Source organism: Carcharodon carcharias, chromosome 16 (genome assembly GCF_017639515.1).
Source record: "Carcharodon carcharias isolate sCarCar2 chromosome 16, sCarCar2.pri, whole genome shotgun sequence".
Classification (NCBI taxonomy): Eukaryota; Metazoa; Chordata; class Chondrichthyes; order Lamniformes; family Lamnidae; genus Carcharodon; species Carcharodon carcharias.
This window is the reverse complement of record NC_054482.1, coordinates 114179879-114314084: the sequence shown is the minus strand read 5'-3', so window position 1 is coordinate 114314084 and position 134206 is coordinate 114179879. Positions and strand designations below refer to the sequence as shown.

The 134206-nt window shown below is 44.4% G+C and overlaps 1 protein-coding gene across 1 annotated transcript; it reads left to right on the top strand.

Moving 5' to 3' along the window:
• The first annotated feature begins 22908 nt into the window (after nt 1-22908).
• Nucleotides 22909-133313, top strand: LOC121288988 (atrial natriuretic peptide receptor 2-like). The gene is made up of 24 exons (XM_041207849.1): nt 22909-22950; nt 23132-23222; nt 28299-28431; nt 37648-37656; nt 39708-39831; nt 42196-42300; nt 43679-43781; nt 45601-45746; nt 49152-49236; nt 49324-49450; nt 55988-56074; nt 63589-63732; nt 64778-64899; nt 64994-65135; nt 66329-66377; nt 66478-66585; nt 67064-67183; nt 69037-69130; nt 69240-69327; nt 74797-74936; nt 99603-99755; nt 102201-102299; nt 124610-124701; nt 133254-133313. Exons 1-24 carry the CDS (start codon nt 22909-22911, stop codon nt 133311-133313), a joined length of 2463 nt encoding a protein of 820 aa, XP_041063783.1.
• Nucleotides 133314-134206: the final 893 nt, after the last annotated feature.

The window sequence follows — 134206 nt, the reverse complement described above, 5'->3', positions numbered from 1 at the left end:
AAGACAGGAAATTACAGGCTGATTAGTCTGACCTCGGTCGTTGGTAAGATTTTAGAGTCCATTATTAAGGATGAGATTTCAGAATACTTGGAAGTGCATGGTAAAATAGAGCAAAGTCAGCATGGTTTCATCAAGGGGAGGTCATGCCTGACAAATCTGTTAGAATTCTTTGAGGAGGTAACGAGTAGGTTAGACAAAGGAGAGCCAATGGATGTTACCTACTTGGACTTCCAGAAGGCCTTTGACAAGGTGCCGCACAGGAGGCTGCTCAGTAAGATAAGAGCCCATGGTGTTAGAGGCAAGGTACTAGCATGGATAGAAGATTGGCTGTCTGGCAGGAGGCAGAGAGTGGGGATAAGGGGGTCCTTCTCAGGATGGCGGCCGGTGATTAGTGGAGTTCCACAGGGGTCGGTATTGGGACCACAACTTTTCACTTTATACATTAATGATCTAGTTGAAGGAACTAAGGGCATCCTGGCTAAGTTTGCAGATGATACAAAGATAGGTGGAGGGACAGGTAGTATTGAGGAGGCAGGGAGGCTGCAGAAGGATTTGGACAGGTTAGGAGAATGGGCAAAGAAGTGGCAGATGGAATACAACGTGGGGAAGTGTGAGGTCATGCACTTTGGTAGGAAGAATAGAGACAAAGACTATTTTCTAAATGGGGAGAGAATTCAGAAATCTGGAGTGCAAAAGGACTTGGGAGTCCTAGTCCAGGATTCTCTTAAAGTTAACTTGCAGGTTGAGTCGGTAGTTAGGAAGGCAAATGCAATGTTGGCATTTAGTTTGAGAGGACAAGAATATAAAAGCAGGGATGTGCTGCTGAGGCTTTATAAGGCTCTGGTCAGACCACATTTAGAATATTGTGAGCAATTTTGGGCCCCGTATCTCAGGAAGGATTTTCTGGCTCTGGAGAGGGTCCAGAGGAGGTTCACGAGAACGATCCCAGGAATGAAAGGCTTAACATATGAGGAACGTTTGAGGACTCTGGGTCTATACTCGATGGAGTTTAGAAGGATGAGGGGGGATCTGATTGAAACTTACAGAATACTGAAAGGCCTGGATAGAGTGGACGTGGAGAAGATGTTTCCATTAGTAGGAGAGACTAGGACCCAAGGGCACAGCCTCAGAGTAAAGGGAAGACCTTTTAGAACAGAGATGAGGAGAAACTTCTTTAGCCAGAGAGTGGTGAATCTATGGAATTCATTGCCTCAGAAGGCTGTGGAGGCCAGGTCATTGAGTGTATTTAAAACTGAGATAGATAGATTCTTGATTGGTAAGGGGATCAAAGGTTACGGGGAGAAGGTGGGAGAATGGGGTTGAGAAACTTATCAGCCATGATTGAATGGTGGAGCAGACTCGATGGGCCGAATGGCCTAATTTCTGCTCCTATGTCTTATGGTCTTATGGTCTTAACATAGTGGTAAGTGTTACTGGATTAATAACCTGTACACTGAGGCATGAAAATTTAATTCAGTAAATCTGGAATGAAAAGCTAGTTTCAGTAATGGTGACCATGAAACTACTGGAGCATCACAAAAACCCATCTGGTTCATTGATGTCCTTCAGGGAAGGAAACCTGCTGTCCTTACTTGGCCTGGCCGAGTCAGTAACTCCAGACTCACAACAATGTAGTTGACTCTTAACTGCCCCCTGCAATTGTCTAAGAAGCCACTCAGTTCCATTCACCATCGCCTTCTCAAGGGCAAATAAGGAGGGGCAGTAAATACTGGCTTTGCTGCTGATGTCCACCACCTATAAATGAATTTAAAAAAGAGGATAATCTAAGTTGCCCCTGATAGCCTCGGGGATCTCCCCAGTGGAACGTGAAGTGTTATGGTTCCAGTTGACGTTAATACTGAACAAGTCAGATCCAGAGTGAAACCTGTCTTGATAGAGACTAACTGTTTTTAAACTGTGGAAGAAAGTTACTGAACAAATTCGCAGGAAATTCTGCTGATGAACTTTGAACACAAAGAATAAAATATTTAGTAAAACAAGAAAAATGAACTATATTACACCAGACAAAAAGGTTGGAAAGATCACAATATGAACACAAAAAAATGGTTCAAATATTCACGATTCCTTCACCCCGGTATATCTTTACAGATGCATACAAATTAGGAAATATAAAATAATTTACCATATCTGTCTTGCACTCTAATATTCAGGATAAATATACAGTAAATGTGAATTAACAGGCGAACTGTGAGCAGACACGCCACACTCCAAAGTAAGTGACAGTTGCGACCACAGCAGATTCCATGGATTTTTCAACAACCCATCCAGACGCTTGTCACACCATGCGCCAACCAGGCTCACTGAAATTATGTCTTTCTCATGAGGGTTTCCAATCTCCACATTTGAAGCGCTCACCTTGGAATTCTCTCCAAATGTCGCTCCCACTCAAACGGCTTCAACAAGGATCTACCTCCAGGGTTTCACTCTCGCCTTCTTTGTTAATTCATTCATCCATGGGATGTGGGTGTCACTAACTGGGCCAGCATTTATTGCCCATCCCTAAATGCCCTTGAGAAGGTGGTGGTGAGCTGACTTCCTGAACCGCTGCAGTCCACGTAGTGTAGGTACACCCACAGTGCTGTTAGGGAGGGAGTTCCAGTAATTTGACCCAGTGACAGTAAAGGAACGGCGGTATATTTCCAAATCAGGATGATGAGCGGCTTCAAAGGGAACTTTCAGGCGGTGGTGTTCCCATGTGAGCTTCTGCAGTGCATCTTGTAGGTGGTACACACTGCTGCCATAAGACCAAAAGACTGTAAGATTTAGTAGCAGAAGCAGACCATTTGGCCCATTGACTCTTCTCCGACATTCAATGAAATCATGGCTATCTGATAATTCTCAACTCCACTTTCCTGCATTTTCCCCATTATCCCTGATTCTCTTACTGATTAAAAATCTGTCCATCTCAGCCTTGAATATACTTAATGACCCAGCCTCTATAGACCTCTGCAGTAAAGAATTCCACAGATACATTACCCTCTGAGAGAAGAAATTCCTCTTCATCTCTGTTTTAAATGGGTGCCCCCTTACTCTGAGATTATGCCCTCTGGTCCTAGACTCTCCCACAAGGGGAAGACACCTCTCAGCATCTACCCTGTCAATCCCCCTAAGAATCTTATTTGTTTCAATATGGTCACCTCTCATCCTTCTAAATGCCACTATGTGTCGGTGGTAGAGGGAGTGAATGTTTGTGGATGTGGTGCCAATCAAGTGGGCTGCTTTGTCCTGGATGGTGTCAAGCTTCTTGAGTGTTGTGGGAGCTTCACTCATCCGAGCAACAGGAGAGTATTCCATCACACTACTGGCTTGTGCCTTGTGGATGGTGGACAGGCTTTGGGGAGTCGGGAGGTGAGTTACTCACTGCAGGATTCCTAGCCTCTGACCTGCTCCTGTAGCCTCAGTGTTTATATGGCTAGTCCAGTTCAGTTTCTGGTCAATGGTAACCCCCGAGCTATTGATTAAGATTCTGATATTCCTTTCCCGCGAGTTTCTGAGTACACTCAAGCTTCACATTCCAAGTACACTTTCAGGTATTCAGCCATGCCAAGTGAACACTACTTTGCTCCACAAGGGTACCTTGGCACTTACAGCCCACAGCATGGATTCACCAGCCTTTGGCTGCCCTCTTGGGTCTTCTGGGCTTCTCTCAAGCCCATTTTGCTTCAACTCCACATTGGTCCCAATGACTTACGTAGGAAGGGGATGTGGTCCTGCAATCAGAATTTAGGGAGCTAGGTAGAAAATTAGCAAGCAGGACCTCCAATGTAATAATCTCTGGATTACTCCCAGTGCTACGTGCCAGTGAGTACAGAAATAGGAGGATAAGGCAGATGAATGCGTGGCTGGACAGATGGTGCAGGAGGGAGGGCTTTAGACTCCTGGGACATTGGAACTGGCTCTGGGGGAGAAGGCACCTGTACAAACCAGATGGGTTGCACCTGAACAGAGCTGGGGCTGAGTTCCTTGCGGGGTGTTTTGCTAGTGCTGTTGAGAGGGCTTTAAACTAAATCGGCAGAGTGTGGGAACCAAGAGAAAATATTAGAGAGGAATACCAGAGTGCACAAAGTACTGGGAGGGACAGATAGCACCAGTATAGGGAAGAGTAAGTTAATAGGTGAAGTGGGGGTGAGGGGGAAAGTAACAAAATCTAAATCAGGGTTACTATGTATGTATGTGAATGCATGGTGTATAGTAAGTAAGATTGGGGAGTTACAGTTGCAGATTGCCATGTGGAAATATGATGTTGTGGCGATAACAGAGACCTGACTCAAGGAAGTGCAAAACTGGGTGTTAACTATTCCTGGGTACAAGGTGTTCAGAAAAAATAGGAAAGGAAGGAAAGGAGGAGGGGTGGTGGTATTGGTTAAGGAGGGCATTGCAGTGCTGGAGAAAGAGGATGTCTCAGAGGGTTCAAGGATAGAATCAATTCGGCTAGAGCTAAGGAACAAAAAGGGTGTAATTACATTGCTCGGTGTAGTCTATAGACAGCTAACTAGTGAGAAAGACATGGAAGAACAAATTTGCAGGGAAGTTTTAGAGAGATGCAAGCATTATTGAGTAGTTATAGTGGGGGACTTTAATTACCTGAATGTAGGCTGGAACAGTGGTGGTGCAAAGGGCAGAGAGGGGCAGAAGTTCCTAGATTGTGTTCAGGAAAGGTTTCTACAGCAGTATGGATCCAATCCAACAAGAAAAGTTGCACTATTGGACCTGGTTCTTGGAAATGAAGTGGGCCAAGTAGATCAAGTGTCAGTGGGGGAACGTTTAGGGGACAGTGATCATTGTATTGTACATTTTAGGATGATGATAGAAAAGGACAATAGGCAATCCAGAGTGAGAATAATTAACTGGACGAGAGATGACTTCAATGGGGCAAGAACGGAGCTGGACCAGATAGACTGGAATGAAAGACTGGCGGGTAAAACTGTAGCTGAACAATGGGATACCTTCAAAAATGAATTGGTTTGGGCACAGTCAAGGTATATTCCATCAAAAAAGGAAGGTAGGACAAACAAATCCAGAGTTCCTTGGATGAGAAAGGAGATAGAAATTAAGATAAAGAAGAAAATGTGCACTTGTGACAGGTGTCAGGTAGAAAATATGATTGAGAACCAAGAGGAATACAGAAGGGTCAGAGGGGAGGTGAAAAATCATACTGCTAATTTCTAATTCTAGAACCAAAACTCTACCCCTTCTTAAATCCCTACACACACACATACAAGACACATAAAACATACAAAAACATGAATTTTAAGGGTGTTCCATAGCACTAATTCCAGAGTACAGGATTTGATGGGTTGATTTTGATTGATGTCTTCCAAATTCCTTTCAGTTCTTGTTGATGACATGAGGTGGTCTTCCAGCCCTTTCAGTCTTTAGTTCACTGGTTGAGCCCTTGCCTTTCAATGCCTCTTGACAGGGATTTTCAGAGAGAGAGCAGGTTATAGGGATATGAGGAGAAAAAGGCAGCTAACTATTATTATAGAATTAATGGAATCTTACACACAAAGGAGAGAAAGGTTTCAGTTCTTTTTCCTTTCAGGCTACAAGCTACTCTGCTACACTGCTCTCACACAAACCCTGGTCACCTGGTCAGAAGCTGATTAAAACATTGTTGCCAGGCAGTTCCCCATTAGACTGGACTCCTCTATGGCACCACCCTGTCTTTCATGGCACACTCTGTTCCAGGACAGCAACGTTGTATATAACCCTCACTCTGTTCCAGTAGACCTGTCTCTCAAACTGCAACCATTGTCATTTTAGTCCACAGTCCAACAGAAATAAAAAGGTATTTTCTTTACACTGAGCTTTATTAATAGGGGCATAGAGTACAAGAGCAAGGAGGTTATGCTGAACTTATATAAGACACTGGTTAGACCTCAGCTGGAGTATTGTGTACAGTTCTGGGCACCACATTATAGGAAAGATGTAAACACATTGAAGAGAGTGCAGAAAATGTTTGTAAGAATGGTTCCAGAGTTGAGAAACTTCAGTCACAAAGATAGATTGGAGAAGTTGAGATTGTTCTCCTTGGGGAGAAGAAGGCTAAGAGGAGACTTGAGAGAGATGTTTAAAATCATTAACGGGCTGGACAGAGTAGATAGGGAGAAGATATTCCCACTTGTAAAAAAGTTTAAGAATGAGAGGACACAGATTTAAAGCGATTTGCAAAAGAAGCAAACATGACGTGAGAAAAAAACTTTTTCACAAAACGAATGGTTCGGGTCTGGAATGCACTGTCTGGAAGTATGGTGGAGGCAGGTTCAATCGAGGCATTCAAGAGGGCATTTGGTAATTATTTGAATAGAAACAATGTGCAGGGGTACAGCGAAAAGGCAGGAGAATGGCACTAGGTCATAATGCTCATTTGGAGGGCTAGAACAGACACAATGGACTGAATGGCCAATTAAAATTCTGTGGTTCTACGTGATTCTGTGAAGTCTGCTCCCTGCAGCTTTCTCTTTAACTTGGAGCCAATTTCTCTGCTCCTTTCTCTCAACTTTATATAACAGGATCTGTTTTTGATTTCTGTCCTTGCCCTTTACCTGGAACTGTCTTCTGGGACCTGTTTCTAATCCTTGGCTTTGTCCCTGCCTAGGACTTTCTTCTGGGATCTCTTTCTCTCTCACTCCCTGGTTTGGGACCTTCTCTCTATCCCTCTCTCTGTGTCCTACTCCCTGGGACACATTCTCTCGAATGGTGCCCCAGTTCAGGTCACCTGACCTCCGGTTTTGCGCCATTTCACTTCTCTGCTTCCTTTTCTTCAGTTCCTAGCTGAAAGACACAAATATGGACAAACTGTCCATGAGTGGCTCTTTTGAAGCCGATGCATGTGCTGGAGGCCTGAAGCCTGCTTGGAACCGTAGTTCCCAAACTGCGACTTTGGCGTACCGTAGATGTCAGTGCATAAGTCAATCTCTGAAGCCTGAAAAATCCCCCTAATGATGGGGTCAATTTATACACTGAGTATAAAAGTGAGCTGCCAGCGTGGGTGACGGTGGCTGCCATTTTGAATTGTGAAAAGAAGCCATAAAACCAGTAAATTAATGTGACGCAGTTTGATGAATAAATTAACTGTACAAAGACCCTTTTAACCACAATTAAAGCATTGAAAACCCGTCAAATTCAAAACTCCTCGGCATCTAACACAAAGAGTGGGCGTGTCTTACACTCCTGGGCATCTTTGCAACATAACCCTTATTGCCTGCTCAATCCATTGCATCCAGTTGCAAGTAAAACATCCATTTGCGGGGTGAAAAATTGGGGCTGACAACCAGTGCAAGTATAGCATATTGTGGCTGAAAGCAGAGATTGATTTATACACCAAATTGACTTATAAACCATTATCTACAGTATAAAGCTGCTTCTGCAAATATTGTGTTACTTGTTCTTGATTGCATTTTCAATGCTGTGTAAACTGGGTTAAAACAGACCTGATGCAAGTATAGTTTTTGAATATAGTGCTCTAATTCCATTATAAAATCATAAAATGATACAGCACAGAAGGCCATTTGGCCCATTATTATGCCAGCCCCCTCTCTTTAAAGGAGCTATCCAATGAGTCCCACTCCCTTGTTCTCTTCTCAAAGCTCTGCAAATTTTTCCCCCATCAGGTACTTATACAGTTCATTCTTGAAATGTCCTCTTGAATCTTCCACCATCCTTTCAGGCAATGTGTTTGCTGCCCTTGTCTGTCCAGATGATAGTGATTGTGGGTTTGGAAGGTGTTGTCGAAGGATCCTTGGTGAAAAATACTGCAGATGTCGGAAGACTGAAATAAAAACAGAAAATACTGCAGTTACTCAGCAGGTCTAGCAGCAGCTGTGGAGGAACGTAGGAGCAAGAGTAGGTCGTTCAGCCCATTGAGCCTGTTTCACTTTCCAAACAGATCAAGACTGACCATCTACCTCTACACCATTTGTCCCACTATCCCCATACCCCTTGATGTCATTGGTCTCCAGGAATCTATCAATTTCTGTCTTGAACATGCTCAATGGTTAAACTTCCACAGCCCTCTGGGGTAGAGAATTCCAAAGATTCATCACCATCTGAGTGAAGAAATTCCTCTGCCTCTCAGTCTCAAATGGCCTGCCCCTGAGACTGTGTCCCCTGGTTCCAGACTCACCAGCCAGGGGAAATATCTTATCAGCATCGACCCTGTCACGCTCTGTGTTAATTTTGTAAGTTTCAATGAGATCACCTCTCATTCTTCAAAACTTTAGAGAATACAGGCCAAGTCTCCTCAGTGCCTTCTCACAAGACAATCCTGCCACTCCAGGGATTAGTTTGGTGAACCTTTGTTGCACTCCCTCTTTGACAAGTCTACCCTTTCTTAGATAAGGAGACGAAAACTGTACACAACGCTCCAGGTGTGGTCTCACCAAGGCTCTATATAATTGCAGCAAGGCAGCTTTACTCCTGCACTCAAGAGGGAGAAAAACTGAGCAGGTACTGGGCAGAACCATCTGCCCTTTGAAAAATTTCAGGCATTGGGACCATTTCTGGGTGCCGACCCCACTTAGATCAGAGGTCAACGACAGTTGGGGAGCTACCTAATTAAGGATGGCAAGGTGTCTCCAAGGTGGGAGGCCCAATTAGACAGCCTGCAGAACTGGATGACTGGAACCTGGCTGGGAGGGGTTGGTGCTGCTGAGGCAAGTAATAAAGCAGGAGGGCACTTCAAAATGAGGTGCAATAACAATTTAAAAATAAAGAATGCAACAACTATCAGGTTCAGGTAGCTGCTGGTTTCCTGCCTCAACAGCGGGGGCCAGTCCAATGCCAGTAAGATGCCGGCTGGTTCTGGAACTGGCACCTAAGCAGGACCTTATTTGCCCAGTGGGGAAGGGATTGCTGGTTCCCATTGCAGCCAACCTCCAGTAAGAACACTTCAATTCAAGGAGTCCACCTGACCATGACTTTTGAACTTTTCTTCCAGTTCTGCCCCCAACTCCACCCCGACAGGGCTGATAAGATTCTGGACAACATTTGAAGTCTGTGATCTTGCATCAGAACAGTCCTGATGAAGGTTAATGGACCTGAAATGTTGACTCTGTTTCACACTTTTAATTGTTCACTTTATCCTCAAGAGATGTTGATTGGCAACCATTCATGAATTACCATGTCATTAAAAAGGGCATTTGCATTATTGATTAGTTGACTTTCAGGAGTGGATTTAATGATTCATTATTGCACAAATGCAAAAAATCCATGAAACTCGCGGCGAGGGTTAAGGACAAGACCCTGTTTCCCTGAAGCTGATTATGGGGCACTGCAGGCAGCCCACCAACTTGTGACAATTCACAGAGGACACCTCCCTCACCGCAACTCGCACATTAATAACAATGAGCATTGTCCAGTTGTTGATATTTTTTCAGAAAAGCCTGGGCAGTTGTTTATGAAACTTTAAGCTTTCTGTCCTTTGATCTGTCTCAAAGTGGATTTTCACTTACAGAGCTTTCAGTTCTAATTCTTGGCTTTGTTTTATTTTTAACCGAGCCAAGTTTATGCAATTTGAATGTTTTGTCTGAAAGCTGTCTTTTTAATAAAGACCGTCTCTGTTCATTTTGTGTCTTTTTGTGGTCATGTCAATTGTATACAACATGCGTGTTAACTAGGGTCTGTTTTTTTGCAGTGTGACAGCAGCCTTGAATTAAGACTGGGTGACATGCTGAGTTTGAAGGTCATCATCGATTTGTGAGCCAAGGGAAACATTAGAGATATTTGACGAGAGGGCATTTCAGCCCCTTAAGTACCAGATGGAAGAGTTATGAGAAGTTACTTAATGGGCTCAGGCTCTTCAACATCATAGAGACAAATCAGAGGGGACTTTATAAAAGATGGATGGGCTGCTAAATGGGAGATAGTAATTAGGTAGAACACAATATTTTGAGATAAGCCATAGATGCAGGACATGAGAATACCATTCAGTGCTGTAAAGCTCAAATTTAGGACAGACCACACACATAAAGAATGTTAATTCAAGCAAAGGGTATCCACCCTGGAATAACTTTCCTGGAAGAGTGAATTTGGCTGGAACATGGGATTGATTTAAGGCATCTTATAATCCAGCCCATTGAGTTTGTGCCAGCTCTTTGAAGAACCTGTCATTTTATTCCCACAGCCCAGCATTCTCCCCCATAACCTGACAAATGAGTCCTCCTCAAGAACATGTCCAACTGTCTTTTGAAAGCTCCTATTGAATCTGATTCCACTCCCCTTACAACATTCTAGATCATTGATGCATTAAAACATTCACCTCGTTTCTTGTCTAGCACTTTTCAAATTATTTTAAACCATGACCTCTGGCCAATGACCTATTGCCAGAGGAAACTGTGTCTGTCTACTTGCTCTCAAGTCGAAATGGGATGACATTAAGATAAGGATGAGTTTAAATAGGTTGAAGAAACGTTATTATCTGAGTGAAAGTGCCAGTTTGGCTCAGTTGAGTGCGTGTTTTCACCTCTGAGTTGTGGTGACGTGTTTTATGCTCTCCCTCTTGGCGAGTTTAGAAATGGAGGAGGGGGGGGTATTTAATCAGGCGGGGACGTTGGTGGGTGGGGATCCCAACACCTTCCCACCTCCACCCCGATAAAGTTCATGGTGGGAAGGCCCATGGATGGTCTTCGTGCCCTGATGTCAAATGAAGCCCATAAGTGTTTAATTAATGCCCTATTAAGGGCCACATCTTGTTGCTGCTGGTATTAAACCAGGTGTAGTGGCATGGTCAGGGGTGGGGGGCTTGCCTCCTCACGGACAAGCAAACTTGTGCAGGTTGTGGTGTCCCAGGATGGGGGTTGGTGGGGGGCATCCTTGTTCAAAGGCACTCAGTCCCTGATTGAGGGACCCAGCTTTGGGAAAGGGATGTCCCATTGAGAGCCATACAGGTAACCACCACCGAACCTCCCCCCCCATCAACAACCCATGACCCCACCCCACGAAACTCCCTCCACCATCAGTCACCTGAGTCCAGGGATCCAATGAAGACCCAGGCCTCGGTGGGTGTGTCTTTCCTGCAGCAGCTTCGCTGTTGGCGCTGCTGCACAAAAGAGCTGCTGGCCAATCAGAGGTGACAGTGCCTCCATTTCACTGCCACCACCCCCCCTACCCCCCTAACGCCCCCCCCACCCCTGACCATGCACCTATTCCCGTAACACCTCCCACCCATGACCATGCCCCTATCCCCCTAACGCCCCCCACCCCTGACCATGCCCCTACCTCCCCTAACGCCCCCCACCCCTGATCATGCCCCACCCCCTAATGCCCCCTACCCCCTAACGCCCCCCACACCTGACCATGCCCCTACCCTCCTAACGCCCCCCCCACCTCTGACCATGCCCCTACCCCTCTAACGCCCCCCCACCCCTGACCATGCCCCTATCCCCCTAACACCCCCCACCCCTGGCCATGCCCCTACCCCACTAATGCCCCCCACCCCTGATCATGCCCCTACCCCCCAACATCCCCCACCCCTGACCATGCCCCCTGTTAGGAAAGGAGTTCCAGGATTTTGACCGAGCGACAGTGAAGGAACGAGGATATATTTCCAAGTCAGGATGGTGAGTGACTTGAAGGGGAACTTCCAGGTGGTGATGTTCCCATTTATCTGCTGCCTTCATCCTTCTAGATGGTAGCGGTCATGGGTTTGGAAGGTGCTGTCGAAGGAGCAGTGTATCTTGTAGATGGCATACACTGCTGTTACTGTATGAGCGAGCGAATGTTTGTGGATGTGGTGCCAATCAAGTGGCTGCTTTGTCCTGGACAGTGTCAAGCTTCTTGAGTGTTGTGGGAGCTGCACTCATCCAGGCAAGTGGAGAATGTTCCATCGCACGCCTGAATTGTGGCTTGTAGATGGTGGACAGGCTTTGAGGAGTCAGGAGGTGAGAGTTACTCACCGCAGGATTCCCAGACTCTGACCTGCTCTTGTAGCCACAGTATTTATACTGCTAGTCTATTCAGTTTCTGGTCACTGATAACCCACAGGATGTTTATGTATATATCTGTTCGTATATATAAGTGAGGCAAAGTAAATAAGGGCAAATTGCCCATTCATGCTCCAAGTGACAGGTCACAACAGAGTGGGACATATAGTTGGAGAATCGCTGCTGGAGGGCTGTAAGCCCATCTTCATATCTGTGCTCCCTAAGTGACGGACCTGAGAATCAGCAGAAGTGTCCTTTAAAATTCAACCACATGTCTGCCTGGCTTCTGTTAGACTGTGTCTCGGCAGACTGAAGTTGAAAGCGGGGTGGATTTCTGTACTCCAGCATTTGCCTCCTCTCTCTGCCGAGCACAAGCTCATTTTCCCAACTCCTTTGTTACCCTCCCCTTCTCTCCCCAACCTCCAAAGGAAACAAGCAGGAGGAGTCTGCTGTTGGCTTATCTACTCTCTAACAACAAACTGACTAATGAAGGTGCACAATTATTATCTAGCAGAGAGCAGCAATTATATGTTCTGTAATTATGGTGCTGCTGGTAGGTCACGGCAGAAGAAGTACATCATCAACTATTAGTTAAGAGGCCTAAAGGACACAAAGGACATTATTACTGCTTTATTAGAGTTAGAAATCTAGAGGGAGCAAAATAAGCTGATCCCAAAGATGGTAACTCTGGAGAAAATAATGTTATTGTGTTGGCCCACAGCTTCGAAAGAAAAGTGATTTAACAAAAATGCTATGCTGGTTGTTGTAACGTACCTGAAGGAAACAGGGAAGGATTTGGATTTCTATATTGTCTTTCATGACCTTGGGATGTCCCAAAGTGCATTCCAGCCAATGAAGTGCTTGTGCAATTGAATCGCTGCTGTAAACCTGAGAGTCAGTTTGCGCACAGCAAGCTCCTGCAAACAGCAATGTGCTAATGACCAGATCATGTTTTTTGTGAAGCAACGTTGGCTGAGAGATATATATTGAGAGAATTCCCCTCTTCAAGTAGTGCTGTGGGATCTTTCATATTCGCCTGAAAGGACAGCCAGGACCTCCTTTTTATGTCTCATCTGAAGGGCAGTGCAGCACCCCCTCGGCGCTGCAGTGGAGCATCAGCTCAGGTCTCCAGACTCACAGCTGTCTGACTCAGAGTTGAGAGAGTGCTGCCCACTAAATCACATCAAGGTGGGGCTATTTGAAACAAAAACAAAGTGGTAGTTATTTTCTTCTTTTGAAGCCAAGTTATCACAATCAAAATACTGTAAAGTAATTAAATGCTAAACGTGAACATCTGAATGTTTGAACACTTGGCCTTCCCTAGCCATTGACTGTTGACAAATGTTTGTGAGGGGGCCTTGCTAAAGCCTTATTCTGCCCAATAGGAACTGCCGATTTGAATCTAAAAAGCTTTTTTTTTCCCCACGAGTGTTCACCCCTCTGTTTTTACTGGTATCTGACTGTAAAGCAGCTGTGCCGCTTAAGGGTCTAAGTTGTTAGTTCAACAGCAGCTTGAATTTCTACAGCTTCATTAACATAGCGGACCATCCGAAGGCACATCACAGGAGTGATTATCAAATAAAATTTGATACCGGACACCACATCAGGAGATATTTGGTTAAACAGGTAGGCCTGAATGTTCTGGCCCTGTTGGCGTTATGGCATTATGGGAGGCTGAGGGGGTGTTGGGGGTGGGGGGGCGGGTGGTGAGGGACAATATGGTGAGAAGGCCAATAATCAGTTTCATGCCAGTGTGAAAGCACAACAGGATCCTCCGATGGTGTCTGCCATGGCAGAATGCCAATCCCGCTGGAGGCCGGTGTGAACCCCATTTGCATCCTGATAATGGGAGGCAAAGTAAGGCCCGGCGGGAATCGTCTCCCCTCCACGCCCGATTTTCTGTTGCACCAGCAGGAAAACACGCCGGCCCAGAACACATCTGGGCGAGTGTGACGTGCAGGAGTCGGGTTTTACTGCTAGGGCCTTGCTCAGATCGCGGACATCCGAGGAGAAGAAGATGCTGGAGCCCAACAGTTACCGGACCCTGAGGAACATGTGCATCGCCTGCTGTGTGGACCCTCATGGACACGGCTCCACCACGAAGCAGCTCTCGGGAGGTGGGAGGTCTCCACTGATACTTCAGGTCTGCTTCAGAACATCACTGTCCTGGCCGTGGGCTGCTATGGATGATCAGCGAGGGTGGGGAGAGGAAGATCCAGCTCTGAGTGGGAGAGGAAAGTGTACCAGGGTGGTGGGGGGTGTGGGGGTGCGAGAGACGTTGGGAGAGGAAGGTGTGCCAGAGGGGTGGTGAGGTTGGGATGGGGGCAATGAAGGTGTCGGGGTGGGGATGGGTTGAGGTTGCGGGGTGGGCGGCGGTAAGGAAGGAGTATGGTGGGGAGAAGGGTGTAACAGAGAAGAATGCAGCAAGTGGGGAGGTAGGTGTAAGGAATGGAGTTTGGAGGGGGGAAGGAGATCAGAAGGGGGAAGGAGTTTGGAGGGGGGAAGGAGTCCAGGGGGAGGAAGGTATCCGAGGGGAGGATGGTAAGAAGGTGGAGGGAGTAAGTGGGTGGGGATGTCCAGGTGAACATGCAAGGGAGGGGCCTGTAGATTCAATGACTACCTCCTGAGGAGTGAGCTGAGGGTGGGTGTGGTCAGAGGGAATGGTGAGTATGAGAAGGGGCAGAGAGAGCCGGAAGGGTGGCAGGGTGAGGGTGCGATGGTAGCAGTGGAAGGCATGGTGAAGTTTGTTGGTAGGGACTTGTAGGCAGACACGGGCCCTGGAGGTGGGAAGGAGAACATCACAGAGGTCAATGTGAATGGGGTTGGGACTCTCAAGAAGGTAGGGAATGTTCTCCTGGACATCCTGGAAAGAAAAGGGCTGGGGTTGGTAGGTGACAGTGGGAAAGCGGAAGATGATGTCAGGGGATCAACTGTGAAGGGGGAAAGGACATGGCTGACTGAGGGAGAGGAACGGACAGGGGAGTTGAGTGAAAATCTGACTACAACCAACGCTTTCAAAATCAAAAGTGAGCGGAGCCTTGTGTTGAACGGACACGGGTGCTGCACGGGAATGCGATCAGCGGGTGGGCAGAGACGCAGGTCAGCTTATTTATGCATCAGAAAATCATGGGCGGTTCCATCTGCAGATTTTTGACACATGCCAGCTGTTCACCATGGTATGGCATCCCAGTGTGTAACTTTTAGCCCTCTAGCTCTGTGCAACTCTTTCTGGATCCTCACTCCTTTTCCTCTCTTCAGTGGACAGGCCAAGGTTTAGGATACTAGAGATGTGATCTCAGCTGCATCTCCATAGTTAATTGTATCCTTTGGGATGTGGGATCACTGCAATTAGCGAGCTAGGAAAGTATGTTCCTACATGCAGTTGGACATAAACCATCAACCTCCCCCATTGCCTGAAGTAGCAAATAGGAAGAACACTTCAGTTATAGAAAGCACCCTGTGTCCTTTGCCTCTCTGTAAAAATGGTCTTGTTTATAAGAGCTATGTTAGCTAAAATTTTGCCAGCATTTATTGCCCAATCCTAGTTGCCCTTGAGAAGGTGGTGGTGAGCTGTCGTCTTGAGCCGCTGCAGCCCATGTGGTGTAGGTACTCCCACAGTGCTGTTAGGGAGGGCGAGTTCCAGAATTTTGACCCAGCAACAGAATGACGATATCCAACAACACTGAAAAAGCTGGACACCGTCAGGATAAAGTAGCCGCTTGATTGGCACCACATCCACAAACATTCACTCCCTCCACCACCGACGCACAGTAGCAGCAGCGCGTACCATCTACAAGATGCACTGCAGGAATTCACCAAAACTCCTTAGACAGCACCTTCCAAGCCCACGACCTCTACCACCCAGACGGACAAGGGCAGCAGATAGACGGGGACACCGTCACCTGCAAGTTTCCCTCCAAGCCACTCACCATCCTGACTTGGAAATATATCGCTGTTCCTTCACTGTCGCTGGGTCAAAATCCTGGAACTCTCTTCCTAACAGTGCTGTGGGTGTACCTACACCACATGGACTGCAGCAGTTCAAGAAGGCAGCTCAACACCACCTTCTCAATGTCAGTTAGGGATGGGCAATAAATGCTGGCCTAGCCAGCGATGCCCACACCCCATGAATGAATGATAAAAAATTAATTGCACATTTCAGCTGGTGAGCTATCAATAGAGGTGCCACTCATAGAAACAGGAGGAGGCCATTCAGCCCTTTGAGCCTGTCCTGTCATTCAGTGAGATTATGATTGATGTGTCCTAATACCATATACCACCTCACCACACACACACCCTCCCTTTGTCCCATATCCATTAATACCTCTGACTTGCAAAAATCTATTAATCTCAGATTTAAAATGATTGAACTAGCATTTTCTTCTCTTTGTGGGAACAGTATTCATCATTCCTATCATCTTATGTGTGAAGAAGTGTTTCTTAGCTTCTCTTGTGAATGGCCAGGCTCCAATTTTAAGGTTAGGTCCCCTTATCATAGACTCCCTCATGAGCAGAAAAAGGCTCCCTTTATTTATCCTATCTATCCTATTAATCCACAAAAAGCAGGACAAACCCAATCCAGCCAATTACCACCCCATCAGTCTACTGTCAATCATCAGTGAAGTGATGGAAGGCATCATCGACAGTGCTATCAAGTGGCACTTGCTCAGCAATCACCTGCTCACTGACACTCAGTTAGGGTTCTGCCAGGGCCTCATGGTTTCTGGCCGTATTATAGCCTTGGTTCAAACAAGGACAAAAGAGCTGAACTCAAGAGGGGAGGAGGGAGAATGACTGCCCTCGTCATGAAGGCAGCATTTGATCAGGTCTGGCATCAAGAAGCCCTGGAAAAATTGAAGGCAGTCAATGGGAATTGGGGGAAAATTCTTTACTGGTTGGAGTCATACCTAGCACAAAGGAAGATGATTATAGTTGTTTGAGGTCAATCATCTCAGTCCCAGGACATCACTGCAGGAGTTCCTCAGGGTAGTGTCCTCGGCCCAACCATCTTCAGCTGCTTCCATCAATGACCTTCCTTCCATCATAAGGTCAGAAATGTGAATGTTTGCTGATGATTGCACAATGTTCAACACCATTAATAACTACTTAGGTACTGAAGCAGTCCATGCCCAAATGCAGCAAGACCTGGACAATATCCAGACTTGGGCTGATATGTGGCAAGTAATATTCGCACCACACAAGTGCCCATCTTCAACAGAAGTGAATCTAACCATGTCCCCTTGACATTCAATGGCATTACCATTGCTGAATCCCCCATTATCAACATCCTGGGGGTTACCATTGACCAGAAGCAGAAATGGAAAAGCTATATAAAGACTGTGGCTACAAGAGCAGATTAAAAGCTGGGAAGTCTGTGGTGAGTTACTCAACTGACTCCTCAAAGCCTGCCCACCATCTGCAAGGCACAAGACAGGAGTGTGATGGAATACTCTCCACTTGTCTGGATGAGTGCAGCTCCCACAACACACAAGATGCTTGACACCGTCCAGGACAAAGTAACCTACTTGATTGGCACTCCATCCACAAACATTCACTCCCTCCACCACCGACGCACAGTAACAGCAGTGTGTGTACCATCTATAAGATGCATTGCAGGAATTCACCAAGGCTGCTTCAACAGCACCTTCCAAACATCTGACTTCTGCCACCCTAGAAGGACAAGGGCAGCAAATAGATGGGAACACCACCACCTGCAAGTTCCCCTCGAAGCCACTCATCATCCTGACCTGGAGCTATAATAACCATTCCTTTACTATCATTGGGTCAAAATCCTGGAACTCCCTTCCTAGCAGCACCTACACCACATGGACTGCAGCGGTTTAAGAAGTCAGCTCACCACCACTTCTCAAGGGCAATTAGGGGTTAGCAATAAATGCTGGGCTAGCCAGCGACACCAGCATCTGGTCAGCTTCCCTTCCTTGTACTTCTCAATCCTGTCAGAAACAGGTGGTGATTGGGGCTATATGGTGGTGTAGCGGTAATGTCATTGGATGAGTAATCCATAGGCCCAGGCTACTACCCTACAGTCATGGGTTCAAATCACACATGGCAGCTGGTAGAATTTAAAATCAATTAATAAACAAACAAAATCTGGAATTAAAAGCTAGTCTCAGTAATGTGATCTGTTCTATTGTTGCTATCTGTGATGTGTACAGCTTGGACACCATGAAGTAGTCTGGTTGAACATATAAACAAGTCTTTATTAACATTACTGAACTATGTACATATTTACAGTAAAGGGTCAAGGTATGGAGAGGACCCCAAATTAGGTCCTTACATGTTGCTACCTCTCTCTTGACTGCCCTTAGATCTAGATTAGCTGCCTTCTTCCATCACCATGTGGGTGATACTGTACTCTGTCCCATGTTAACCTTTTAGGGACCAGATCCTTCCACTACACCTCCCTCCAAGTCTTTATCCCCTGAATATAGACTGACATTAGTACTTACAGTTTGCTTCAAGTCTTACACCATTATAGGTCTTGTGTACTTAACTTCAGTGTTACAACTGTGAACTATTCTAAGCTACTTCATGATTAACAGTACAACATTAACAACACACTTTAACAATGTTTTTACTACCCATCTCCCTCTTCAAGTCTTTGAAATTGGAGATTTGGGCAATCTGGAGGCCTTGTACCCCGGCCACATCTCGTTTGCCTTCTGGCCAAGAGAGTGTTAGAGGTTCCAGGCTTCTTAATCCTGACGGTGGTTGTGTCTGGATGTAGGGAAGGCTTCATGCACTTCTTCCATTGATGGATGCTGCCCCACGCTTGCTTGGTCTGGCTGATGTGGCGGTGATTTGTTGTGGGTGAGCGGTGATCGCTTCTTTCTGGGTGGACGAAAGCGATGTTTGTCAGGTTGTTAGTGGTGTTTCTTCTTCTTCTCCTTCTGCCTTTTCTGGCATCTGGAAGCTCTCCGCGGTTGAGGGAGAGCAGTCCTGTGGATGGAGGAAGAGTTGGGAGGTAGCTCGTCTTAGTGTAGTTGTGGTTGTGTGAGGCTGCTACCTGGTTCCAGCTGTTGCTGTGATTTTGGCACATTGGTTGGTAGTTGTTGGGCTGTGCGTTGGTTGGTATCTCTACCATCTGCATTGTGGTCACTACTGGAAGCAAAGGCTTCTCTGGAGGTCATTCTAGCTCTGGCGTCACCTCCACTGGGGGCACTGTGGTAACCCCCTGTGCAGCGGGTTGCTCAGGTTCGGGGATCAGAAATGAAGAACAGACCTGCTCCGTGAACAAGAGGAGAGAGATTACAAATTAAGTCAACATTTGAATGGTGTGTTGTGGTTGGGCCTATGGGAGGATGCCTTTCAGGCTGGGTGGGGTCAATGGTCACCTTCACATCTACAGCCAGTTGAAGGAGATCGAGAGCAATGCAGGCTCTGCTGAGGGGTGAAAAGGGCAAATTCCACATGACGTACATTAGCTCCATAATCTGTTTGTTGGTGTAATCCAATGGCTCCTGAATCATAACAATAGCTGGGAGTTGGACTCCCTCTGCACTGTAAAGGGGGGCGTCCATTGTTCGGACCCAGCAGCCTTTAAACCATGGTTCCTCGATCAATAGGACTGTCACTCTGGCTCCAGAATCTAATTTGCAGTAGGTTAGATGGACATTCGCTGAGATGTCTACACTCCAGAAGGAAGAGCCGCAGCATCTGATGCTGCCCAAAGTAAGGCTGGGTGGGTTGGTGCCCCCTCTTTGTCGATGGCTTTCATGACTGTCACAGCATACTGAAGTGTCCCTGTCTGTGACAGAGGAAGCATTTGGCAGCACTCGCAGGACATTGGTCCTTCCTGTGAATGCGTTTTCACACAACGGCGCTGGGACGGTTGTTCGGCCGGGTGGTTGGGGGATGTCTTGCCCTAGCTCGGATGCTCCCTGTGCTTGTGTGGCTTGATGTGGCGAACTGAGGTGTGCCTTCTGCCTCATGAAGCACCTTCCTCTCTGAGAACGGTCCTATGTTGGTCTCGCAGCTTGGACAGCCTGACTAATTGGGCATCCTTGTCGGGATTAAGATTACCTTTGGCTCGGAGAAGACTGGAGAGCAAATTGTCCATGGCACCCACCACAATTCTGTCTCGGATGAGTTCTGATTTCAGATCTTCATATTCACATCCTTCTGCCATGTGGCAAACATCATTGATAAAGGAATTGACAGGCTCCCCAGACTGTAGGACTCTCCTGTTAAATTTGGCACTTTCCAAGATCTTGCTGGATCTTAGGTTGAAGAAAAGATCAAAAGGTTTTAAAACATCTTCTAATTTAGCAGATAATTAATCCGTGGCTTGCCTGGTGATGTTATTGTCTGCAATGGGCCCAATGGAATAAAGTAGTGTGCTAACTTGTTCTGCCTCTGACTTTTTATCTGATCCTGCAGCAGTGCTATATGTCAGCAACCTTTTCCTCCAATAACTTCAATTGTGAGATTGGTCAAGGCCATAGATGGGGCCATTGGTGGTGGTAATGGAGAATTGAATTCCATCTTTAAAGTATTTTAATATGTGGGTGTCCCTTTAAGAGTGAAGAGGATTGTAAGGTGAAGTTGCCAGTATGGATGAAGACAGGATTTTTGCTCACTTCACAGTTTCGGCGTGAAATACAAAATTGTGGCAGCGGTCCATTGGGGAAGAAGAAACCTGAAAATGGCTGCAGGTCGGGTTGCTGCTGCTGCTCATTTTAGTTATGATGACGTGCTGCAGGTCACAGATGGGTTGAGAGGGCAGAATTCTCACTGGCCGGGAGGCTAATGAATCGCAAGTGTCCCAACTTGTTTTTAAAGAAATATTCAGTCTCTTTTTATGTTTTTTTCATGACGTTCTGGACTTGGGGCGCCACGTGGAGACAGCGCAAAGACAGAGTTTGGGCTAGCGATGAAATGCACAAAAGAGTTTCTGCCTGATTTTAAAGAAAATGGTTCATAAGACTGGCTTGCCTAGAAATTTGAAAGGTTTTTATCTCACCCTGTAGGTTTCTGGCAGGTGGCTCTGCTTCGTTGAAGCTCATCTTTTGCAGAAATTCAGTGGAGACTATGCTTAAGCTTAACTTTTATCTGCTGCCAGGCTTTTGAGTCTCTGGAGCTTCTCAGGTGAGTTTTCTGAGTGTCTTGCTTCTTGAGTGAGGTTGTTTCAGGGCAGAATCATTGCTCGCATCCTTTTCTTGAAAGTTCTTCAGTATTTTAGAGAGGATGTGGGTTTTTATCCCCTGCTACCACCATGATTTGTTCTGTTGTTGCTACCCATCATGTGTACTGCTTGGATGCCATGAAGCAGTCTTGTTGAAGTTACAAAGAAGTTTTTTATTAACAATACCGAACTATGTACAAGTTTACAGTAGAAGATAAAAATATGGAGACGACCCCATACTAGGTCCTTATGTGTTGCTACCTATCTTCTGACTGCCCTTAGATCTGGGTCATGTCCCTTCTCACATCGCCGTGTGGGTGATACTGTACTCAGTCCCATGTTAATTCTTTACCTATTGGATCCTTCTATTATAATGCAGGCCATGAAACTGTGACTGATTGTCATAAAAACCCATCTGGTTTACTAATGTCCTTTAGTGAAGGAGACCTGGTCTGGCCTACCCACAGCAATGTGGTTATTCCTTAACTGCCCTCAAAGGGCAATTAGGGATTGGCAACAAATGCTCGCCTTGCCAGTGATGCCCACATCCCATGAGAGAATAAATAAAAAAGATTGGAAGCTGAGAATACACATCAGGTCTGTTGGCATCTGAGAGGAGGATAAAACAAGTTGTTTCACTGATTATGATGACAGAGCCATCTGTTACAGATTGTTTTTTTTTTGTCTCTATTTGACAGCAGGGAGCTATAATCATGGCCACTAGAGATAGTGATTAATCAACCCCGACTGTACCTGTCAGTGATTGAAAAACAACATAATCAAGTGCTTGTGGCAGACCTGGACACAGAGCAGCAGGAACATCTACTGAAGGAGCACTGAGAAGTCACCAACAATGAGACATAAGAAATACAGGGCTGCTTATCAAATCTTCCCCCTTTTCTTCATGGTAAGTAACCTGCTTGGTTTGTTTGTGACTTTTATTACCAGAGTATAACCCATTTTTACTGAACTGAAATGAGTGCATTCAAGTCAAACAGGCACTTTAATTTAAGCTGGCAAACCACAAACAGAGGGAAAATGTATATTTGAAATAATTATATTAATGGGTATCAAATGTATAGAATATGAGCACAACTTTTATACTCCTTGTCTTGCCCAGTTTCTCAAATGCTGACTCACTGAGTCTGGAATTCATTTGATTCAATGTTGTTTTGCTATAGTACGTTTAGGTGAAAATAATAATTTGAGTTCTCTAAATTAGGAGAGCCAGTCAGCAAGTGGCCGGTGACTTTCCTTTCTTACTGTAAAGAGGTGCATGCTTCTAATATCATGAATGTGGGAGGTAGACGTGAGATTGATCCTGAATATGGGACATTTAATAAGGGAGGTGAAAGGATCTGTATGTTGCACCTGAGGAATGAGTTCTCTGGTTTTGAAGCCCAGTTCTAGGGTTTATTGGACATTAAGACTATTTAAATCCCCATGGAGGTAAGTTGGATATAAGAAAATTTCTCATTCCTGACTGACCCTGGCTGACTCAACTAAATGGACTTCCTTCCTGATGCTTGTTCGAAAATGAAAAATTATACCTCTAAAATTATAGATTACGCCATGATCTAACTGAGGTATTTAAGATGATAAAAAGAATTGGTAGAGTAGATAGTGAGAAACTGTTTCCTCTGTTGGAGGGGTGGGAGTCCAGAACAATGAGACATAAGCTTAATATTAGAGCTATGAGTTCAGGCGTGATGCCAGGAAGCACTTTTTATACACAGGGGAGTGAAAATCCTCCAAAATTCTGTTGAGGCTGAAGTTCAAGTGAAATTTTCAAAACTGAGATTGTTAGATTTTTGTTAGGAAATGGTTATGGAATCAAAGCTGAAAGCTGGAGTTAAGATACAGGTCAGTCATGATCTAACTGAATGGTGGAACAGGTTTGAGGAGCTGAATGGCCTCCTCCTGTTCCTACATTCCTATATTTCCTATGTTATAGGCAAGGCTGGTTCTAACTAACAACTTGACTCTTGCCCTATTATTTGGGTCCCCTTGATGTGACTGTTCTGACACTGATCCTCTTTTCAAGGTTGCACAATGTTGGCATGACTTAGACAACACGGAGTATGACTGCTGGCCCATGGAGCATCCGAATGAGTACAACATGATCGACTGTGCTGGTAAGGACCCTTAAAATTTCATGTGGAAATCCATCACCTTGAATGCACCACATATATATGGCAATGCTGGCTGGGAAATGTTTTGGATACTGATTATCATGGTCAGTTGTAAAAATAAAAGTTGTTGGAAAGGGAAAAAGAAGGCCTGGAGATTTGTAATATTTTTTTGCTCAGTTTTCCCAGCTACGGACTATTTTGTTTCATTCTTTCTTGGGAGATGGGAATCACTGACATGGCCAATATTATCCATCTCTAATTTTCCATCTTCTTGAATACAACCCATGTGATGATTCCTGTTATCCTCTATAGCTGGTTTGATACAATCAAATATTTAGCACCATTTCCAATTCCTCAAAATATTTGGGAAATGTCTACGAGATGGCTTTTTGGAGCAGCTTGTGGTGGAGCCCGCTAGGGAACAGGCAATTCTAGATTTAGTGATGTGTAATGAGGCAGATTTGATAAGGGAGCTTAAGGTGAAGGAACCCTTAGGAGGAAGTGACCATAATATGATAGAATTTACCCTGCAATTTGAGAGGAAAAAGCTGGAATCAGATGTAATGGTATTACAGTTGAATAAAGGCAACTATAGAGGCATGAGGGAAGAGCTGGCCAGAATTGACTGGAAGATGAGCTTAGCAGGAAAGACGGTGGAACAGCAATAGCAGGAGTTTCTGGGAGTAATTTGGGAGACAAGCAAAAATTCATCCCTAGGAAGAAGAAGCATACTAAAGGGAGGACGAGGCAACCATGGCTGACAAGGGAAGTCAAGGACAACATAAAAGCTGAAGAGAAAGCATACAATGTGGCGAAGAGCAGTGGGAAACCAGAGGATTGGGAAGCGTACAAAGACCAACAGAGGACAACTAAAACAGAAATTAGGAGGGAGAAGATTAATTATGAGGGTAAACTAGCCAGTAATATAAAAGAAGATTGCAAGAGTTTTTTTTAGATATATAAATGGTAAGGGAGAGGAAAAAGTGGACATTGGGCAGCTGGAAAATGACACTGGAGACGTAGTAGTGGGGAACAAAGAAATGGCGGAGGAACTGAATAGGTACTTTGCGTCAGTCTTCACGTTGGAAGACACGAGTAACATCCCCAAAGTTCAAGAGAGTCGGGGGGGCAGAGGTGAGTATGGTGGCCATTACGAAGGAGAAGGTGCTAGGAAAACTGAAAGGTCTGAAGGTGGATAAATCCCCTGGACCAGATGCATTACACCCCAGAGTTCTGAAGGAAATAGCTGAAGAGATAGTGGAGGCGTTAGTGGTGATCTTTCAGGAATCACTGGAGTCAGGGAGGGTCCCAGAGGATTGGAAAATCACTAATGTAACCCCCCGTTTAAGAAAGAAGTGAGGCAAAAGACAGGAAATTACAGTCCGATTAGCCTGACCTCGGTCGTTGATAAGATTTTAGAGTCCATTATTAAGGATGAGATTTCAGAATACCTGGAAGTGCATGGTAAAATAGGGCAAAGTCAGCATGGTTTCATCAAGGGGAGGTCATGCCTGACAAATCTGTTAGAATTCTTTGAGGAGGTAACGAGTAGGTTAGGCAAAGGAAAGCCAATGGATGTTATCTACTTGGATTTCCAGAAGGCTTTTGACAAGGTGCCGCACAGGAGGCTGCTCAGTAAGATAAGAGCCCATGGTTTTAGAGGCAAGGTGCTAGCACGGATAGAGGATTGGCTGTCTGGCAGGAGGCAGAGAGTGCGGATAAGGGGGTCCGTCTCAGGATGGCGGCCGGTGACTAGTGGAGTTGCACAGGGGTCAGTGTTGGGACCGCAACTTTTCACTTTATACATTAATGATCTAGTTGAAGGAACTGAAGGCATTCTGGCTAAGTTTGCAGATGATACAAGGATAGGTGGAGGGACAGGTAGTATTGAGGAGGCGGGGAGGCTGCAGAAGGATTTGGACAGGTTAGGAGAATGGGCAAAGAAGTGGCAGATGGAATACAACGTGGGGAAGTGTGAGGTCATGCACTTTGGTAGGAAGAATAGAGCATGGACTATTTTCTAAATGGGGAGAGAATTCAGAAATCTGGAGTGCAAAAGGACTTGGGAGTCCTAGTCCAGGATTCTCTTAAGGTTAACTTGCAGGTTGAGTCGGTAGTTAGGAAGGCAAATGCAATGTTGGCATTTATTTCGAGAGGACTAGAATATAAAGGCAAGTTTGTGCTGCTGAGGCTTTGTAAGGCTCTGGCCAGACCACATTTAGAATATTGTGAGCAATGTTGGGCCCCGTATCTCAGGAAGGATGTGCTGGCCCTGGAGAGGATCCAGAGGAGATTCACAAGAATGATCCCAGGAATGAAAGGCTTAACATATGAGGAATGTTTGAGGACTCTGGGTCCATACTCGATGGAGTTTAGAAGGATGAGGGGGGGATCTGATTGAAACTTACAGAATACTGAAAGGCCTGGATAGAGTGGACGTGGAGAAGATGTTTCCATTAGTAGGAGAGACTAGGACCCGAGGGCACAGCCTCAGAGTAAAGGGAAGACCTTTTAGAACAGAGATGAGGAGAAACCTCTTTAGCCAGAGAGTGGTGAATCTATGGAATTCATTGCCACAGAAGGCTGTGGAGGCCAGGTCATTGAGTGTATTTAAGACTGAGATAGATAGGTTCGTGATTGGTTAGGGGATCAAAGGTTACGGGGAGAAGGCGGGAGAATGGGGTTGAGAAACTTATCAGCCATGATTGAATGGTGGAGCAGACTTGATGGGCTGAATGGCCTAATTTCTGCTCCTATGTCTTATGGTCCTTTGGTCTATGGTGTCAGATATTGAAGCAGTCCATGTCCAATTTCAGCAAGACCTGGACAATACCCAGACCTGGGCTGACAAGTGGCAAGTAACATTGGCACCACGCAAGTGCCAGGCAATGACTATCTCCAACAAGGGAGAATCTAACCATCGCCCCTTGACATTCAATGGCATTACCATCACTCAATCCCCCACTATCAACATCCTGGGGGTTACCATTGACCAGCAACTGAAATGGACTAGCCATAAAAATATTTTGGCAACAAGAACATATCAGAGGCTAGGAATCCTGCAATGAGTAACTCACCTCCTGACTCCCCAAAGCCTGTCCAGAATCTACAAGGCACAAGTCAGGAGTGTGATGGAATACTCCCCACTTGCCTGGATGAGTGCAGCTCCAACAAAACTCAAGAAGCTTGACACCATCCAGGACAAAGCGTCCCCCTTGATTGGCACCACATCCACAAACATTCAATCCCTCCACCACTGATGCATAGTAGCAACAGTATGTACCATCTACAAGATGCACTGCTGGAATTCACCAAGGCTCCTTAGACAGTAACTTTCAAACCAATGACCACTGCCACCTAGAAGGACAAAGGCAACAGACACATGGGAACACCACCACCTGAACATTCCCCTACAAGCCACTCACCATCCTGACTTGGAAATATATCTACACCACATGGACTGCAGCAGTTCAAGAAGGCAGCTCACCACCACCTTCTCAAGGGCAATTAGGGATGGGCAGTAAATGCTGGCCCAGCCAGCGAAGCCCACATCTCATGAATGAATTAGAAAGAAATCAAATGCCTTAAAGGGCACACTTGAGTGTAGTTAAGTGTGGGACTGAAGTTACATATAGACCAGACATATCGAGCATGTTTCATTCCCCTCAGCGGTAAAGTACTTGTGTTTTTAATGATGATCCGACAGCTCACAGTCACTTTTTACTGATACTTGACCCTAATCCTAACTGTCAAGGTCGGATTTGCATTCACGTTCTCTGAATTCAGTTCAGGGCCCTGAATTGTGAATCCAGTATCATATCCAGTTAACTATTGTTCTTTGAGAGTGGACTGGTCAACCTTTTTGCTTTGACCCGCTGAGCTCTGGTCCCCACTTTCTTTATTTAATTCTATAGAGTTTATTTACTTCTTGGTTTTCGCTTCCAATGGTGAATCCTGACCCCATCATCCCCGCCCCCAAGAAACAAAACCACCTTTGAACTCTACTGATGCTGATGGTGTCAATGCATAATTACTGTTTTCTGTTTTCAGTTCATATTTTCAACATGTCCCTTGTAGTTTCCATGTTACTACATAGTTTTGTCTCGACCAGCACAAGTAAAATGAAGTGATAGCATTAGTACTATGCTCAACTATATAATGATCGGTTGTCACTAGGCCTAATTAACATATTGACATCAGTACATTGTAAAAGATCAATTATAAGCCAACATGAACTAATATCATCCCAATACTCTTTGCTCAAATATTAAGTTCAAATTACTTGCACCAGTTTCGGGATCACCAATATTTTAACTCAGTGTTAAACAGCTTCAAAAGGCTTCTCTTCCAATAAAAGTCACAAATCTGGAAGGACAATATGTCTTCTGCATTTCAAGTGGGCAGCTTGAATATTCCACATATTCCCCCTTCAAACTTTACTAAAATGCTAGTGATGAAGCAAGCATGTACTGATTACAATTAAAATGACAAAATGAAATTACTGGGAGTATAAGAATCCAGGCTGAACGATCCCTGCCGCTCCCAGCTTCAGAGATAAGACAGGAACAGTGTTCCCAAAGGGCGTGATTTCTATCCAAAGTCCTGTCCTGGGCCATTGAAGCTCAGCATTGATGAAATCTGACATAGCTGCAGGCTTGACATGCCTCTAGGATTGGAACCCTCTCGCAGCAGGAGGGGAGTTGTTTAAACTTTGCTCCCTGTCTGCCCTGGGGTCTCTTGCCAGCCTATCAATCTGGGTCTGGGGACAGGCCATTGCATCATGTTCCCCTAGGCACCAATACTGGGTCACTTACCCAGTGATCCAGCTGTACATCAGATATGTAAAAGGGAGCGAGAGACAGTGAAATCATTCCTGCATCTTTTGCATGAACTTTGCACCCAGTAAATGCATGTTCTCTGAGGGAGAAAGGGCAAAAAGTCTGTTTGGTCTACAACATAATTACTATAGAGAATAATGAACAGGATTTATTTGGTTTTCAACTCTGCCATCTATTTACTTTTCCCACAGGAGGCCTGTTTATCTCTACATTGTGATTGTTTTTTCCTGTATATTTTAAGGGCTGGAGATGAGTTGGGTGGACAGACCCCCTGAGAAGGTGCGGAGTGGGGAGGAATTTAATGTCACCTATGCAGTCACTGCTTCCTATGATTTCTATAAGATGGCTGTCACACGTGGAATTCTGAAATACAGGTGGGAATTAAAAAGAAGTAACAACATTTTACCCTTCCTTCTAAACCACCACTGAGGGACTGAGAGTTTCTAATGGGGTAATGATTGAGCATAAATCCATTGTTATAATTTGGACTCTTTCCCAAACCTTTGTTTTGTGCTCACAGCAAAGTGCAGTTTCCATGAGCAGACTTGACTTCCATGATCTGAAATTATCCTCTTATGTGTGCCAGGAATGAATATAACATGCCACAGGATTGGTAATATCTCATTTGACAAGATATTTGTTATCCATCACCAAGAACCTGATGCCATGGCCTGTCCCCAAGATACTGGAGATTACATGGCTTGACAGCCACTGGGAGTCAGGCCATGCTTCAATCATTCAGGCTAAAGCTTACAGTTGAATTTATTTACAAAGTCTATAGTTATAGGGAAAGGGCGAGAAAAAGCAACAAGTTAGCAATGGAATTAAATACTATTTTAAAATGTAGTTCAATCCTTCCAATCATTTTGGACTTTGAAGATGCTATTGTGAGGATTGTGTTGAATGATGTTCCTGCATGCCATTGTAATGTAAAGGTGCTCACTAGAGCAAGGGTTAATGTGGTACTCGAGAATAGCACCACCCATGGTATGATGTAGAGAGTCACATGGTAATAGACTGAGAGAACAGCCTAAAGAGAACAGTCTGCAGCCAGCCTGCATGGAGACAACAACTCCATGCATGACCATACCTTGGATCTGTAAATAGTTAAAGGTTAACAATAAAGGGTTCATGTTTAAATATACATATCTAAAGATCTCATCATTGAGATATCTAAAGAACCCATATTACAACGTAAATAAAAACAGCAAACACTGGAAAAAGTCAGGTCTGGCAGCATCCATGGAGAGAGAAATAGAGTTAACATTTCGAGCCTATATGACTTCTCCGCGGATGCTGTCAGACCTGCTGAGTGTTTCTAGCATTTGCTGTTTTTATTTCAGATTCCTCGCATCTGCAGTATTTTGCTTTTACCATATTACAACATGGTTGGTAGTGGTAGGAGCTCTGAAAAGATGAATGGCAGCAACATTTTAAAGGATGAACCCAGAACAGTATCCTAAGGTATGAAACAATAAAAGTAGCTGAAGCCAAACTAGAGACACATGCACCTAAGAAGAAAAATTGAAGAAACAGTTGAAGAAGCTTTGCTACAGACTTAGAAGTTTAGGAATCTACCAGAGTGAGTGGAAGTTTATTGCAAGACCCCTGAATGACACAGAGTGAAAAGGAAAAACAAAAACCTGGTCATATCACAGAGACAGGTGAGCAAAAATACAAAAATTACAAGATCCTGAGTGACACTGAGTTAAGACACTGGCTGGGATTTTCTGTGCCCGTTGGCATCAAGCATTTTCGGTGACATGGAAAATGAGAGCCCACTCACCATCAAAACAGTGTATTTCCTGGGAATGCCTAACTAATGTGGCGGGTTTGGGACGATACAGCGTGAGAACCTGACATTGTGGCCGGTGGGTAAAACATCATTTTTACCTGCCTGCTACTACACTTAGTGCAAATCTGGGACGATTCTGCCCACGTAGGTCACAAGACAGTGCACAAACCTACAAAAATTGCAAGACCCCATGTGGCGCAGTGTGAAAAATACTGGACAGTGCATGAGACAGTGAGCAAAAATGATAAAAATGAAGCTGTATAGAAGAGATGGCAGCCTCATGACTCAGCATATCCAAAGAAAAACTGAAAGGCAGCTGCAGTTAATAAAAGTTACATAAAAGTCGGCTGTCAGAGTAAAAAGTTTAAGAAAAACTGCAGAGTAAAGAAGAAGCTGATAAAAATTGAAAGTTACCTGAAAGAAAAAACAAAAGGCAGGCAGTGCAGAAGAGAAAAGTGCTGACATTAAAGTTTAAAAAAAGGCCCCAATCAGACCACAAGCCCGCCAAAACTGCAAAACCTGCAGAAAAAAGGAAAGAACCACAGAGATAAGTAATACTCCTTCCTTGAAAGCTCAGAAGTTCAAAATCAAAACCAGCCATCATTGCCAGAGAACCCGCCAAAACCCAGAAAAGTGTGGGAAACTCAAAGCTCAGACAGCCGACAGTTACATGCAGTCCAAGTGATTAAAAAAGGTTACTGTACTCACAGTCTTAAAGAGGCAACGCAATAGAAAACAATTATGGACAGAAAATTGGTAGAGACCACAGAGAGGGGGCAACTCTGCCAAGGGCACCAAAAGACCCCAGAGAAAGGGAGAATCTACCGAAGGCAACAAGAGACCCCAGAGAAAGGACAAATCCCAATAAAGTGCCAAGGGCAACAAAAGACCCCAGAGCGAGGGCAAGCAGAGACTCCAGAGGGAGGGCACCAAATAATCCCAGAGAGAGGACAAGAAAAAACCCCAGAGGGAGGGCATCAGAAGACACCAAACTGTGAGGCAACTCATAAGAAGCAAAATGTGTAAAAAGTAAATGAAACTTTTCTGCAGGAAAATGTTCATATCAGAGTTGAACTGGAAGATTTAAAGCACAAGATTCAAGCTGAGTATATACCTTTGATACATATACCATGATAAACTGAAGTCTTCAATGATCCAAGCTGTTCGAGATCTGAACAAGCAAGTTTCAAAGATGACACACAAGTATCAGGAGGAAATAATGACCCTCAATTCCACAGTTGACAAATCAAAGCAGGAGTTGGGAAAACTCCGCCAGATGTACAGCCAGGCAGAAAGACATACAAAGAAGTTGTAACACTGAAAGTCTCCTTGAACAATCAATATGTAGCCATGGGAAGATATGAAGAGCTACAGAGGATGTTGTCTATTACTTCAGAAGAAGCAGCGTTAGAATTATCAGTAGCAAAAAAACAATGCACTGAAGCCCAGAGTGAGCTGGCAAGAGATCACAAGAAAATTAACAGTTGGAAGAACATTTGATCTTTCTTCAAGATCAAATGCAAAAGGAATGAGTAACCATTCAGCAACATGAAGAAATGAACACTGTCTTAAACTGCAGAATGGAAGCACAGCATAAGAAACTTGAGGAGACTATACTGAATTACAGGTAAACTCAAAGTGAAGCAAGTAAGCTTCACCAAGAAAAGGAAAACCTGTTGAAGAACATTCACACGCAACAAGAATCCCTCAGGACAAAATGTATTCCTCTCGAACATTCCAAAGAGAATCAAGATGAGTTTAATGTCACTCTGAACAAACTGAAGAACTAGTTGGCAGAGAAGACTCAGCAATGTTCAATATTCCAGGAGGAAGCCAAAAGCTACAAGAAACAGACTAAAGAGCTGAAGAAGCAGATGAATGAAAAAGAGGAGGCATCAAAGGGAAAAGCCGTAGAACGTTCCAAACTGTAAGCAGATAATGAAGCCATGAGTAGCACAATTACAGTGCTGAAACAAGTTAAGACTTCATCGGAAACAGACCCGGCCAACAGTGAAACCAAAATGAAGGGCAAGGACAATGTTTTGTTGCAGACAGAGAAAGAAAAGATAGAAATAAGATGGGAAAATGTAAATCCGACACTGAAGTGCAAGGAAGTAAAAGGAAACACACCAGGTGCCTCAGACATACTGAGAGCCATTGAGCTGAATGAAAAGATTCATAATGAATGCAAAATGATTTGAAAATAAAACAGCCAACAAATGTTTAAGTGAAATGGTGAAACAAGTGGTTCCATTTGTAAAATGTTGAAGTCCAGCAAGAACATGATGGACACCACGGATAAAGAAAATTCGAGTCCACTCTAGGAATGAATGGAGTGCGCATTCCCCGTGGAAGGGATGGGAAAAACCCACAGTGTCCGGAAAAAGCAGACGGGCTGTTAATAAAGAGAAATGCATCTCAATGGAGGTCCACATTTAAATATACAAGTCTTAAGATCTCATTATTGAGACATCTAAAAAACCCATATCACAACATGGGTGGCAGCTGTGAGATATCAATGCTATCAGCATATTACAAGAGATTGCTTCCTCCTAGCAAGTTCAACCTCATCACCTTGATTGGAAAATAAACGGTTGAGGTGAGACAACTAGAAGGTGATCCGATCCTCTCGTGTCTCTGGGATAAGCAACAACACAGCACAACAGGGATTCTTTCCCCACTAATCAAGCCTTCCGCATTGAACAGAGTGGACAGGAAGATTTCTGGTTGTTACAATTACTTTTGACACCTGCTTTGCGAAACTGCCCATGAATTGAACACTTCAAAGGCTGCAGAGTGTTACTGACGTAGCTGGTGTGTAATGGCTTCCCTCCATGAGCCTAGGCTGGCCAAATATTCTTCAATGAAAGCAACTCATGCAGTTCTGTTTCAAACTGATGACATATTTATGATCTATGATAAGTGGTGCGCCTGATTGTCCCATTCCTCCAATAATGAGAATGGACTAGAATTCACACAACTCTAACAATTTATAGTGAGAGTTGATAGAAGAGCTCAAAATTTTTCATAGTTTCAAAACTGTTTCTGTGGCAGTAGAGTCAGCAATCAGCAGACACTGACTTAAGGCAATTGGTAAAAGATTCAGAGGTGGTATGAGGGAAAAAAGCATCTTACACAACAAATTGGTGTATTCTAGAATGTGTTGCTTGAAAGGGCAATAGAATTAGATTTAACAGTAAATTGCAAAAGGGAATTGGATAAATTCTTGAAGAGGAAAAGTTTGCTAGGCTATGGAGAAAGAGCTGGGGTGTGGGAGTAATTGGATAACACTTTCAAAGAGTCAGCACTGGCATGATGGGCTGAATGGACTCCTTTTGTACTGCATCATGCTATGATACAATGAATTTAGATGCACCTTCTAAACAATTGCTACTCTGCTATACCCAAAGGTGAAAAATGACCTCCTCTGTAGATATGTTGCTGCAAACAAGCTCAAGGGACTGATTAACTATCTCAAGACCTATGTTCCATTGTGAAGGTTGACAGGGGGGGGGGGGGTGGGGGGCAGATGTTACTTACAGATTGAGTTGCTGCTATAATTTTTTTTTATTCATTTATTCATGGGATGTGGGCTTTGCTGGCTGGACCAGCATATATTGACCATCCCTAGTTGCCTTTGAGGAGGTGGTGGTGAGCTGCCGTCTTGAACCACTGGAGTCCATAAGGTGTGGGTGCACCCACAGTACTGTTAGGGAGGGAGTTCCAGGATTTTGACCCAGCAACATTGAAGGAACGGCGATATATTTCCAGGTCAGGATGATGAGTGACTTGGAGGGGAACTTCCAGGTGGTGGTGTTCCCATCTATCTGCTGCCCTTGTCCTTCTAGATGGCAGTGGTCATGGATTTGGAAGGTGCTCTCTACGGTGTCTTGGTGAATTCCTGCAGTGCATATTGTAGATGGTACACACTGCTGCTGCTGCGACGGTGGAGGGAGTGAATGTTTGTGGATGTGGTGCCAATCAAGTGGCTGCTTTGTCCTGGATGGTGTCAAGCTTCTTGAGTGTGTGGGAGCTGCACTCATCCAGGCAAGTGGGGAGTATCCCATCACACTCCTGACTTGTGCCTTGTAGATGGTGGACCGGCTTTGGGGAGTCAGGAGATGGGTTACTCGTCGCACGATTCCCAGCCTCTGACCTGGTCTTGTAGCCACAGTATTTATATGGCTAGTCCAGTTCAGTTCCTGGTCAATGGTAACCCCCAGGATGTTGATGGTGGGGGATTCAGTGATGGTAATGCTATTGAACATCAAGGGGAGATAATTAGATTCTCTTTTGTTGGAGATGGTGTGGCGCGAATGTTACTTGCCACTTGTCAGCCCAATCCTGGATATTGTCCGGGCCTTGCTGTTTTTGGACATGGACTGCTTCAGTATCTGAGGAGTCACAAATGGCGCTGAAAATTGTGCAATCATGAGCGAACATCCCCACTTCTGGCCTTATGATGGAAGGAAGATCATTGACAAAGCAGCTGAAGATGGTTGGGCCTCAGACACTATCCTGAGGAACTCCTGCAGTGATGTCCTGGAGCTGAAATGACTGTCCTCCAACAACCACAACTATCTTCTTTTCTGCTAGGTATGACTCCAACCAGTGGACAGTTCTCTCCCTGGTTCCCATTGATTCCAGTTTTGCTAGGGCTCCTTGATGCCACACTCAGTCAAATGCGGCCTTGATGTCAAGGGCAGTCACTCTCACCTCACCTCGGGAGTTCAGCTCTTTTGTCCATGTTTGAACCAAGGCTGTCATGAGGTCAGAAGCTGAGTGGCCCTGGCAGAACCCAAACTGAGCGTCAGTGAGCAGGTTATTGCTAAACAAGTGCCGCTTGATAGCACTGTTGATGATCACTTCCATTACTTTACTGATGATCGAGAGTAGACTGATGGAGTGGTAATTGGCCGAGTTGGATTTGTCCTGCTTTTTGTGTGCAGGACAATTTTGGGCAATTTTCCACATAGCCGAGTAGATGCCAGTGTTGTAGCTGTACTGGAACAGCTTAGTTTGGGGCGCAGCTAGCCCTGAAGCACAAGTCTTCAGTATTATTGCCAGAATATTGTCAGGCCCCATAGCCTTTGCACTATCCAGTTCCTTTAGCCATTTCTTGATATCACGAGGAGTGAATCGAATTGGCTGAAGACTGGCGTCTGTGATGCTGGGGACCTCCGGAGGAGGCCGAGATGGACCATCCACTTGGCACTTCTGGCTGAAGATTGTTGCAAATACTTCAGCCTTATCTTTTGCACTGATGTGCTGGGCTCCTCCATCATTGAGGATGGGGATATGTGTGGAGCCTCCTCCTCCAGTGAGTTGTTTAATTGTCCACCACCATTCACGACTGTTGGTTGTGGGACCGCTTTGCCCTGTCTATCAGTTGTTGGGCGGGCACACGATGCTCTCCGCTGCGTGCCCACCATTAATTAACGGGCCACTTCAGGCTTTTGACTCACCAATCGACGCTGATCTTTCTGTGCCCGTGCAATCTTCAGGTTGCTGCACGGGCACAACAGGCAGGCGGGTAGGACACATTTGTATAAACCTCATCCACAGACGAGATAAGAGGGCTCAAAGGGGGCATGAGTGTGCTCTCTCAAGTATTGATGTTTCGAAGTTATTGAAACTTAGCTGTGAGATCTGCAATATTTCAAAACTCATCCCTGCTGCTTGGTCTGGACTCTTAATCTTCAGGTCAGCTCTCTGCAGCGAGGAATCTTTTTTGGGCCTGCAGGTTTCAGGAAGCCTTCCCATAGCCTGGGAATGGGAGGTAATCTCTCCACTGGAGGCACCTCCTCTGAGGTGGAAGGGAGGGCTGGAAGGGGGAGGACTGCACATTCAGCCTCCAGGGGAGCCACCTTTGGGAGGACAGGCGCAGACACAAGGGGCGCAGGGCCAAGAGGTAGACCAAGGTGGAAGGGGCCGCAGAAGATGCCACTCTCCTGCTGCCAGGGTATACAGGTGGGGAAGAAACTACCTCAATATGTCTGAGGTGCAGTGCCGAAGGAGGCTTCGTCTCTCAGGGGAGACAGTCTGCTATATCTATCAGATAATTGGGCTTGAGATGTCCGCTAACTGTGTGGGTGGACACCCCATGCCAGTGGCTCGAAAGGTCACAGCTGCCCTCAACTTCTATGCCTCTGGCTCCTTAAAGGGGTCAGTGGGTGATCAGTGTGGTGTCTCCCAATCAGCTGTCCATACTTTTTCAAGCAGGTCACAGATGCCCTGTTTAGACGGGCATTGACCTTCATCCACTTCCGCTGGGATGAGGCCAGTCAGACACAGCGAGCCAGAGGCTTCGCAGCCATTGCTGAGTTACCCCGTGTCCAGGGTGCTATAGACTGTACACATGTGGCCATCAAGGCACCAGCAGGTGAGCCCGGTGCCTTCATCAACAGGAAGGGATTCCACTCCATGAACATGCGGATAGTGTGTGACCACCGGATGCAGATTCTACAAGTATGTGTGAGGTACCCAGGCAGCTCCCACGACGCCTACACCCTCAGACACTCCCAAGTGCCGGGGCTCTTCAGTGCTCCAGCCCGGCTGGATGGATGGCTGCTGGGTGACAAGAGCTAACCCCTCAGAAGGTGGCTCATGACGCCTCTCCACCATCCAAGAACAGAAGCTGAGCAGCGTTACAATAGGAGCCACGGCACCACAAGGGCTGTGGTGGAGAGAACCATCGGTCTTCTCAAGGTGCGCTTCCGATGCCTGGACCACTCAGAGACCGCAGTCCAATACCCCCCAGATCGTGCCACGGTGATAGTGGTTGCATGCTGCGCTCTCCACAATCTTGATCTGGAAAGGCGGGGACATTGTGGATGATGTAGACATCGACGCAATGGCTGCGGCTGCACACGATGAGTCCAGCAGTGAGTCCGAGGATGAACATGCACAGGGAAAGGCTGAGGGGGTAGACGCTGACCCGGGCGTAGTGCAGGGACACAGGGACACCCAGGAGGCTTTAATCCAACAAACCTTCAGCTAGTACACCACAGATGGACCTCCAGGACAAGCCTGGGCTGTAGGTTCCATACTCGATTCATAAGTGCCAAATCTTCCAGGTTAGGAACAGTAACTCAGGGCCTTGTTAATAAAACTGAATGTCCCACAAAGCACCCCTAACGTTTTTGGAAACCATACACATGCAGAAGAAAAGAGGCACCCTCAGCCATGGTCACGTCTGAATTTAATATCACAGGCAAAGAAACTTAATGAAACAAAATGACAAGGGTGTTCCAATTCAAAGCAACTCATAAAAACCTTATCTTGGGCCAACTCAAAAACACCAGTGATAAACCCGTGGTGTGTCTAAGGTGCCTTATGTTTATGTCTCCGGGTGCTGCTGATGACATAACTAAATGGGAATGTGAGTTGTGAGGAGGTTGCAAAGAGACTTCAAGGGGATTAAGGCAAACTAAATGAGTGGGCAAGAACATGGTAGATGGAATATAATGTGGGAAAATGTGAAGTTATCCACTTTGTTAGGAAAAACAGAAATGCAGAATATTTCTTCAATGGTGAGAGTGTTAATGTCCAAAGGGTCCTGGGTGTCCTTGTTCATAATCTCCCTGAAAGCTAGCATGTAGGTACAGCAAGCAATTAGGAAGGCAAATGGTATGTTGGCCTTTGCAAGAGGATTTGAGTACAGGAATAAAGATCTCTTGCTGCAATTATATAGAGCCTTGGTAAGGCCACGCCTCGGGCAAAGTTTTACGCCTTGCGGGCGGACGCGCAACTGACCCGAACAGATATGAAATGACATGAGCTGATGTCGAGCAAGCACCTTGACGTCATCCCTAACACGACCAACCTTCAGGTCGGCGGGCACATGCGGTGTCGGAGCCAAGCCCGCCAATAATTAAAAGGCCACTTAAGGCCATTAAAAAGGCAATTGTTTGCAATTTTACATTGCCCTTGCGATTTTGCCCTCGTCGCACAGGCATAATGGCCAGGCCGGCAGCCCACTTTTAGCGAAACCTCATCTAAAGGAGGGATTAAAAGGGTCAGCAGCATTGCCAGTGTGAGTAGTGAGGGGTTTGGGAGAGAGTTTGCTGCTGGCTGCTTATTTGAACTTGACAGCTTCATCTCTGTTCTGAGCTTCAGTCTTAGCATTACTAGGCCCCATTCCATGGCTCATTGGTGTCCCCAAGGCCCCCGGTGGATTTTGCCCATGTGGGCCCTTTCAGATATCAGGCAGCCTTCTGTTACCCTGGTAATGGGGATTGTGCTCTCCGCTGGTGGCACTTCCTCTGAGGAGGAAGAGAGGGGCAGACTTGGAAATATTACATTTAGTAACCCTAACCCTAACCCATATCCAAATCAGCAGAGACAGAGGTAAGGGTAAGTTTTGCAAAGCTCTAGTTGTTTGCAGTGCGTGCTTGATTAAAATGCAATGAGGTGGAAATCTGCTCAGCTTAGTGTCAGGTAACTGACCCCTGTGCCCAGTTCTACAATTAGGACAGCCAATGAGTGAGCCTCTGTGCTGGGAGGAAAGTTTCACCAAACTCACCCTGTGGAATCAAGTTCCCCTTGTCGTGCCTCACTGACGTTCATCAAACTCAACTTCTACAACCTCCCATCATCACATCTCGTCCTCTATGAGTGAGACTGGCAACATAAGGCCTGGTTCTCCATTCACTAGAGATTATCTGACATTGTACAATAGTGTAAAATGAACAATATAGGATCACACCCCTGTTATCATCCCTTCCAATCTTAATTTCTGTTGACTTTATTGGAAATGAAAATTGGAAGAGATATACGGTGGGCAGTTGAGGTTTTAAATATCCCACCGCCTCCAAGCAAGACTAAATACTCAACCTCCCCCTGTTGTTCTTTTTACCTCAATCGTTGGATGCCAGAGGTTAAACTACATACTGTTGAGTTATTCTCCTTATGACAGGGAAAGTTAAGAAGAGATTTGATGGAAGTGTTCAAAAGCATGAAGGGTTTTGCTAGAGCAAAGAAGGAGAAACTGTTTTTAGAGGCAGAATTGTGTGTGTACCATCTACAAGATGCAACTCACCAAGGCTCCTTCGATAGCACCTTCCAAACACATGACCTCTACCACCTACCACAAGGGCAGCTGATACATGTTGACATCACCACCTGGAAGTTCCCCTCTAAGTCACTCACCAGCCCGACTTGGAAATATATCGCCGTTCCTTCACTGTCGCTGGGTCAGAATCCTGGAATTCCTTCCCTAACAGCACTGTGGGTGTACCTACACCATGTGGACTGCAGCGGTTCAAGAAGGCAGCTCACCACCACCTTCTCAAGGGCAATTAGGGATGGGCAATAAATGCTGGCCTAGCCAGCGATGCCCACATGCTATGAAAGAATGAAAAAAAGGAGGGTCAGTGATCAGACAGACACAGATTGCAGGGAAAGAGCAAAAGAACCAGGGGCGACATGAGGGAACAAAATTGTTAATGACTTGTTATGACCCAGAATGCACTACCTGAGGGGGGTAGTTGGTTCAGTGATAATGTTCAGAAGGATATTGAATAAATACTGATAGGGGAAAAGTTTGCAGGGTTATGGTGAGTGGGATGAATTGGATAGCTCTTTCAAAGAACTAGCATAGCCATAATGGGCTGAATGGCTGCCTCTGAGCTGTATGATTTTATGATTCTATCAGAGAACATCCATTGTGAACATTAATGAATTTATACTGCTTTGATTACGCAAGTACCACATTGGATGTTGTGAAGTGTACCCTATCAATACTAATCACCTGTTAAATGAATGGCTTCAACAAGAACTAAGTGCACTTTATTTTAATTTGCTAATTCAATGATGTTCTGTTTAACACACTTTTGATTTCTTGTTAATACATAGCAATGCAAGTGAAGCAAAACGATTCTGTGAAGAAGAGGAATGTCCAGTGAACTGGAAAGATGCAACTGAGGGCAACTGCTGTGTTTATCACGCAAACATCCATTCCTGTCCTTTGGGGTTCATGGTGTGTGCTTGTTTCATTTCATGGTCATCCACTAAACGGCCAGTTTCCAAATCCCTGCACGGCTTCACCCTCCTCTATCTCTGTAACCTCCTCCAGTCCCTCTGAAATCCCTGACCTCTCCAATTCTAGCCTCTTTGCTCATCCCCAATTTTTATCACTTCCAGTACTGGCAGCCATGCTTTCAGCTACCACAGACTGAATTCCCTCCCTAAGCCTCCCTGTTTCTCCATTTCCTTTCAAACACACCTTAAAACCTACCTTTTGACTAAACTTTACTTTGCCTACAGGTAGTGTCTCAAATCCAGGTGACCGTAAACCGGAGGCGTCTGAAAACCGAACATTTTTAGAATGTTCCATGCAGCAATTTTAATTGAGTAAAATTCGGTTAGGCACTGCCTTGGTGCCGCGTGGTGACAGACTAGTTATCCGCTTGGCTGCGCAGTTTATTCCGCACTCTAGGCAACCCTTGACCCCCCCTCCCCCCACAACTGCCCCTGGCCCAAACCGCCCAATTCAAAATTCGTCAAGATCCGAAATTCGGCACGGCCTCAATCCCAAGGTGCCGGTTTTGAGACACCAGCACCTGGATCACTTTATGTGGCTCAGTGACAAATTTTGTTTAATAATGGGTCCTGTGAAGCCCCTTGTGATGTTTTACTACGTTAACGGTGTTATTAGTCAATCAGAACTTGAGGGGAATTATATCTCTTTGCTGTTGCTGGTAACACTGACGGTAGAATTCCAGCAGTTGCTATGGAGGGGGACATCAAGTCAGTCCATGCAGGTTTCCTGTGGCCCACTTACCCTGATGAAACTGTAAACAGTTTTCTTTTCTTTTTTGCAAAATCTTTGGGATTTTTGTCAGAGAGCCAGAGATGAGGTGAGTAAAATGATACTTACACAACGAAATGTGATCTGGAACACGCTGCCTGAAAGGGCGGTGGAAGCAGATTCAATCATATCTTTCAAAAGGGAATTGGATAAATATTTGAAGGGGAAAGTTTGCAGAGCTATGGAGCAAGAGTTAGCGAGTGGGATAATTAGATAGCTCTAGGAGCCAGCACAGACTCAATGCAGGCTCAGATAGTCTCCTCTGCGCTGTAACATTCAGTGACCAGCTACAATTACAATGAATATATGTTTACTCTGTGCTTACACATAACAAACAGGGCTGTTTTTTTAAAAAATGAATTATTTGCCATGTGCAAGGCTGGCAGTTATAACCCTGAATAGACCTTCTTCATACAACTGAGTGGCTTGCTAGGCTATTTCACAGTCAGCCACGTTGGTGCTGGTCTTGGAATCACGTGCAGGCCAGACCGAGTGGGGGGCAGCAAACGTCCTTCTGGCTTAAGGTCACAAGTGAACCAGGTGCGCTTTTACAACCTGACAGCTTCCTGGTTACTTCTCCCGAAACCATTTTGTTTGATCTCCAGGAATCTTAAACTGAATTCAAATGCTCATAGTGGGATTTGAACTCACTGGGCGGAATTTTCCATTGCGGAGACTAAGTGCAGTGGCGGGCGGGATTACGGGTGAGTTCCCAGCTGATTAGTGGGTCGGAGTCTCACACCCGATCTTCCACTTGAAACCTCATTAATTACGCATTGGCGAGCTGCTCATTGAATCACGTGGAGGGGCGATGACTGATACTCAGAGGTGAACGTTGTCAATATTAGCAGCTTAACAAGTTGGAATGAAATTTCTTTCTCTGCTGTTTTCATGGGCAATGGAGGATGGGTAATAAATACTGGCTTAGCCAGTGATACCCACATCCCATAAATGAATAAAAAAAAGTCTCTTTGGATCAATTGGCAGTACATTCCTAGCCTGCATTTACTCAACACTGGGTATATGAACCAAACCAATTAGTTCTGGCCAAGACACTCAGTGATTGTCAGTGAATGTAGTCAGAAAAGTTGTGACTGTTTCCCTTGGAGGAAAGAAAGATGAGAGGAGATTTGATAGAGGTGTTCAAAATCACGAGAAGCCTGGACAGAGCAGGTAGGGAGGGACTGTGCATATTGGGTGATGGTTGACTACAAGAGGATGCGGATTTAAAATAAATGGCAAAAAAAGGCACTGGCAACATGAAGGGAAGCTTCTTTACCCAACAAGTGGTTCAGGTCTGGAATGCCTTGCCTGAGAGTGTGGTGGAGGCAGGTTCAACTGAGACCTTCAATAGGAAATTGGGCAAGTAGCTGAAGAGATTTGCAAGGCTTCGGGGAAAGGGCAGGTGAGTGGGACCAGCTAAGCGACTCTCGCGGACATGGACCCGATAGGTCAAATTGTATCCTTCTGTCCTGTAACCATTCTCTGGCTGATGGATCTCACAGTTGGAATTTCGAATATTGCTTATTTCAGAAAGAAGGTGGCATCTGTGGCCCCTGGATTCCAGACGATGGGAAAATAGTTACTCACACCATTTCGCAAGCAGGAAAGATGTCCCAACAGAACTGGACAAGTAAGGTACAGGTTTACGAGCAGTTGGGCCATTCATGTTTAAATGCAACACTTACATCCCGGTCAATTATTGTACCTCAAGTGAATAAAGAAATAAAGGAAAAGTGACAATTCTATCACGACACAGACTCCTTATAACTTTATGGTTGTACAACGCAAGGATTTTTTTGTTTGATGTAAAGGGTGCCAGGCATCTCTTCTCCTTAGGCAGTCCCTTGGGATCGAGGATGACTTGCTTCCACTCCAGTTCGATGGGTTCTGAGATGGTCCATAAGTCCTATGCGGGATTTGCAGACTCCGCCACATGCGGGACATTTGAAGGGTTGGGTGGATGGGTTGTTTGGAGGTTTGTGAGCTCCTCCCAATGCCTCAACTTCACCACTGCACAATCCCGAGGAAGTCTCTCGATGAGCTTGGTGCTTTCCCAAATAAACCTTTTCGATTTTGGTTGGTTGCAACTCAGGGATTCCCATGAGGTGGTGGAGATGTTTAACCTCTTCAAGGATGCTTTCAGGATATCCTGAAGCATTTCCGCTGTCCTCCTGGGAGTGTCCTTCCACAACTGAGTTCCGAGTAGAGCAGTTGCTTCAGGAGTCTGGTGTCAGGCATATGAATGACATGTCCCACTCAGCAGAACTGTTTTTGAGTGATTAGCGCCTTGATACTGGGCAAGTTGGCATGGGAGAGGATGGTGCTGTTGGACAGCCTTTCTTGCCACCAGATTCGGACGACCTTGTAAAGGCACCGCTGGTGGTACATAGTTAAAAACTAAGAGGCTTTTTTGCCTTATGTTCTAAATGCTTAAGAATATAAGAAATAGGAGTAGACCATATGGACTGTCGAGCCTGCCCCATCATTCAATATGATCATGGCTGATCATCGGCCTCAACTCCATAGTCCAGCCCACTCCCCGTAACCCTGGATTCCCTGAGAGGCCCGACATCTGTCTATCCTGACCTTAAAGATATTCCAAGATGGAGCGTCCACAATCCTTACAGAATTCCAAAGATTTACAACTCATGGAGTGAAGAAACTTCTCTTCACCTCAATCCTAAAGGATCAGTCCCTTATTCTGAGACTGTGCCACTGTGTTTTAGATTCCCCAGCCAGATGAAACAATCCCTCAGTGTCAAATCACCTCTACATCCACCCTGACAAACCCCTTAAGAATTTCTTAAGTTTCAATTAGATCACCTGTCATTCTTCTAAACACCAGGAAATATAGGCTTCATCTACTCAATCTCTTCTCATAGAACAAATCCCAGAAACCGGTCTACTGAACATTTGTTGTACTCCTATAAGGCAAAGATGTCCACTCAGTCCTATTGATCCAAGTATTAACAACTGCTTCTTATCTGCACACTGATCTGTGCTCTGTTCTTAGGTTGTCTTAGTCCATGTTGGAGTGACTTCACTAATTGCTCATGTTAAAGTGGGCCGTATGCATGCTGCCTTAGAAGCAAAGACAAGAGTGCTAAGTGCACAAGGTACTGCTTTATTTGGTTCTATGCGTCAGGTAAACTATTTTCTCACGTTGATAAGAGATAATGATCGTTTAGATCCTTCTTCCCATTGGTATGTAATGCTCAACACCTGAGAAATGAGAAGCACCAGCTCAGGATTGTTCCTATTTATTCAAGTTTATTGTGACCCTGAATCCCGATATAAACAAAGACAGCCTCTAATCGTGGAATGTGACTTGATCACAGAGGGTGATTGGTCCTTGTAGTGCAAGGAGAAAATTTCTTCACCAATATTCCCTGCCTTCCCCACTTGGCATCTCATCTTTGGGATTCCTGATCTTGGGTTACATCCCTACTCCAGTCAGCACTCAATCTTACCGCCCCGCCCCCGCTCTTCTTATCACAAATCTTTAGCTTTGGTCATATCACTAACTTCCACCTCTTTCTAGGCAATTGCTTTCTTCACTCTGCCCCCATCAAGCCTCCTGCAGATATTTGTCATATTGCAGCTTTGAAACTGTCTGATTTAATATGTGGAGTTTGCTGCTGTGTCCAGATAATGCATTTTTTAAGGTTATTATGTTTGTTTTGTTTTTGTCATCTCAGCAAGGTCTTCTATGACTACCTAAGAGAGGTCAGCAGGACTTAATAACCTTTCTGAACAAGCATTCATATGAATGATGAACAAACCCTTCATCATTCCTCTGCTGACTTAGGTTTTAATTCCTGATTCCTCATGTACTAACAAGGTTTTTTATGTCATCAGTCTGAATACCTAGAAATTGTTCATCCACAAGATAAAATTATATCGAATATACAGCATAGAGACAGATTAATCAACTCAGCTGGTCCTTGCTGGTGTTTCTGCTCCACCGAAGCCTCCTCCCACCCCCACTTCATCTCACCCCATCGCCATATCCTTCTATTCTTTTCTCCTTCATGGGTAGAATTTTCCACCCATCGGGGGGGTTGTATGGGGGTGGGCACGGGCGGGCGTGGACCCTATTGGCGCCCCGATTGGGTCCGTGCCGCCATTTTGCGTGGGTGGGCCAATTAAGGCCCGCCCAGTGTGACGTGCGCCTGGAAGTGCTGTGCGCTCCCTGTGCAGGTGGTGGGGGAGGGTTCCCTGAGTTGGGAGTGCGTTCTTTCATGCATGCACGCAAAAGAGTGCAGAAATCTCCCTGAGGCACAGAGGTGAAACTGCCACATGAGCTGGAACATGTGCATTAATTTTAATAAAAGTTTGTGTTGGCTGCACAGTCGCTGAACTGAAAACCAAAGATTTGGTTCGCCGAGCCAAAGATTCAGGCCCATGTGTTTATCCAGCTTGAATGCTTCTCTGTCATTCACGTCAACCATGCCTTGTAGTAGCAAGTTCCACATTCTCACCACCCTCTGGGTAAATAAGGTTCTCCTCAATTCTTCCCCACAGTTTTTATGTCCCTTAATTTGTCTCAGCTGACAAGTGGAAACATCTTCCCTTGATCAGAAACCATTTGTTGCAATGAATGCCACACCTCCACCTCAAGCCCAGAAAACAACACAGATCAGAATTATATCTATAAAATGCTGGACATCTTACTTGCAGCATTCACCTCCTGTTAGCATCATAATTCCTTCTTGCATGTGTAGACAGATTCTTTGACTTATCATGAAAAATGTCATAGGGGATCGGTTAATATTTTAATATTAATGTTAAACGTATATTTTGAATAAATATTTTACATGAACTCCTTCTCTAAGTGGCACCTTCACATTGTTACATTATTGTTATCTACTAACAACATTAAGTGAAACCTGAATTCTTCCAAATAGTGTTTTCTTTAAACTTGTGTTGCATTAGTTTGTGATGATGGTGTCTGTGATGGGGACGAGCGATGTGACACCTGTCCTGCTGACTGTGGAGCCTGCCCCATGTCTATTGGGATCAAAGTTTCGATTGGACTTCCGATTACCCTATTCTGTAGTGGGTTTATACTCACTCTGGTGGTATGTAGTGATAATCCTGATCCACTTCAGTTTATCTGTTTAATCGAGTAGATCCGCGTGACGAGGATTAAATCTTCAGTGTTTAAATGTAAACTGTGCGAGCTTATGATGGGATGATGTGTATTACAGGTCAGTTTACCAGGGTGAAATTCTGGAGGGGAGTGACATCACCTAGGGGTAAATTTGGTGTCACAATTTTTCAATGATTACTATATTATATATTGGTTAAATTACCCTATTGTGTCATCAAATCATTTTAGTGAAATTGTTTTAATTGTTTTCAGATGAGATGTCAAAAAATAAGTCATTTTACTATTCTCAGTGAATTCATTATAATAGTGTTTTGATTAAAGTCACACATCCTTACTTGATATTAACCTTATACAACATGGGTCATATTATATCAGTTCAATTTCATCACGTAAAAATAGTTATATTCATTATCAGGATGTGGGCAGTACTGACTAGGACAGAATTTATTACTCATCTTCTTCAGCTGCCCTGCATAATACAATTGAGTGGATATTTCAGATGGTAGTTAAAGGTCAACAACTTTCTTGCTGTGCAGCAAATTCCTTACCCAGAGGACAAAGGTGAACCAGATAGGTTTTTTACTGATTCCAGATTTTGTTGAACTGATTTCAAATTCACAAACTGGCATAGTGCGATTCCCGTAACCTGGATTAATATCCCAGTAACAGAACCACTGCAGCACCACACTTGCTATTGATCAGAGTTGATATTTAATGTCTAGGTAATCTTTCTACTGTTTCATAGAACTAACCTAAGCTGAAAAGAGCTTAGCTTTGAACCTAGTTTGCCTTCCTTTATAATTGTTCTATTGTGTGTGGCTGGTCCTATGTAAGACAGTGAAGTAAATTTAGCAGGACTGAACCCTGTGGCTCCATTCAGCAGATGAACCAGCATTAACTCGGTGAGTGTACATGCTGAGGCTCTTCTAGAAAAGGCGAGACCTAATGTAGGCTTTAAAATTAGGGAGAAATTCAATAGGATAAATGTAGAGGCGAACTTTCCATTTCTCAGGAAGTCAAAACTAGTGGATCATAGTCCCTAATAAATTGAAGTAGGAATTCATGGGACACTTTTCTATCCAGACAGTGGAGATTTGATGAAACGCCACCACTGGTTGAGGTGAACATCATGGATACATTTAAGGAGAAGCTAGATAAATACACAGAGGAGAGTAAAGAAATGTGTTGATAGTGAGATGAAGAGGGGCAGGAGGAGGCTTGAATGGGGTCCAAACACTGAGGTGGACCCATTGGGCTGAGTGACCTGGGTAATTCTATGTACATGTGAGAGCTGATTTAGGCTGGACGGAGGGAGGGTCAACCAAGTAAAAGGAAGAAAGAACAGGGGAAACAACTTGGAGAAAAGCAATAACAAACCAACACATTGGCATCCAGGCTTGCCACAGCTTGGATTGCGTGACACAAAGTTGAGCTCCTGGTAAGTGTTTTATCCCTCACTCAGTGAAGAAGGGCAAGTCAAACATAAGACACTTCGAGAAACCTAGAAGGAGAGCAGAAGGAAGGATAAAAGCAAAATACCACGCATGCTGGAAATCTGAAATAAAAACAGAAAATGCTGGAAAAACTCAGCAGGTCTGGCAGCATCTGTGGAGAGAGAAACAGAGTTAACATTTCAAGTCCATTTTCGCTCTGAAGAAGAGTCATATGGACGCAAAACAGTAACCCTGTTTTCTCTCCACAGATGCTGCCAGACCTGCTGAGCAGAGGGAATGGATTGATGTCATCTGCTTATTACCTCAGGGCTATAAAATCAATGAGGAAAAAAATAAGTAAAGACAAAAAATAAATAATTGTTGCTTATTGATTAGGAGGAGATGGTGGCGTGCTGGTAGTGTCGCAGGACTAATAACCCGGATTCTCAGGCTAATGACCTGATGACATGGAATTTAAATTCAATTAATTAATGAAAATCTGGAATGTAAAGCTTGCCCCAGTAATGGTAACCATGGCAGCTATTAATGATTATTGTAAAAACCCACCTGGTTCACCAATGCCCTTTAGAGAAGGAAATCCATCATCTTTACCTGGTCTGGCCTACATGTGACTCCAGACCCACAGCAATGTGGTTGATTCTTAACTGTCCTCTGAAATGGCCCAGCAAGCCACTCAGTTCAAGGGCAATTAGGGATGGGCAACAGATGCTGGGCTTGCCAGTGATACCCACATCCCATGAAAGAGTAAAAAAAAACTGTGATTGTGATGGTTGACAACTATGATCACTACACCAACAACTAACATCACTACACCAACAACTAACATCACTACGCCAACAACTAACATCACTACACCAACATCTAACATCACTACGCCAACAACTAACATCACTACGCCAACAACTAACATCACTACGCCAACAACTAACATCACTACACCAACAAATAACATCACTACGCCAACAACTAACATCACAATACCAATAACTAATATCACTACACCAACAAATAACATCACTACGCCAACAACTAACATCACAATACCAATAACTAATATCACTACACCAACAACTAACATCATTACACCAGTAACTAACATCAGTACACCAACAACTAACATCACTATACCTACAACTAACATCACTACACCAATAACTAATATCACTACACCAATGACTAACATCACTACATCAACAACTATGATCACTACACCGACAACTAACATCACTACACTGACAACTAACATCACTACACCAACAACTAACATCACTACACCGACAACTATGATCACTACACCAACAACTAACATCACTACACCAACAAATAACATCACTACGCCAACAACCATGATCACTACACCAATAACTAACATCACTACACCAACAACTAACATCACTACACCAACAACCATGATCACTACACCAATAACTAATATCACTACACCAACGACTAACATCACTACACCAACAACTAACATCACTACACTAACAATTAACATCACTACACCAGCTTCTCACAGGACAAAGATTCAGAGTATTTACAAAAAAGTATTCACAAAGGAGGAGAGCAAGAAGAAAAGGTAAAAGCTCAAAAAGCAGGGTTTTAAGGAGGAATTTGAAAGCAGTGAGGGCGATGATTAGCTAGACGTCCAGCAGACAGGGTCACAGTGGACAGACAACTGGAAACCAGGAGAGTAACCTGGAATAGAGGCTGCATGTGGGGATCTGTAACAGAGATTGTACAGATAGGGAGAGGGGAGGACATAGAGGAATTCAGATATAAAAAAAGGTTGAGATTCAAATGAAGGACCAAACATATCAACAAAGCCTACCTGCTACTTTATTAGATCACAGCTATTAATAATGTCTCCATTCAAATCAGTTTTAATTCTAAAAGAACTTTTATGTGCTTCTTTTTAGTGGTTGCAATACCAAAAGCAAAAGATGCTTTGGGACGAGAGCTGGATCATCAATCTGAAGGAAATTGAGATAGGTACTCTAACATGTTCTCAGTGTTTGCAGAAATATTCTGTGGAGTCTCTTCATTTCTCATTTCCGGTTTGTGTTTTAGGGAAAGGATTCACTCCAGGAGCTGGCAGCATCATAACTGTCCAACAAAACAGTGGAAATTCAATCCCAAGTCTTATGACAGACATTACTTCAAATACATACACTACAAGCCCATCACATAGACAGGGCTTTATACAGACTGGAATTTAGTAAGTCTACATCCTAGTTATGTATTTATGTCATCTTCAGTAATTAAGGGACATGGAATAATGCAGCAAGGTGGTGTTGAAGAGAAAGATCCACCATGATCTTATTGAATATTGGAGCAGGTCGAAGGATTGAATGAGCTACTCCTGCATTTGTTTCTTATGTTATTAATTGGTTTTCTTTCATATTTACTTAAAACCAGGCCCTAACCATTATTAATTGCACTGAATCAAGGGCAAATTTGACATGCAATCCCAACCGGAATATCACATAGTAATTGTCAAACATTTGTAGCTCTGCTATTCTGCTTTTATCTATGGTCAATATACAAACCATTGGTTATGCCACTCTATTCCCAAGGATAATGTGATGCCAGGTTTCTTTCTGCTTTACGTCACCTCAAAGCTACTGGGGACTTGGCCCAAACAGGACAGAGTGGCTTCATCTATAACAGGAGCTTGCAAAGAGAGCTAAAGCTGTGAGAGGGACATTCCCATCTTCCTGCTCCACTATCCAAGTGATCGCACTATTCCTGATCAGAATAGAGATGATTGCATCATTCCAATCATGTCTGCGGTCGGTGATGGAGAATGAAGTTACGCCGATAACTTACAAGTAACTATCCTCCACTCACGGCATTTTTCTGCAAAAAAATCACTTTCTTCGACCAGGACCTGTAGCTGTAGTTTTGGTAACCGGTTCTGTTTTCTGCAGGTTACAGGGACACTTTTCAAATCGCTTCTGTCAACTGGATTGAATAAATCGGCTGCTTGCTGTGAGCCTGGCATAATGCCCGCCCCCAACTCCATGCCATTGGCTGATGTAATGTTATTTTCATTTGTTCATTCAGGGGATTAGGGCATCTCTGCTGAGGCCAGCATCTTCATTGCTCATCCCTAATTTCCCTTGAGAAGGTGGTGGTGCTGCAGTCCATGTGGTGTAAGTTACACCCACAGACCCCCGGAGGAGGTCAAGACGAACCATCCACTCGGCTCTTCAGGCTGAAGATTGTTGTAGATGCGTCAGCGCCGTCTTTTGCACTGATGTGCTGGGCTCCCCCACCTTTGAGGATGGGGATATTTGTGGAGCCTCCTCCTCCAGTGAGTTGTTTAATTGTCTAGCACCATTCACGACTGGATGTGGCAGGACTGCAGAGCTTAGATCTGATTTTTTTTTAATTTATTCATTGGATGTGGGAATCACTGGCTAGGCCAGCATTTGTTGCCCATCCCTAACTGCCCTTATTCAGAGGGCATTTTAAGAGTTAACCACATTACTGTGGGTCTGGACTCACATGTAGGCCAGACCAGGTAAGGACAGCAGATTTCCTCTCCTAAAGGACATTAGTGAACCAGATGGGTTTTCCCAACAATCGATAATGGTTTCATGGTTATCATTAGACTTTTAATTCCAGATTTTTATTGTATTCAAATCCCACCATCTGTCATGATGGGACTTGAATCTGGACCCTCAGAGCATTACCCTGTCTAAAGGTATTACCTTGGGGCTCCGGATTACTAGTCCAGTGACAATACCACTATGATATCGCCTCCCTCACTGGTGTGGAATCGCTTAGCTCTGTTGCTGCTGTTGTAGCTTCACAATGTTGACACCTCATTTTTAGGTATGCCTGGTGCTGCTCCTGGCATGCCCTCCTGCACTTTTCATTGAACCAGGGTTGATGCCCTGGCTTGATGGTAATGTTAGAGTGGGGGATATGCCAGGCCATGACGTTACAGATTGTGTTTGAGTCCAATTCTGCTGCTGCTGATGACCCACAGCATCTCATGGATGCCCAGTCTTGAGTTGCTAGATCTGTTCGACATCCATCCCATTTAGCACAGTGATTGTGCCACACAACACGATGGAGGGTATCCTCAATGTGAAGGCAGAGCTTTGTCTCCACAAGGACTGTGCGGTGGTCACTGCTACCGATACATTTTAAAAATTCATTCATGGGATGTGGGTGTCGCTGGCTGGGCCAGCATTTATTGCCCATCCCTAGTTGCCCCTGAGAAGGTGGTGGTGAGCTGCCTTCTTGAACCGCTGTAGTCCATGTGGTGTAGGTACACCCACAGCGCTATTAGGGAGGGAGTTCCAGGATTTTGACCCAGTGACAGTGAAGGAACAGTGATATATTTCCAAGTCAGCATGGTGAGTGACTTGGAGGGGAACTTCCAGGTGGTAGTATTTCCATCTATTCGTTGCCCTTGTCAGATGGTGAACAGGCGTTGGGAGTCAGGAGGTGAGTTTCTCACTGCAGGATTCCTAGCCTCTGACCTGCACTTGTAGCCATGGTGTTTTTATGGCTGATCCAGTTCAGTTTCTGGTCAATGGTAACCCCCAGGTTGTTGATAGTGGGGATTTAGCGATGTTAATGCTATTGAATATCAAGGGGCAATGGTTAAATTCTCTCTTATTGGAGCTGGCCATTGCCTGGCGCATATGTGGTGTGAATGTTACTTGCCACTTGTCAGCCCAAGGCTCGATATTGCCCAGGTCTTGCTGCATTTGGACATGGACTGCTTCAGTATCTGAGGAGTAGCAAAAGGTGCTGAACATTGTGTAATCATCAGTGAACATCCACACTTCTGACCTAATGATGGAAGGAAGGTCATTGATGAAGCAGCTGAAGATGGTTGGGTCAAGGATACTACCTGAGGAACTCCTGCAGTGATGTCCTGGAGCTGAGATGACTGACATCCAACAACCACAACCATCTTCCTTTGTGCTAGGGATGACTCCAAGCAGTGGAGATTTTCCCCCTGTTTCCCAATGACTCCAGTTTTGCTAGGGCTCCTTAATGCCACACTCAGTCAAATGTGGCCTTGGTGTCAAGAGCAGTCATTCTCACCTCACCTTGAGAGTTCAGCTCTTTTGTCCATGTTTGAACCAAGGCTGTAATAAGGTCAGGAGCTGTGTGGCTCTAGCGGGACCCAAACTGGGCATCATGGAGCAGGTTATTGCTAAGCAAGTGCCACTTGATAGCATTGTTGATGAACCCTTCCATTACTTTCCTGATGATGGAGAGTAGACTGATGGGGTGGTAATTGGCTGGGTTGGATTTGTCCTGCTTTCTGTGTACAGGACATACCGGGGCAATTTTCCACATAGCCGGGTAGATGCCAGTACTGGAACAGCTTAGCTAGTGGTTCGGCAATTTCTGGAGCACAAGTACTATTGCCAGAATATTGTCAGGGCCCATAGCCTTTGCACTATCCAGTGCCTTCAGCCATTTCTTGATATCACATGGAGTGAATTGAATTGGCTGAAGACTTGCATCTGTGATGCTAAGCATCTGGAGGAGGCAGAGATGGATCATCCACTTGGCACTTCTGGCTGAAGGCTGTTGCAAGTGCTTCAGCCTTATCTTTTGCACTGGTGTGCTGGGCTCCCCCATCATTGAGGATGGGGATATTTGTGGAGTCTCCTCCTCCAGTGAGTTGTTTAATTGTCCACCACTATTCACGACTGGATTTGGCAGGACTGCAGAGCTTAGATCTGATCCGTTGGTTGTGGGATTGCTTAGCTCTGTCTATGACTTGCCACTTATGCTGTTTGTCAGGCAAATATTCCTGTGTTATAGCTTCACCGGGTTGATAGCTCATTTTTAGGTATGTCAGGTGCTGCTCCTGACATGCCCTCCTGCACTCTTCATTGAACCAGGGTTGATCCCCTGGCTTGATGGTATTGGTAGAGTGGGGGATATGCTGGGCCATGAGGTTACAGTTTGTGTTTGAGTACAATTCTGCTGCTGCTGATGGCCCACAGCGCCTCATGGATGCCCAGTCTTGAGTTGCTAGATCTGTTCGAAATCTATCCCATTTAGCACGGTGGTAGTGCCACACAACACGATGGAGAATGTGAATGCGGGACTTCGTCTCCACAACGACTGCATGGTAGTCACTCCTACTGATACTGTCATGGACAGATGCATCTGCGACAGGCAGGTTGGTGAGGATGAGGTCAAGTATGTTTTTCCCTCTTGTTGGTTCCCTCGCCACCTGCTGCAGACCCAGCATCTATGTCCTTTAGGCCTTGGCCAGCTGTGTCAGTACTAGTGCTACCGAGCCACTCTTGGTAATGGACATTGAAGTCCCACACCCAGAGTACATCCTGTGCCTTTGCCACCCTCAGTGCCTCTTCCAACATGGAGGAGCACTAAATTATCAACTCAGAGAGGGTGGTATGTGGTGATCAGCAGGAGGTTTCCTTGCCCATGTTTGACCTGATGCCATGAGACTTCATGGGCTCCAGAGTCGATGTTGAGCACTCCCAGGGCAACTCCCTCCCAACTGTATACCACTGTGCCACCACCTCTGCTGGGTATCTCATACTGGTGGGACAGGACATACCCAGGTGTCATGATAGTGGTGTCTGGGACATTGTCTGTAAGGTATGATTCCATGAGTATGTTTATGTCAGGCTAGTCTGTGAGACAGCTCTCCCAATTTTGGCACATCCAAGGAACTTGGGTTCTGTCAGGGCCACTCAGCTCCTGACCTCATTACAGCTTTTGTCCAAACATAGATAAAAGAGCTGAACTCAAGAGGTGAGTTTGTGACTGCCCTTGATATCAAGGCAGCATTTAACCGAGTGTGGCAGCAAGATTGGATAGGCTAGTGTTCTCCTCCTTAGATCAGAGGAGGCTAAAGGGGGATTTGATTGAGATGTGCAACATTGTGAGGGACCTGGGTAGAATGGGTGGGAAGGACCCATTTACTTTAGAAGATAGGTCAGTGTCCAGGGGTCAGAGGCTTAAAGTGATTGGTAGAAACATTAGAAGGGAGATGAGGAAAACATTTTTCAGGCAGAGGGTGGTGGGGGTCTGGAACTCACTGCCTGATAGGGCAGTAGAGGCAGACACTCTCAACGCTTTTAAGAAGGTGTCTGGATATGCACCTCACGTACTGTAACCTGCAGAGCTACAGACCAAATGCTGGAAAGTGGGGCTAGGTTGCGTGGTTCATTTTTGGCCAGCGCAGACCCGATGGGCCAAGTGGCCTCTTTCTGAGCCGTAAACTTTCTATGATTCTAAGGAACCCTAGCTGGGTTCTGGTGTGGGGGATGAGGGGAGGAAACTCTCTGCTGGTTGGAGTCATACCTAACACAAAGGAAGATGGCTACGTTTGTTGGAGGTTATTTATCTCAGTCCCAGCACATCACTGCTGGAGTTCCTCAGGGTAGTGTCCTCGGCCCAACCATCTTCAGCTGCTTCATCAATGACCTTCCTTCCATCATTAATCAGAAGTGGGGATGTTCGCTGATGATTGCACAATGTTCAGTAACATTTACAATGATGTAGCAAGAACTAGAAAACATTCAGGCTTGGGCTGTTAAGTGTTAAGAAACATCTCTAACAAGAGAGAATCCAACCATCTCCCCTTGATGTTCAATGGCAATGCAATTGCTGAATCCCCCACTCTCAACATCCTGGGGGTTACCATTGACCAGAAACTGAACTGGACTAGCCATACAAATACTGTGGCCACAAGAGCAGGTCAGAGGCTGGGAATTCTGTGGTGAGTAACTCACCTCTTGACTCCTCAAGGCCTTCCTCTACCACCTTGGGACAAGGGCAGCAGATAGATAGGAACACCAGCACCTGCAAGTTCCCCTCCAAGTCACTCAGCGTCCTAACTTGGAAATATATTGCCGTTCCTTCACTGTTACTGGGTCAAAATCCTGGAACTCCCTCCCTAATAGCACTGTGGGTGTACCTACACCACATGGACTGCAGCAGTTCAAGAAGGCAGCTCAGCACCCCCTTCTCAAGAGCAATTAGGGATGAGAAATAAATGCTGACCCAGCCAGTGATGCCCACATCCCATGCAAGAATGAAATAAATGTTAGTGATGAGGACTTTGCAATGTTGACAAAGCTTGGCTTGCCTTTGTCATTTCAGGTGCCTAAGATGACATCTGATTTAATTCCTTTTCAGCTTCATACTATTTTTGGTACAACTCACTGGCTTGCTATGTCATTTAAAAGTCAACCACATTATTGTGGGCCCAGACTAGGTAGGGGCAGCAGATAATCCTTCCCTAAAGGAAGATCTGTGATCCATAGAGGTTTTTTTCTCCTTATGACATTTGCCAATGGCTTCCATATATTCCAGATTTTACTAATTGAACTCAGATTCCACCAACTGCCATAGTGGGATTTGAACCCACGTTCTAGAGCATTACCCTGGACCTTTGGACTACTAGTTCAGTGACATTATCACTATACCATCGTCTATCCCTTAAGGGGCAGTGTGATTTTCACAGTGTCCATATACGCTCTGATATTCCTACCAGTTTACCAGGAGGGTGCTCACATCTGGAGCCATGGGAAGAGGTTGGTAACAGTCGGAGCCTAGAGATCAGTCACTCTCAGAGTCTCCAGCAGCAAAGCAAAGCTGACTGGAAAAGATAAATTCAAATGATATTAATATACGTTTTATTTTAACTTAAAATATTTTTGGATAAGACAGGAATGACAAAAGTGTATCATGGTTTTAATTTACTCTTGTTAAGCCCTTTCCCTTTTTCTTGTAGTGATGGTCGGACAGTGGCTATCAAAAGAATTCCCAAGAAAACCTTTACTCTCTCAAAAACGATCAGGAAAGAAGTTAAACAAGTGAGGTAAATATTAACCTTTGAGCATTAACAGATCGAAGGCCTCTACAAAAAAAAAGCATTTCAGATTATTCTGATTTAATTTAATTTCAAATACTAAGCTAGTACAATATCTGTGTATTTGTAATTCATAGAACACAGGGATGGAGGCTTGGGTGGAGTTAGTGGAAAGGGAGCAAATATTTGTTGGTAGGTGAACACAGGATGAGGTGGAACAAAAACAGAAAATGCTGGAAAAACTCAGCAGGTCTGACAGCATCTGTGGAGAGAAAGACAGAGTGAAGAAGAGTCATACGGATTCGAAACGTTAACTCTGTCTTTCTCTCTACAGATGCTGTCAGACCTGCTGAGTTTTTCCAGCATTTTCTATTTTTGTTTCAGATTTCCAGCATCGGCAGTATTTTGCTTTTATCACAGGATGAAGTGGTACATGTGTATGGTGTGTTGCCAACTCTGTAGCTGTAGAAAAGTGGAATGACTTAATGCTGGCTAACTTTAGAGTGAGCTGGATGGGGAATGGTGATTAGGGACCACAGTCGTTGGCTTCAGCCTTCTTGGTTTAGGTTTAGCAAATTTACCATGGTCACCATTTCATTATCAAATACCCCTTCATGCTGATAGTATACATATGGACAGGATTGCAATTACCTGGGATCCCACCACATGTGAAATGCCTTTAACTCTTACTGCTTCATCTCACATGTGTGGAATGATGACCTGGGCATGGCTCCAAAGCTGCCCGGTGTGGGTGTACACACCAGAGAGGAGTCAAACCATAAGGGGAAAATATGATCTGAGAAAGAAAGGAGGAAGTAAGGTTAAAAAATTAACAAGGCAAATGCATAACACATATGGGACTATTGAAGGAAGTACATCAGTCTGGGTGACATAAAAACAGTCTCCACATTAGGAAAAAGAGAAACCGGGGTAGGTGCAAAAACGATTTACGAGGATGATACAGGAAGAAAGTAGTTATACCTATTAGGAAAATTTAAGCAAGCCTCTCTAGAAAAAAGAAGACTGAGGGGTGACCCAAAGAGGCCTTTAAAATTATGAAAGGGTTTGATGGGGTAGACGTAGAGAAGATATTTCCTCTTGTGGGGGAGACCAGAACTAGGGATGATAAGTATAAGATAGAGTAGAATTAGTTGGAGAACTGCTGGGTGCTCTGCATTGCGTTGGAGACCCAATGCCTTTCAGAGGCAATCAGGCACTTACCTATACACTGTCAGGACAGCCGCTGAACTAAGCCCCTAGTAGGGTGGATACCCTGTCCCCGAGAGCTGTTAGCCAATCAGAGGCTGGCACTCTGCAGTACTGACAGCTGCCATTATTGCAGACCAGCCCGCTCAGAGGAATAGAGATGAATCCTTCAGAGAAAAGTAACTGGGGCCGGGTACAGGTGCCAGGAATGGGGGGGGGGGCACTGACCTGGGGAAGGGGGTGGGGGGGGGTCAACAGCAAGGGCAGGGGGCTGCCTTCCTGTGGGCCTCCCTCTTCCCATTGCCCGAACCTCCAATCAGGCACTGAGGACGTACGAATGAATGACCCCTTTCCCACCCCTCATAAGGTAGCAGACAAGCCTGACCTGGTTTGCAATGGCAGCCTCCCAAGGTGGCGAGTCAACCTGCCCACTGCTGGCTGAATACCAGCCTTAGCAGGATGAAGCCCTTAAGTGGCTATTTGGCCTCAATCAGCCTCCGGGCGGAAAGGTCGCCCATTAGCCTTCCTGCCTCAGACTTAATCGGATGGAGGTGGAAAGACTGCGGGATCTCAATCCTGCCTAATCACATGGCCTCGCCCGCACCCCCCCGCGCACACCCACCCACACCCCCCCACCCACACCCCCCCACCCCCCCCACCCACCCCCCCGCACCCCACCCCCCCACCTTGAACTCACTTCCGGGGGAGCATTAGATTCCACCCACAGGCACTAATAAACCCAAGAGGGAATTCAGGAGAAGCTTTTTTACCCAAAGAGTGATGAGAATGTGGAACTTGCTCCCTCAGGGAGTGGGTGAGGTGAATAGTATAGATAAATTTAAGGGAAAGCTGGATAAACACATGAAGGACATGGTGATAGGGTGAGATGAAGAGAAATGGGAGGAGGCTTGGGTGAAACATAAGCATGGATCAGTTGCATCAAATCGAGTGTTTTTATGTTGTAAATTCTGTATATCTTGTATTTTGCAATAAGCCCAAGGTGCATGTGGTATCTATACACAGTTGAGTAACAATTACTCAAGGTAGAATAAAGAAGATGAAAAAAACAGCAGATGAATACTCAGCCCGGTTCTTAACTTGCAAAAGATAAAATACACACAACACAATATAATAGTTAGATAATGGGGTGTGTGTACACTGAGTGATTAATAGAAATATTCTTCAGTGTATTGCGATTTAGGGGATAATGTAAATATTGCATCTTAAGCACAGTTTGTTTCAAAGCTTAGATGAGATTGGCTGGTGCTAAAATCAGGAACGATAAAAGATGAGCAAATACATTGTTGGATCCTATGGATCCTCTTCGCATGCTTGTGGTAAGCGGTGTCCGAGTTGGTACTATTGATAGAGTTGATCAGCAGAGACTTCATAGGTGGAAACATAGAAACATAGAAACTAGGAGCAGGAGTAGGCCATTCAGCCCGTCGAGCCTGCTCTGCCATTCATTATGATCATGGCTGATCATCCAACTCAATAGCCTGCTCCCGCTTTCTCCCCATATCCTTTGATCCCTTTCGCCCCAAGAGCTATATCTAACGCCTTCTTGAAAACATACAATGTTTTGGCCTCAACTACTTTCTGTGATAATGAATTCCACAGGCTCACCATTCTCTGGGTGAAGAAATTTCTCCTCATCTCAGTCCTAAATGGTCTATCCCATATCCTCAGACTGTGACCCCTGGTTCTGGGCTCCCCCACCATCGGGAACATCCTTCCTGCATCTACCCTGTCTAGTCCTGTTAGAATTTTATAGGTTTCTATGAGATCCCCCATCGTTCTTCTGAACTCCGGCGAATATAATCCTAAACAACTCAATCTCAGTCAGTCCCGCCATCCCAGGAATCAGTCTGGTAAACCTTCGCTGCACTCCCTCTATAGCAAGAACATCCTTCCTCAGATAAGGAGACCAAAACTGCACACAATATTCCAAATGTGGTCTCACCAAGGCCCTGTACAATTGCAGCAAGACATCCCTGCCCCTGTACTCAAATTCTCTCGCTATGAAGGCCAACATACCATTTGTCTTCTTTACCGCCTGCTGCACCTGCATGAAACTCTTGGTTTATTTACAAAGGTACTCAGCTGCAACTAAACATGTACTTACACTTCAAACTCTACCTCTATACTACCACTAACTGCTACTAACTACTAAGGTAGCCCACGCTACTCTACTACTGGATACTAAGATCATGTGATATTCCTTTATAACATTCTTCCTAAAGGTATATTACACATCAGATAAATCTATAATTACCACATACACACACCATAAAAACGAGGGATACAGTAGTTCCTGCTGATAGTGCTTTCTCTCTCATTTATAATCGCACTCCCTGAGACAACTGCAGAAGGTGGTGTATAAGTAAATGGCATGAAAAAAATAGATGCAGGAAAGGAGGCAATAGTATTCAGACTAACTAGAATACTGGAGTGCTATACCGATGGAAGATACAGGCAGAATATGAGAGCAAGCTGAGGTTAAAGTGAGATCTTTAGCTTGGCAGCAGTGATTGAGACTATCAATAAGGATTGCTATCTGCAGTAGGAGGATATTTTTAAAATGTGGTTAGGGTGATAGGTCACCACATTAAAGCATAAGGTACAACTTGTCACATATTCACCCTTTTATCTAAACTGCTATGATCCCCAGCTGAGATTACCCCTGGTCAAGCCTGATCCCAGGGTGGAGCCCAGCCTGATAGATCCTAACTTTTATTTGTTTGTTTAGATACGTGAAGAGTAGCTACTGAACAGAGTCACAGGAGAAACTGATAAACTTTTAACAAAAGAATAAAGCATTTATTTATTAAGAAAAAATTAACTATATTATAATATTCTTTCACTCATAACTATACCTTTGCAGATATATACAGATTTGTAAGGATACCACAAATTAGAAAAGCTATCTTATACTTTAATGTTTAAAGTAAATACACAGTCCATATAAACCTATGGCACCCTGTGGTTGGACACACCACATTCTGAAACCAAGTGACAGATGTCACCTCAACCAGATGCTATGGATCTCTCCTCAACTCCCCCCAGACGTTTGTCACACTGGTCTCACAGCACTCCGCCTTTCACATGAAGGTTTTCAATGTAACTTTCCCAGAACTTGCCTTGGAGTCTTTTCCAAAACCGACGCTTTCTGTCAGATGTCTTCCGCAAGGGTTCACCTCCAGGGTTTCGAACTCTTTTTCCGATGTTCCTCTTCCCTGGGTCACCACATGCATTCAAGCTGTCTTCCACGCACTCTCTCTCACTGACTCCGCTGTCAACAGTACACCACTGCCTCACATGCCCTTAGCAAAGAGTTACAGACCTTCAGTCATCTCTTGCACGCTGTTCTCACTTTAAATCTGATTTCTGCAGCTTTTGGCTCTTCAAATCTGAAGCTTCGATCCTTTCTCTCTGCCCCTCACTCTTAACTTCATTAAGAGGACCTTTTCCAGGTTCCTGTCCTTCCTTGGACCAGAAGGTCTTCTTGGGGCTTTCCCCTGTTTCTGTCTCGCTCCTTTGGCCTTGCGACATCTTGGTTCTTTTGCAAAATCTGCTCTCACTCTACAGTTCCCTCTCCCAGTGTCCAGTATCCCTGGAGTCCTGGCTTCAAACTGAACTCAAAGCTGCTGTTTCTTTAGTTTTACTGTGTGGGTCTATGGGATGGACCTGTATCACTGGGCCCCTGTTGCTAGGCAACAGCACTGTTTTTTCTACCCTTGTTTGTTTAACTTAGCTGCAACATTTGTAAAACTCTCATTAGAAATGCAGGCACCTTTTAAAGTGAAACTAAAACTCAATTTGACCTTTCTTAACACACAGATACAGAAATACAAATCAAACTTAAACATTAAAGCTAAAACTCATTCCTAACACCCACAAATACCAATATAACTTACTTAAAATGTCTATTTCCTTACAAAATGACAAATAATTTCATGGGCCCCAGCTATGCCTGTCTCCTTATGGGGTATGTGGAACATTCCTTGTTCCAGTCCTACTCCGGCCCCCTTTCACAACTGTTTCTCCGGTACATCGATGATTACTTCGGTGCTGCTTCATGCTCTCGTCGGGACTTGGAAAAATTTATTAATTTTGCTTCCAATTTCCACCCCTCCATCATTTTCACGTGATCCATCTCTGACACTTCCCTCCCCTTCCTTGACCTCTCTGTCTCAATCTCTGGTGATAGACTGTCCACCAATATCCATTACAAGCCTACCGACTCCCACAGCTACCTCGACTACAGTTCCTCACAACCCGCTTCCTGTAAGGACTCCATCCCATTCTCTCAGTTCCTTCGCCTCCGTCGCATCTGTTCCGATGATGCTACATTCAAAAACAGTTCCTCTGTAATGTCCTCCTTCTTCCTTAACCAAGGTTTTCCACCCACGGTGGTTGACAGGGCCCTCAACCGTGTCCGGCCCATCTCCCGCGCATCCGCCCTCATGCCTTCTCCTCCCTCCCAGAAACATGATAGGGTCCCCCTTGTCCTCACTTATCACCCCACCAGCCTCCGCATTCAAAGGATCATCCTCCGCCATTTCTGCCAACTCCAACATGATGCCACCACCAAACACATCTTCCCTTCACCCCCCCTGTCGGCATTCCGTTGGGATCGTTCCCACCCTGGTCCATTCCTCCATCACCCCCTACTCCTCAACCCCCTCCTATGGCACCACCCCATGCCCACACAAAAGATGTAACACCTGCCCCTTCACTTCCTTCTCTCTTCACCGTCCAAGGGCCCAAACACTCCTTTCAAGTGAAGCAGCATTTCACTTGCATTTCCCTCAACTTAGTCTACTGCATTCGTTGCTCCCAATGTGGTCTCCTCTACATTGGAGAGACCAAACGTAAACTGGGTGACCGCTTTGCAGAACACCTGCGGTCTGTCCGCAAGAATGACCCAAACCTCCCTGTCGCTTGCCATTTTAACACTCCACCCTGCTCTCTTGCCCACATGTCTGTCCTTGGCTTGCTGCATTGTTCCAGTGAAGCCCAACGCAAACTGGAGGAACAACACCTCACCTTCCGACTAGACACTTTACAGCCTTCCGGACTGAATATTGAATTCAACAACTTTAGGTCTTGAACTCCCTCCTCCATCCCCACCCCCTTTCTGTTTCTTCCCCCTTCCTTTTGTTTTTTCCAATAAATTATATAGATTTTTCGTTTCCCACCTATTTCCATTATTTTAAAATATTTTTAAATCTTTTATGCTCCCCCACCCCCACTAGAGCTATACCTTGAGTGCCCTACCATCCATTCTTAATTAGCACATTCGTTTAGATAATATCACCAACTTCAACACCTATGTGTTCTTTTGTTCTGTTGTCTGTGACATCTTTTGATGATCTGTTTATATCACTGCTTGCTTGTCCCTACAACCACAACACCCCTCTCCACCTCTCTCTCCCCACCCAACCCCTCCCCCCACCCCCCCACCACACACACACACCTTAAACCAGCTTATATTTCACCCCTTCCTTGGATTCACCTAGTTCTGTTGAAGGGTCATGAGGACTCGAAACATCAACTCTTTTCTTCTCCGCCGATGCTGCCAGACCTGCTGAGTTTTTCCAGGGGTAATTCTGTTTTTGTTTTGTCCTGGATGGTGTTGAGTTTCTTGAGTGTTGTTGGAGTTGCACTCATCCAGGCAGGTGGAGATTATTCCATCACACTCCTGATTTGTGCCTGGTAGATGATGGGCAGGCTTTGGGGAGCCAGTTGAATAACTCACCACAGACTTCCCAGCCCTTAATCTGTTCTTTATATGGCTAGTCCAATTCAGTTTCTGGTTAATGGTAACTCCTAGGAAGTTGATAGTGGGGGTTTCAGTGATAGTAATGCCATTAAATGTCAAAGACAAAATGTTTAGCTTCTCTCTTGTTGGAGATGGTCTTTGCTTGACACTTGTGTGGCACGAATGTTACTTGCCACTTGTCAGCCCAAGCCTTGATATTGTTTGGGTCTTGCTGCATTTGGACATGGACTGCTCCATTTGTCTATCACCTATAAAAATAATACGAGTGTGGAGATCATAAATGTGATTTATAAAGGGTTACTATCAAGGTCACTGGTTTTCAGTTTTCATAGAAAATAGGATGGAATTGTGAAATATGATTTCCGAAATATTGGCAAAAATTCCCGAATCATGTCCAATAAAGATGAAATTTAACCTTTGCTTAATACATTTGTATGGTGTTGATCGATATCCAATGCATAATTCTACTTTATACGTTAGTTAAAGGTGTTTAAGGCTTTTTTTTAACCAATTGCTTCTCTGCTTATTCCAGGCAACTTGATCATCCAAATCTGTGCAAGTTTATTGGTGGATCTATTGAGGTGCCCAATATTACCATTATTACTGAATACTGCCCGAAAGGGAGCCTGACTGATGTTCTGTTCAGTGATGATATTCCCTTGAACTGGGGATTCAGGTAAATAAGAATCTAGAAAAGTAAGTTAATGATTTACATGTGCTTGCAAAAAGCTGTGATTTTCAGATCTGAATCTGAATAATATTCATACCTACACCTCCGTAACATCGCCCGCCTCATTCCCTGCCTCAACTCAAAGGCTGCTGAAACCCTCAACATTGATTTTATTACCTCCAGGCTAGCTCATTCCAATGTCCAGCAGGCCAGCCTTCCATCTTGCACCTTCCATAAATTTGAGGTCATCCCAAACTCTGCTGCCTATCTCCTAACTCGCATCAAGTTCCATTCACCTATCACCCCTGTGCTTGCTGACCTACGTTGGCTCTCAGTCCACAAACTCCTTAATTTTAAATTTCTCATCCTTGTTTTCAAATCCCTCCATGGCCTCATCCAACCCAGCCTCTGTAATCTCTTCCAGCCCCATAGCCTTCAAGGTCTTGGCTCTACTCAAATTTGGGTTTCTTGTGCATTCCTAATTTTCTTTTCTCCAACATTGGCGGCTGTGCCTTTAGGTCCTAAGCTCTGGAATTACCTTCCTTAAACCTCTACCCCTTTACCCTCTCTCCCCTCCTTTAAGACACTCCTTGAAGCCTGCCCCTTTGACCAATCATCTTAGCTCCAAGAAATCACGGCAGGAGTTCCTCAGGGCAGTGTCCTCAGCCCAGCTATCTTCAGCAACTTCCTCAATGATCTCCCCTCTTCATAAGCTCAGAAGTGGGGATGTTCGCTGATGATCACACAATGTTCCATACCATTTGCGATTCCTCAGATTGTCTGCGCCCACATGCAGAAAGGCCTGGACAACTGTCAGGTTTGGGCGCCCAGACTCAACAATTCCTTCCCTTAATCTTTCCACCACTCCATACCTCTCTCTCTCTCCTCCTTTGCAGGCGTCATTACAACCCATCTCTTTGATAAAGTTTTTAGGCACTTATCTCCCCCTTTCTCTCACTGTCCATTTATCCCTTACCTGTGAAGCACCTTGGAACATTTATTTTCTATGTTAAAGGCTCTATATAAACGTAAGTTGTTATTATTGCTTTAGACTGTCATTTGCAACTGACGTAGCACGAGGAATGGCTTACCTTCACCAGCATAAAATTTACCACGGGAGGTTACAATCAATGAACTGTGTCATCGACGATAGATGGGTTTGCAAAATCTCAGGTAATTTCAGTCATGCAAGCTGGACAGTTTAATGCATTGCAGCATCTTACACAGAATTGCACTGTTAATTGCGTCTTGATTTTCTTTTATGAAGACTATGGTTTAGCAGCCTACAGAAAGGATGATTTTGAGGAACTTACGAACACAGTCAATGCAAAGGCAAGCCACATTTACGGTGCTCCTGAAGTATTGGCAGGTATCGTTTCAAGTGTGACGCCAACTGCAGACGTCTACAGGTAATGTCACTAAAACCCAAACTGCTCCTTTGGCTTTATTGTTCATCAGGTTGATGGGGACATGCAGAATCTTGGGCTTTCTATGGGTGGGGGCGTTGAATAGAGAAGAGGAGAGGCTCTGCTCGGCCTTTGTGAGGCATCTGGTTCAGCCTTGGCTGGAGTAATATGTCCACTTCTGGGCACCACTCTTTGAAAGGCATGTGAGGGCATTGGAGAGGATGTGGAGAGCATTTGCCGGAATGTTTCCTGGGATGAGAGACTTCAGTTGCCTGGATAGGTTGGAGAAGCTGATTCTGCTCTTATGGGAGAGGAAAGAGTTGAGAGGAGATTTGATAGAGATCTTCAAAATCAGGAGGAGTCTGGACAGAGTAGATAGCAGAAACTGTTCCCATTGGTGGAGATATCGCTAACAAGAGGGCCCAGGCTTAAGGTAATTGGCAAAAGAACCAGAGGTGACATGAAGGAAAACTTTTTTACACAGTGAGTAGTTAGGATCTGAGATGGATTGCCTGAGAATGTGGTGGAGACAGATTCAGTTGTGGCTTTCAAAAGAGAATTGGACAATTGTCTGAAGAGAAAATATTTGCAGGGCTACAGAGAAAAAAGGCTTCGAGTGGGACTGTTGCAGAGTTGCTCTTGCAGAGAGCCAGCATCGACAGAATGGGCTGAATGGCTTCCTTCTGTGTTGTAACCATTCTATGGTTCCATGATTCTATGAAATAATTATGAGTGGAGAGCAAAGAGATCCCATAGTGAATTCAGAAGAAACTTCTTTACCCAGAGAGTGGTGAGATGTGGAACTCGCTACCACAGGGAGTTGAAGAAAATAAACAGTGAAGAAAAAATATGTTTTTAGTAACATGAAGAGTTTGCTAAGGGTGGACCAAGTTTTTTTTTAACCCTTTTTTAGATTGGATATTGTGGAATAGAAATAAGGTATATTTCAACATGGTTCCTGAGAAATTTGTGACCACTAATCAGGATGTCTGGAAAATGTTAATGTTTCTCAATTGGCTCAATAGAGGAAGCAAAGGTAGGGATAAGCCTCTCTTATTGGTTGTTGAGAAAGTTGAGTTCATCATGTGGAAGAGTTGATCGCATTTTTCATTTATGGCTCAACTATAATTGTTTTCTTTCAAGTGAGTTGTCACTTTCTCATTTTTTTAAAAAATGTCATGTTTGTCTATATCCAGCTACTCCATAATACTGCTTGAAATTGCAACACGTTGTGACCCGGTTCCGGTAGGTATTTTTGCCTTCTTGATTGTCAATTTGTATGCTGCAGTTCATGCACTCTCATTCACTGAATTAAACTGCATTTTATTATATCCACGTGTTCAAGGGAGATATTGACCTTGACAAGGTTGAACCAACCTGGCGTCCCTATCTTCCTGAAATTAACGCTGGAAAGTCCGATAGTGATTGTCCAAATCAGGGAGACTATACTGAGGTAAAGTACCTCCACTGTAAATTACATCTTGCACACTATCAATGAGGGGGAATAAGATAGAAAATTAAATATAATTTACCATTTATCAATGCAATTTAATTAATTGTTTTCCCATGGCAGATGGGTTGGTAACCAGGGTTCATAGATTTAAGGTAATTGGTGAAAGAATCAGAGGCAACATGATTTTTTTTTTTACACTGAGAGTTGTGATCTGGAATGTGCTGCCTGAAAGGGCGGTGGGAGCAGATTCAATAATAACTTTCGAAAGGAAATTGGGGAAATACTTGAAGAGGAAAAAAATTACAGACCACTGAGGGAAGAATATTTGTATAACCACCAAAGAACTTGTGTAGGCATGATGGGCTGAATGGCCTCCTGTGCTGTGTCCTATGATTCAATGGTTCCAAATTATCAGTCTTTAAGGCATTTTTGATTTCAAGTGGCAGCTTTAATGCAATTTTCTTTCTTTTGTTTAAAGTTGATACAAAAGTGTTGGGCACACAATCCTCTTTTGAGGCCAACCTTTGAACAAATTAAGAAGATGCTTGAGAAAATGAATCCCAACAAAGTAAGCCCGGTTGACATGATGATGAACCTGGTAAGAATGCTTTTTTTTGACCCACTTTGCTGCAGTTAATTATATGCTCCATCAGAATTATTTTCAACATTTTCTATGTGTTTGAAGTTTGGGTTTATCAAGTCGAGAGGCATCAGAGCTGGAAATGCAGGAATTTCTATTTCGGGCAACAGGCAGTTGCAACTCATGGTGGTGAGATGCAAAATAAACCCACATACAGACAGAAAGACTCACATTCATGACCTTAGGTTGCTCCAAATGTTGCAGCCAATTTGTGCGCAGAATGCTCCCAGAAACAGCAGTATGAGAATAACTGGATCATCTGCTTTTAGTGATATTTGTTAAGGGATAGGTATTGGCCAGTATGCTGGGGTGAACTCCCATCCTCTTCTTTGAATAGTACCATGGGATCTCTTACATTAGCTTGAGAGAGCAGAACGGGCCTTGGTTTAACGTAACATCTGCAATGTGGCACCTTCAGCAGTGCAGCACTCCATCAGTATTGGAAGTGGCAGCCTAGACTTTGTATTCAAGGATCTGGAGTCCCTGTCTCGGAGGTGAGAGTCACGGCGGCCCCTTCACTCTACCCTTGTAGCCTCAGAACAGCAAATCCAATTGCAAAATTCTGCATTTTTTTATAGGAAATTCCACCCCTCGCCCCCATCAGCTTTAGATTCCACTCCATCCTGAGTTGGAAATATATTGGCGTGCATAACCATACCTCCAGATCTGACATTGCTGTATGGGAGATCCTTCGCCATATAGACTGCAGCTGTGCAAGGAAACTATGGCTTGGCAGTAAATGTCAGTCTTGCCAGTGAAATCCATTTCCCCAGAATGAACTCATTTTAAAAAAATGAAGGTCGTGTGTGAAATGACTTTGAGCAGTCTCAGCCCAATCCCTCATCAGGATGAATTCACTGGACAAAATGGATGGTAATTTAGCACTAAATTGGGAATTCTGTTCAGAGTGTGATTAAACAATAATCTGGTTTGGGAAATATTATAAGTTAATTTTGTTTTTGTTCTTCTGATTAAGAACATAATGCCATATAGTGGAGGTAGAGTTCTAGATTTATCCTGCATCTAGCTCAGGTCACACTTGACGATATGGCTACTTAACAATGAAAGCATTCTGAGAATGAGCTTCCTGATACCAAAGTAATTGAAAGCAGCATTAAGCATGATTAACAGAAGTACCCTTTGAGGAAGTCTTGTGGTGCAGTGGTTGTGTCTCTAACTCTGGAGCAGAAGCTCTGGGTTCAAGTCCCACCTCAGGGCTTGATGGTCATGATGTTCATCATGTGGCCAAATATGTTGATTATCAGCCTGTAACTCCTTCTAATGTACCCGAAAACAGGGGGTGATGAGTTGTTAAGTTTCCTGGTCAGCCAGACTGCAGAAGGCAATGGCAAACCACTGCAGCGCTTTGCCAAGCATAATCATGGACTAATGCTTTCAAGAGTAAGAAACAAGCAATGGTATGGATCGATGTTGATGTTATAAATGTGCAGTGGTTGCAATGATGGTGCTTCAATTAGAAATATCTGCCTGGTTATCTATTGGGTAGATATTCACAAAATAGCAACTTCATCTCATCACCATCAGAGCCATTGGGTTTATGCCTGAACAGGTCAAATTTCTGTTAATTTTGCATAGATTTCTAGGATTTTTGCTAAAGTTACAGGGCCACATTGCTAATTAGGGCTATTGGTTTATTCCATTTTTATGCCATGAGATTCCATAATTTTTGACAATGATTTAGTGACTGCACTTTCATTTACAAAAAATTGCAAATCAGTACCCAGCTGATCATACCTTGGTTAGTTAACTTATGGAACACACAGGACACATCTTCTATTGTTTACCTGTAGATGGAAAAGTACAGCAAGCATTTGGAAGTTATTGTGGCTGAAAGGACTCAAGATCTCCTGCAGGAAAAACAAAAGACTGATTGCCTCTTATACAGTAAGATACCTCAGTTAACATTCAGTCCCCTGTCATTATTCTGAGATAACATTCAGTGTATAGTGTGTGAAACCTGATTGAATGTATTTACTATTGCATATGTCACCAGGCATGTTACCGAAGGAAGTAGCTGATGACCTTCGTCAAGGGATTACTTCACAAGCTCAAAGTTACTCTAACGCTACGGTGTTTTTCAGGCATGTTACTTAGGTGTTGTGAATCTGATTTCACTGTCGTGATGATGGGAGTATTGTTATTGGTGGTGTCACTGTTGTCACTTTTCTGTTGTTAACAAGTCAAAGCAGTTCTAATGAATTGGCTTATATTTTTGACATGATGCTGATGGGATGTTAGCTGGGGAAAATGAAATATTCTCTATTCATGTACTCAAAGCAGGGTAAAGCACTCTCAAGGCTGACACAGCACAATTAGATATAGAGTGAATCGCATATACCCTGCCCCCACCTCGGAGTGCCTGGCTCCATTAGAGGTACCATAAATGTTGGACACACCCGATAGGGCAGACCAGCTCTTTGGACAGAGAAAGAAAGTTAACATTTAAAAGTCAATGACCTTCAGAACTGAGTTCTGAGCAAAGATCATCGATCTGAAAAACTAGCTCCATTTATTTCTCCACAGATGCTGGCTGACCAGCTGCATATTTCCAGCACTTACTGTTTAAGGACATATGAACATAAGAAATAGAAGCAGGAATAGGGTATTCAGCCCCTCGAGCCTGCTCTGCCATTCTATTCGATCATGGTCGATCTGATCTGTTGCCACTTCAGCTCCACTTTCCTCTCCGTCTCCCATAACCTTGACTCCCTTGTCGACCAAAATCTGTCCAACTCAGCCTTGAATATATTCAAGGACGCAGTCTTCACAACTGTCTGGGGAAGAGAATTCCAAATATTAACCTCTGAGAGAAGAAATTCCTCCTCATCTCCATCTGAAATGAGAGACCCTTTATTCTGAAATTGCATCCCCTAGTTCTAGATTCCTCCAAGAGGGAAAACATACTCTCAGCGTCCACCTTGTCAAGCCCCCTCAGAATTTTATATGCTTCAATAAGATCACCTACCATTCTTCTCAACCTCAATGAGAAATGTACAACCAGGGGCTGGGAATTCTGCAGAAAGTAACTCACCTCCTGACTCCCCAAAGCCTGTCTACCATCTACAAGGCACAAGTCAGGAGTGTGATGGAATACTCTCCACTTGCCTGGGTGAGTGCAGCTCCAACAACACTCAAGAAGCTCAACACCATCCAGGACAAAGCAGCCCTTGATCGGCACCCCATCCACCACCTTAAACATTCACTTCCTCCACCAGCGATGCACAGAGGTAGCAGTGTGTAGCATATACAAGATGCACTACAGGAACTCACCAAGGTTCCTTCAACAGCACCCTCCAAACTCATGACCCCTACCACCTAGAATGATAAGGGCAGCAGACACATGGGGAACACCACCATCTGTAAGTTTTCCTTCAAGGCACACACCAAGGGGAATCAAGGGGAAACCTCGCTGCTGGTTGGCGTCATACCTAGCACAAAGGAAGATGGTGTGGTTGGTGGAGGTCAGTTATCTCAGCTCCAGGGCATCACTGCAGGAGTTCCTCAGGGTAGTGTCCTTGGCCCAACCATCTGCAGCTACTTTATCAATGACCTTCCTTCAATCATAAGGTCAGAAGTGGGGATGTTCACTGATGATTGCACAATGTTCAGCACCATTCACGATTCCTTGGATAATGAAGCAGTCCATGTCCAAATGCAGCAAAACCTGGACAATATCCAGGCTTGGGCTGATAAGTGGCAAGTAATATTTGTGCTACACAAGTACCGAGCAATGACCCATCTCCAAGAAGAGAGAATCGAACCAATACCCCTTGATGTTTATTGGCATCACCATTACTGAAGCCCCCACAATCAATATCCTTGGGGGTTACTATTGACCAGAAACTGAACTGGACTAGCCATATAAATACTGTGGCTACAAGGGGAAGGTCAGATGCAAGGAATCGTGCGACAAGCAACTCAGCTCCTGACTCACCAAAGCCTGTCCATCATCTACAAGGCACAAGTCAGGAGTGTGATGGAATACTCCCCATTTGCCTGGATAAGTGCAGCTCCCACAACACTCAAGACGCTTGACACCATCCAGGACAAAGCAGCTCACTTGATTGACACCACATCCACAAACATTCACTCCCTTCACCACCGAAGCACAGTAGCAGCAGTGTGTACCATCTCTAAGATGCACTGCAGGAATTCACCAAGGCTCCTTCAACAGCACCTTCCAAGCTCATGACCACTACCATCTAAAGGAACAAGGGCAGCAGATAGATGGGGATAATACCACCTGGAATTTCCCCTCTAAGTGTTTGCCTCTGAGTGTTTGCAGCATTTTCTGTTTTCATTTCAAATTTCCAGCGTCTGCAATATTCTGCTTCTCTATCCATGCTAATATATCACTCCCAATACCATGAGCACTTACCTTATGTAGGAACCCTTTACATGACACCTTATTGAACGCCTTTTGGAAATCCTAATAAACTACATCTACTGGTTCCCCTTTATCCACCCTACTTGTAATGTCCTCAAAGGTCTCTAATACTTTGTCAAACATGATTACCCTTTTATAAAACCATTTTGACTCTGCTTGATTATATTATGATTTTCTAAATGTCCTGATACTACTTCCTTAATAATGGACTCTTGCATTTTCCCAAAAATGGATGTTAGGCTAATTGCCTATAGCTTCCTGATTTCTGTCTCCCTCCTTTCTTGAATAAAGGTGTTTCATTTGTGGTTTTCCAATCCACGAAAGCTTTCCAGAATCTTGGGAATTTTGGACAATTGCAACCAATGCATCCACTACCTCTTCAGCCACTTCTTTTAAGACCCTGGGGTGCATGTCTTGAGGTCCAGGGAAATTGACAACCTTAAGCTTCATTAGCTTTTCTAACATTTCTTTCTCTAGTGATAGTGATTGTTTTAAGTTTCTCACTTTTACCCTTTGATTTTGTACTATTGGGATACTTTTAGTATATTCTGCCATGAAGACAGATACAAAAACTTGTTCAAAGTCTCTGCCATTTCCTTGTTTCCCATTAGTAATTCCCCAGTATTATCCTCTAAAGGACCTGCATTTACTTTAGCTACTCTCTTCCTTTTTATATATTGGTAGAAGTCCGTTTTCATATTTCCTGCCAGTTTATCTCATATCCTTATTTCTCCCTCTTTCTTTTTAGTCATCCTTTACTGGTTTCTAACATTTTCCTAAACTTTTGGCCCACCATTAATCTTTGCAGTGTTGTACACCTTTTTCTTCAATTTGATACTATCCTAAACTTCCTTAGTTAGCCACAGATGGCTCATCCTTCTGATAGAGGCTTTCTTTTTCAATGGATAATATCTCCATTGACACTTATGGAATATCTCTTTTAATGTCTGCCACTACTTATCCATTTAACCTATTTTCCCAGCCTAAGTTAGCCAACTCAGTATCTATACCTTTATTTCAGTTTAATGCACTAGTTTCAGACACAAGCTTCACATCCTCAAACTGAATGTGAAATTCCATCATGTTATAATCACTCTTCCTTAGAGGATTCTTTACTATGAGATAATTAATTAATCCTGTCTCATACACATTACCAGGCATAAAATAACCTGTTCCCTATTTGGTTCCATGATGTACTGTTCTAAGAAACAGTCGCTGTAAGTAAACTCTATTAGCACATTGTCCTCAAGGTTATCTTTGCTAATTCAATTTTGCCAATCTATATGATGTTTAAGCCACCTGGAATTTTTTAAAAATTCATTTATGGGATGTGGACATTGCTCTAGACCAGCATTTGTTGCCCATCCCTAGTTGCCCTTGAGAAGGTGGTGGTGAGCTGCCTTCTTGAACCGCTGCAGTCCATGTGGTGTAGGTACACCCACAATGCTATTAGGGAGGGAGTTGCAGAATTTTGACCCTGCGACACTGAAGGAACAGCGATATATTTCCAAGTCAGGTGGTGGTGTTCCCATGTGCCTGCTGCCCTTGTCCTTCTAGATTGTAGTGGTCGTGGGTTTGGAAGGTGCTGTCGAAGGAACCTTGATGAGTTTCTGCAATGCATCTTGTAGATGGTACACACTGCTGCCACTATGCATCAGTGGTGGAGGGAGTGAATGTTTGTGGATGGGGTGCCAGTCAAGCAGGCTCTTTGTTCTGGATGGTGTCAAGCCTCTTGAGTGTTGTGGGAGCTGCACTCATCCAGGCAAATGGGGAGTATTCCATCATTCTCCAAACTTGTGCCTTTTAGATGGTGGACAGGCTTTGGGGAGTCAGGAAGTGAGTTACTCATTGCAGGATTCCTAGCCTCTGACCTTCCTCTTATAGCCACAGTATTCATATGGCTAGTCCAGTTCAGTTTCTATGGTAACCCCCAGGCTGTTGATAGTGGTGGATTCAGTGATGGAAATGCCATTGAATGTCAGGTGGCGATTGTGAGATTCTCTCTTGTTGGAGATGGTCATTGCCTGGCACTTGTGTGGCATGAATGTTACTTGTCACTTGTCAGCCCAAGCCTGGATATTGTCCAGGTCTTGCTGCATTTGGACATGGGCTGCTTCAGTATCTGAGGAGTCACAAATTGAGCTGAACATTGTGCAATCATCAGCGATCATCCCCACTTCTGACATTATTTTGGAAGGAAGGTCACTGATGAAACAGCTGAAGATGGTTGGGCTGAGGACACTACCCTGAGGAACTCCTGCAGTGATGTCCTGGAACTGAGATTATTGACCTCCAACAACCACAACCATTTTCCTTTGTTGCAGTTATGACCCCCAACCATCAATATTGCAATACCAAATTGCAATACCTTTCTGACATGCTGCCATTATTTCTTGATATATACTCTGTCCTGCAGTGTAGTTAGTGTTTAGGGGGCTTCATATTTTTGCTTTAGACTTCCAGAATCTTCTTGCTTTTTTGAATTTTGCTTTTGCAGTAGAGGGGCATTTTTTTCCCATTTTCCAAGTCAACACTGCTATGACCCTCCTGAATGAGATCGCCAATCTATTTGTAAGAGTTAACTTAGTGGTAGATTAAATGTTCCGGGCCGATAATTGGTGTAAATTTGATTAGGACTGAATTTGTGAGTGGAGAAAGTTAATTGAGACAAGATTTAAGCTTCTGTGATCTTTAGGAAATTGTAAATCATCGCTGAGCTCCTCTGTGTTTGGCTGGGGTTGCATAGCACAATAGAAACACTCTGACATGCTGTGCAAAAGACTAAATGATTTTGCTCTCCCACCTTCAAACCGTGATCATTTGCATTGACCCCATAAACTATCTGCACACCAAGTTTAATTTCGGCTCAGCATGTGTAAAGTTGCTTGTAGATTTCATCAATAATTATTCTTTTGCTTCTGTTAAAATTCTAGATGTGAGCTTAAATTTAGAACAATAATAACAAGTTACGAATGGAGTTTCTTTCAATTTGCTGTAAAAAAAAACATTTTAGTTTCACTAGCAAAGGATTTCTCCTTTTAAAGCAATAAACTTATTATTCCCCAAATTCTCCAGTACTTTTCCTTCATAAATTTTGACAGGACAAACGGTTCCAGTCATGTTTCTGATCAAGGACTCCCTGTATGTGTTTTTCTCCTTTTAGTGATATTGTTGGATTCACTCTGCTGTCCAGTGCCAGCACTCCTTACCAGGTGGTGGATTTTCTCAACAGACTGTACACCTGCTTCGACGCTATAATTGATAACTATGATGTCTACAAAGTTGAGACAATAGGGGATGCATGTAAGTGTATTTCAAAGTCGGGAACTTAAGTGAATCTAGTTGATTTTCATGGATAATTCTACTTACTTTATGATTTCTGGTGCTAGGGCCTTTCACTTAGTTTTAAAGTGCAGTGTGATTTTAATTAAACTTAGTTTTTTCTGAAGAAGAGTCATATGGACTCGAAACGTTAACTCTGTCTTTCTCTTCACAGACGCTGTCAGGCCTGCTGAGTTTTCCAGCACTTTTTGTTTTTGTTTCAGATTTCCAGCATCCACAGTATTTTGTCTTTAAACTTAGGTTTTTGTTTGGTGACAGCCTCCTGCTAAGCCTACTCATTGCTTGGGTAACCTGAGAGGTTTAGGCCTCTCTTTAGCAATGCCCATTTTAGGGATGCCATTTAATTAGTTCAGAGGGATGGTCTACCTGGTTGCATTCTTTTTGTTCCATGAATCATTTTGAGGATGCATGGGCAATTAAATTAGATCTATTATCAACAGTTTGAAGACTGTGGAAAAGAAGCTGTCACCGTTTATGAGAATGGATTTGTGTCTCCTGCAAATGACATCATTGGATTCTGTGCATGCGCTGTCAGATGTTTTTCAAGCATGGAATTGGGCCTCACTTTCCTCCTGTACAAAATTAATACAGGAATGCTGATTGGCAATGAGGGTATGGTCTGAAGTTGTGGCTCCCATTGCTAATGCATTCAATCAAATGTCATCTCAGCTCCAGGTCATCGCTGCAGGAGTTCCTCAGGGTAGTGTCCTAAGCTCAAATATCATCAGCTGCTTCATCAATGACCTTCCTTCCAAAATAGGATCAGAAGTGGGGATGTTCACTGATGATTGCACGATGTTCAGCTCGATTAGTGACTCCTCAGATACTGAAGCAGTCCGTGTCCAAGTGCAGCAAGACCTGAACAATATCCAGGCTTGGGCTGTCAAGTGGCAAGTAACATTCGTGCCACACAAGTGCCAGGCAATGACCATCTCCAACAAGAGAGAATCTAAGCATCGCCCCTTGACATTCAATGGCGTAAAAACCAGCAGATTGTTGAGAGGTGAGTCACTGCAATGTAGGAACCTCAATAGTTAGTTTACACAGAAACAATATGTGACCTGATAATCTATTCTCAAGGTTGATGGATAAATATTGAAAAAGACATCAGGGAGAGCTCTCCTTTTCTTTACGAATGTGATGTGAGATCTTTTGCATTCACCTGAGTGTGTAGGCAAGGTTTAACATCTTATCTGAGAGACAGTCTCACCAACAGTGCAAAACTCCCTCGGTGCTGTATCAGAATTTTTCTCGAAGTCTCTGCAGTGGAACTCAACCAGACAGCCTTCTGAGGTAAAACTGCTATCCACTGGGCACAGCTGACATAATGAAGCAGTACAGTAGCTTTAACTATTCACTGTATCTCCTGCCAACCTAAGATGGCTGGGCAAGATGGCCACCGATACCTGTTTGCACATGTGCACTTGTCATCGCATGCGCAGGATCCGTTGACATCATTTTCAGGGGACACAGATCCATTCCCATAAACGGTGACAGCTTCGTTTCGGCATCTTCAAACTTTTAATAATGTATCTTATTTCGTTGCCCAAAATGATTTATAGAAGAAATAAAATGACCACCCTTTGAACTAATTAAATGGCGGGTCTGAAATTTCAAGCAAGCCCACACTTCCTGGGCCCACGGCGGGTAAGCACTTGGGGCAAGGCCATTTCCCTGTCTCTGTCTCTCCTGCTCTCTCTCTCTCTCTCTCCTCTCGGCTATTTCTAACGATATTTCATCTTTTAATAAATTTCTAAAAAAGACACCAATGTGAAGTGTCATTTTAATTGGCGGATTGCGGGTGAGGACAGGCGGACAGAGTGGGTCCCATTTGCCACTTGCTCTTTCTAGCCCTGTCTGTGAGGGGGATTGTTAAAGGTATGAATTTGATGCAGCTGGCACTGTAACATCTGCAGTTCCAGGGCCAGTGATGACCGTGCATGCACCCTGCTGCACACTGCCCTCTAAAAAGATGGTATCTGCCCATACAACTGGGCATGTGTGGCACTGGCAGAAAGAGAAGCCTTAACTATAACTGGACATCAGTTATTTCTATACTTTTAACAAATAATACCAAAGTGACTCACTTGGAACTTACATAAATTACAGTCCCTATATGTTTTAAGTTAAAGCAAAGGGCATATATATTTCATGTCTGATCATGCATTAGCGTGATGAAATTTTCACACTGGTGCCTCCCACAGGGTTTTGCGGATGGCTTCACATCTGGGTTGACGGAATGACCTTTGTGTGACTTATAGAAGCAGAAGAGGAAAGGAGAGTTGGATGTAACTCAGGCAGAGATAGTAAAATGTTCTTATCCTGTGGGACAAACTTCCAAAATCAAAGAAGGTTTTTCTGCATAAAGATTGAAGTTGATGACAGATTGTAGAATCTATTGAATGTTTTTTGCTTTCAAGTCAGTTTGTTACATTTGGCGTCAAAGGTACCTCTTGTTGAATGGGAATTATTGGTAAATACCTTAAATGGGTCAATAAAGCACTTACTCGATAGTGTTTTGCATCTCCCATTTTTACTCTCATGATTAGATAACTCTTCTCCTACCACCATTGCCCACCCACCCAGAGTCTCAGTAAACTACAAAAATTGGTTGATTATTTAGATCCTCAAATATATCAATACTCAATGTGTGGAACCGGAGACAAACACATCGGCTGGGATTTTCTGGCCCCGTTGTGGGGGGACCCACTGCCGGAGATTCGGCAGCTCAGCCAAAAGTCCATTGACTTTTGGCGGGACCGGACGATCCCAGTGGTGGGTGGGGCTGGAAGATCCCAGCCATTGCTACCAACAAAAGAAAGGTTAGCAAGAAATATGAGAATGGTAGCGTAGGAGTTATACTACTGAATTAGTAATCCAGAGGCTTGTGTTAATGATCTGAAGACATGAGTTCAGACACCAATTGGTGAATTTAAATTTAATTAAATAAAAAACTAGAATCTCTAATGATGTTTATTTAATTTATGAATTGTTATAAAAACCTATCCGGTTTACTAATGACGTTTGTGGGAGGAAATCTGCTGTCCTTACCCGGTCTGGCCTATATGCCACACCAGATAAACAACAACGTGGTTGACTCTTAACTGCCCTCTTATATGGCCGAGCAAGACACTTAGTTGTGCTGAAGAAGGTGGCTCACCATCACCTTTACAAGGCACTTAGGGATGGGCAATAAATGCTGGCCTTGCCCTCATCCTATGAATGAATAATAAAAATGAAGAACAAATGCAAATGGAGCTGTGTAGGGAGCCAATGTTTTGTTTTTGTCCTGTTGAAATCCGACAGATATTTGGGATTGTGGATAATAGGTGTCTGCTCAGTGGAGCTTTCACCCTCTCACAAATTATTTTTTGCAGTTAACTGATGTAGGCATTCAATACTCAAAAGGGTTAACAGGCATCGGTTCCTTTCAGTGATATGTCCTTGTGGCAAAACACTCTAGGTGTTATTTTGTAATCACACTTCACTGTGACTTTGAAACAAGCTGCACCTCTACTGCGTTCACGAGAATGTGAGGTTGGCTGCCAAGCTAAGTCCCAATTCTTTTTCACTTCATAGTGCTGGATTTGTGGAGCAGATTCCCTGGAAAAGCACGTAAGGTTGTGTCACAGAATCACAGAATCACAACACAATGCAGAAGGGGCCCTTCGGCCCATCGAATCTGCACCGACACGTGAGAAACACCTAATCCCATTTACCAGCATTTGGCCCATAGCCTTGAATGTTATGACGTGCCAAGTGCCCATCCTGGTACTTTTTAAAAGATGTGAGGCAACCCGCCTCCACCACTCTCCCAGTCAGCACATTCCAGACACTTACCACCCTCTGGGTAAAAAACTTTTTCCTCACATCCCCCCTAAACCTCCTGCCCCCTCACCTTGAACTTATGTCCCCTCGTGACTGACCCTTCAACTAAGGGGAACAGCTGCTCCCTATCCAAAACAAAAACAGAATTACCAGGAAAAACTCAGCAGGTCTGGTAGCATCGGCGGAGAAGAAAAGAGTTGACGTTTCGAGTCCTCATGACCCTTCGACAGAACTTGAGTGAGTCCAAGAAAGGGGTGAAATATAAGCTGGTTTAAGGTGTGTGGGGGTGTGTGTGGGGGGGCGGTTTGGGTGGGGGGAGAGAGAGAGAAGTGGAGGGGGTTGGTGTGGTTGTAGGCACAAACAAGCAGTGATAGAAACCGATCATCAAAAGATGTCACAAACAACAGAACAAAAGAACACATAGGTGTTAAAGTTGGTGATATTATCTAAACGAATGTGCTAATTAAGAATGGATGGTAGGGCATTCAAGGTATAGCTCTAGTGGGGGTGGGGGGAGCATAAAAGATTTAAAAATATTTTAAAATAATGGAAGTAGGTGGGAAAAGAAAAATCTATATAATTTATTGGAAAAAACAAAAGGAAGGGGGAAACAGAAAGGGGGTGGGGATGGAGGGGGGAGCTCAAGAACTAAAGTTGTTGAATTCAATATTCAGTCCGGAAGGCTGTAAAGTGCCTAGTCGGAAGATGAGGTGCTGTTCCTCCAGTTTGCTTTGGGCTTCACTGGAACAATGCAGCAAGCCAAGGACAGACATGTGGGCAAGAGAGCAGGGTGGAGTGTTAAAATGGCAAGCGACAGGGAGGTTTGGGTCATTCTTGCGGACAGACCGCAGGTGTTCTGCGGTTTAGTTTATGTTTGGTCTCTCCAATGTAGAGGAGACCACATTGGGAGCAACGAATGCAGTAGACTAAGTTGGGAAAAATGCAAGTGAAATGCTGCTTCACTTGAAAGGAGTGTTTGGACCCTTGGACGGTGAGGAGAGAGGAAGCGAAGGGGCAAGTGTTGCATCTTTTGCGTTGGCATGGGGTGGTGCCATAGGAGGGGGTTGAGGAGTAGGGGGTGATGGAGGAGTGGACCAGGGTGTCCCGGAGGGAACGGTCCCTACGGAATGCCGATAGGGGGGGTGAAGGGAAGATGTGTTTGGTGGTGGCATCATGCTGGAGTTGGCGGAAATGGCGGAGGATGATCCTTTGAATGCGGAGGCTGGTGGGGTGATAAGTGAGGACAAGGGGGACCCTATCATGTTTCTGGGAGGGAGGAGTAGGCGTGAGGGCGGATGCGCGGGAGATGGGCCGGACACGGTTGAGGGCCCTGTCAGGGGCCTCGTTGACAGGGGCCTCAACCATGTCCGGCCCATCTCCCGCACATCCGCCCTCACACCTACTCCTCCCTCCCAGAAACATGATAGGGTCCCCCTTGTCCTCACTTATCACCCCACCAGCCTCCACATTCAAAGGATCATCCTCCGCCATTTCCGCCAACTCCAGCATGATGCCACCACCAAACACATCTTCCCTTCACCCCCCCTATCGGCATTCCGTAGGGATCGTTCCCTCCGGGACACCCTGGTCCACTCCTCCAACACCCCCTACTCCTCAACCCCCTCCTATGGCACCACCCCATGCCCACTCAAAAGATGCAACACCTAACCCTTCACTTCCTCTCTCCTCACCGTCCAAGGGCCCAAACACTCCTTTCAAGTGAAGCAGCATTTCACTTGCATTTCCCCCAACTTAGTCTACTGCATTCGTTGCTCCCAATGTGGTCTCCTCTACATTGGAGAGACCAAACGTAACCTGGGCGACCGCTTTGCAGAACACCTGCGGTCTGTCCGCAAGAATGACCCAAACCTCCCTGTCACTTGCCATTTTAACACTCCACCCTGCTCTCTTGCCCACATGTCTGTCCTTGGCTTGCTGCATTGTTCCAGTGAAGCCCAACGCAAACTGGAGGAACAACACCTCATCTTCCGACTTGACACTTTACAGCCTTCCGGACTGAATATTGAATTCAACAACTTTAGGTCTTGAGCTCCCCCCTCCATCCCCACCCCCTTTTTGTTTCCCCCTTCCTTTTGTTTTTTCCAATAAATTATATAGATTTTTCTTTTCCCACCTATTTCCATTATTTTAAAATATTTTTAAATCTTTTATGTTCCCCCCACCCCCACTAGAGCTATACCTTGAGTGCCCTACCATCCATTCTTAATTAGCACATTCGTTTAGATAATATCACCAACTTTAACACCTATGTGTTCTTTTGTTCTGTTATTTGTGACATCTTTTGATGATCTGCTTCTATCACTGCTTGTTTGTGCCTACAACCACACCAACCCCCTCCACTTCTCTCTCTCTCTCCCCCCACCCAAACCGCACCCCTCCCCACCCCCACACACATTAAACCAGCTTATATTTCACCCCTTTCTTGGACTCACTCAAGTTCTGTCAAAGGGTCATGAGGACTCGAAACGTCAACTCTTTTCTTCTCTGCCGATGCTACCAGACCTGCTGAGTTTTTCCAGGTAATTCTGTTTTTGTTTTGGATTTCCAGCATCCGCAGTTTTTTTGTTTTTTTTGCTCCCTATCCACCCTGTCCATGCCCCTCATAATCTTGTACACCTCCATCAGGTCATCCCTCAGTCTTCTCTGCTCCAACAAAAACAACCCGTCTATCCAACCTCTCTACCTAACTTAAATGTTTCATCCCAGGCAACATCCTGTTGAATCTCCTCTGCATCCCCTCCAGTGCAATCACATCCTTCCTATAATGTGGCGACCAGAACTGCACACAGTACTCCAGCTGTGGCCTCACCAAGGTTCTATACAACTCCACATGACTTCCCTACTTTTGTATCGATTGATAAAGGCAAGTGTCCCATGTGCCTTTTTCATCACCTCACTAACATGCCCCTCCACCTTCAGAGATCTATGGACACACACACCAAGTCCCTTTGTTCCCCAGAACATCCTAGTGTCATGCCGTTCATTGAATACTTCCCTGTCAAATTAATCTTTCCAAAGTGTATCACCTCACACTTTTCAGGGTTAAATTCCATCTGCCATTTATCTGCCCACTTGACCATCCTGTCTATATCTTCCTGTAGTCCAAGACACTCAACCTCACTGTTAACCACCCAGCCAATCTTTGTGTCATCCTCAAACTTACTAATCCTACCCCCCTCATAGTCACATGTTGTTTACATAAATGACGAATAATAGGGAACCCAGCACAGATCCCTGTGGTGTGACACTGGACACTGGCTTCCAGTCACTAAAGAAACCTTCTGTCATCACCCTCTGCCTCCTACAACCAAGCCAATTTTGAATCCACCTTCTCAAATTACCCTGTATCTTTGTCAAAGGCTTTGCTGAAATCCATGTAAACGACATCAACTGCAGTACCCTCATCTACACACGTGGTCACCTCCTCAAAAAATTCAATCAAATTTGTTAGGCATGACCTCCCTCTGACAAAGCCATGCTGACTATCCCTGATCACACCTTACCTCTCCAAGTGGAGATAGATTCTCTCCTTCAGAATTTTCTCTAACAATTTCCCTACCACTGACGTCAGACTCACTGGTCTGTAGTTCCCTAGCTTATCTCTACAACCCTTCTTAAATAGCAGAACCACATTAGCTGTTCTCCAGTCCTCTAGCACCTCCCCCGTGGCCAGAGAGGAATTAAAAATTTGGGTCAGAGCCCCTGCGATCTCCTCCCTTGCCTCCCTCAGCAGTCTGGGACACAAATCATCTGGACCTGGATATTTGTCTACTTTTAAGCCTGCCAACACCTCCAATACTTTGTCATTCTCTATATCAATTTGCTCAAAAACCTCGTAGTCTCTATCCCCGAGTTTCATACCTTCATCCTCATTCTCTTGGGTGAAGACGGATGTGAAGTATTCATTCAACACTCTAGCGATGTCCTCTGGCTCCACCCATAGATTTCCCCCTTGGTCCCTAATGGGCCCTACTCTTTCCCTGGTTATCCTCTTCCAAGTGATATACTTATAGAATATCTTGGGATTAGCCAGAGCTTTCTCATATCCCCTTTTTGCTCTCCTAATTGCTTTCTTAAGCTCCACCCTGCACTTTCTGTACCCCACTAATGCCTCTGCTGATTTGCTTCCCTTGTACCTGCTAAAAGCTTCTCTTTTCCTTCTCATTGTTTCCTGAATATCTCTAGTCATCCATGGTTCTCTGGGCTTGTTACTCCTTCCTTTCACCATAGAGGGAACATGTTGAGCCTGTACCCTCCCCATTTTCTTTTTGAATGCCCCCCACTGTTCCTCTGTAGATTTCCCCACAAGTAGCTGTCCCCAGTCTACCTTGGCCAGATCCTGCCTTATTTTACTAAAATCCACTCAATGAACTTCTCTTTAAAGTAGCTAAATTGCTAAAGTTTGAGGGATTTGGATGAAGTAGATAGTGAGCAATTGTTTCCACTGGAAGTTGTCTCAGTAGCCAGAGGACACAGATTTAAAGTAATTGGCAAAAGAACTAGAGGTGACATGAGAAAAAAGTGCTATGCATTAGTTGGGATGTAAAAAGAAAGACTTGCATTTACATTTCGTCTTTCATGACCTCAGGATGTCACAAAGCACTTACAATGAGGTACTTTTGTACTCGCTGCTATAATGTAGGAAACATGGCAGTCAATTTGCCTACAGGAAGCTCCTACAAATCGCAATGCGATAATAATCAGATAATCTGTTTCTCAGTGATGCTGATTACGGTGTAAATATTGGCCAGGATATCAGGGTGAACTCCCCTTGTCTTCTTTAAAATAACACCAGTGGGTCTTTTATCCATGGTTATGATCCCCCTGGAAATCTATGAACTGAAATAACCCCAGATGAAGAAATTCACCGAACGTGATTTCACCTTTTGTAACATTCACTTTAACATTTTTTTTATTCGTTCATGGGATATGGACATTGCTGTCTAGGTCGGCATTTATTGCCCATCCCTAATTGACCTTGTTCAGAGGGCATTTTAAGAGTCAACCACATTAGCATAAATCAGAATCAACATAAAATAAACATACTCGACTGATTCCTGGGATGAAGAGCTTATCTTATGAATGAAGAAAGGTTAAATTAACAGGCAAATCATGGTCAATATGAGTTATAAATTACACAAGGAATAGTAGACACCACAAAAACTATCTCATGAATGTTATAAGCAATCTGAATGCCTATATGGTCCCAGTTCCAGCTGTACAGTTATTCCAAGCTGAATTCCAATCCCTTTCCTTCAAGGACTTAATTGATTATCCGCAGGCAGCAGCATCCATGTAAACAAGGTTCTGCCCATGTAACCTTCCCTATATGGCACTTCTTTCCAAAACCTTCTGAGTACGCAGATTCCCTAAACGTTTTAAATTAATTACAAATTTTCCTTATTGTCACTGCTTAACAAGCCAAGGCCTGTCACACATCTGGGCCAGGATTTTTACCTTATCAGGCGAGCACGGAGGGCGGGCCTGAGAGCAGTCGCGAAGCCGATCGCCACCGGAGACCGGGCCCCGACATCAATTTCATGCTGGCTGGTCAATTACCAGCCAGCGTGAAACGCAAGCTGCAGCACTCAGTGCTGCCGGGGGGAGCCAGGAGGAGGCACAGAGCTGCCTCGGGGGGCTGAAGATTTAAAGACTCAAAATAAAAAAGTAACCACTGTTAAAATCATGTCCCCTGATGTGACTCTGTCACACGGACAGGGACATGTAATAAATGAAATTTCAAAATTTCTATTTAATTTTTAATTCCTCTTGGAAATCTCGTCCTGCCCTGGATGAGGTTTCATTAAAAAAAATCCAAGGGCCACTTGGCCTTTTCACCTGCTGCCAACTGGGAGGTTGGATGGGCAGCGAAAAATTTCCTTCAATTATCACTTAAATGGCCTTTAATGACCCGCCAAGCGAAATATCGCGTGAGTGTGCGATGGCGTCGGGATGCTTGCCCGACGTCACCGTGCGTCATTTTACGCTCGAGCGGCTCAGGCGTGTGCCCGCCCGTCTGCCCAGCGAAGATTTCAGCCCCTGAAAGAGCAGACAGGATGCCAGGCTAATGTCTTATCTGAATTTCTGAATAGCTTTCCTTCGGCGGTGTACTGGGCTGGCAGCCTAGAATCAGAGCTCAGCTTCCTGGAGCTGGACTTGAATCCACAATGTTCTGACTTACAAGTGAGAGACTCACTGAGGCATTGTGTGACATTGTGTGATTAGAGCTACCTGAAAGGTGATGTGGAATTAGATTCAGTGGTAACTTTTAAAAGAGAATTGGATAAATACTTGGAAAGGAAAGGCTTGCGGGGCTCTGGAGAAAGCAAGGGCGTGGGACTAATTGCGTAGCTCGCTCAAAGAGCTACGAGCATACGAACATAAGAATTAGGAGCAGGAGTAGGCCTCTCGGCCCCTCGAGCCTATTTCACCATTCAATAAGATCATGGCTGTAACCTCAACTCTACATTCCTGCCTACCCCCGATAACCTTTCACTCCCATGTTAATCAAAAACTTATCCAGCTCTGCCTTAAAAATATTTTGCTTCCACCGCCTTTTGAGGAAGAGAGTTCCAGAGAATCACTACCCTCTGAGAGATAAAGATTTCTCCTCATTCCTGTCTTAAATGAGTGACCCTATTTCTAAACAGTTCTAGATTCTCCCACAAGAGGAAACATCCTCTCCACATCCACCCTGTCAAAACCCTCAGGATCTTAAAGGTTTCAATCAACTCGCCTCTTACTCTTCTAAACTCCAATGGATACAAGCCTAACCTGTCCAACCTTTCCTCCTAAGACAACTCGCCCATTCCTGATATTAGTCTAGTAAACCTTCTCTGAACTGCTTCTAATGCATTTACATCTTTCTTTAAATAAGGAGACCAGTACTGTGCACAATACTCCAGATGTGGTCTCACCAATGCTCTGTACAACTGAAGCATAACCTGTCTACTTTTGTAATCAATTCACCTCACAATAAATGATAACATTCTATTAGCTTTCCTAATTACTTGCTGTACCCGCATATTAGCTTTTTGTGATTCATGTACTAGGACACCCAGGTCCCTCTAAATCTCAGAGCTCTGCAATCTCTCACCATTTAGATAATATGCTTCTTTTTTATTCTTCCTGCCGAAATGAACAATTTCACATTTGCCCACATTATACTCCATTTGCCAGATCTTTGCCCAGTCTCATAACCTACCTTGTCACTTTATAACCTCCTAATGTCCTCTTCACAATTTACTTTCCTACCTATCTTTGTGTTGTCAGAAAATTTAGCAACCATTCCTTCAGCCCCTTCAAGCAAGTCATTTATATAAATTGTAAAACATTGAAGCCCCAGCACTGAATCTTGTGGCACACCATGGTTTCATAATGTCGTTGAAAGTTTTAGATATGTTCTGAGGCAAAAAATCTAGGGTCTCCCATTTAAGACTGAGATGAGGAGAATTTTCTTCTCTCAGAGCATCGTTAGTCTGTAGAATTCTCTTTCCAGGAGAACAGTGGAGGTTGGATTATTGAATTTATTAAGGCTGAGTTAGACCGATTTTTGATAGTCAAGGGGATCAAGGTTTATGGGGCAGACAGGAAAGTGAAACTGAGACCATAGTCAGATCAGCTATGATCTTATTGAATGGAGGAACAGACTTGAAGGGCCAAATGGCCTATTCCTGCTGCTAATTCTTGTGCTCAAATACCTTCTAAATTTTGGCTCCTAGTTAAGCAACACCTCAATTGTTTTCAAATCCCTCATGGCCCTGTCCTTCCTGGCTCTGTAATCTCTTCCTGTCTCACAACCCTCTGAGATATCTGCGCTTTTCCAAGACTGGTCCCTAATTTTAATCACTCCACCATTGGTGACCATGCCATCAGCTTCCTAAGCCCTAAGCTCCCTCCCTAAACCTCTATGACTCTCTACGTTGCTTTCCTCCTTTAAGATACATCGTGAAGCCTCAAATACCCTAAAATGCCTTACGGGATGGGGCTCAGTGTCAACTGTTTGTTAGTGCTCCTGTGAAGTGGTTTGGGATGCTTTACCATGTCAAAGTTACTCTATAAATACAAGTTGATGTCATTGTTCAGGTTAAGATTCATCTTAAGCCTACTTACTACATGTCCTACACTAACACTGGGAGGGGTGGGGGGGGCACATTTAGGTTGTACCAATATGGCTCCTGCCCATCTCATCCCCAGTACTCCCACTCAGAATGACTGAGAACAGGCCTGGGTTCCCCCTGTATCTCCTGAAGGCCTTAACAGTGAAGAAGTGAAGGGTAGTATAGATACTGGAATGATTGATTATCCGTAAGCTTCCTGCCCAGATGTTCCCCAATATGAGCTTCGGGCTCCCCTTTCTGAGTGTTAGGGTGTGATTGTGAGTTCCTCCAGTTTGTCGGTCTCTGTTACAATTCTGATGTGGGCCGTCTGCCCTGAGTATGTAACTAACCTCCTTTTCCCTGATTTGGGACAATGTCAAGGGTAAGGCGGTACATTGAAGTCATACCTCTGTTTCCTTAGCAGGGTCCATTAAATATTGGAGTCATCAAGTTCCTGTTCAACTTACTCATATCCTGCACTAATAAAGATGTCAGTGTTTGGATCTAGGATTTACTTACCAATGGGACAAACAATGCTAAGAACAGTTCTAGCAAAATCTCCAATTCATCAATTCTACACTCCAACAAGGGAGTGATCCTAAAGCACAAGAATATCGAAGAGTACTGTAATGTTATAGCTCTAACTCTGATCCATGCAGTCTCTCTGCATGACCTTACCCCTTCGTCTCCTTTCCCAAACTTCTCTCAGGCAGCAGGGAGATTTCTGGAATGTTGGAGCTAAAAAGCAGGGATGTTATGTTAACCTTGTATACAGCCTTGGTTAGACACACTTGCAGCCTCCCTGTATGGTGAGCCCACCCCCACCGTTGAGTTAATAGAAGCAGCACCAGGATAAGGCCCTTAACTGGGCATTAATTGCGTACTAAAGGACCTCAAGTGGAGGCAGGGCTGGAAGGCTGTCAATGTACCTCCTTGCCATGATGGGATCTCCACCTGGCACCCTCCCATCTGATTAAATACCTCTGTCGCCGCACATGCCACAGGGGAGGGCACTAAATTCTGCCCGCTGATACCAGAACTGAGAGGCTGTGCCTAGCAGGAAATGCTGAATGGGCAGTTTTCCTCCAAAAAGAGAAAAGCTAGAAGGAGACCTGATAAATATCTCTGAGATTATGCAAGTTTTTAATAGATAGACATGAAGAAAATGTTTCCACTTGTTGGTGACAAATCTAGAAACCATTTAAAAAAAAATAGTCACTAATAAATCCAATTGTGAATTCAGGAGGAAATTTCTTTACCCAGAGAGTGGTGGGGATGTGGAACTTGCTACCACAGGGAGTGGTTGAGGAGAATAGTACAGATACATTTAATAGGAAGTTGGATAAACGCAAGAGACAAAGAAACAAAAGGATATGTTGATAGGGTGATATAAATAAGATGGGAGGAGGCTCATGCAGAGCATAAACAGCAACATGGACCAGTTGGGACAAATGGCCTGTTTCTGTGCTGTAGACTCATTGTAATTAGAGTTTTTAGGAACACTACGTGCCTTATATATGACTGGAGGACTGTCAGGAACAAGGCACAGATTCTTGTGACAGTGACTAGATTATGCTGGCCAAAGACTCAATTTGCTGTTATTTTTGGCCTTTGGCTGTGTGGCTTTGAGCCAGGAGGAATGTTTTTTAAATAAGTCTTCATTTTTTGAATGGTGGCTTTGCATTATAAATCCCTGCTGGAAAGCACAAAGACAGCTCTTAAATAGAATGGTTAACCTATGCGACACCACTTATCATTATTAGGCTGACTATATTATATGAACCCAGTTTCATGCATATTACATTTTGGATCACAAAGAACACAGTGACAGATGTAAGAATTCTAGCTATTTCAGGCTAACAATATCGCGAGTGTTTATCGCGGTGTCCACAGCAAAAATGATTTCTGTCAAACAGCTATGGCTATTCGTGCTGCTCCATGTTAATGATAAGATTTAATGCTCCTTTATGGAGCTCTGTGTTGCCTGTCAGATGTGAAGGGAACAATCAAAGAGCCAGGATAACATTAGAAGTTCTCTGTTGCGAATTGACAAACCCCCTTACTGTATCCAAACCAAGAAAACATTTGGTCACCATGAATACACAAAGAAAAATTAAAGTCATGACTTATTTTAATGGAAATGAGAGTTGGCCTTTAGTTCTCTTAAGAAGGACAAATTTAAGGAGTGCTTTGTAAAGGATAAATGTGTCAAAGGGCTTCTTTTTTCATCTCATCAATCATTTTGAATATACATTTGAATGTTTTACATATACTGAGTGATTTCCCAGCTTTCTTTCTATGATTTAGCTTCATTCAGTGAAAGACCAGAGGAAATATATAACACAGTTGCTACTGCTCTCTTTCATAGAACTTCTGAGATTATATCAATCTATCACTTATTGGGGGGGGGGGCGGGGGTCACTGCAGAAGCTCAACACCACCTAAGACAAAGCAACCTACTTGATCGGTGCCCTGTCCACCACTTTAAACATTCACTCCATCCACCACCGACGCACAGTAGCAGCAGTGTGTACCATCTTTAGGATATACTGCAGCAATTCACCAAGGCTCCTTTGTCAATACCTTCCAAACCCGCTACCTCTATCACTGAGAGGACGAGAGCAGCTGATACATGGGAACACCAGCACCTGCAAGTTCCCCTCCATCCTGACTTGGAAATATATTACTGTTCCTTCACTGTCACTGGATCAAAATCCTGGAACTCCCTTCCTAACAGCACTGTGGATGTATCTACACCACAGGGACTGCAGGGGTTCAAGAAGGCAACTCACCACCACCTGAAAGACAATTAGGGATGGGCATTAAATGCTGACTTTACCAACAATGCTCACATCACATGAAAGAATTAAAAAATATTAATTTTTCCCGACGTTGCAAAATGAGCGATATTCAATTATCTGCCCATGTATTCACTGCTTTTCTGTTAAAGCTGATGCAGGGGATTATGGGGCATGATGTATGATAAGCAGTTAATTTGATATTGCCCATTTTATATCATTGGCCAAAGTTAAAAATAGCTCCATAGAGATTGTATTCAAACTGCATTCATGCATCTCCCTCATTTAATCCATTGAAGGGACCACATACTAATTCTTCCTACTGAAATGTTACTGTCTCATAGATCTGCAAACAGAGGCGTGCATTTATATAGAACCTTATCACATCCTTGGAAATTTCCAGGAAAAAACTCCCTTCTCCTTCAGATCTTTAACATCCACCTGAACGGCTGCAGCCGCCAGAAGGTGTCTCAGCTTAGCATTCCTTGTGAAGGGTCGACACCTCTGACAGTGCAGCACTCCCTCAGCATTGCACTGGAGTGTCAGTCTGGAAAATGTGCTCATTTCTCAGGGTGGTTCTCGAACCCACAGCCTCCTGAGCGAAACACTAGAGCGCTTCCAACTGAGAAAAGTTGTGGAGTCAATCCGATGTCAAGTCAATTTCATGCATGCAGCACATGTAAATATCTGGCATGTGTCAATTCATCCTTTAAGGCACCTCTGACTGAGGTGCCAAATGAATCGAATTGTGCCTCTTTAGGGGCAGTGTGGGCCCAGGTGCCCATGGTCTTCAGGAATTAATGACACACAAGGCTATTGCTGTGCGACCATTGCACAGACACAGCCACGTTCCCCTCTTTGACAGGAGTCTTATACAGGACAACAAGCCTATAAGGACCATGAATTGACTGTGACGCCATTTCCCATATATCTGGTGTGATGACTGTCACTATAAGTTCAGTTCAACTGAGTAGGGGTCATGTGATTTGTTCAACCAATGTGTGGCTAGCGCGGGGGAATAAATTCTAGGGAGGGTTTTCTCACGAAGGGCTGGCTGGATACAAGCAGCCACAGGAGCTCTCGTGTAAATAGAGTTCACTTTGTTTGACTAAGAAGCCTCCCAGAGCGTGTTTCTACACCTGGCATTTTTCTTTATGGACAGAAAGTGTGTAAGAATCCTACTTAAACCAGAGAGCATCTAATATTTGTTTTAGCATTCTGATCTTATTGTGCATTTTGACTGAATGTTGCTTACAGGAGGAAAACAAAGATGCACCCTTGTTTCTTGGCATAGCTGTTCCAGCGCTCAGGGCATTGTGGTTGCTGAAACCCAGCATTTGAATATTTTAAATATACTGAGTGATTTTCCAGCTTTCTCTCTACGGTTTACCTTCAGTTCAGCTGTAAAGACTAAAGGAAATAAAAAAAGCTCTGGCCAGACTTTTACACTTCCCCTCTGGTGGGGTTTAAATCGGCAGGAGGTGGGGGGAAGGAGCATGAAATTGAACGGAGGGGATTCCCTTCCGGATCCTGCCCGACCCACCCACAGGGCGATTTTACGATGGGGCGGGCAAGGCTTTGGACGGGAAGCCCACTGTTGCCCCATCTGAGGCCCTTAAGTGGCCAATTATTGGTTACTTGAGGGCCGTTTCCCACCCAGCCTCAATTTTTAGGGTGGCGGAAGGATTGAACGGTTGTGGAGCAAGACCAAAAAAGGACAGAGTTACAACTCGGACGGGAAGTAAGGGAGGCAGGAGGGAGCACCTCCATCAGAAGCTCCCTTCTGAAGTTGGGCACCCCTCCGCCTTAATGCCTGGTGGGCTCCAGACCTCCCTCCCCCCAGCCTCTACCCTGAGACCCCAATCGCTCACTTCGAGCCCCACCCACCACCCCCCTCACCCAGGCCTTCCCTATCCTCCCCGCCTTGGGACCCCTTTGAACTTACCTGGGCCTCCGGTGCCTGGACTTAGACTCCGATGTCCTCCTGCATTTCTTCTTCTGTCCAGTGCTGTGCTGTGGCTGCAGGAGCTGGAGAGCTGCCGGCCAATCTGATTGGCCGGAAGCTCTCTAAGGCGGGACTTTCTCTAGAGTGAGGGGCTGAATTCCCACCTGCAGCCACTTAACACTCATTCGAGCGTGAAATGGCTGTGGGGCACTTGGAGCTGGCGGGGAAATCTTCAGGTGGCGGGAAGCGAGACCCCATCATCTGAAAAATTCAGGCCACAGCTGCTCCTGCTCTGTCTTATAGAGCTTCTGAAATAATATTAATCTCACTTATGGTTGGTGGGGGGGGGGCTGCGATGTCACTTAAGAATCTTGATGCAACCCAAGACAAAGCAGCCCGCCTGATTGGCACCCCATCAACTGTCCTTCAACATTCACTCCCTCCACCACCGACACACAGTGGCAGCAGTGTGTCTACCATCTACAAGATGCACTGCGGCAACTCACCAGGACTGGACAGCACCTTCCAAACCCATCACCTCTACCACCCAAAAGAACAAGGGCAGCAGATGCATGGGAACCACCACCACTTGCAAGTTCCCCTCCAAGTCACACACCATCCTGCCTTGGAACTGTATCACTGCTCCTTCACTGTCCCTGGGCCAAAATCCTGGAACTCCCTTCCTAGCAGCACTGCGGGTGCACTGTGACAAACTCAGATACTTACCTGGAAGTCGGACTTCCGGAATTCAGAGCCAGGAACTACAGTTCCCCGTGGGTCTCGGGTGTCTTGCACATGTTCCAGTCGGGAGATGGCCACACTTGCGCAGTTAGTCTATTTTTACATTCTTTAGGCCCGGAACCGACCCTTCACATATGTGCAGAAGAAAAGGAGTGAAACAAAAAGCAGGCCAGGTGACCTGGAACTAGAGCACAATTAAAGAGAAAGTGTCTCAAGGAGCAGGATACAGGAAGGGGGATGAAGAGAGATCTCAAACCAAGAAGAAGGTCTCAAACAAGGAAATGGGATAGAAAGGTGTCCCAGAAGACACTCCCAGGTAAGGGACAAGGACAGAGATCAGAAACAGATCATGTTAAATAAAGTTGAGGAAAAGGAGCAGAGCAATAAAGAGAGAAAGAGAGCTGCAGGAGCAGACTTGAAGCAAAGTTGGCTAGAGAGATGCTCTGAAGATCTATGGAGGCAGCCGACAGTTGGTGACTCTTGTTGCGGCCTTTTGGAGCAGTGGTGTTCTGCTTGAGTCGGCCAAAGATCTGAAAGTGTCCTTTTAAGGTGAAGCTTGAGCGTACAAAGGAGATCCAGGAGAAAAGAATCTTTGACAGCAAGATTGAAACCTTACTAGTGAATCCCTGTTAAAGTCATCCAAGTGAGAGTGACATGTTGGAGAGAATTCCCAGGCAGGTTTTGAATGTGGAAATTGGAAACCCTCATGAGAAAGACCGGGATGCTCATGATGTGACAGCGTCCGGGTGGGTCATTGAGAAATCCATGGAATCTGCTTTGGTTGCATCTGTCATTTACTTTGGAATGTGGTATGCCTGACCACAGTTCACCTGTTAATTCACATGTACTGCATTCCTACTCTGAATATTAGACTATAAGATAGATATTGTAAATTATTTTATCTTTCCGAATTTGTATATGTCTGAAAAGATATAGCTGAGGTGAAGGGATAGTTTGAATGTTTGAAACACTTCTTGTGTTTGTATTGAGATCTTTCCAACCTTTTTGGCTGGTGTAATATAGCTCATTTTTCATGTTTAATAAATGTTTTATTCTTTCTGTTAAAGTTTATCAGCAGAACTGCTGTGAATTTGTTCAGTAACTTTCCTCCACAGTTTCTAAAAATAAATAAAAGTTAGGATCTACCAAGCCAGGTTTCACTCTGGGATCTGACCTCTCAGCTGGGATCGTAACAGTAGCTATACCAGATGGACTGGACACAGGAAATTGACGGGCAGGAAAAGACCAACTGGTCTATGCCCCACAGTCGTATGGTGGGAGCATCATGATGAGAACACCAGAGAAGCACCACCACATAACCAAAGGCCTGCTCCAGAAAGCTCTTCGCTTGACCCACGAATGGCAGCAGGGACAGAGGTGACCATATTCCCAGCTGATTCTCAGGACCACTACTTTGAAGATTACTGGGAATCCTACCTGCATGCTTATCCCTTTTTTCCTTTCTTTCTTTGTCCATGCCAGTGTGATGTTAGGTATGTAGGCTGTACATCCCAAAGACCGGTGGGTTATATCAAACAGCATGTCTAAGCCACTGTTCACAATGGGCAAGCTACAGAACATGCCCAACCAGCCCATGCTTGCAAAACTCAAAACATTGTGTCCAACATTAAATGTGATTTTCCGGTTGGACAACATTTGCTAAATAATGCTCAGTGTGCTAAGAATTAAAATTGTCAGTTAGGCTCAGAGTGTGCACTGGAAACTATATATATTAATACACAGGGACCTGTTTTTTGCAGACAGAAAGAACATCTGCACTTTGCGCCTGTTTTGGCTAAACAAAATAAGTGACAGCCATTCGCTGACTCATTCTTCAGGACAATGCCTTGACCAATCAGGGTCAAGCTACCTGGTTTAAAGTTCAAACTGTGCTTGGCAGTTAACTGTCAGTCACCATCACTGGTGCATTCTTCATGGCAATGCCTCTACCAATCAGAGTCCACTTGCCAACCAATCATCACTCTCTTCACATACAGTATAAATTATTGTTTTCCCCTTATATTGGTATTCTCGCAAAATGTCCTGTTGACTCCAAGATGTAAAGCTTTGACATGTCTCTTTTTTCAGCAATACTCAAGTTCTTTCTTTCTCTTGCTCATCATGAGGAAAACTTGGTAAATCCCAGAAAGAAAAAGGCAGAGGAATATGGGAAAAATAGATAGGAGAATCAAGTGAATACTTTGCAGCCGATGTCATGGCCTGAGTTCGCCATGTTTAATCAGGATTATTTTTATATCGCAAGTGAATGCTTCAAGTAGATAGCCCACAACTGGAATCAAAATACCATGAATTGACATGGCACCTCATTAATCTACAGGTCTTCTCCAAGTCTTATCTGCTGCCCTTGTCCTTCTAGGTGGTAGTGGAAGGTGCCGTTGAAGGACCCTTGGTGAATTCCTGCAGTGCATCTTGTAGCTGGTACACACTGCTGCTACTGTGTGTCGGTAATGGAGGGAGTGTATGTTTGTGGATGTGGTGCTAATCAAGGGGGCTGCTTTGTCCTGGATGGTGTCAGCCTTGTTGAGTGTTGTTGGAGCTGCACTCATCCAGGCAAGTGGGGAGTATTCCATCACACTCCTGACTTGTGCCTTGTAGATGATGGACAGTCAGGAGTTGAGCTACTCATTGCATGATTCCTAACCTCTGACCTGCTCTTGTAGCTACAGTATTTATATGGCTAGTCCAGTCCAGTTTCTGGTCAATGGTAACCCCCAGGATGTTGATAGTGGGGGAGTCAATGATGGTAATGCCATTGAACATCAATGGGCAATGGTTGCATTCTTTCTTGTTGGAGATGGTCATTGCCTGGCACTAGTGTGGCGCAAATGTTCCTTGCCACTTATCAACCCAAGCCTTGATGTTGTCCAGGTCTTGCTGCATTTGGACATGGACTGCTTCAGTATCTGAGGAGTCATGAATGGTGCTGAACATTGTGCAATCATCAGCGAACATCCCCACTTCTGACCTTATGATAAAAGGAAGGTCATTGATGAAGCAGCTGAAGATGGTTGGGCCGAGGACACTACCCTGAGGGACTCCTGCAGTGTTGTCCTGGAGTTGAGATGACTGACCTCCAACATCCACAACCATCTTCCTTTGTGCTAGGTATGACTCTAACCAACGGAGAGTTTTCCCCCAATTCCCAATGACTCCAGTTTTGCTAGGGCTCCTTGATGCCACACTCGGTCAAATGCTGCCTTGATATCAGGGGCAGTCACTCTCACTTCACCTTGGGAGTTCAGCTCTTTTGTCCATGTTTGAACCAAGGCTGTAATGCGGTCAGGAGTTGAGTGGCCCTGGCGAAACCAAACTGAGCGTTAGTGAGCAGGTTATTGCTAAGCGAGTGCCACTTGATAGCACTGCCGATAACCCCTTCCATTGCTATACTGATGATCGAGAGTAGACTGATGGGGTGGTAATTGGCTGGGTTGGATTTGTCCTGCTTTTTGTCTACTGGAACAGCTTAGCTAGAGGTGCAGCAAGTTCTGGAGCACAAGTCTTCAGTACAATTGCTGGAATGTTGTCAGGGCCCATAGCCTTTGCAGTATCCAGTGCCTTCATCCATTTCTTGATATCACATGGAGTGAATCGAATTGGCTGAAGACTGGCATCTGTGATGCTGGGGACCTCTGGAGGAGGCCAAGATGCATCATCCATTCAGCACTTCTGGCTAAAGATTCTAGCAAATGCTTCAGCCTTATCTTTTGCACTGATGTGTGGGCTCCTGCATCATTGAGGATGGGGATATTTGTGGAGCCTCCTCCTCCAGTGAGTTGTTTAATTGTCCACCACCATTCACGACTGGATGTGGCAGGACTGCAGAGCTTAGATCTGATTCATTGGTTGTGGGATCGCTTAGCTCTGTCTATCACTTGCTGCTTAGGCTGTTTGGCACACAAGTTGTCCTCTGTTATAGTTTCACCAGGTTGGCACCTCGTTTTAGGTATGTTTGGTGCTGCTCCTGGCATGCCCTCCTGCACTCTTCATTGAACCAGGGTTGATCTCCTGGCTTGATGGTAATGGTAGAGTGGAGGATATGCAGGGCCATCAGGTTACAGATTGTGTTCGAGTATAATTCTGCTGCTGCTGATGGCCCACAGTGCCTCATGGATGCCCAGTCTTTAGTTGCTAGATCTGTTCGAAATCTATCCGATTTAGCACGGTGGTAGTGCCACACAACATGATGGAGGGTATGCTCAATGTGAAGGCAGGACTTTGTCTCCACAATGACTGTGCGGTGGCCACTCCTACCGACACTGTCATGGACAATTGCATCTGTGGCAGGCAGGTTGGTGAGGATGTTTTTCCCTCACCACCTGCTGCAGAACCAGTCTAGCAGCTGTCATTTAGGACTCAGCCAGTAGTAGTGCTACCGAGCCAGTCTTGGTGATGGACATTCAAGTCCCCCACCCAGAGTACAGCCTGTGCCCTTGTCATCCAAGTAGTGTTCAACATGGAGGAGTACTGATTCATCAGCAGGAGGTTTCCTTGCCCCTGTTTGACCTGATGCCATGAGACTTCATGGGGTCTGGAGTTGATGTTGAGGACGCCCAGGGCAACCCCCTCTTGGTTGTATACCTCTGTGCTGCCACTTCTGCTGGGCCTGGACATACCCAGGGATAGTGATGGTGGCCTCTGGGACATTATCTGTAAGGTATGGTTCCGTGAGGATGACTATGTCTGGCTTGACTAGTCTGTGAGGCAGCTCTCCCAATTTCAGCACTAGCCCCCAGGTGTTAGGAAGAAGGACTTTGAAGGGTTGACAGGGCTGCGATTGCTGTTTCCGGTGCCTAGGTCGATGCTGGGTCGTCCGTTCCATTTCATTCCTTTTTTGTGACTTTGTAGCAATTTGTTACAACTGAGTGGCTTGATAGGCCATTTCAGAGCCAACTACATTGCTGCAGGTCTGGAGTCACATGTAGGACAGACCAGGAAAGGGATGTCCTAAGGGACATTCGCGAGCCAGATGGGTTTTTACTACAATTGACGATGGTTCCATGGTCATCATTAGCCTTTAAATCCCAGATTTTTATTAAATTTAAATTCCACCTTCTGCCATGGCAGGATTCGAACCCAGGTCCCCTGGGTCTCTGGATTACCCTTCCAGCAACAATGCCACTACACCAACGCCTCCCTCTTTGGAATGTATATATTCTGTGTATTCTGAAATATCCCTTTAAATGTCTGCCTCTGAACCTCTATTCACCTATCCCTTAACCTCATTTGCCAGTTCACTTTAGCTGGTTACACTTTCAGGTCCTCATAATTGCCCCTTATTTAAGTTTAAAATACTAGTTTTGGACGCACTCATTTCTCTCTCAAAATGAATGTAAAATTCAATCATATTACGATCGCTGCTACCTAGGGGTGCCTTCACTGGGAGGTTGTCAATTAATCCTATCTCTTTGTTCAATACTAGGTCTAACATAGCCTGCTCTCTGGTTGGTTCCAGAACATGTTGTTCTAAGAAACTATCCTGAAAACATTCCAAGAACTCATCTACGCTACCTTTGCCCATCTGATTTTTCCAGTCTATATGCAGATTAAAATCCTCCATGATTATTGCTGTACCTTTCTGGCAAGGTCCCATGATCTCTTCTTCTATATTTTGTCCTACCATGTATTTATAATTTGGGGGCCTGTTCACCACTCCCACAAGTGATTTCTTGCATTTATCATTCCTCATCTCATCCCAAACCACTTCCACATCCTGGTTTCCTGAACTTAGATCATCCCTCTCTAATGTGCTAATACCATCATTAATTAACAGAGCCATCCCTCCACCTTTTCCTAACTTCCTGTGGTTCCTAAATGTCATGTACCCTTCGATATTTAGATCCCAATCTCTGTCATCCTGTAGTCATACTTCTGTAATGGTTATCAGATTGTACTTACTTATTTCTATTTGCACTATCAGCTCATCTGTTTTGTTTTGAATGTTATGTGCACTTTGATACAGAGCCTTTAGTTTTGTCCTTTTGCTATTTTTGTAGCGCCTAGCCTTATCTGCTGATTTACTCGAATTGTGCTCTCTGTCCCTTCCTGTCACACTGTTTATAATTTCCCATATTAATACCTTTCTTGCCTTGTCTCTACTCTTTGGTTTACAATATAAAAGTCATCTACATTATTGTGGATCCAAATCAGGTGAGGATGGCCGATTTCATTCCCTAAAGGGAAACCTGTGAACTAGGTGATTTCACTGTATTCCAGGCTGCATCAATTCAAAATTCACCAGCTACATTTGAACCCATGCACCAGGGCATTGGCTTGGGCCTCAAGATTTTCAGTTCAATGATATTACCACCATGCCACCATCTACCCCTACATTTCAAATATTGCGTGCAGTTTTGGTGTCCTTATTTAAGGAAGGGTATAACTAAATTGGAGGTGAGTTCAGAGGCATTTACTAGATTGATACCTGGAATGAGCAGGTTGTTTTATGAGGAAAGGTTAGACAGACTGGGTTTGTTTCCACTGGAGTTTAGAAGAGTGAGGGGTGATTTGATTGAAATATATAAGATCCTAAATGGTCTTGACAAGGTGGACATGGAAAGGATGTTTCCTCTCTTGGATGAGTCCAGAACTAGGGGGCACTGTTCCAAAATTAGGGGTTGTCCTTTTAGGACTGAGATGAGGAGAAGTTTTTTATTTCAAAGGGTTGTGCAACTTTGGAACTCTGCCTTAGGAGGCGGTGGAGGCGGGGTCATTGAATATTTTTAAAGAGGAGATAGATAAATTCTTGATTAACAAGGAGGTGAAAGGTTGTTGGGGATAGGCAGGAATGTGGGGTTGAGGTTACAATTAGATCAGCCATGATCTTATTGAATGGCGGAGCAGACTCGAGGGGCCGAGTGGTCTACTCCTGCTCCTAATTCATATGTACCTCTTTGATCAAGTGTTTGTTCTATTATCTATGTGTCTTGGTGTCTAATTTTGCTTGATATTCTTTCCTGTAAAGTGCCTTGGGATGTTACACTACATTAGGCACTTTATGAATGTGAGTTGTTTGCTGCATCATGTTATAGGATGTGCTGTTGTCTTCTCAGCTGCAGGTGTTCCAGTTGGATTAAACAAAAAAAAAAGCACCCTGCAAAAATTCAGAAGAAATGCAATTAAACACCGAGAGAGTCGACCATTCTGCTGATGCTCTTTCCTGTTTCTCACCCCACAGATATGGTGGTTTCTGGAGTTCCCAAAGAGAATGGCTTCAACCACGTGGGTGAGATTGCAAGCATGGCACTGGATTTAGTTGCAATCTGCTCTTCATTCATAATCCCACACAAGCCGGAGGTCAAGTTGAAAATCAGAGCAGGCATTCACTCGGGTAAATCATTTTTATTTTTCAGGTACAAAATAATTAATGACTAAATGAAAAGCCCACCAACTGGCCGAAGATTTTGTCAACAATGATCGCTGATTCTCCCCTCTTGCTGCTTTTGTAAAGATATTCATTTGATGTGTACATCAGGTGGTCCTTTGTCTTCTCATTCTAAGAGAGTATTCTTCGCAGGAGGCAAGGTAATGAACTTGCTGAAGTGCAAGTGGCTATCACAGTCAATGCTGACCCCCGGCTCTGAGTTCCTCCAATCCCGGCTTCTCGTCCAACCTCCATGTCTTTTGTCCTGCCGCCCGTGGCCTGGTCTAAGCCCTGAAAGTTCCTCCCCAGACATCTCTGCTTTTCTACTTCGCTTTTCTCTACAAAAACCTATTTCTTTGACCAAACTTTTAGTTCCCCCTCTTTGGCTCAGTGACAAATGAAGCATTTTGGACATTTTATTAAATTAAAGGCATTTATTAATTATGCTTTTTCTTTATTCTTTCATGGGATATGGGCGTCACTGGCTAGGCCAGCATTTGTTGCCCATCCCTAATTGCCCTTGAACTGACAGGCCTGCCAGGCCATTTTCAGTTATGAGTCAACCACATTGCTGTGGGTCTGGAGTCACATGTCAGCCAGACCGGGTAAGGATGGCAGATTTCCTTCCCTAAAGGGCATTAGTGAACCAGATGGGTTTTTACAACAATCAATGACAGTTTCATGGTCACCATTACTGAGACCAGCTTTCAATCCTAGATTTTATTAATTGAATTTAAATTTCACTAGCTGCTGTGGTGGGATTTGAACCCATGTCCCCAGAGCATTATCCTGGGCCTCAGGATTACTAGCCCAGTGACATTAACACTGCACCACCATCTCACCTCATATAAAGACAAATTGCCCTTGTCCTCGTCCAACATCCGCATGCACTTTCCGGCAGTTGGGGAAGATGGTGGCATAGTGATAATGTCACTGGACTAGTAATCCAGGCTAATGCTCTGGGGATGAGGGTTTGGATACTACCAAGGTAGAATTTAAATTCAGTTAATAAATCTGGAATTGATAAAAAAAAGTCTAGTCTCGGTAATAGTGACCATGAAACCATGGTCACAAAGATCCATCTCAGCTCCAGGACATCACTGCAGGCGTTCCTCAGGGTAGTCCCCTAGACCAACCATCTTCAGCTGCTTCATCAATGACCTTCCTTCCATCATAAGATCAGAAGTGGGAATGACGATTACACAATTTTTCGCACCATTTGCGACTCCTCAGGTACAGCAGCAGTCCATGCCCATATGCAGCAAAACATGAACAACATTCAGGCTTGGGGATAAGTGGCAACTAACACACATACCACACAAGTGCCAGGCAATGACTATCACCAACAAGAGAGAATCTAGCCATTACCCCTCGACATTCAATGGCATTACCAGCACTGAATCCCCCACCATCAACATCCTGGGGACTACCATTGACCAGAAACTAAACTGGACCAGCCATATAAATACTATGGCTACAAGAGCAGGTCAAAGGCTAGGAATCCTGTGGATTCCTCCTGACTCCCCAAAGCCTGTCCACCATTTACAAGGCACAAGTCAGGAGTGTGATGGAATATTCCCCACTTGCCTGGATGAGTACAGTTCCATCAACATTCAAGAAGCTCAACACCATCCAGGAGAAAGCAACCACTTGATTGGCACCCCATCCTCCATCTTCAACATTCACTCCCTCCACCACTGACGCACAGTAGCAGCAGGGTGCACCATCTACAAGATGCATTGCTGCAACTCACCAAGGCTCCTTTGACGACACCTTCCAAAAGCGTGACCCCTACCACCTAGAAGGACAAGGGCAGCAAACATATGGGAACACTGTAGGATTAGAATCCCCGCCAACTAGGAAATGTATTGAGTTTAAAACCCAAAGCCCACCACCTGCAAGTTCCGTTCCAAGTCACACACCATCCTGACTTGGAAATGTAGCGCCATTCCTTCACTGTCAAAATCCTGGAACTCCCTCTCTAACAGCACTGTGGTGTATCTACACCACATGGACTGCAGCGGTTCAAGAAGGCAGCTCACCACCACCTTCTCAAGGGCAACTAGGGATGGGTAATAAAAGCACTGGCCTAGCCAGTGCCTACAATCAGTGAACAAATAAAAAAAATGCCACTGTGTGGTCAGAAGCGAACATGTTTGATGAATTTGTTCCTTTCTCTGCCCCATTTCGTTGAAGGAAGTTGTGAGGTTCCCTGTTGGTGCCACTTGGCTGAGATCAGCTAAATCTGCTCATACCAAACATCTAACCTGACACCATCTGCTCTTCTGGGATTTTCCAGTGCACCCACGTTGGGCACTGTCACAGGTGGGAAATCTGGAGAGCAGCCTTATCCTGGCCCAGCTGTTTGAAGCTATAACCATATTTCCTTTTTTCGTACCTTACCTTTGAAAGGTCCAGTAGTGGCTGGCGTGGTTGGAACCAAAATGCCTCGCTACTGTTTATTTGGAGATACTGTGAACACTGCTTCAAGGATGGAATCAACAAGTGAGGGTAGGTAAACCATCGAATCACTTACACATTAATTCTGACATCCTATATGACTGTGACTGTGATAAACTCTCCTTTCTCATTTCCCTTGATCTGTCTGAAACACTTGACATGGTTAACTACACCCTCCTTGTCCAGTGTCTTACCCCCATTGACCAGCTGGGTGCAGACTGAACTCACTTGTTCTATTCTTATCTATTGAGTAAAAACCAGGGAATCTGGAATGGTTTCTCCCCCTACTCCATTATCTCTAGAGTCTCCAAAGGATTTATCCTTAGCTGCCTCCTATTTCTCTGATACCTGCTGTCTCTTGGCAACATTATTCGAAAACACATGTACACCGATGACACCCAGCTATACCTCACCATCAATTTTATTGCATTCTCCGCCCTTTCAGGTTTGTCACAATGCTAATCCAATCTGGATGAACAAAAATTTTCTGTAACTAAATATTGCGAAGACTGTCTTCAATCTCTGTCTCACTCCCTTACTGTCAATTCCATCCATCCCCCTGGTCACAGTATGAGGCTGACCCAGATCATTTACATGTATCACCCTGAGATGAACTTCTAAGTCCACATTTGATCGATCGCCAAACCCACCTACTTCTGCCTCCATAGAATCACCTGTCTCCAGCCCGACTCAGCTCATCTGCTGCTGAAACCCTCATCCATGACAATGTTACCCCTGCATGTGGCTATTTCAATACACTTCTCATCCTGCTCCTGTCTTCCACCCTCCATAAACTGGAACTCATCCAAAGATCTGCTGCCTGTATCCTAACTCGCACCATCCTGTTCATCTATGTTCACTGATCCGCATTGGCTCCCTGTCCTGCAACACCTTGATTTTCAAATTCCCACCCTTGTTTTCAAATACCGCCATGGCCTCGCCCTCTCACACTCTCTGTAACCTCCCCCAGTCCTACAGCTTTCCTAGATTTCTGCACTCTTCCAATTCTAGCCTCTTGCGCATCCTGATTTTAATCCCTCACTATTCGCAGTCATGCCTGGGCCTTATGTTAATAGTATGTTAATTATGTTGTTAAGACGCAGCACATTGTTTAATGAAGTATTTAGAGCACTTATAAAGAGAGACTTCAGCTAGGTGGAGGGTGCTGTGGGGAGTTGTCTGGTCTGACTATCTGCCCCTCTTTTGTGGCTATGTTTGTGGCCAGGTATACTTGGAGAGGGAGCATGTGGTGTCCACTGGCACACTTCAGGTCTTCCACTACTGGTGGGCACCATGGAGGCTGGAGTGCATCCTTAGCCCTCAAAATGACATTTTAATTTAATTCAGTAAGGTTCCTTTAAAGTTTTCTATAGTTACAGTGCCCCTTAGGGGCTATCAATGTTTCAGTTGGCTTTCTGTTTCAATTGGTTAATTTGTTCCATTCAAAAGACTATAAAGGGAGACTTCCATTGATGGGATCGTCTGGCCTGATTGCTTCGGGCTGTCTGTCTGCTCCTCTTCTGCAGCTATGTTCCTGGCTGGGTGTCCTTGAAGATGGAGCATGTGGTGTCTGCTGGTACACTTCCTCATCCAGTGGGCACTGCAGGGGCTAGAGTGCATAATTAACCCCCAAAATGACATTTTTCTTTAATTTGTCAAGTTTCCTTTAAACACTCATCCTTTCATTACAGTGTGTTTCATCAGTCCGGTTAATGTCACAGGTGCTCAAAAGAATATAAAGAGAGACTTTGGTTGAGGGGGTTGTCCAGACTGACTGTCTGCCCCTTTTCCGAGGCTATGTTTGTGGCTGGATGCTTTTGGAGAGGGAGCATATGGTTTCCACTGGTGTGCTTGAGGCCTTCTGTGGTTCACGGTCACTGTGAGGTCTGGTGTGCTTCCTCACCCCACCAAATGACATTCTCATCTAAATCTGTAAGGCTCCTTTTAAATTTTCTTTGAGATACAGAGCCCTTTAAAGCACTATCAATTGGTTTAACTGATTTTTTGTTAAGGGTTAATTAGATTTTTTTCACCTGTACTCCAAGGAGTCTGAAGAGAGACTTCAGTTGAGAGGGTTGTCTGGACCTCTTCCATGGCTCTGTTGATGGTTGGGTGAACTTGGAGAGGGAGCTTGTGTCCACTGGCATGTTTAAGGCTTTCTGTGACCAATGGGCACCATGGGGGCTGGAGTGCTTCCTCAACCCAGAAAGCGACGCTCTTATTTAGTTCATTTAAAATGTTGTATTTTTGTTACAATGCCTTTTAAGGGGCTATTTGGCTAATTCGCTGTTTAATTAGATAATTAGTTAATGGTTACTTTACTGATGTACTTATAAAGGAAAACTGTGGTCGATGGGGGTCATCTAGCTCAACTGTCTGCCCCTGTTCCATGGCTACATTCATGCCTGGGTGTCCCTGGAGAGGGAGCACACAGCACCCGCTGGTGTGCTTGAGGCCTTCAGCAACTGCTGGGCACTGCGGCAGCTGGAGTGCTTCATTGGTCCCCAAAATAGCTTTTTACTTTGATTCAGTAAGGTTCCTTTAAAATTCTGTTTTTGTTACAGTCCCTGTAAGGGGGTTTTCAATTGGTTTAATTGGCTTTTTTTTAATTGCTCATTTCGTTAATTTGTCAAATTTGTTTTACTGCAACTCAATGAGAGACTTTGGTTGAGGGGGGGGTGTCTGTACTGACTGTCTGCCCCTCTTCCGTGGCTGCACTTGTAGCCGGGTGGTCCTGGAGATGAAACACGTGGGAAGAGGGAGCCACTGGAATGCTTGAGGCCAGTGTGGGTACTCGGATGCTTCATCAGACCCCACAAATGACATTTTATTTTAATTTGACAAGTTTCCTTTAAGATTTTGTCTTTTGTTCCAGTGCCCCTTTCAAGGGGCTATCACTTCTACTAAACTTGGTAATTGGTTAGTCTATTTAATTTTTCTTGAATCAAAAGAGCATAAAAAGAAATTTAGGAGGGCCTCCTCGTTAGCCTGCTCCTGGGCCTGGTAAAGGTGACCAACAACTGGTCCATGCAATGGGTAGTCAATGGGGTCATCTGGCTTGACTGTCTGCCCCTCTTCTGTGGCTACATTCATGCCCAGGTGTCCGTGGAGAGGGAGCACGCGGCGTCCACTGGCATGCCTAAGGCCTTCAGTGACCGGTGAGCACCATGGGGGCTGGTGTGCTTCATCAGCCCTTGGAACAAGGTTTTCACTTCGTTAAGTTTGCTTTAAAAAAAAATGTGTCCTTTGTTACAGTGCCCCTCTAAAGGGCTGTCAGTTTGCTTAATTGATTTGTTTAATTGGTTAACTTAATTTACTGGGTTTACTCGAAAGAGTATAAAGAGAGAATTTGGTAGGTAGGAAAGAGACAGAGTTAATAGTGGGGAATGCAGAAATGGCAGAGATGCTTAATCAACATTTTGCCTCAGTTTTCACGGTGGAGGACACTAGTATCACCCCAATAGTAACAGGTAGTGCAGAGGATATAGAGAAGGAGGAACTTAGAACAATCACCATCACTAGAGAAAAAGTACTGAGCAAACTATTGGGATTAAAGAGTGACAAGTCCCCAGGACCTGATGACCTACATCCCAGGGTCTTAAAGGAAGTGGCAGTAGAGATAGTGGATGCATTGGCTATAATATTTCAAAATTCCCTGGATTCTGGAAAAGTTCCAGTGGATTGGAAAAATGCTAATATAACACCCTTATTCAAAAAGGGGGGAGGCAGAAAGTAGGAAACTATAGACCAGTTAGTTTAACATTTGTCATTGGGAAATTGTTGGAATCCAATATTAAGGAAGTAGTAATGGGATAATTGGAAGGTCAAAATGAATTCCATCAGTCAACGTGATTTTATGAAGAGTAAATCGTGTTTGATTAATTTGCTAGAGTTCTTTGAAGATGTGACAAGCAAAGTGGATAATGGGGATCCTGTAGATGTAGTATATCTGGACTTCCAGAAGGCCTTTGATAAGTTGCCACACATAAGATTAATACACAAGATAAGATCACACAGAGTTAGGGGTAATATATTAGCTTAAACAGAGGATTGGCTAACCAAAAGAAAACAGAGAGTCAGGATAAATGGGTCTTTTTCTGCTTGGCAAGCTGTAACTAGTGGGGTGCCACAGGGTTTGGTCCTTGGGCCTCAACTAATTACAATCTATATTAATGACTTGGATTCAGGGATAGAAGGTACTATAGCTAAATTTGCAGATGACACCAAAATAGGTGGGAAAGTAAGTTGCCATGAAAAAATAAGAAATTTACAAATGCATATGGACAGGTTAGGTGAATAGGCCAAAATTTGGCAGATGGAGTTTAACGTGGATAAGTGTGAGGTTATCCATTTTGGTCAGAAGAATAAAAAGGTGACTTATTATTTAAATGGAGAGAAACTTAAGAATGCTTCAGTGCAGAGGGATCTGGGTGTCCTTGTGCATGAATCGCTAAAAGCTAGTATGCAGGTACAGCAGATAATAAGGAAGACAAATGGAATTTTGGCTTTTATTGCTAAAGGAATAGAATATAAAAATAGTGAAGTGTTGTTACAACTGTACAAGGCATTGGTGAGACCGCACCTGGAGTACTGTGCAGACTTTTGATCCCCTTACTTGAGGAAGGATGTAGTTGCACTGGAAGTGGTTCAAAGGAGGTTCACTAGATTGATTCCAGAGATGCGGGACTTGTCTTATGAGGAGAGATTGAGCAGTTTAGGCCTATACTCGTTAGAGTTTAGAAGGATGAGAGGAGATCTAATTGAGGTTTTTAGATGCTAAAGGGGATAGACAAAGTAGACGTGGAGCAGATGTTTCCCCTTGTGGGGCATTCTAGAACAAGAGGCCATAGTTTTAGGCTAAGAGGTGGTAGATTTAAATCAGAGATGAGGAGGAATTACTTATCTCAAAGGGTCGTGACTCTGTGGAATTCACTACCTCAGAGTGCTGTGGATGCTGGGACGCTGAATAAATTTAAGGAGGGGATACAGATTTTTAATTAGTAATGGGTTGAAATGTTATGAGGAGAGGGCGGGAAATTGGAATTGAGGCCGAAATGAGATCAGCCATGGTCGTATTGAATGGCGGGGCAGGCTCGAGGGACTGAATTGCCTACTCCTGCTCCTAGTTCTTATGTTCTTATGTTCTTATAATGCTACATTCTGTGAATTAATTTATCAAGCAAGGTATTAGTGTCTAGTTTCATACTTCAGCAATTGCTTTGAATTGGATTAATATCGTATACTCTGGAATTCCCTCTGGAATTCCTTCCACAAACCTCTCTACCTCTCTCATTCTCTCTCTTTTCCTTTAATACCATCCTGAAATTGCTGCTTCTTCACTGTCACTGGGTCAAAATCCTGGAACTCCCTTCCTAACAACACTGTGGGTGTACCTACACCACAGGGACTGCAGCGGTTCAAGAAGGCAGCTCACCACCACCTTCTCAAGGGCAGTTAGGGATGAGCAATAAACACTGGCCCAGCCAGCGAAGCCCACACCCCTTGAATGACATCCCAAATTACTGCATTAAAATCCTATATTCATGGAAAGATTTAGCGAGAAGGCAATTCTCCCAGACCCTTTGCCAATATTTATCCATTACTTAATAGCTTCACATCAAATTACCTAGTGATTCATCTTAACTTACATTTTGTCTATCATTATTGTGTTTAATTTAACTGTGCTTAGGTACAAAAGTGCATTGACTTTGAAAAAATTCAGCAACTGCAAGTTTAAAACAGAACTTGAATTTATATAGCACCATTCATGTCTTCAGGACATCCCAAAGGGTTTCTTTATAGACAACAAATTACTTTTGAAATGTAGTTATTATTCCTATGTAAGCAAATGTGATAACCAGTTAAGGATTTGAAAGATGTTATATAATTCTCTTAGCTCTATATTTATCCCGGCAATGCTTTTTCTAAAAAATTAATTCTCAGCATGTGGGTATCACTGTAACGCCAGTATTATTTGGTCAACCCTGTTTACCCTAGTTACCCTAATACAATTGAAAGGCTTGTTATGCCACTTCAGAGCACATTTTAGAGTCAAACCAAACAAAAAACTGTGGGTGTTGGATAATTCCTCCCTTGTCCTTTCAACAGATTCACTAAGTTAGAGGCAATTTTTCTCTCAAAGGGTCGTTAGTCTGTAGAATTCTCTTCCATGGAGAGCAGTTGAGGCTGGGTCATTGAATATATTCAAGTCTGAGTCGGACAGATTTTTGATCGACAAGGGAGTCAAGGGTTTTGGGGATGGGGACAGGGAATCAGATCAACCATGATCTTATCGAATGGCAGAGCAGGTTTGAAGGGCCAAATGGCCAATTCCTGCTTCTATGTCCTTACGTTCCTGTAATTAGCTTTATTTGCTATTGTTTCAAAACATTCATCTTAAAAGTTCATACAGAGCAACATCCAAAACATCTGTGTACAAACATTTAGCAAGAAATAGTGAGCAAGGCTTATTCAAGCCAATTTGAGCTGCCTGGTTGTCTGAAGTTCCTGCTGAGTGAAACTTTAGGTCCCCCTTTATACCATTTTTCTTCAATGTCTAATTCTTGTTGGATTTGACTCTAATAGATATTTTATGACCCTTGGGTCATTGAATAGACTGCTGAGCAATGATAGGGTGTAGGGGACTTGCATCCTGTCACATTGTTTCAGGAAGAGCAAAGAATGAAGCAAGAGCTTTGTTGTAAAACATTTTGATGTCTTATCCTTTGTAATCTCTATAGTAAAAACAACCTATTGCCTTACTTATGCTGCAGTAATTTCCTTGTTTTACACTCCCCACAGCTGTGATCAAAAGCCTGATTTTCAAAAGCCTAATCTTAACCTACTAAGCCTTTTATCTCCATATTGTATCATTAATGCCAACTGGCTTATTTATTTAAGGATCTGTATGTGCCTATCCCTACAGAGTACAATGCTTTGGCACTGAAATTCACCTTCCCCACTGTTATCAGAGATAAAAACAAAAAAACTGCGGATGCTGGAAATCCAAAACAAAAGCAGAATTACCTGGAAAAACTCAGCAGGTCTGGCAGCATCGGCGGAGAAGAAAAGAGTTGACGTTTCAAGTCCTCATGACCCTTCGACAGAACTTGAGTTTGAGTCCAAGAAAGAGTTGAAATATAAGCTGGTTTAAGGTGTGTGTGTGGGGGGCGGAGAGATAGAGAGACAAAGAGGTGGAGGGGTGGGGGGGGTGTGGTTGTAGGGACAAATAAGCAGTGATAGAAGCAGATCATCAAAAGATGTCAATGACAATAGTACAATAGAACACATAGGTGTTAAAGTTAAAGGTGGTGATATTATCTAAACGAATGTGCTAATTAAGAATGGATGGTAGGGCACTCAAGGTATAGCTCTAGTGGGTTTTTTTTTATATACAATGGAAATAGGTGGGAAAAGGAAAATCTTTATAATTTATTGGAAAAAAAAGGAAGGGGGAAACAGAAAGGGGGTGGGGATGGGGGAGGGAGCTCACGACCTGAAGTTGTTGAATTCAATATTCAGTCCGGAAGGCTGTAAAGTCCCTAGTCGGAAGATGAGGTGTTGTTCCTCCAGTTTACGTTGGGCTTCGCTGGAACAATGCAGCAAGCCAAGGACAGACATGTGGGCAAGAGAGCAGGGTGGAGTGTTAAAATGGCAAGCGACAGGGAGGTTTGGGTCATTCTTGCGGACAGAACGCAGGTGTTCTGCAAAGCGGTCGCCCAGTTTACGTTTGGTCTCTCCAATGTAGAGGAGACCACATTGGGAGCAACGAATGCAGTAGACTAAGTTGGGGGAAATGCAAGTGAAATGCTGCTTCACTTGAAAGGAGTGTTTGGGTCCTTGGACGGTGAGGAGAGAGGAAGTGAAGGGGCAGGTGTTGCATCTTTTGCGTGGGCATGGGATGGTGCCATAGGAGGGGGTTGAGGAGTAGGGGGTGATGGAGGAGTGGACCAGGGTGTCCCAGAGGGAGCGATCCCTACAGAATGCCGATAAGGGGGGTGAAGGGAAGATGTGTTTGGTGGTGGCATCATGCTGGAGTTGGCGGAAATGGCGGAGGATGATCCTTTGAATGCGGAGGCTGGTGGGGTGATAAGTGAGGACAAGGGGGACCCTATCATGTTTCTGGGAGGGAGGAGAAGGCGTGAGGGCGGATGCGCGGGAGATGGGCCGGACACGGTTGAGGGCCCTGTCAACGACCGTGGGTGGAAAACCTCGGTTAAGGAAGAAGGAGGACATGTCAGAGGAACTGTTTTTGAATGTAGCATCATCGGAACAGATGCGACGGAGGTGAAGGAAATGAGAGAATGGGATGGAGTCCTTACAGGAAGCAGGGTGTGAGGAGTTGTAGTCGAGATAGCTGTGGGAGTCGGTGGGTTTGTAATGGATATTGGTGGACAGTCTATCACCAGAGATTGAGACAGAGAGGTCAAGGAAGGGAAGGGAAGTGTCAGAGATGGACCACGTGAAAATGATGGAGGGGTGGAGATTGGAAGCAAAATTAATAAATTTTTCCAAGTCCCGACGAGACCATGAAGCGGCACCTCACACCCTGCTTCCTGTAAGGACTCCATCCCATTCTCTCAGTTCCTTCGCCTCCGTCGCATCTGTTCCGATGATGCTACATTCAAAAACAGTTCCTCTGACATGTCCTCCTTCTTCCTTAACCGAGGTTTTCCACCCACGGTCGTTGACAGGGCCCTCAACCGTGTCCGGCCCATCTCCCGCGCATCCGCCCTCACGCCTTCTCCTCCCTCCCAGAAACATGATAGGGTCCCCCTTGTCCTCACTTATCACCCCACCAGCCTCCGCATTCAAAGGATCATCCTCTGCCATTTCCGCCAACTCCAGCATGATGCCACCACCAAACACATCTTCCCTTCACCCCCCTTATCGGCATTCCGTAGGGATCACTCCCTCTGGGACACCCTGGTCCACTCCTCCATCACCCCCTACTCCTCAACCCCCTCCTATGGCACCACCCCATGCCCACGCAAAAGATGCAACACCTACCCCTTCACTTCCTCTCTCCTCACCGTCCAAGGACCCAAACACTCCTTTCAAGTGAAGCAGCATTTCACTTGCATTTCCCCCAACTTAGTCTACTGCATTCGTTGCTCCCAATGTGGTCTCCTCTACATTGGAGAGACCAAACGTAAACTGGGCGACCGCTTTGCAGAACACCTGCGTTCTGTCCGCAAGAATGACCCAAACCTCCCTGTCGCTTGCCATTTTAACACTCCGCCCTGCTCTCTTGCCCACATGTCTGTCCTTGGCTTGCTGCATTGTTCCAGTGAAGCCCAATGCAAACTGGAGGAACAACACCTCATCTTCCGACTAGGGACTTTACAGCCTTCCGGACTGAATATTGAATTCAACAACTTTAGGTCGTGAGCTCCCTCCCCCATCCCCACCCCCTTTCTGTTTCCCCCTTCCTTTTTTTTCCAATAAATTATAAAGATTTTCCTTTTCCCACCTATTTCCATTGTATAAAAAAAACCCCACTAGAGCTATACCTTGAGTGCCCTACCATCCATTCTTAATTAGCACATTCGTTTAGATAATATCACCAACTTTAACTTTAACACCTATGTGTTCTATTATACTATTGTCATTGACATCTTTTGATGATCTGCTTCTATCACTGCTTGTTTGTCCCTACAACCACACTCCCACCTCTCTCTCTCTCTCTCTATCTCTCCACCCCCGACACACACACCTTAAACCAGCTTATATTTCAACTCTTTCTTGGACTCAAACTCAAGTTCTGTCGAAGGGTCATGAGGACTCGAAACGTCAACTCTTTTCTTCTCCGCCGATGCTGCCAGACCTGCTGAGTTTTTCCAGGTAATTCTGTTTTTGTTTTCCACTGTTATCAGCATGCTTGTGATCAACAGATCAGAGTTTGCAAACATACAGTTTAAACCCATTCTGTCCATATTCGCTCTTCTGTTCTGCATTTAATTAATGTACAAACCTAGCTATGTTCTTGCGTGGAAATAAAGGCAGAAAATGCTGGAAAACACCCAGCAGGACAAGCATCATCTGTAGATAATCAATGTTAATGTTTCAGGTCAATCACCGCCATCTGGAAGTTCCCCTCCAAGTCACTCACCAACCTGACTTGGAAATATATTGCCGTTCCTTCACTGTCGCTGGGTCAAAATCCTGGAACTCCCTTCCTAACAGCACTGTGGGTGTACCTACAACACATTGTCTGCAGCAGTTCTAGAAGGCAGCTCACCACCACCTTCTCAATGGGGCAATTCGGGATGGGCAATAAATGCTGACCCAGCCAGCGAAGCCCACAACCTGTGAGTGATTTTTTCAAAAGCCAGCCATGTTGGTGTGGTATAGCACTGGAGTCACTATACACCAGACTGTGTAAAGACAGCAGGTTTCCTTAAAGGGATTTAATTGAACTAGCTGGGTTTTTGTGACAATCCAGCAGCTTCATTGTCATAAATAAAAGCAGAAAATGCTGGAAAGATTCGCCAGTTCGGACCACATATATGGGGAGAAACAGTTAATGTTTCAGGTTGATGGCCCCTTCAATGTCACCTTTGTTACCAAATTTTTAAATTCAGATTCTCAAGCTACCGTGGTGGGATTTGAGCTCATTTTCTATTGGAGCATGATTAATCCAATAATATAATCACTGTAATATTATACCAGCTGATGTTTATCATCATTTTCCTACTTTTTAAAAAATAATATTTGAGAATGCTTATATCACAGAATCTCAAAATTGTTACAGTGCATTAAAGAGGCCATTTGGCCCATCATGTCTGCACCAGCTCTCTGAATGAGCAATTCACTTAGCTCCATTCCCCTGCCTTCTCCCAGTAACTTTGCACATTCTTTTCCGGTAACAGTCTAATTCTCTTGGATGCTTCAATTGAACCTGCCTCCACCATATTCTCAGGCCATGCATTGCATTTCACACCTTAACCACTCACTGCGTGAAAGTTTTTTTCTCATATTGCTTTTGCTTCTTTTGCCAATTCCTTCCTATCTGTGTCTTCTCATTCTCGATCCCTTCATGAGTGGGAACATTTTCTTCCTAACTGCTCTGCCCAGATCCCTCATGATTTTGCATACCTCTATCAAATTTCCTCTTGGCCTTCTTTTCTCCAAGGAAAACAGTCCCAACTTCTAAATCTATCTTCATAACCTAAATTCCTCATCCCTGAACCCATTCACATGAATCTTTTCTGTACCCTCTCAATGCCTTCACATCCTTTCTAAAGTGTGACACCCAGGACTGGGCGCAATACTCCAGCAGAGGCCAAACTAGTGTCTTATACAAGTTCAATGTAACCTTCACACTCTTGTACTCTATGCACCTAATAATAATGCCTAGGATACTGTATGCTTTATTAAACATTCCCTCAACTGGTCCTGTCACCTTTAATGACATACATATATGCACCCAGATCCTTCTGCACCTGTACTACCTTTAGAGTTGTACACCCTGTTTTATACTGTCTCTCCATGTTCTTTCTACCAAAATGAATCATTTCAGATTTCTCGACATTGAACTTCATCTGTTGCCTTATCTGCTCATTCTACCAATTTGACTATGTCCTTTTGAAGTTCTACGTTATCCTCCTCACAGTTCACAATGTTTGCAAGTTTTGTAGCATTCGCAAATTTCAAAAATTGTGCCCTGTACACCAAGGTCTAGATCATTAATTTTTCAGGAAAAGCAAGGGTCCCAACAGTGACCCCTGGGGAACTCCACTAAAAACCTTCCTTCAGCCCAAAAAACATCCATTAACCACTATCCGCTGTTTCCTGTCATTCAGCCAGTTTAGTATTCATGTTGCTGCTGCCCATTTTATTCCATGAATTATAACTTTGATCTCTAGCCTGATGTGTGGCAATGTATTAAATGCCTTTTGGAAGTCCATGTACACCACATCAACAGCATTACCCTCATCAACCCCCTGTCACCTCTTCAAGTTCAGCAAGTTACTTAAACATGATTTTTCCTTAAAAAAAACAATGCTGGCTTTCCTTAATTAACCCACATTTGTCTCTGTGACTATTAATTTTGTCCCTAATTATTGTTTCTAGAAGTCTCCTCACCACCAAAGTTAAACTGACTAGCCTGTCATTGCTGGGTGTATCTTTACAGCTCTTTTTACTCTTTTTTTTTTGAACAAGAGGCTTCAAAAGAGCAAAGAGAGCGCATCCAACGGCAGGAGTGTCAGTAATCAGGGGGATACAGATTTAAAATAACTGGTGAATAAAGCCAGGGGGAGATTAGAAGAAATAGGTTTACTTAGGGAGTTGTTATAAACTGGGATGCATTGCCTGAAATAACCAGATTTAAGAGTAATCTTCAAAAGAGAATTGGATAAACACTTGAAAAGGGAAAATAAAACTGCAGGGCTAGGGGAAAGTGCAGGGTATAAGACTAATCGGATAGTTCTTTCAAAGGGTCAGCATAGGCATGGTGGGCCAAATGGCCTCTTGCATTGCTATGTGATATATTTCGGTGTGGCGTTGTAGGGACATCCAGAAAAGAAATTAAAATTGTAAACATTTGAGGTGGTAAACCCTGAAATTCTCATATATCATCCTTCGATTCTGAAATGGAACGCGAACACGAAATACCCCTTCCCATTTATATGGAACTGGCCGACCATTAGCCTGGGGCGTGAATTAATTTTTGCTCTTAACTGATTGAAATCCAGAAATCCCTCTTTGTACTCAGTCGGAATCTCCAGTAGGCGGGATAAGACCTTGGTGAGATTAGCATTTAATTTCAGTCAGATTAGTGCTGTGCTACCTTCAGTGTATTAACTGAGCCTCTGGGATTCAGGCAGTTTACAACTAGAGCCACCTCAGGTTGGAGGATGAAAACTTTTTATAACGGAGGTTTTTAAATTATTTCCAAGCAACATCACTGGATAAAGAAAGCAGCATTTACATTTATCTTGTGTAACAGGCACGGAATGAATCCGGCAACGTTGCTATTGTGTATATACCACTGACAAGGTGATGCCTTAGCCATTGCAACATTTGCTGGATTTAGAGAGAAGCGTGCGATGGATTCCTTGAAATCGTGATTAACAAGGATTTGTTCACTGGGAACTGGTGTACACATCAGATTAACCCACAACAGCTGCACAGATCAATTCACCCATTACTTATGACAGGGGAAGATTTGCTTTGTTTCAATTTCATAGTTACTGGAAAGTCAAGATCTAAATACATTTTATTCATTATACATTGCATTTTATTCTTCAAAAAGAAACACAGATAAATACTTGGTTAGTAAGAGATTGAAGGTTCCAATAAGGTTTCAAATAGAAATAAGAAAGAATGTATATCTTGGTTCGCAATTAGTAGTAAGACCATAAACGTGGCTATAAAAGCCATTCGTAATTTTGCTACAAAAAGAGACGATATCTTCCCGATGGCTTTTATATCGATGGGAATTGTATTGATCACAGGTTCGAATTTCCATTTGTTTCTATTAGCAGAACCCAGCCAGAATCAGCCGAACCAGCATTAAGGATCGGGGAAATTTAAACGTAAATGAGTTACGTCCAAAAGTGAATCCCTGTTTTCCCCGACCTATTGTGCTAAGATTCAGTTTGCCACATTCTAGATCATAAGTGCTCAATTCCACGGGCTGAATTGGTTCAGGAAGCTTTCCCCCAAATTGCTTTTATTTTCTTAGCTGCGCAGGCACAAATAGGCATGTTTTAAAATATAAAAACAAAAAAACTGCGGATGCTGGAAATCCAAAACAAAAACAGAATTACCTGGAAAAACTCAGCAGGTCTGGCAGCAACGGCGGAGAAGAAAAGAGTTGACATTTCGAGAAACGTCAACTTTTCTTCTCCGCCGATGCTGCCAGACTTGCTGAGTTTTTCCAGGTAATTCTGTTTATGTTCTAAAATATTTTCGATATCAAAAACATACCGTTCAATATACATTCAATGGCTCAGTATAGTTTATTTAAGTCATTTTCAGTGACCTCAAATCATGTTACTCAAAGAACTGGACACTGATTAAAAATGCTTATTTTGGTGATAAACCAACTTTCAGCTAAAGGACAGAAAACTGAGAATAAACGAGTCAGGTTGGCTGTGTGACTAGTGGAGTGCCAAAAGGATCAATGCCTGGGCATCAGTTATTTACCATCTATTATCAATGACTTGGATGAGGGGACTGAGTGTAATGCATCCAAGTTTGCTGATGATACAAAGCAAGATGGAAAGATAAGCTGTTGGGGACAATTCAGAAAGAGTGCAAAGTGATTTTCTTTTTCTCTTTCATGAATGTGGACATCACTGGCAAGGACAGCATTTGTTGCCCATCCCTAATTGCCCTTGAACAAGTGAATTGCTGGACCATTTCAGAATCACATTGTTGTGGGTCTGGAGTCACATGTAAACTAATCTTAGATAAGGACAGCAGATTCCCTTCCCTAAAGGCCATTAGTAAACCAGATGGGTTTTTACAATAATCAATGATAATTTCATCATCACCATTACTGAGATTTACCAGATTTCTTGATTGATTGAATTTAAATTCCACCAGGTGCTGTGATTTGAACCCATGTCCTTAGAAGGTTAGCCTAGGCCACTTCATTACTAGCCCAGTGACATTACCACTCCACCATCATCTCCCTGCATAGATTAGATTGGTTATGTGATTCTTCAAGAATGTGGCAGGTGGAATAGAATGTGGGGAAGTGTGAAATTATCCAGTTCGATAGGAAGAATGGGAAAGCAGAATGTTTTTAAAAGGTGATAGAATTGTAAATGTTAAAGATTAGAGGAATTTGGGGGTCCTTGTGCACAAACCACAAAGCTAACATGTACTGCAGGCAATTGGGAATGCAAATGGTATATTCACCTATAAAGGATTAGAGTGCAAGAGTAAGGAAGTATTGCTGTAATTAAATGGAGTTTTGGAGAGACATAGGAAAACAAAAACATAAAAAATAGCAACAGGTGTAGGCTATGCAGCCCTTTGAGCCTGCTCCGCCATTCATTATGATCATCCAACTCAATAACCTGCTCCCGCTTTCTCCCCATATCCTTTGATCCCTTTCATCCCAAGAGCTATATCTAACTCCTTCTTGAAAACGTACAATATTTTGGCCTCAACTACTTTCTGTGGTAGTGAATTCCACAGGCTCACCACTCTCTGGGTGAAGAAATTTCTCCTCATCTCAGTCCTAAATGATCTACCCCATATCCTCAGACTGTGACCCCTGGTTCTGGACTCCCCCACCATCGGGAACATCCTTCCTGCATCTACCCTTTCTCATCTTGTTAGAATTTTATAGGTTTCTATGAGATCCCCCCTCATTCTTCTGAACTCCAGCTAATATATTCCTAACCGACTCAATCTCTCCTCATATGTTGGTCCCGCCATCCCAGGAATTAGTCTGGTAAACTTTCGCTGCACTCCCTCTATAGCAAAAACATCCTTCCTCAGATAAGGAGACCAAAACTGCACACAATATTCCAAGTATGGTCTCACCAAGGTCCTGTATAATTGCAGCAAGACATCCCTGTTCTTGTACTCGAATCCTTTGGCTATGATGGCCAACATACCATTTGCCTTCTTTACTGCCTGCTGCACCTGCATACTTACCTTCAGCGACTGGTGTACAAAGACACCCAGGTCTTGTTGCATATTCCCCTCTCTCAATTTATAACCATTCAGATAATAATCTGCCTTCCTGTTTTTGCTACCAAAGTGGATAACCTCACATTTATCCACATTATACTGCATCTGCCATGCATTTGTCCACTCACTCAGCTTGTCCAAATCACACTGAAGCATCTCTGCATCCTCCTCACAGCTCACCCTCCCACCCAGCTTTGTGTCATCTGCAAATTTGGAGATATTACGTTTAATTCCCTTATCTAAATCATTAATATATATTGTGACTAGCTGGGGTCCCAGCACCGATCCCTGCAGTACCCCACTAGTCTCTGCCTGTCATTTGGAAAAGACCTGTTTATTCCTACTCTTTGTTTCCAGTCTGCCAAGCAGTTTTCTATCCATCTCAATACACTACCCCCAATCCCATGTGCTTTAATTTTACACGCTAATCTCTGATGCGGACTTTGTCGAACGCCTTCTGAAAGTCCAAATAAACCACATCCACTGGCTCCCCCTCATTAACTCTACTAGTTACATCCTTGAAAAATTCCAGTAGATTTGTCAAGCATGATTTCCCTTTTGTAAATCCATGCTGACTCTGTCTGATTCTGCCACTGTTTTCCAAGTGCTCAGCTATTAAATCTTTTATAATGGACTCTAGAATTTTCCCCACTACTGACGTCAGGCTGACTGGTCTATAATTCCCTGTTTTCTCTCTACCTCCCTTTTTAAATAGTGGGGTTACATTAGCTACCTTCCAATCTGTAGGAACTGTTCGAGAGTCTATAGGATCTCGGAAGATGACCAACAATGCATCCACTATTTCTAGGGCCACTTCCTTAAGTACTCTGGGATGTAGATTATCAGGCTCCGGGGATTTATCAGCCTTCAATCCCATCAATTTCCCCAACACCATTTCCCTACTAATACTGATTTCTCTCAGTTCCTCCCTCTCATTAAACCCTGTGTTCCCCAACATTTCTGGTATGTTATTTGTGTCCTACTTTGTGAAGACAGAACCAAAGTATATATTTAGTTGGTCAGCCATTTCTTTGTTCCCCATTATAAATTCTCCTGTTTCTGACTGTAAGGGACCTACATTTATCTTCACCAATCTTTTTCTCTTCACATACCTATAGAAACTTTTACAGTCAGTTTTTATGTTCCCCACAAGCTTACTCTTGTACTCTATTTTCCCTTTCTTAATCAATCCCTTGGTCCTCCTTTGCTGAATTCTAAAGTGCTCCCAATCCTCAGGTCTGTTGATTTTTCTGACCAATTTGTATGCCTCTTCCTTGGATCTAATACTATCTCTAATTTCCCTTGTAAGCCATGGTTTGACCACCTTTCCTGTTTTACTTTTGCGCCAGATAGGAATAAACAATTATTACAGTTCACCCATGTGCTCTTTGAATGTTTGCCACTGCCTATCCACCATTATCCCTTTAAGTAACGTTTCCCAATCCATCATAGCCAACCGGCATCTCATACCATCATAGTTTCCTTTATTAAGATTTAGTACCTTTATTAAGACGACACCTGGAGTACTCTAGTTTCTATCTCCATAACAATGGGAAGGATATATCTGCCTTAGAAAGGGTACATGAGATTGGTTTCTGCAATGGCTGGATTATTCTATGAGGAGAGATTGCATGGAATGAGAATCTATGCTCTGGAGTTTAGAAGAATGAGAGATGGACTCATTGAAACATACAAAAGTAACAGAGGGTTTGATGGGTATTGAGAGGCCGTTTTTTGTCCTGGCTAGAGAGTCTAAAACAAGGGATCATCATCTCCAGATAAGCGATTGGCCATAGGACTGGGATGAGGAGAAATTTCTTCACTCAGAGGGATATGAATCTTTGGAATTCTCCATCCCAGAGGGTTGTGAATGCTCAATTGCTGAGTACATTCAAGACTTTGCAATTACATTCCATTATGCTGCCTGATTGCATGAGTTCATGGCAGATTTTATTTGTGCTTGAAGCCTAATTTAATTAGTACAATGTCAAATGCAGAGTCTAGGTAGGTGGATGGAGTTAGAACACAGATCAGCCTTGATATTATTAAATGGTAGATCAGGCTCAAAGGGCTATCTGAATTCCTCCTGCTCTTTTGACCTATATATTGCTAACTCATAACTAGACACTCATCCCTTCCTTTTCACTGTTTAAGTCACGAAACAACCTTCAGTTTCCACCATAACACAAATTACTCCAGTTAACATCATTAATGATATTTTCTACAAATGTGACTGTGGGCGGAATCGTGCCGGATTCGCGCTAAGTGCGGTAGCGAGCAGGTAAAATACTGTTTTACCCGCCAGCCACAATGGCTGTATCATCCCAAACCCGCCGCATTAATTATGCATTCCTGGGAAGTGCGCAATTTGCATGGCAGGCGGGCTCTCATTCACCCACTGTGCCTATCACATCACCGCTTCAGCACACCGGGCGCCACATTTGAAGTGCAAAGGTAAAAGCAAAATATTGCGGATGCTGGAAATCTGAAACAGAAACAAATATTGCTGGAAAAACTCAGCATCTGTGGAGAGAAAGACAAAGTTAATGTTTCGAGTCCGTATGACCCTTCTTCAGAACTTTAAATATTTAAAGTGCAGCTGCACACACACCCCTCAGTTCTTCCAGCCCATGACTGCTGTAAAGAGGACATGGCCCCAAAAGACAAAGACTGCAGCCCCCCAGGTTCAATGACGCATCCCCCTTGTGACGTTTGGACACAGTGCAGGCTCGCTGTAATGTCCTCAACCCTCACTCTGGCTGCAGCATGAGCAGCTGCATCACCAGTCCAGCTTGGGAAGTGGTGGCAGCAGTGGTCAGCGCCAATACCTTGCAAAAGAGGACAGCCACCCAGTGCTGCTACAGGATGAATGGCCTTATCCATTCCACCAGGGTAAGTCACTCTTCGTATCACTCTCAACTTTCTCACACTCTCAAACCCATCACACATCCACAGGGATCTCACACCTCAAGGGACAACACCACTAACTCTCACATACACCCCCTCACATCTCCATCAGGCTTATTCTGTCCATGGCTCCGCTCACCACACAAACATTCCACACAGCGCCATGTGTCCTCCTCACATTCTTTCCATCTGTTTTCATGCAGGAGAAACCTGCTCACAACAGCAGGGAGAGGTCTCAGACCAGGGGTGGAGTGACCTACATTAGGCCTCTCACTCACTTGGAAGGGTGTGCTACAGTGCTGGCTGGTGGGGACATGGACCATACTGCAGTGAGGGGGGTGGCAAATACCCACGTGAGGATCCTGCACCACATCATCCCTCTCTCAACACAAATGTGAGTGCCTCTCTCCTGCTTTTGACTCTGCTGCCATGTACTAATTATCTCTACTTTGGCTCACAGGGAGCCCTGCCAAGCGATCAACACCCTCAACCAGCCAGTCCCTCAGCTCCATCCACATCCTCACCTCCAGCCAAGAGGTCACCTCCTCCATTGAAGAGCTGGAAATAAGCAGCCTGGAAGACCCATCACAGCGCTTACCCACACCCTCCACCAGTGCAGAGACACACAGCTCAGTGGGACCTAGATCTAGACCTGGCTCAGGTTCACAATGTGGTAGTCACTGCACGGACACATGTCCACAGCAGGAGGAGGCAGGTTCAAGCGAGCTCCCCAGCATTCGGAGGACAGCTGGAGAAGATGCATCTGTGAAGTCAGAGCCAGATGACAAACTTCTGGTATGGCATTCCAACTCATCCTGGAGTGTCAGCAGAAAGCGAGGGAACATCACGCAGAGCTGTTGGAAGCACTCACAGAGTGGCATGCGCGGAGTGTATCCACCTGATTTCTGATGAAGTGTTGCCCACGTGTCTGTGTGGGTATGGAGGTCCCCATGGGAAGGATGGTCGACACCATGGAGACCCTGCTCCAGCAGAACAGGGAGATGCGCATGGACCTGCACTCCAGCGTGAAAGCCATGGGTGAGTTCTTGCAGTGGCAACGCAAGAGGGAAACAGAGCACCTTGACATCCCTCTGGGTGCTCCTTCCCCTCAAGGAGTCAGGCCGGGGCCTCTGGGTACCCAAGTGGAGGAGGAGCGGCAGCTGGATACCCCTGGGTCATCCACTCAGGAATCTCAGAGGCTGTCCTCTCCCTCCAAGGCCCCTTTGCCTGTGAGCCTCTCAACCACATCCTCTGTCACCACAGAGGGAGCAGCTGGCCAGTGAGTGATTCTGGAGGGAGAAGTGTGTGTGTTGCGGTGTCTTTTAGAGCCTCATGCAAGCACTCTGCCACGCCGGTAGATCCTTCACGTTTCACACTCATCTCAATGTCCTGAGCATTTTGAATACTGCCTGCTGGGGTTCGCTTTCATTTGTCCATCTGAGCTGACCTGCATCTCCCCTCCAATAATCACACTCCCATGCAGCACCTAATCTCGCCCACCACAACTGTCATTTCACTTTGATTTAGACAGCATGGTCCGGATTTGCTTTTTCGTCAGCTCCCTCATCTTTTCCCCCAGTCACACACTTTCTTTCCCCCATCACTGTTGACACCCCTGGCACCACCTTCCACACCCCCTCCGTGACCTACCAACCACAACCCTTTTCCTTCGGGGATGTCCAGATGAACGTTCACACCCCCTTCCTTCCTGAAATCCCAACCCCATCCACTCCCGACCTCCTCCTTCCCAGTCCCAGGATCCACGTCTGCCTCTCAGTCCCCACCAACCGCCCTCACCGTTTCTTCTACCGCTATCATCAAACACTTACCCTCCCACCTTATCGCCTCACTCTGCCCTCGGTCATTCCCTCTATTCCCTCGCTCCATGTCCACCCTCAGTTTGCTCTCCAGGAGGCAGTCGTGGAAACTTCAGACTCCTCCCTTGCACGTTCACCTGGACATTCCTCTCCAGACCCCTTCCCCCCAACCCCCACAACTCCCCCACCCCCCCCCCCCACCCCCCAAGAATCCCTCATCCCCCCCGTCCCCATCCCTGAACCCCTTCCTCCACCTTAGTCCTCCCAATCCCCGGAATCCCTCACACATAGCCCCTCCCCATTCCTGACCTGCTCAGACATTCTTACTTCTTCCGCCATCTTTACTCCTCCCCCCATCCTGACTCCTTCCTCAAGCCTTACCTCTTCCTCCAGCCTTACTCCTTCTCCCTTCCTGACTCCTTCAGACACCTTCACTTCTTCCAGCTTTAATCCTTCCTCCCCCCTTATTTCTTCCTCCATCCTTACTCCCTCCCCTCTCTGCACTCCTTCCCCCCCCCCCCCCTCCAAACACCTTCATTTACACCTTCCGCCCTCCCTTTGCACCTATCTGCCCAGTTGCTATCTCATCCCCTGGTACACCCCTCCTCCCCCTGTACACCCTCCTCTCCCTCCCAACCTCACACCCCCCAACACCGTCATTCCCCCCACCCCCAACCTCACAGCCCCCACAACCACTGACACCTCTTCCTCTCCCAGTGGATCCTAGATCTTCCTCTCCCAACCCCTCAACCAGTTTCTGTTGTGAGCATCAACGGTGACTTCCCAACTTCCACGAGCTGCTTCGCAGCAGAGCCACGTCCATGAGAATCCACCCAGCATGCCATGAACGTTCCCCCAGCGTGCTGTTGCTGTCAGGCTCCAGCATCTTCTGCTCCTCGGATGTCCGCCATGTGAGCAAGGTCCTGGTGGTAAGTTCCGACTTCAGTACGTCACAGTTATCAAGGTGGGTTCTGCACCGGCATGTTTTTCCGCTGATGTGGGGGGAATAAGTCCGGCAGGCTAGCCTGATAGTAATATTCCTGACGAGGTTCCCAACGTCCGATGGCGGGGAAATGTGGCCCACCATCGACGGGCTGAGCGGACGACTGCAAACTGATTTCGCAACGTCGCGAAAATAATTTATGGCCTTCTCACTGCATTGTCCGCTCAGGCCTCCAAACACGCCCGACACCAGCAGGCACAGAAAATCCTGCCCTGTGACTCTCGGTTCCTCCTTATCCTTTGACATCATTAATCAGTCTATCTCTTCCAACATCTTACCTTAGTACTACACCAATGTGGCAATGCTTGATCTTGGTTCCATTACACTTGTCCCATTGATGACATTACAAGGCTTGGAGAGGAACTTGTCGATGGCGGTGTTCCCATATATCTGCTGCCTTTGTCCTTCTAGATGGCAATGGTCATGGGTTTGGAAGGTGCTGTCCAAGGAGGCTTGGTGAGTTCCTGCAATGCATCTTGTAGATGGTACACACTGCTGCTACTGTGCACCAGCAGTGGAGGGGGTGAATTTTTATGGACGGGGTGCCAATCAAGCGGGTTGATTCGTTAGACCCCTGGTCAGAAATTGGACAATATCTGGCTTTTCCTTTTAAGTTTGTTTGCAAAGATGTTTTTTTTTATTCATAGGGCTACAGATGTTTGAACTCCTATGTTAATAAAGCATTGTCTTTGAGGTTGGGGGCAGAGTTGGAGGGGCCTTGTCCGTGTACATCCCAATTATCTGGCTTTTTTAAAAACAAAAGCATTGGCAGAAATTTCCATGCGAACCCCTCAAACCGGGAATAAATTTTCCAATAGTAAGATGTACCAGAGAAGTTTCAGACAAGAAGATGGAGGAAGCGAGCACACATACATGATTTTTAAATTTATTGATCTGAATTCTGGAATTGGATTATACATATTGAAATGTGAACGTTAATTTCGTGAATTTTAATTTTTGTTTGCTCCCCATTTTAGCTTTAAAGATACAGTGCAGTTCCAGTTCTTCTGAACTCCTCAAAGAAATCGGTGGTTATGTACTCACCTGTCGTGGTCCGCTGCTTGTAAAGGTAACGTTCTCCGCTGGATAGGTAGCAAATTCATTTTAACGCCTTTGGAACTGAAATTGGTCTTTGCCAGTGGCACACAATGAGCTCATCAGGAATTATCAGCCCAAGTAAAATTTAATTCCGGGAGGCACAGGGCCCAACATCCACCGACAAAACTGGAGCCACCCCCGCTGACCTGATCTCTGGGAGTCCCGAAGGAACTAAGCTCCTAATTGGCAGCAGAAACCCTGCTCCTGCGGCTCCCGACTCCATGGGGACACTTCATTGCTGCACCTCCCCCACTAAGGTGGAACTCCCATCCCGGAGATCTGCTTGGGCTTCACCAGGGATCATCATTGATCCTGAAGAAAAGTATGTGAGGGTAGGATAGGGGTCACCAGTGAGGAGTCAGAGGAAAGGGTTGGGGGGTGGTTCTTTACATACATCCCTGCCCCCTGCCCATCTCCCTTCCTGATGTCGGGTTCCTTGATCAGGCACTTTTCTTTTTATTGTGGGCTTCGCTGGCTGGGCCAGCATTTATTGCCCCTTGAGAAGGTGGTGGTGAGCTGCCTTCTTGAGCCGCTGCAGTCCATGTGGTGTAGGTACACCCACAGTGCTGTTAGGAAAGGAGTTCTAGGATTTTCACCCAGCGACAGTGAAGGAACGGCGATATATTTCCAAGTCAGGATGGTGAGTGGCTTGGAGGGCAACTTCCAGGTGGTGGTGTTCCCATGTGTCTGCTTCCCTTGTCCTTCTAGATGAGTGTCTTTGAACGAGTGACACCCTATAGAAGGCCAAGTCAAGTTTACTTGTCGATCTCCCCACATGTCGACTCCCCACACCCACTGCTGGGTGAATACAATGGGATTAGGCCCTTAAGTGGGCATTAATTGGCTAAAGTCCATTAACGAACTAGTTTTTAACTGCAATCCAGTAAGTTTACGGTTCACCATTACTGATACTAGCTGGTTAATTCTAGAGTTCATTAAATTAAATTTAAATTCCCCAGCTGGGGTTAGAACTCAAACTCCAGACTAGGCCAGGCCTTTAGATTGCTAGTCCAGTAACATAGCCACTATGATAATGTACCCGTATCACCGTTGTGTGCTCAGAAACCATGGGGAAGCTTACACCCTATACAAGATTGTTAGGAATGGAATATAATGTATAATGTAAGGAAGCAGAAAGGCCTTTTGTCCAATGGCTAAGCTTTATTCAATTATTAGCTGAACCATTGGACCAAGAATGCTTAGTTGCTATTCTAGACTCAACTAACTAATCTCACCCAAGGCAGTTAGTTTTCACACCACTTGTTTAAAGCTGCCCAGCCCTTAAGGTTCTATTTTGATATTTATTGCTAAGCAAAAAATCTTGGCAAATCTGAACATGAATTTGTAAGCCTTCCCCAATAAGGCGCTCAGTATCTAATTACCCATTCCTAAATGAGGGTTGACCCAAAATAAAGGTCTTTTAAATTATGAACGGGTTTGACAGGGTTCATGTAGAGAAGATGTTCCCACTTGTGGAGGATGTTCAAAACGTGGGGTCATAAGGTGGTCGGTAACAAATCAAATAAGGTATCCAGGAGAAGCTTCTCTCCCCAGAGATTGGTTGGACTGTGGAACCTGCTACCATGTGATGTAATTGAGGTGAATAGCACAGATCAATTTAAGGTAAGTACATGAGGGAGAAAGGAATAGAATGAAATGCTGACAGGATGAGATGAAATAGGGTGGAGCATAAAGACTCGCATGGACCAGTTGGGCCAAATGATCTGTTTGTGTTGTAATTTCTATTTAACTAGAGTGGCAGTAATTAACCCAGGCACCCCCAAATATGGAAGCAGAATGGGCATGATTTCCACTTCTGAGTGCTTTCCAATGACTTCATCTGGAAATGTCCAGATATGGATGTTAGATAAGACAAAGGCAATCAAAAAAAAAATCACACACATTTTATTTTGGCATAATCTATCAAATACACTTCCCATGAAATCATCGTGCAGACACGATGAGCTGAATAGCTTCCTTCTGCACCATAACATTCTGCGATATTTTAGAAGATTATCCTTTGGAAGTTAAGGCAGTACTTAAAAAAAAATAATTGTTTTGTTGGTTTACATAGGAAAAAAATGATAGGCCATTCAGCCTCGGAACCTATTCTGCCATCCAATTCAGTTGTGACTGGATCTTCCCTCCGTTTACCAACCTTGGTTTCACGAAACCTTTCCTTAATACTCTTGTCTAACAAAAATCTCTCCGTTTTAGGCCGGGATTTTCTGGCCTCGCCCATCACTGGGATCTTCTGGTCCCGCCAAAAGTCAATGGGCTTTTGGCTAACCCACTGCATCTCCCCATGGCGGATCCCCCACAGTGGGGCCAGAATATCCCGGCCTTCGTTGTGAAATTTTCAACCGGAGCCAGGGCTTTATAAGGTACAATTACCCTCTAAGTGACCTCAGAGGCTTACAAGCAGCTACGATTACTTTCATTTGCATATTTGGACCAGTTTCCCACAAGAAATAAGTGATAATCTTAAAAGACTAGCCAATTAAATACAGACCCCCCTCTCCCCTCCAAACGCCTCAACTGGGCTCTTGAATTCCTGTGAGTAATGCCACAAGAGATCCATTAATTTACAGAGATCTTACATGTCCAAGTTTCTATGTTTTAAATATTACTGAAATAAATCTTTTAGTTTCTTTAGGCTTCTTTCAAAGGAATCTAATAAAGGCTTAAGCAGTTTTGGACAGAGTTTTAGAACACTTTCCATAACCATGAAATTTATGTTTGGGAAAAGAAATTCTTGCTTTTCTCAAGTGACTTTCAGGATGTCCCAAATCACATATTAGTTAATGAAATACTTTGAAGTATTGCAATATAGAAAACATGGCAGCCAATTTGTGCACAGCAAGATCCTTCAAACAACAAAGTGATAATAAGGTCATAAGTTCATAAGAAATTAGGAGCAGGAATAGGCCATTCAGCCCCTTGAGCATGCTCTTCCATTCAATAAGATCATGGTTGATCTGATTGTGGCCTTAACTCCACTTTCCTGTCTGTCCTCCATAACCCTTGACTCCCTTGTCAATCAAAAATCTGTCTAACTCGGCCTTGAATATATTCAATGACCTGGCCTCCACTGTTCTCTGGGGAAGAGAATTCCAAATACTAACAAACCTTTGAGAGAAAAAAATCATCTGCATCTCTCTCTTAAATGGGAAACCCTTGATTTTTAAACTGTGCCTCCTAGTTCTAGATTTCCCCAAAAGGGGAAACATCTTCTCAGTATCTACCCTGCCAAGCCCCCTCAGAATCTTATATGTTTCAATAATATTTCTTCTAAACTCCAATGAGTATAGGCCCAACCTGCTCAAAATCAACTTAATGAATCTTCTCTGAACTGCTTCCAATGCAACTATATCCCTTCTTAACTAAGGAAACCTGTACACTGTTTACTGAGTAGATAATCTGTTTTATTGATGCTGATTGAGGTATAAACATTGGCCAGGAGACTGAGCAGAACACCCCTGCTCGTTTTCAAAATAGTGACGTGGGATTTCTTATATCCATCCGAGACAGCAGATAAGACCTCGTTTTAACATCTCATCCAAAAGTCAGCACCTCCAACAGTGCAGCACTCCCTCAGTACTGCACTGGGAGTCAGCCTAGATTTAGGTAAACAACATGGAAAACACATTCCCTTCGAGCTCATGCTGAAATGCTGAACCAGCGTTAGAAATATACCAGCCTCTCACACCCGGGAGTAATCACGTCATCTATTAAATATCCATCTATCTGGCCCCAATTCCTTTGGGCAAAAAGGATGCCATTGTAGCTGAGTTTTAGGCCAAATGTACACAACATGTCTCAAGCGACGCCTCAGTGATTTGGCATGCTGCATTGTGCAGTTCAATCCCAGGGGGAGAAAACTAAAGATTGCACTTGAGACTGCTCACAGCTGGTTATCACTTTAAAATTGCTGGAAGGTTCAGCTGTTCCAAAACTGGATATGTAGTGGCTATAATTGCACCATTTGCCTCACAAAAGAACACACATGCTACCCAATTACTGCTTTCTGCAGAGATCATCTTCAGAAATCCTGTCTCTATTTCAGATTGCTTTATAATTCCAAGGATTTTTTTCTTGATAAAAATGCCTTGATGGAGACCCTGCATGAAACTTAATGTTGTAGGCGGGGTATTTGTGAGGGGTGGTTGGTGGCACAGTCACTGGACTAGTATTCCAGAGACGTAGGGTAATGCTTTGAGGACCCGGGTTTGAATCCCACCACGGCAAATGGTGGAATTTAAATTCAATATTTTTATTAACTTTCTGATGGTAACTGATTGTTGTAAAAACCCATCTGGTTCACTAATGTCCTTTAGGGAAGGAAACCTGGCCTACATGTGACTCCGGAACCAGAGCAATGTGGTTGACTCTTAAATGCCCTCTGAACAAAGGCAATTAGGGACAGGCAATAAATGTTGGCCTAGCCAGCGATGCTCTCATCCCATGAATATTTTAAAAAAAAATTGCAGTCAGAATCTAACCACTTGCAGAGCATGGCTTAAAGAGACAGTCAGAGATTGGAGGAGTTATGCTGTGAAGAATCCCAATGGCTCTATTTTTTTGGAGTGACTGAATTTCATAAGACCATAATAAATAAGAGCAGATGTAGGCCATTCAGCCCCTCGAGCCTGCTCCTCCTTTCAATAAGATCATTGCTGATCTGATTATGGCCTTAACTCCACTTTCCCGCCATAACCATAACCCCCATAACCCCAGACTTCCTTGTCAATCATAAATCGGTCTAAGTCAGCCTTGAATGTATTCAGTGACCCAGCCTCCTCTGCTCTCTGGGGAAGAGAATTCCACAGACTAACAGGGTCACATGAGGGAAGCTGTGGTATGCTAAGGGGAAAGGCCTAGACAATGGAGCAACGTAGCAATAAGGATAATGATAATCAGAGCATGGCAGGAAGGGACAGAGCATCCAAACTTAAGAGTGCAACAGCCAAGAAGTCCAGCAAAAATAGTAAAAAGACAGACAGAGCTAAAAGCTCTGTGTCTGAACACTTTCATAACAAAATGGATGAATTGACAGCTCAAATAGAAATAAATATGTACAACCTGATAGCCATTAGAGAGAAATAAAAAAACAAAGAGTGCTGGAGAAACCAGTGCTGAAAAAGTGTTTTTGTTTCAGATTTCCAACATCCACAGTATTTTGCCTTTAGCCATTAGAGAGATACGGCTGCAAGGTGACCAAGCCTGAGACCTGAATATTAAAGGGTACTTGATGTTTCAGAAGGACAGGAATCCAGGAAAAGATGGTGGGGTATCTCTGTTAATTAAGGATGACATTAATACAATAGTGAGAAATTACCTTAGTTCTAAAGATCAACATGTAAAATCAGTTTGGATAAAAATAAGAAATAGTGAAGGTAAGAAGTCACTTATTGGAGTAGTTTATAGGGTGGAGTATGCAGGAAAAAGTAATGGGGTTTGTAAGAAAGGTACTGCAAAAATCATGGGTGATTTTAATCTACATATGGATTCGATGAATCAGATTGGCAAAGATAGTCTGGAAGTTGAGTTCATAGTGTTTTGAGGACAATTTCTTAGTGCAGCACCTTCTACAGCCAACCAGAGAGCTGACTATTCTAAACCTGGTAATGAGCAATGAGACAGATTAATTAATGACCCCATGGTGAAGGAGTTTCTTGGTTGCAGTGATAACAACATGTTAGAATTTCACATTTAGCTTGAGGGTGAGAAGAGTGGGTCTAAGACTAGTGGTTTAAATTTAAATTTAAACAAAGACAGTTACAAGGGTATGAAGACAGAGCTGGCTAAAACGAAGTGGGAAATTGGATTAACTGGTAGGACAATAAAGATACAGTGTCGGACATGTAAGCAGATATTTTGTAACACTCAGCAAAGTTATATTCCAGTGAGAAAGAAATACTTTCGGAGAAGGATGCAGCATCTGTGGCTAACTAAGGAAGTTATAGATAGTATCAAATTGAAAGAAAGGTGGAGTATAATGTGTGAAAATGTGAACTTGTCTGCTTTAGCAAGAAGAATAGAAAAGCAGAATATTATTTAAATGGAGAGAAATTACAGAAATCACAAAAAGTTAGTACGCAGGTGCAGCAACTCATTAGGAAGGCAAATGGAATGTTGACATTTATTACAAGAGGAATGGATAAGAAAAGTAGGAAAGTTTTGCTACAGTTGTATAGGGCATTGGTGGATCCACATCTGGAGTACTGTGTGCAGCCTTTGTCTCCATACTTAAGATAGGATGATATTGAATTAAAAGCAGTTCAGGGAAGGTTCATTCAACTGATTCCTGGAATGAAGGAGTTATTTTATGAGGTATTATTGGACAGCTTGGACCTGTATCCACCAGTTTAGAGGAATGAGAGGTGATCTTATTGAAACATATAAGATGCTGGGGGGACCTGGGTGGATGCCCAGAGAGCAGTGGAGACAGGATCATTGAATATTTTTAGGGCTGAGTTAGATAGATCCTTGATTAACAAGGAAGTCAAAGGTTACAGGGGGTAGAAAGGAAAGCAGAGTTGAAGCCACAAAGATCAGCCATTGTCTCATCAAATGGTGGAGCAGGCTTGAGGGGCAAAATGGCCTACTCTGCTCCTAATTCGTCTGTTCATATATATGTAATGACCCTCCAAGAGAAGAAATTTCTCCTCACCTCTGTCTTAAGTGGGAGACCCCTTATTTTTAAACAATACTGCCTAGTTCTAGATTCCCCCATGAGCAGAAACATCTCAGCATTTACCACACCTAGAAGGACACAAGGGTGACAGGTTGTATTTTACAGGGTGCTGTGGTCCCTGTCCATGATCCTGACGGCCCCGCAGCTATTTAACGCAGTGGCATTAATTGCATTAAGGCGGGATTTCCATGCCAGTTACAAAAGAAAGTCCTGTCTTAGAGAGCTGTTGGCCAATTGGATGGCTGGCAGTTCTATGGATCCAGCAGCACCAGCCAGGAGTGGTGGCCATTGCTGGGACCACAGGGAGTTCTACTGCACCAAGAAACCCAGGTTTACTCCAGGGTTAGGGGTCTTGGCAAGAGGAGCAGGTTTGAGAGGCTGGGGGAGAGGGTTAAAATGGGAATGATTTTGACTGGGCTGTCTCTGGTGGGCCCATGAAGGAGGCTCATCCACCTTGTCTGATACCAGCCTACACAGCTAAAGCTGCCGGTCTTCCCACATGGCAAGAGCCTCCCACCACCGTTGGTAAATTACCAAGATGAGGCACTTAAGTAGCCAATGATTGGCCACTTAAGCACCTCACCCTACACCTTCAAAACCTGCATCGGGGGAATGTAAAATCCAGCCCGAGAATTTTAAAACTGATAAGTTGCTGGACTAGGAGCCAACGTGGGTCAATGAGCACAGAGATGCTGGGTGACCAGAAGTTGGTGTAATGTAGGGGGCATTTTGGATGAACTGTGGATAAACTTTGGATGAGTTTACAAAATGTGGGAGTTTGGAGACCAGCTAGGAGGGCTCGGGAATATTTGAGACTAGAAGTATAAAAAAAACAAGGTTTTTAACAGCAGATGAGTTGAGGCAGTGGCAGGAATGGATGGTGGGAGGTGGCCCATCCCAAACCCAGAAGGACCAGCCCCTATTGTGCCTGTTTGACATTTTGCCATTTCCCACATCAGCCATCCTCTCACAGTGTGGAATTTTGGACATTTGTGAATGTGGGCTCATACCCACTATGACCCGTTCTGATATTTCACTTCCCAAACTCAATTCACATCCAACCTTTACACCCAGCAGCCAGGGGCATCTTTCTTCCCACAGTTTAGAGCACTTCCCAGTGGTTCTAATCACCCCAAATTGACGTTGAGACTGGGGGGGTCAATCGAAAATATCAAGACTGGGATTGATACGCTGTCATTAGGCAAGGGTATTAAGAATTACGGAACCAAGGCTGGTAGATGGAGTTAAGATATAGACCAGACACAACCTAACTGAAGAGCGGAGCAGGCTTGAGGGGCTCCAGTTCCAAGATAGAGTATCCAATGCCTTATTTAAGAAATATTCCACTTCATGAAAACCATTTTCTGATTTTCTTTGATTATCACAAAACGCAATTGTACTTTTCTGAAACAGAAAACAATCTAAAGTTGCTAAAACATTCTTTTTCAATTAATAATAATAATAATAAAAACAAAAATACTGCAGATGCTGGAAATCCAAAACAAAAACAGAATTACCTGGAAAAACTCAGCAGGTCTGGCAGCATCGGTGGAGAAGAAAAGAGTTGACATTTCGAGTCCTCATGACCCTTCCAGTTCTGTCGAAGGGTCATGAGGACTCGAAACGTCAACTCTTTTCTTCTCCGCCGATGCTGCCAGACCTGCTGAGTTTTTCCAGGTAATTCTTTTTCAATTGTCTGCTGCTAAACCAACTATTTGGACTCTTGAACAAAACAAAACATTGGAAAAGGTTTATTTTATTATCTGTTGATTCATTTCAAATTGATGTTGAACATCAAAGTCACAATGCTATACTTTCTTTTTTAGGGTAAAGGAGAAATGACTACATGGTGGCTGGAAGGGAAAGAATGTGATGGGTCACAGTGAATTAGAGACAGAGGAAGTTCAAAACTAGTCACTTCCAACTGAAGACGGCTGTTTCTGCACTCTACCAAACTTTTATAGCTATTAAATATCCTACCACATGTCCAGTACAGGCCATCAAAATGCTTGTTTTGAATGGTGTATAAATAGGACTGTATCACATTAACATTGTCAAGGATTGTTCATAGCTTTGGTTTTGGATTAGTATTGTAATTTTGTGTTAGTCCACCACTGTTGTAATTTTAATATTCCCAATTTGTTGATAGTTTAACTTAAGCACAATTTGTTGTTGGTATCAGTTATTTAATCAATCAGGGTCAGCTGCAACCAATATGGTGTCTATGCAGAGGTTAATCCAATTTTAAGATGGATTATAACACATTCATTATATTAGCAAAACCATTTTACCGTGACAAGAAGTGAGTACTGATCCAGATTGGGCAGGATGGCTGGCATGCGGGAATAACTCTTTCCTCCTTCTTTCTCTTTTCTTCTCAATGCCTCATATCTTCACAACTTCTCAAATTACCCAGAGTCTTAGCATGGATCTACCCTTGGGAGTTTCTCAACACCACCCACTGCTCTGAGGCCTCTCAAAGTCTCTTACTTTGTACCCCTTTCAGGAATGGACCTGGATGGATAATTGACAGAGCCTTATTGCCCTAGAAAGATTTCCTTCCATACAAAGTACCCAATAATATATTGAGTTATTTGTCTAAACCATGCGGTAAAAGTTTGCCCTAATGTTAGCCATCTGCCATTGGCTTAAGCCTTTACATGTACCTTACATCATTGAACAACCAGATCTTGACATCATATTTTCCGATCTCACCCTAGCCTATTCCCAATAACTAGTTTTCTGTCATCCATCTCATCTCTGGGCTAACTTTCAGGGA

Excerpts from the sequence above, each read along its gene's own strand:
- LOC121288988 (XM_041207849.1), top strand. The coding sequence starts at position 22,909 with ATGGTTATGGAATCAAAGCTGAAAGCTGGAGTTAAGATACAG. Across the intron at positions 42,301-43,678 it reads AACAGAACTGGACAAGTAAG|GTTGTCTTAGTCCATGTTGG; the intron begins GTACAGGTTTAC and ends CTCTGTTCTTAG. Across the intron at positions 66,586-67,063 it reads ATCAGGGAGACTATACTGAG|TTGATACAAAAGTGTTGGGC; the intron begins GTAAAGTACCTC and ends TTTTGTTTAAAG.